General features: G+C 42.9%; 5 protein-coding genes across 10 annotated transcripts in view; 3 read left to right on the forward strand and 2 right to left on the reverse strand.

Moving 5' to 3' along the window:
- Positions 1 to 4,455, reverse strand: part of LOC311129652 (ICOS ligand-like) — a 14,386-nt gene extending 9,931 nt beyond the window's left edge. For both annotated transcript variants that reach the window (XM_084162023.1, XM_084162022.1), the window contains exons 1-2: positions 4,388 to 4,455; positions 3,855 to 3,913 (exon numbers count right to left, since the gene is read on the reverse strand). In XM_084162023.1, coding sequence (XP_084018149.1) covers positions 3,855 to 3,913; positions 4,388 to 4,401 — 73 coding nt within the window. In that variant the 5' untranslated portion in view covers positions 4,402 to 4,455. The remainder of the gene's footprint in view (positions 1 to 3,854; positions 3,914 to 4,387) is intronic.
- Positions 4,456 to 7,490: 3,035 nt separating this feature from the next.
- LOC311129641 (amyloid-beta A4 protein-like) lies at positions 7,491 to 40,030 on the forward strand. Of its 2 annotated transcripts, XM_084161997.1 has the most exons (18): positions 7,544 to 7,700; positions 26,918 to 27,085; positions 27,341 to 27,470; positions 27,546 to 27,658; positions 28,698 to 28,882; positions 29,093 to 29,289; positions 29,461 to 29,631; positions 31,198 to 31,331; positions 31,695 to 31,769; positions 31,987 to 32,145; positions 35,022 to 35,150; positions 35,276 to 35,375; positions 35,588 to 35,655; positions 35,964 to 36,108; positions 36,260 to 36,295; positions 36,472 to 36,563; positions 36,798 to 36,944; positions 37,049 to 40,030. In XM_084161997.1, exons 1-18 carry the CDS (start codon positions 7,641 to 7,643, stop codon positions 37,148 to 37,150), a joined length of 2,211 nt encoding a protein of 736 aa, XP_084018123.1. In that variant the 5' UTR covers positions 7,544 to 7,640; the 3' UTR covers positions 37,151 to 40,030. The 2 variants fall into 2 exon arrangements, with proteins under 2 accessions (XP_084018124.1, XP_084018123.1); XM_084161998.1 differs by lacking the exon at positions 36,260 to 36,295 and having other exon boundaries at positions 7,491 to 7,700.
- A 167-nt stretch (positions 40,031 to 40,197) lies between these two features.
- Positions 40,198 to 49,554, reverse strand: LOC311129648 (GA-binding protein alpha chain-like). 2 transcript variants are annotated; one of them, XM_084162014.1, is made up of 10 exons: positions 49,190 to 49,554; positions 47,432 to 47,546; positions 47,158 to 47,302; positions 45,243 to 45,327; positions 44,867 to 45,091; positions 44,460 to 44,654; positions 42,676 to 42,732; positions 42,314 to 42,442; positions 41,942 to 42,134; positions 40,198 to 40,941 (listed from the first exon to the last, which is right to left on the reverse strand). In XM_084162014.1, exons 2-10 carry the CDS (start codon positions 47,506 to 47,508, stop codon positions 40,731 to 40,733), a joined length of 1,317 nt encoding a protein of 438 aa, XP_084018140.1. In that variant the 5' UTR covers positions 47,509 to 47,546; positions 49,190 to 49,554; the 3' UTR covers positions 40,198 to 40,730. The 2 variants fall into 2 exon arrangements, with proteins under 2 accessions (XP_084018140.1, XP_084018141.1); XM_084162015.1 differs by lacking the exon at positions 49,190 to 49,554 and adding an exon at positions 48,108 to 48,563.
- Positions 49,555 to 51,099: 1,545 nt separating this feature from the next.
- LOC311129657 (splicing factor U2AF 35 kDa subunit-like) lies at positions 51,100 to 65,519 on the forward strand. 3 transcript variants are annotated; one of them, XM_084162030.1, is made up of 9 exons: positions 51,123 to 51,180; positions 52,034 to 52,121; positions 60,990 to 61,056; positions 62,918 to 62,984; positions 63,918 to 63,967; positions 64,237 to 64,335; positions 64,498 to 64,631; positions 64,895 to 64,990; positions 65,153 to 65,519. In XM_084162030.1, the coding sequence occupies exons 5-9, from the start codon at positions 63,938 to 63,940 to the stop codon at positions 65,289 to 65,291; spliced, it is 498 nt and encodes a 165-aa protein (XP_084018156.1). In that variant the 5' UTR covers positions 51,123 to 51,180; positions 52,034 to 52,121; positions 60,990 to 61,056; positions 62,918 to 62,984; positions 63,918 to 63,937; the 3' UTR covers positions 65,292 to 65,519. The 3 variants fall into 3 exon arrangements, with proteins under 3 accessions (XP_084018155.1, XP_084018154.1, XP_084018156.1); XM_084162029.1 differs by lacking the exon at positions 62,918 to 62,984 and having other exon boundaries at positions 51,100 to 51,180; XM_084162028.1 differs by lacking the exon at positions 60,990 to 61,056 and having other exon boundaries at positions 51,100 to 51,180.
- A 14,320-nt stretch (positions 65,520 to 79,839) lies between these two features.
- Positions 79,840 to 111,402, forward strand: LOC311129645 (cystathionine beta-synthase-like). The gene is made up of 14 exons (XM_084162004.1): positions 79,840 to 79,924; positions 95,686 to 96,066; positions 98,191 to 98,297; positions 99,847 to 99,981; positions 100,298 to 100,377; positions 100,478 to 100,682; positions 100,783 to 100,874; positions 102,268 to 102,393; positions 102,624 to 102,708; positions 102,848 to 102,953; positions 103,154 to 103,366; positions 103,557 to 103,665; positions 103,768 to 103,852; positions 109,801 to 111,402. The coding sequence occupies exons 2-14, from the start codon at positions 95,693 to 95,695 to the stop codon at positions 109,959 to 109,961; spliced, it is 1,878 nt and encodes a 625-aa protein (XP_084018130.1). The 5' UTR covers positions 79,840 to 79,924; positions 95,686 to 95,692; the 3' UTR covers positions 109,962 to 111,402.
- Positions 111,403 to 132,896: the final 21,494 nt, after the last annotated feature.

Consider the following 132,896-nt stretch of genomic DNA (forward strand, 5'->3'; position numbering starts at 1 on the left):
AAACACCCAAAGAAAGATGCCCAGGGTCCCTGCTCATCTGCGTGAACGTGCCTTAGGCATGCTGCAAGGAGGCATGAGGACTGCAGATGTGGCCAGGGCAATAAATTGCGATGTCCGTACTGTGAGACGCCTAAGACAGCGCTACAGGGAGACAGGACGGACAGCTGATCGCCCTCGCAGTGGCAGACCACGTGTAACAACACCTGCACAGGATCGGTACATCCGAACATCAGACCTGCGGGACAGGTACAGGAGGGCAACAACAACTGCCAAAGTTACACCAGGAACGCACAATCCCTCCATCAGTGCTCAGACTGTCCACAATAGGCTGAGAGAGGCTGGACTGAGGGCTTGTAGGCCTGTTGTAAGGCAGGTCCTCACCAGACATCACCGGCAACAACGTCGCTTATGGGCACAAACCCACCGTTGCTGGACCAGACAGGACTGGCAAAAAGTGCTCTTCACTAACGAGTTGCGGTTTTGTCTCACCAGGGGTGATGGTCGGATTCGCGTTTATCGTAGAAGGAATGAGCGTTACACCGAGGCCTGTACCCTGGAGTGGGATCGATTTGGAGGTGGAGGGTCCATCATGGTCTGGGGCGGTGTGTCACAGCATCATCGGACTGAGCTTGTTGTCATTGCAGGCAATCTCAAAGCTGTGCGTTACAGGGACACACACCCTCCTCCCTCATGTGGTACCCTTCCTGCAGGCTCATCCTGACATGACCCTCCAGCATGACAATGCCAACAGCCATACTGCTCGTTCTGTGCTTGATTTCCTGCAAGACAGGAATGTCAGTGTTCTGCCATGGCCAGCGAAGAGCCCGGATCTCAATCCAATTGAGCACGTCTGGGACCTGTTGGATCGGAGGGTGAGGGCTAGGGCCATTCCCCCCAGAAATGTCTGGGAACTTGCAGGTGCCTTGGTGGTAGTCCCGTGTAGCTCAGTTGGTAGAGCATGGCGTTTGCAACGCCAGGGTTGTGGGTTCGTTTCCCACGGGGGACCAGTATGTAGGCAATGTCCATGAGGAGGAGATGCACTGCAGTACTTAATGTAGCTGGTGGCCACACCAGATAATGACTGTTACTTTTGATTTTGATCCCCCCTTTGTTCAGGGACACATTATTCAATTTATGTTAGTCACATGTCTGTGGAACTTGTTCAGTTTATGTCTCAGTTGTTGAATCTTGTTATGTTCATACAAATATTTACACATGTTAAGTTTGCTGAAAATAAACACAGTTGACAGTGAGAGGACGTTTCTTTTTTTGCTGAGTTTATAATGAGTGCATGCGTAAAGAAATTACCAAAGGACCCTCAGAATAAGGACAAACTGAAACCAGTAACAATGACCTTCACCTCAGTCATGTCTCACTTGAAGATATAAAAAGAGAAGTGCGTGCATAATATTTAGTATATCTCAATAGACTGTTTATCAAGCTGAATCTTAACTATAGTTGTTGTTGCCTCTGTCACACCCACACATCTTCAGTTCTCCTTTCTACTCCTCCTCCTGTATATGTATGGGTTTGTGTGTGTCACACACAGTGTCTATACATTAACATCCCAGTCATCCATCTATGAGACTATTTCTGCCCTTTCTCCTAAACAACCCAACACTCCCATCTACGCAAACACAGCCTCTCTAACCTCACGTGAACCCCCCTTGTTAAGTCATAAAAAACTATATACAGCCCTTGATTTGTGCCCAAGATAAGTTTATCCCAGCAGGTGGGTGCAGAAAGTGGTACTAAGGTTAAGTAAACAAAGGGAGGAATGTTGTGTCAGCGGAATAACACACTCAGCCTTGGCTGTTGTTCAATGCTCCAGACAGTTCGTTAGTGCCCATTTGTAATATTTAGCAGTGTCTGGCTAGCATTAGCCTCCTCCTTAGACCCAAAATGATTAGAGTTCATCATGGGGTCATGTGCCAATCTTTCCCATTCATTTGGGACATACATTAGCTGGTTGTGCATGTGGTGTTTGGGATAATCTTTGACATCTCATGTTTTGAGAGACAGAAATGATGACATGTTATTACTTTCAACACATACAAAGTAACATGAACCGTTCTTCAAATTCAATAGCCCATAAGAGATTGTATTAAGTAAACAGAGTAATTTAAAAGTGGAGCAACACTCCCAGGTGAGCTATTTAAAGCGGAAGTAAATTAAAAATTGTTGTTGCTAGATCTGTTGTGGATTTCAAATGTAAAGCCACAGGAGTTCTCAGATATTAACTCTTATCGTCTTTATGTAGGTCACAAAGGAACGGCTTCTAACAATTAACAACCTATAAGTTCTGAAAAAGTAGAATGACTTGATCAAAGGAATATAGAAGCTGTAGTATTAGTGTATTTGATTTCATTACATAACTATTACGCCAAAGCAACAAAAGACCATATTACAATAGCTCTATCAAACTACAAAACAGACCAGCCTGGATAGGATTACAAATTTGACTTGCTCAACATCATAGCTGTCCAAGAACACTAACCTACATATACCCTATATCACTGATAGTTATGTAACTACAGTGGCTTGTGAAAGTATTCACCCCCCTTGGCCTTTTTCCTATTTTGTTGCCTTACAACCAGGACTTTAAATGGATTTTTTGGGGGTTTGTATTATTTGATTTACACAACATTCCTACCACTTTGAAGACGCAAAATATATTTTTTTTGTGAAACAAACAAAAATAAGACAAAGAAACAGAAAACTTGAGCGTGCATAACCATTCACCCCCCCAAAGTCACTACTTTGTAGAGCCACCTTTTGCATCAATTACAGCTGCAAATCTCTTGGGGTATGTCTCTAAGCTTGGCACATCTAGCCACTGGGATTTTGCCCATTCTTCAAGGCAAAACTGCTCCAGCTGTTCCGTTATTTATTTTTTAGAATTCTTTGAAACAAGTAATTTTTTTCATTTCACTTCACCAATTTGGACTATTTTGTGTATGTCCATAAAATGAAATCCAAATATAAATCCATTTAAATTACAGGTTGTAATGCAAAAAAATTGGAAAAACGCCAAGGGGGCTGAATACTTTTGCAAGGCACTGTATAGATAAGAGACAGCCAGACAGTTAGAAGTCAACCTATCATCTACAGATCAAAAAAATAGTCTACAGACATCTAAGGAATAGTTGTGTTTTCCATGGGTTTGCCCGAATGCTACTGGCTTGCTGATTCCCCCATAGCTCTACAACAGGGACGGTTTAGCACATTTTAGAGTTGATCTTGGGCTCAGCTCAAGTCTCTTCATGCCCTGAAACTGACAATGCAGCAAGACAGCAATAATGACACTGACTTTTTGACCTGAATGAAATTCATGGAATAATACATTTTTGTTGGCTCAGATGAGGAGGATATCTAGTGACACATTAAAGTCTGAATATTCCATGTTGATATGGGAAATTACTTCATCCCCATACCAAATTATACTGACACCAACTCTCTCGCTCTCATAAAATGCTGTACATTGCATTCATCATGGTGTCACATCCTATTCATCTGCCCAATTTTCACTTCCTAATAATGTGTTTCCTATCTCTCGCCACACACACGAGAAGGAGTATATAAACAGTCTTCATTGAGATATAAAGTGTGTGTGTGTGTACATGCCTGTGCGTGCGTGTGTGTGTGTGCGGGAAAAAAGGTCTAAAGGACTCAGAACAAGGACAAATAAAAGAGGATGTGAAACCAGAAATAATGACCTTCACCTCAGAGCCATGTCTCACTTGAAAAACCACAGAGGATGAGGATGTGTTACAACATGAAACAGTTTAAATCCAAAACTCTCCTAAACTTTGACTATGTCTACGCCATCTATTGAGGCTATGAGAATAATTTACCTGAGGCAGAGATGAAGACTGCTGTTAATCCCAGGACAGTCCACATGACAAAGTGTGTTCTGAAGGAGAAAATTGATAAATAGTCAGGGGGCTTGAATGCCAAAGCATTCAGGAGACAAATGGGGCTGAAAGTTTACTCAGCATACCATGAGACATCCGTCTTCATCACTGGAAAAGACACATAGTTGAGTTTGATATAAGATAAAAGCTTACAAACATGGTTGTCAAACTATTTGATAATTTCTTGAAAAAAACTTAATTTTTATTGTAAAAATTATGACATTTTTTTTTTCCTTTAATCGTTTTTTTATAATTTACGTTAAACTCCGATTTTTTTTCTTCATATTTCGATACGTTGTAGTTTAGTTCCTACTTTCCTTCATCTGAGGTTTTTGTGTTGTGCCCGCCATAGGGTTGAGACACAATCATAGCCTAATTTAATTTATTCCTCACACAGAAGAAATTACATTCACTTTAATTTTCTGACTACGGATCACATAGTATGTTGCATAAAATTATGATCATTAATTTACCTGTATGTTTCCATTTTCTCCAGAGGAGACCAAAGCTATGTGTATCCCAGATGAACGACACGTGGAATGAGGGAAATCACGAGCGTCGGTTGTTGGTTAAAAAAAAAAAATATATATATATATATATATAGATATATATATATATAGATATAGATATAGATATAGATATATATATATATATAGATATAGATATATATATAGATATATATATATATATATAGATATATATATAGATATTTGACTTCAAGCTTCCGGATAGAAAGATTGCGCATACAGCATTAAAGTAGCCTACATGAGATTGATTTGTACCGTCACAGGTGAGAAAAACAGAGGTGTGTTCACCAGACAGTTTTAAAAGGCAATGGGGTTATGGGGATTTCCCATTTGCTCCGAAAGTTACATTATGAACCCTAGGCATAGGCGCTATCTACTGGTAAAACTGTGGAATCTGATGGAATAGCCTACGTCAGCTTCAGTGACCACATCGACACCCTTGTCTTCTTCTCATAATGAGCCTAACAAATTAGTACAGTAATTACTTAGACAGGCATAAATGAACTGCGGCATTACAGCACCTGCCACCAGAGAGCAGTAGATCTGCATTTTACGCAGAGAGGTCATCAATGCCTCAATCCAGAACCAAATCTCGGGATTATAGACCAATTGCTTGGGACAGAGTAAAAATGCAATATTTTTTTATTTAAACCAGCACAACACATTTCAAATAATTGACAAATAAAATGTAATTAGACCTAATGAAGTTGACATTGACCATTTTCTATTCCTCCTTTCAAGACTATAAGAATTGTTGTACTAATGCTGCATTCAGGTGCTAGTCGGAGCTAGGAAACTCGCAAATAGTCAACTTGCTAACTGGCTGAACGTGGCACGTGTATAACTACAACCAGTTAGCATGTCGGAAATTTCAGAGTTTCCTAGTTCCGACTAGCACTTGAATGTGGCAATATTCTTATTTGGCATAAACATTTACATTACATTACATTTACGTCATTTAGCAGACGATCTTATCCAGAGCGACTTACAAATTGGTGCATTCACCTTATGATAGCCAGTGGGACAACCACTTTACAATTTTTTAATTTAAAAAAATAATAATTTTCAAATTTTTAATCTCTAGAGTATATTTTTTATTTTCATTTGTTTTATATATATATATATATATATTTTTTTTTTATTTTTTTTTTTTTATTATTATTATTATTATTTATTTTTTGTGGGGGTGGGGTGGGGGGGTAGAAGGATAAACCTCTTGCCTCTGTCCATCTGGCCACTTTGTGAGGCTAAAAAGTAAGGCAAATAAGAGGTTCAGTTCAGCTATTATCTGATCGATACATTTCTCTGGAGTATTAAGCATTTGGAGATTGTTTAATCCTTTTGGGATTGTGAAATTAGGTTTTAGTGGTAGGCCTATATACCCTATATATAGGACACCCCTTCCGAATGAGTGGATTCGGCTATTTCAGCCACAACCTTGCTGACAGATGTATAAAATCGAGCACACAGCCATGCAATCTTCATAGACAAACATTGGCAGTGGAATGACCTTACTGAAGAGCTCAGTGCCTTTTAACGTGGCACCGCCATAGGATGCCACCCTTCCAACAAGTCAGTTCGTCAAATTTCTGCCCTGCTAGAGCTGCACCGGTCAACTGTAAGTGTTGTTATTGTGAAGTGGAAACGTCTAGGAGCAATAACGGCTCAGCCACGAAGTGGTAGGCCACACAAGCTCACAGAACGGGACCGCTGAGTGCTGAAGCGCTGAAAAATCATCTGTCCTCAGTTGCAACACTCACTACCGAGTTCCAAATAGCGTCTCGAAGGAATGTCAGCACAAGAACTGTTCGTTGGGAGCTTCATGAAATGGGTTTCCATGGCCGAGCAAACGCACACAAGCCTAAGACCACCGGCTGGAGTGGTGTAAAGCTCGCCGCCATTGGACTCTGGAGCAGTGGAAACACGTTCTCTGGAGTGATGAATAACGCGTCACCATCTGGCAGTCCGACAGACAAATCTGGGTTTGGCGGATGCCATGAGAACGCTACCTGTCCCAATGTATAGTGGCAACTGTAAAGTTTGGTGGAGGATGAATAATGGTCTGGGGCTGTTTTTCATGGTTAGGGCTAGGCTCCTTAGTTCCAGTGAAGGGAAATCTTAACGCTATAGCATACAATTACATTCTAGACGGCTCTGTGCTTCCAACTTCGTGGCAACAGTTTGGGGAAGGCCCTTTCCTGTTTAAGCATGACAATGCCCCCGTGCACAAAGCGAGGTCCATACAGAAAGGGTTTGTCGAGATCGGTGTGGAAGAATTTGACTGGCCTGCACAGAGAGAGCCCTGACCTTAACCACATTGAATTGGAACGCTGACTGCGAGCCAGGCCTAATCGCCCAGCATCAGTGCCCAACCTCACTGATGCTCTTGTGGCTGAATGGAAGCAAGTCCCCGCAGCAATGTTCCATGTCTAGTGGAAAGCCTTCCCAGAAGAGTGGATGCTGTTATAGCAGCAAAGGGGGGACCAACTCCATATTAATGACCATGATTTTGCAATGAGATGTTTGATGAGCAGGTGTCCACATACTTTTGGTCATGTAGTGTATCTCTTTCTTAAATAAAGGATGAAATAATGAATGAGAGCAGATTAAATAGGAGTTTTTAGTGGACTGAGATGGGGTAAAAGAGAGATCTTTCTCCAAAGTGGTGTGACTACTTGTAGGCCTATTATAAACTGGGTGGTTCGAGCCCTGCATGCTGATTGGCTGACAGACGTGGCGTATCAGACATATACCATTGGTATGACAAAACATTTATTTTTACTGCTCTAATTACGTTGGTAATCACTTTATAATAGCAATAAGGCACCTCAGGGGTTTGTGATATATGGCCAATATACCACAGGGTCTTGCCTAAGAATAGCCCTTAGTTGTGGAATATTGGCCATATACCACACCCCCTCGGGCCTTATTGCTTAATTTTACATCTCAATCCTCACATATTGCCCTACAGTACTTCCCAATAGCAGCTGCCACCCACCCATCCTCCCTCTCTCCGACTAGTTTCTTCCCATAGTGTTTTCTCGCGGCCGGGTCAGGTGACAGGCTTTGGAGCAGCTGGCCAGCCTCGTTGTCGCGCTCAACCATCGCCAAACGGGAGTGAACGGGATAGAGGCTCATGCTAACGGATTTATTTGAATATTTTGAAGATATTGGACGGAACTGATTTAGGGTCAACGGCATGGGCGAGCGAACAGCATTTCTGTTGTTATGGGTGGCGACCTTGACGCTGACATCGGAGGTAAGTAAAAGGGAGAAAACTGGTGCGTTCTTCCAGACGAAGCACGAACCTTCTTAAGGTATTTCCCCTGACTGTAGCAGCGGAGGAAGAACGGAATTCAGACCAAGGGTGAATCAAGAATGCATTTGTTTGGATACATTAAACAAATGTTTTAAATGACAATTATAGCCTACAATGTACTTTAATGCGATTAGGCTACATTCCTTTACCATCTTGTTCCAACCACTCCATCTTTCTACTCATTGCAGCCTGCGTATGGGGCGAGAGGAAGCTTGTTTTTTAATCTCTCTCATTGCCTAACTGGAGTAGAATATCCTAATGCATAAAGCGAAAAACCTGACTCTAGGCCTATTAACTTTTAGGCCTATTTGGCCTACCCTTATAGCTGTCAACGACACTAGATTTACATTTTGGCACTATAGATGAAAGGGGCTCGGAATTACACAAGCATGTTGTTCCGTTTTTCTTCTGAAAGACGACTATTTTAGTCTGCCAAATATCTAAGCGAAGATGATAGGGCCTATATTGTGGGAGTGCGTTTGTTTCACTGGTGTAGCCTACGTGTATGCTGATCTTGTATTTTACAAGGGTGTGTGAGCATTTTGTAGAATATTGAACATATTTTGCACTAGTTTAGACACCCGTTTAGACCTGATAAACAAACTAGATAATTAGGCCTACCTGCAAAGGGACAAAATTAAAACAGTCAATATTAGGGTATTGAAAAAAAAATTGGTTGATGATGGCCATGCTTAGGGTAACAAACTATAAAGGAAAATAAATGGCTACAGTTAACAGATTTGTAGTTATTTAATCAAATGTATTTTTTATTAAAGGCTTATTTTGCCCAGCTACCGGGGCAATTCACCACAATAGAAGATGATGCCATAGGGTTTCACAGAAGTGTCCCTATTTTTTTTTTTACCTCACCTGCACATAGATTATCTTTCTTCTTTTACCTTTTCCTTACACTCCATTATGTACAGTTCAATTAAACTCATTATCATTTGAATAAGGCAATATTTTAAATCCCAGCAGTATTTAAAATAAAATTCAAGAGCAAACGGTTTTCAATAGTTTGCAATATTTATAAAAAAAATTGAACTCATTCATTGGACTATAACTTATTTTAGATATTGATTAAACACACATTAAACATTTGATAACAAATGACAATAATTTAACACAATGGTATTTTCCCAGATTATTTTATTGACACAGAGGTCGCAAACTAATCCCACCCCAGTTAAATTTGAGTATAGCTCGTGAGCCCACCTCTGACACTGTTTGCGCAGTATCCAGTCCCCACCGGTAACAGAGAAGAGCTCATTACAGAACAAGCATTCTATTCTGCATCCCCTTCTTTTAGGGTGTTTGTTGTGGTTTTGGAACCTGGAACAAACTTTTTCAGTGGCGCATAGCTTTCTTCAGTGTCACAGGTTTCTTTCTCCCTTTACTTTCTTCCTTCTCTCTTAGTTTTTATTGCCTTGTCCTCAAGGAACCTCTTGTGGGGTGAGGCTGTCAGGACTGTAGCCGACTCAGCCTTTCTTTTCCCAGGCCTTGCCTCCTGTATCCTTGGCCTGGGGGACAACTCCAATATGACCTCTGCCACTGTTTGTTGTTGTAGAACTGGTAGTTTTAACAAAAACAAACAACAAATAAACAACAACAACTCATGAGTATTGGTTCAATAAACAATAATTTATAATCACTCTATATGCTACTATATATTTCCTAAAATTAGTGCTGATGTTTTTTCTTACCAACATTTGGAGCAAGGTCACTGGAGACCTGTGGGTGCTGGGTAGGCTGTGGGGTGGAGGTTGTGGCTGCGGTTGATGTTGTGGCAGGGTTAGAGGTCATGGTGGGGGTGAAGCCAACAGCTCGAGCCAGACTGGTTGCTTGTGGAATACGGATGGAGAATTCTGGGTGCCGCTTAATAAAACTGTAAAACCAGTCCCACTAAGCGCAAACCAGATGGGATGGTGTATCGCTGCAGAATGCTGTGGTAGCCACGCTGGTTAAGTGTGCCTTGAATTCTAAATAAATCACTGACAGTGTCACCAGTAAAGCACACCCACACCATCACACCTCCTCCTTCATGCTTCACGGTGGGAACCACACATGCAGAGATAATCTGTTCACTTGCTCTGCGTCTCACAAAGACATGGTGGTTGGAACCAAAAATCTCAAATTTGGACTCATCAGACCAAAGGACAGATTTCCACCGGTCTAATGTCCATTGCTCATGTTTCTTGGTCCTAGCAAGTCTTCTTCTTATTGGTGTCCTTTAGTGGTTTCTTTGCAGCAATTTGACCATGAAGGCCTGATTCACACAGTCTCATCTGAACAGTTGATGTTGAGATGTGTCTGTTACTTGAACTATGTGAAGCATTTATTTGGGCTGCAATTTCTGAGACTGGTAACTCTAATTAACTAATCCTCTGCAGCAGAGGTAACTCTGGGTCTTCCTTTCCTGTGGTGGTCCTCATGAGAGCCAGTTTCATCATAGCGCTTGATGGTTTTTGCGACTGCACTTGAAGAAAAGTTCTTGACATTTTTCGGATTGACTGACCTTCATGTCATAAAGTAATGATGTACTGTCGTTTCTCTTTGCTTATTTGAGCTGTTCTTGCCATAATATGGACTTGGTCTTTTACCAAATATGGCTATCTGCTGTATACCAACCCTACCTTGTCACAACACAACTGATTGGCTCAAACGCTTTAAGAAGGAAAGAAATTCCACAAATTAACTTTTAACAAGGCACAACTGTTTATTGAAATGCATTCCAGGTGACTACCTCATGAAGCTGGTTGAGAGAATGCCAAGAGTGTGCAAAGCTGTCATCAAGGCAAAGGGTGGCTACTTTGAAGAATCTCAAAATAAAATATACTTTGATTTGTTTAACAGTTTTTTGGTTACTACATGATTCCATATTTGTTATTTCCTAGTTTGGATGTCTTCACTATTATTCTACAATGTAGAAAATAGTAAAAATAAAGAAAAACCCTGGAATGAGTAGGTGTGTCCAAACTTTTGACTGGTACTAGTACCCTATCGGTTTCAGGTGACAGACCATTCAAGCGACAACCCATGGGTTATCAAACAGGATATCAATATCCTAAATAAATCTGTGTAGGTTACCATGAAAGTCGCAATTATCCACGAATATGCTATTCTAATGTACTGATAGGCTATCTTCTAATCAACATCAAATGAAGGCACAGCCTGTGGGCATTTTACACTCAACTAGCCTACATTTACATTTAAGTCATTTAGCAGACACTCTATTCCAGAGCGACTTACAAATGTACTTGCATATGCTGTGACCTCTTTATAATCTCTGTAGGTTAGATTTGCATAGCAGGGTTTAATTCTGTCAATGAAGCTGTTTGTATTTAGAGAGGGCGGATACATTGACCACATTTATATGCACACCAATATCCCGTTATTTTTGTTTGGGATACTCTAGTAGCGTATTCTGTTTTTGAGTTGACACATAAGCATCATATCCCGTTTACAATAACCCGAAAAAGGTTGTATCCCGGTTATGAGAAACCCGGATAAAATACCTGAGATATGCTGATCTTAGATGGGATACTGTTGCATGTAAACATCTTATCATTTTTGTTTACTGTTGTATTTCACAATCTGTGCAGGCTTAGTTTTGCATATCCTGTCACGATGTTTTCATTTGATTGTCAAACAAATCACTTAAAAAAACTAGGCTACCTGCGCAGTTCGATCCACCATAATAATTCCATGATTTATTTCGCTGTTACTCCATACTGGACCATATAGCCTACTGGCTACTTTCACCCCTAATTTAGACATGTTTCTGATGATAATTTCCGACATTTGGTAGGCCATATTATAATTTCCGACATTTGGTAGGCCATTTGTTTGTCAACTATAGTTAGGTACCCCACCTCTTCTGTCATAACTTGTTGCCCAGGAAGACTATATAGGTAGTGCTCACCAGAATAATGTCTTACGTTGATAGAATTAATGCATTAGTAATCTTGTTAGCACCAGTAAAGTTTGTCTGTTTCATTTAGGGACCGGGGAGAAAACACAATAATCCAAAACAGTGGAAAGATTGGTCCTGTGCAAAATGCCCAAATGTCATCAATTTGACCGTTTTTAAGGAAATTAAAAGCTGAAACACGTTTCTGATAAAATTCAGTTAATCTTGGGTGCATATTTTGTGCTTGAAGTACTGTCTGCTTGCATAAGTGTCAAAGATAACACATTACACACACATTCGCATTTTCTCAAGAGATGCTGAAAGAAATTAATCATATTTCTCTACTCTTGTTCCCGAGACAAAACTAACATTTGTTGTATAATTTCACTTCAAGAAATGCATAATTCTGCATGAGTTAACATTATATTAGGGCCTACGCTACGTGAGAGGTTATAGGCCTAAAGTGTCAGTGCCCATATTTCAGTTACTATTCCATATGAACTTGTGATCGAGATATCAAAGGTGCATGTAAACGGCTTATCCCGAATAATACCTTAAGCGGGATATGAGCTACTATCCGGAATACTATGCGCATGTAAACGTGGTCAGTGTTGCTTCTCTGATGCGGGGGAAATAACTGCTGTGTGTGTGGATTATTGCGTCTGCATACTAGGTTCGGTTTGCTCCTATCAGAACTCGGCTAGGCGAAGTGAACATCTGTGCCTTAAAAGACCTTCGCTTGAAAAATTAGAAAAAAGTGTCAATAGTACTGTTTGTCCCTCTTGAGCTGCCGTAGCCTCAAAATTGTCTGAATTCATTTAAGATAACTAAAGAAATCTGTCATAAATTGACATTTTTGCCAAGGATATCTTGGTCGCATGTTTCTCAAGTGAAGAAATTGCCAACTGTTGCTGTATTCATGTGATTGTCTGAATTAGGAAACTCTGACATTTCAACTTTCTAACTGGGTGTAGTTATACACATGCCGCGTTCAACCAGTTAGCAAGTCGGAAATGTCAGAGATTCCTAGTTCTGACTAGCACATGAACGTGGCACATCTTTCAAGGAAAGTAGCTGTTGGTTCCTCCATTTGTCGCTAGTGATGGGAAACCAAGGCTTTCTGAAGTCTTCTGTGCTTTCACCAAATTGTGCCGAAAAAATTGTTAATTACTCGGAGCTTCACAATGCACATTAGTGACATCTACTGGTCAGCAATAAATCACAGCGTGTGATTATCAGATATATTTTTTAAAAAGATCTCCAGTTTTCATCAAAACTCTGGCGCAGTGGTAAATCGTTGGCTTTGTTAGCCTATAATCCGTTGGAATACCAGGTTCACATTTTACATCATGCTTCCCTTTTTTGCCTTCAAGTTGACTATTTTTCAAAAACTCAATCTATGGCATTATTTAGGATGCTTAAGACAGACAGAAGCTTATACTAAATAAAATAAATTATTTGAACAACAGTGCAGATAGTGTGGTTTCATATAAAACCATTGTCAAAATAGTGTGTGTTCAACCTCATACCCTCACAAAATTCCTAATAAGACACTTTAGTCATCACCTTAGTGCACAAATCATCTATTCAAATCATTGTCGCAGAGACCTTTTTTTATTTATTTTTTATCACTCACAGCCAAAGATATTAACATTTTATGTTCGTGCTCTGTGGTCATGACCAAAGCTAGCCAGGGAAGTGCCGGTTGGCTTGTTTAGCTGTCCACTTGCTCTGACAGAGCTCCCGGAGCATGTTCGTGCGATGCTGCCGTCTGTCCAGTGTGCACTGAGAGCTAGTGCGCAGGCAGAGTAATCCCAGTAAGAAAGATGGCAGCAACCACCAAACGAATATGCGAATGTGAGTAGATTATGTTGAAAACAAAGGTCGGCCATTTTGGAGGCTGTCTCTAGTTCTTATTATACCTCAGGGGGTGTTACCTAGTGTTGATTTTATTTGTGTGTACAATTTATAATGTTGATTCAGGAGTTAAATTAACTCTGGTGTAAAAGAACACCAGTGTTGATGTTAATAACCTTTGTTTAGTGCGATTGTTGTTCGTTTTACTCTGTGGAGAGTAAAACATTCCCATACAGCAAATTCTCCAGTGTTAAATCAACACTGAGAGTGTTACATTTAACACTGGTCCAGTGTCAATAAGGGTCCACATTTTTCTTTACATTTTTGTCTTAAATTAACACACTGCTTAGTGTAAAGCCTTATTTTGCATATTTTGCAGAGTGCCTTGCCTTTCATGGGTGGTAACTCTACAATTCACTCAAAGGGAAAGGACACTGGGAAATTATATTGGAGGCGTGGCTTAGTTGGGGCATGGCTTTCAATTAGTTATTTTGGGCCACCCTTGAATGGAAGTGTTGTACCCATGTACAGTGAGGGAAAAAAAGTATTTGATCCCCTGCTGATTTTGTACGTTTGCCCACTGACAAAGAAATGATAAGTCTATAATTTTAATGGTAGGTTTATTTGAACAGTGAGAAACAGAATACAACAAAAAAAATCCAGAAAAACGCATGTCAAATGTTATAAATTGATTTGCATTTTAATGAGGGAAATAAGTATTTGACCCCCTCTCAATCAGAAATATTTCTGGCTCCCAGGTGTCTTTTATACAGGTAACGAGCTGAGATTAGGAGCACACTCTTAAAGGGAGTGCTCCTAATCTCAGCTTGTTACCTGTATAAAAGACAACTGTCCACAGAAGCAATCAATCAATCAGATTCCAAACTCTCCACCATGTCCAAGACCAAAGAGCTATCCAAGGATGTCAGGAACAAGATTGTAGACCTACACAAGGCTGGAATGAGCTACAAGACCATCGCCAAGCAGCTTGGTGAGAAGGTGACAACAGTTGGTGCAATTATTCGAAAATTGAAGAAACACAAAAGAACTGTCAATCTCCCTCGGCCTGGGGCTCCATGCGAGATCTCACCTCGTGGAGTTGCAATGATCATGAGAACGGTGAGGAATCAGCCCAGAACTACACGGGAGGATCTTGTCAATGATCTCAAGGCAGCTGGGACCATAGTCACCAAGAAAACAATTGGTAACACACTACGCCGTGAAGGACTGAAATCCTGCAGCGCCGGCAAGGTCCCCCTGCTCAAGAAAGCACATATACATGCCTGTCTGAAGTTTGCCAATGAACATCTGAATGATTCAGAGGAGAACTGGGTGAAAGTGTTGTGGTCAGATGAGACCAAAATGGAGCTCTTTGGCATCAACTCAACTCGCCGTGTTTGGAGGAGGAGGAATGCTGCCTATGACCCCAAGAACACCATCCCCACCGTCAAACATGGAGGTGGAAACATTATGCTTTGGGGGTGTTTTTCTGCTAAGGGGACAGGACAACTTCACCGCATCAAAGGGACGATGGACGGGGCCATCTACCATCAAATCTTGGGTGAGAACCTCCTTCCCTCAGCCAGGGCATTGAAAATGGGTCGTGGATGGGTATTCCAGCATGACAATGACCCAAAACACACGGCCAAGGCAACAAAGGAGTGGCTCAAGAAGAAGCACATTAAGGTCCTGGAGTGGCCTAGCCAGTCTCCAGACCTTAAACCCATAGAAAATCTGTGGAGGGAGCTGAAGGTTCGAGTTGCCAAACGTCAGCCTCAAAACCTTAATGACTTGGAGAAGATCTGCAAAGAGAAGTGGGACAAAATCCCTCCTGAGATGTGTGCAAACCTGGTGGCCAACTACAAGAAATGTCTGACCTCTGTGATTGCCAACAAGGGTTTTGCCACCAAGTACTAAGTCATGTTTTGCAGAGGGGTCAAATACTTATTTCCCTCGTTAAAATGCAAATCAATTTATGGGCGGCAGGTAGCTTAGTGAGTAAGAGCGTTGTGCCAGTAACCGAAAGGTCACTGGTTCTAATCCCCGAGCCGACTAGGTGAAAAATCTATCGATGTGCCCTTAAGCAAGGCACTTAACCCTAATTGCTCCTGTAAGTCGCTCTGGATAAGAGCGTCTGCTAAATGACTTAAATGTAAATATAAATAACATTTTTGACATGTGTTCTTCTGGATTTTTTTGTTGTTATTCTGTCTCTCACTGTTCAAATAAACCTACCATTAAAATGATAGACTGATCATTTATTTGTCAGTGGGCAAACGTACAAAATCAGCAGGGGATCAAATACTTTCTTCCCTCACTGTAAGTGGTCTATGGTTATGTTAATTAAAGTTTGAGCGTGTCTGCTGTCAGTGCCGAAGTCCTTATAAATGCTTATATAAGAGCATATGGCAATAAAGACTTGTAAATATTATTGTAATGCCCTTAACCCAACACTGAATAGCAAGAGAGTAAGACCTCTTGGTGCAATTGTTAAAAATACTGAGGTTTTATGTCGTAACACCATTAGTGCAAACTATATACACTTCCTAGTGTTAAAATAATGTCTTATTGCATAACACTGAAAGTGTTAATTCTCGAACACTGACTAAGTGTAACAGCGTAGCACTAAGCACAGTATTAAATTGAACGATGTCAGTGTTGATTTAACACTGGAGAATTTTATGTGTGGTGTTAGACAGCACTCAGGTTTTTGTTTGTAGCAGTGCATGATTTGATTTTGAAGAATTATGGCACAACATTTAAATGATCCACATCCGTACATAAAGCCTCACAAAAGGGCTGATAGTAGCTTATTTTGCATCTAGCGTGTTTTACTCCATTCCTAAGTGCCTTGACTGTAAGCATAAGAACAGCAGGATAATTTCACTGTAGGGTAGGCCTTATAAACAATGTGTACATACCAAAACAAAGTCGGTCAACACCGACGTGCTAAAAGTCATGGGCATGTCTCTGTTTAACTGCTGCTCTACTATTTAGAAACAGTAGCCAACTTCAAGAAATATAGTTTTATCATCTTAATATAATGTTGAAGGTGTTTAAGGGAAAAAAGGCCTACTTTGGCTGCTGTGTTAGGCTTGGGTGGTATACCGGGGTATTTAGAAATAGTTTTTCAATACCGTTGAAACTATTTATTTGATGTTTTTCAATAAATTGTAATATTTGTTCCTATTTTTTAAGTAAATACCCTCAGTCAACTTGTGCAATACGTCAGGAGATAAAGTAGATTGCGTTCTTCATTTCACCTGTCACATTTTATATTACGAAGCTTACCATAGTTTTCCAGAACAGCTGAGCCAGTCACGTGTTTGTTTGTAAATAGCACTACAGGAGAAAGCGGGAGCAGGGGGGTATTCCAGAAAGATGGTTTAACAAATTCAGGATTCCCTGAACATATCCGGCTTTCTTTAACCAGATGAGGCAGATTGGTTGATCTGACAATTGGCGAATGCACGCAACATTCAAAAAGGTCCTCATGTCGATGACAGAAATAATTATAGATATGGAGTCAAAAGACAGCACAAGTCTACAACAAGAAACAATTATAACAACATACAACGAATATATAAACATATTTACCAAAAAAAGTAATACATCCACTGCCGCAAAAGCCAGAGGGAGCCTGGCTGAAAATTGCAGACAGAGTAAATGCGCAAGTGAAGTGCCATGATTTCAATATCTTATAGGCCTAGCTTACACACATGGCTGATTTTAGTAATAATGCTTTCACTTTATAGAGCATTTTTATTGCAACGCTGGTGATATTAAGTGTCAAGGCTTTAGCCTAATACAGTGCATTTGGAAAGTATTCAGACCCCTTTACTTTTTCCAAATTTTGTTACGTTACAGATTAAATTGTTTTTTTTTCCCCCTCATCAAACTACACACAATACCCCATAATGACAAAGCAAAAACTGGTTTTTAGACATTTTAGAAAATATAATTTAAAAAATATCTGTAATATCACATTTACATAAGTATTCAGACCCTTTTCTCAGTACTTTGTTGAAGCACCTTTGGCAGCGATTACAGCCTCGAGTTTTCTGGGGTATGAAGCTACAACCTTGGCACACCTGTATTTGGGGAGTTTCTCCCATTCTTCTCTGCAGATCCTCTCAAGCTCTGTCAGGTTGGATGGGGAGCGTTGCTGCACACCTATTTTCAGGTCTCTCCAGAGATGTTCGATCGGGTTCAAGTCCGGGCTCTGGCTGGGCCACTCAAGGACATTCAGAGACTTGTCTCGATGCCACTTCTGCGTTGTCTTGGCTGTTTGCTTAGGGTCGTTGTCCTGTTGGAAGGTGAACCTTCGCCCTAGTCTGAAGTCCTGAGCGCTCTGGAGCAGGTTTTCATCAAGGATCTCTCTGTTCATCATTGCTTCGATCCTGACTAGTCTCCCAGTCCCTGCCGCTGAAAAACAGCCCCACAGCATGATGCTGCTGCCACTACCATGCTTCACCGTAGGGATGGTGCAAGCTTTCCTCCAGACGTGACGCTTGGCATTCAATCTTGGTTTCATCAGACCAGAGAATCTTATTTCATGGTCTGAGAGTCTTACGGTACCTTTTGGCAAACTCCAAGCGGGCTGTCATGTTCCTTTTACTGAGGAGTGGCTTCCGTCTGGCCACTGTACCATAAAGGCCTGATTGGTGGAGTGCTGCGGAGATGGTTGTTCTTCTGGAAGGTTCTCCCATTTCCACAGAGGAACTCTAGAGCTCTCTGAGTGACCATTGGGTTCTTGGTCACCTCCCTGACCAAGGCCCTTCTCCACCGATTGCTCAGTTTGGCCGGGCGGCCAGCTCTAGGAAGAGTCTTGGTGGTTCCAAACTTCTTCCATTTAAGAATGATGGCGGCCACTGTGTTCTTGGGGACCTTCAATGCTGCAGAAATGTTTTGGTACCCTTCCCCAGATCTGTGCCTCGACAAAATCCTGTCTTGGAAGTCTACGGACAATTTCTTCGACCTCATGGCTTGGTTTTTGCTCTGACATGCACTTTCAACTGTGGGACCTTTATATAGACAGGTGTGTGCCTTTCCAAATCATGTCCAATCAATTGACTTTACCACAGGTGGGACTCCAATCAAGTTGTAGAAACATCTCAAGGATGATCAATGGAAACAGGATGCACCGGAGCTCAATTTCGAGTCTCATAGCAAAGGGTCTGAATACTTATGTAAGTAAGGTGTTTTTTTCTTTTCTTTTCTTTTACTATTTTCACTTTGTCATTATGGGGTAATGTGTGTAGATTGCTGAGGATTTGTATTTATTTAATCAATTTTAGATTAAGGCTGTAATGTAACAAAATGTGGAAAAGGTCAAGGGGTCTGAATACTTTCCGAAGGCACTGTATGTAAGTTGTAGTCTGTCACAATTGCAATGGGCACTTGTTGGCTGCTTTTCCTTCACTCTGTGGTCCGACTCATCCCAAACCATCTCAATTGGGTTGAGGTCGGGGGATTATGGAGGCCAGGTCATCTGATGCAGCACTCCATCACTCTCCCTCTTGGTCAAATAGCCCTTACACAGCCTGGAGGTGTGTTTTGGATCATTGTCCTGTTAAAAAACAAATGATAGTCCCACTAAGCCCAAACCAGATGGGATGGCGTATCGCTGTGGTAGCCATGCTGGTTAAATGTGCCTTGAATTCTAAATAAATCACAGTGTCACCAGCAAAGCACCCCCACACCATAACACCTCCTCCATGCTTTACGGTGGGAAATACACATGCGGAGATAATCCGTTCACCCACAACGCATCTAATAAAGACACGGTGGTTGGAACCAAAAATCTCCAATTTGGAATTTCCACCGGTCTAATGTCCATTGCTTGTGTTTCTTGGCCCAAGCAGGTCTCTTCTTCTTATTGGTGTCCTTAGTAGTGGTTTCTTTGCAGCAATTTGACCATGAAGGCCTGATGCACCAATTGTGCGCCGCCGGGTTTGGCTGGTATAGGCCAAAGGTCATTGTAAATAAGAATTTGTTCTTAACTGACTTGCCTAGTTAAATAAAGGTACAATAAAAAAATACACACAGTCCCCTCTGAACAGTTGATGTTGAGATGTGTCTGTTACTCTGTGAACTCTGTGAAGCATTTATTTGGGCTGCAATTTCTGAGGCTGGTAACTCTAATGAACTTATCCTCTGCAGCAGAGTTAACTCTGGGTCTTCCATTCCTGTCGCGGACCTCGAGAGCCAGTTTCATCATAGCGCTTGATGGTTTTTGCAACTACACTTGAAGAAACGTTCAAAGTTCTTGAAATGTTCCATATTGACTGACCTTCATGTCTTAAAGTAATGATGGACTGTCGTTTCTCTTTGCTTATTTGAGCTGCTCTTGCCATAATATGGACTTGGTCTTTTACCAAATAGGGCTATCTTCTGTATACCTTGTCACAACACAACTGATTAGCTCAAACGCATTAAGAAGGAAATAAATTCCAAGGGTGGCTATTTGAACAATCTCAAATATAAAATATATTTTGATTTGTTGAACACTTTTGGTTACTACATGATTCCATATGTGTTATTTCATAGTTTTGATGTCTTCACTATTATTCTACAATGTAAAAAAATGTAAAAGTAAGGAAAAACCTTTTGAATGAGTAGGTGTGTCCAAACTTTTGACTGGTAGTGTACAGTGTGTGTACAGACAAAGGGTCTCATTTGGGGGCATGGTTTAAAATATGTTCCATTTGTGCCAACCGTCAGTGGAAATGTTGTACCAGTTTAAGTGGTTTTATCATTATGTTGATAAGGCTTGAGCACCTCTTTTGACATTGTCAGTTCAGTAATCTGTGTAAGTACTTGTAACAATCAAGAGCTGCACTGTTGAGACGTTACTGTGCATTTTCCAGTAGCTTAATGGCAGCTTGTTCAAATGAACTTTTTAGCCAGCTGCATCCCACTGCTGGCTTGTCTCTGAAGCTAAGCAGGGTTGGTCCCTGGATGGGGACCAGATGCTGCTGGAAGTTGTGTTTGAGGGCCAGTAGGAGCCACTCTTTCCTCTGGTCTGAAAAAATATCCCAATGCCACAGGGCAGTGATTGGGGACATTGCCCTGTGTAGGTTGCCGTCTTTCGAATGGGATGTTAAACGGGTGTCCTGACTCTCTGTGGTCACTAAAGATCCCATGGCACTTATTGTAAGAGTATGTGAACCCCGGGGGCCTGGCTAAATTTCCAATATGGCTCTCATACCATCATGGCCACCTAATCATCCCCAACTTCCAGTGATGATTTAACCCTGCCCTGCAGCAAAGCTTGCAAGTCTCCCCCTTTTTCCTCCAAACATAACGATGGTCATTATGGCCAAACAGTTATATTTTTGTTTCATCAGACCAGAGGACATTTCTCCAAAAAGTACTATCTTTGTCCCCATGTGCAGTTGCAAACCGTAGTCTGGCTTTTTTATGCCGGTTTTGGAGCAGTGGCTTCTTCCTTGCTGAGCGGCCTTTCAGGTTATGTCGATATAGGACTTGTTTTACTGTGGATATAGATACTTTTGTACCTGTTTCCTCCAGCATCTTCACAAGGTCCTTTGCTGTTGTTCTGGGATTGATTTGCACTTTTCGCACCAAAATACGTTCATCTCTAGGATACAGAACGCGTCTCCTTCCTGAGCCGTATGATGGCTGCGTGGACCCATGGTGTTTATACTTGCGTACTATTGTTTGTACAGATGGACGTGGTACCTTCAGGTGTTTGGAAATTGCTCTCAAGGATGAACCAGAGTTGTGGAGGTCTACAATTTGTTTTCTGAGGTCTTGGCTGATTTTATTTTGATTTTCCCATGATGTTAAGCGAAGAGGCAATGAGTTTGAAGGTAGGCCTTGAAATACATCCACAGGTACACCTCCAATTGACTCAAATTATGTAAATTAGCCTATCAGAAGCGTCTAATGCCATGACATCATTTTCTGGAATTTTCTAAGCCTTTTAAAGGCACAGTCAACTTAGTGTATGTAAACTTCTGACCCACTGGAATTGTGATACAGTGAAATAATCTGTCTGTAAACAATTGTTGGAAACATTTATTTTGTCATGCACAAAGTAGATGTCCTAACCGACTTACCAAAACGATAGTTTGTTAACAAGAAATGTGTGGAGTGGTTGAAAAACAGGTTTTAATGACTCCAACCTAAGTGTATGTAAACTCCCGACTTCAACTGTAGCTAATCCATCACCGGATGATGTCTGTTAGGAAAGTGAGTATTACAATTACATGGTGACTAGTTATAAATTAAATATTTTATGGTTCTTTTGTTATCGCATGCACTTATGTCAGCCTTTAACAAGGCTGCAGAACTGACAGTGTACAAGCTTAAAGTTCCTGAACAGTCATTCTGATTCCCATGTAAAATAGCCTTGTGAGTGACTAGAATATCACCCATAATTTAAAAAAGTATATAGAAATGCTCTACATTTTTGAAAAATAACGTTTTCTCTCATGGCTAACTACCGGGCAGTTTGAAAAGACAGGCTAAGTGGGCGGGGAGCATGAGCTCGCCTTGATTGACAGCTCTTTGAAACACCTATGTCAAGCAACTTGGATGCAGTGTTGCAGTAAAATCATCTCAAGCTAATTTGGAGATACACGAAGGAACTCAAACAACATTAAAATTGCATCAATGATGTCTGTTTTATACATCTCCCATTTGGCATGTCTCTTGTGATGCAGTTCACAGTAGCACTGATGTGTTGACTTGACAACTGTCAGAGTTTTGAACGACCCTTACCCACCTTTTGTTTCATGCTGGCTGAAGACCTAGCTACCCAGTAACTAGCTAACACCAGACACAGATGAAAGGGGAAACATATAATTATCTTTGCCATAGTTGAATAAGGTACAATTTTAATTATATTTGCTGACACCCAAGAGTCAGATTTTGGCACCAGTAGAGTAGCTATCTAGCTATATAAACCACGCCCTTCTGCAAATGCCTTCTCCGATGTTGGTTTCAAGGCAGTACTTATTTAAATTAGGTAAGACAGTATCATGTTACCATTGGTGTATTAAAATGAGTTAGGGTGATGCTGCTCTCATCCCCTTAATAATCCCGCCTCCTGAGTCCAAGTGTTTGACACAGGGGAAGGGACCAGTAACTTTATGATCAAACTTTATCAATGTAGAGAAGCAACAGTAATTTACTTTAGTCATCATACTTTGATCTGGTTTGGTCTAAATATCATCCAATTTCATGAAAAACATGATCTTTAAAGTTTATGAGCACATTCCCTCTTATGGGAGACCAAAAAGAGCTAGCTGAAAGCCACGCCACAAATAAGCCACGCCTTTTACAGTATGCTGCCAATCAGCAGGTGGTGTGCATGTTGTCAACAGAAGTCAGTGAAGGCATTTTATAGGAATCACACCTTCAAGTTGTTGTACATATTTACTTAATTTTTACTGCAACTTGCAGAAATGTATTCTTGACAATCTCCGGTATGTCCACAGTCCTGGTGGAACAGCAGGAACTTCAAGTTGCTAGCAAGAGTTTGTGAGTTCAAATCCCAAGTGAGGTTGAGTCCCAAGTCATCTGCATACTGTCCATTAACACCTAAATGTAGCTGTAAAAATACAATAACTAGTTGTAGATTTACCATATTTGCACTAGACAAAAACCCCAGGGTACCATGACTGTTAAAAGTGAATTAATGTAAATTGTGCCTTTCAAAGTAAAATGTTCTAAATTACATTTGACACCTTGGTTTTCAAATGTTGTCACATTTGTAGTTTCATGTTATCACGTTGAAATTTTGTGTCCCCATGTTGTCACATTTATTTCACATTAATTTCAGATGAGATCATGTTCTGACGTGCTCACATGTTGTCACATGTAGTTTTATGTTGTCACATGTTGCGTCGCATGTTATCACATTAACTTCACATTAAATCACAAAAGATCAAATGTGTTCATGTGAAATTCATGTGGTTTTTTCATAAGGGTTCTCTGACACCTCAGGTCAACTGTTGTCTCCAGAGTGACAGGTCAGCTTCTCGCTCTAGTGGTATGTAGGGTTGGCTCCAGGGTGCAAAGTGCTGGTGGGAGGCTGGGAGGGTGGGAGGCTTCATTGGTGCATGTGACCTGGGGAACACACTGGATGTCTCAGCTGCTGGGATTACTGCAGAGAAGAGGAGGTCAAAGAGAAGTGGTTCTGCTATAGTGCAGCCTCTCCTGGGGATGTCACCTTCCCTGAGACGATGGGACCTGAAGTCATCTGTCACTTAGCTAGCTAGTAAATGCTAGTTGGTACCAGAGTGCAGAGTGCCAGTCAGCCAGTGGCAGGTATCATATAAAATCTAGGCAGGGTTGGAACAAGGCAAGCTACATAAACACAAGCTTCCGCTTTCCGAAGCATAACAGACACTCCCAAGGTCCTAACATTGTGGAATGTGATTGCTGTTACTCCTGTTGCAACTGACCCCCTCAATAACAAGGACTTTTCTTGGGATTGTTTTAGTGCCTGGCTGTCACATAGCCTACTGTATAAAGGTTGAGTGACCAAAAGCAGGCTAGTCTGTTACATACCATGGCCAAAGTGCAGTTGCAGTACTGTCTTTGTCCCAGCTACACTACTGTTACCGGGCTTCCTCCTCTCCCCTCGTTCTTCAATTCCTACACAGAGCGTTGACCAGAACCGTAACCTAGTTCAGTGTGCTGACTCAGGCCTGGTGAATCTATACTGAACAAAAATATAAACACAACAATTTCAAAGATTTTACTGAGTTACAGTTCATATGAGGAAATCAGTCAATTGAAATAAATTAATTAGGCCCTAATCTATGGATTTCACATAACTGGGAATACAGATATGCATCTGTTGGTCAGAGATACCTTACAAAATAATTGTCCTCACAATGGGCCTCAGGATCTCGTCACTGTATTTCTGTGCATTCAAATTGGCATCTATAAAATGCAATTGTGTTTGTTGTCCATACCATAATCCCACCGCCACCATGCCATGGGGCACTCTGTTCACAACGTTAACATCAGCAAAACGCTCACCCACACGAGGCCATACACATGTTCTGCGGTTGTGAGACCGGTTGGACGTACTGCCAAATTCTCTAAAACAACGTTGGAGGCGGCTTATGGTAGAGAAATGAACATTAAATTCTTTGGCAACAGCTCTGCTGGACATTCCTGCAGTCAGCATGCCAATTGCACGCTCCCTCAAAACTTGAGACATTTGTAGCATTGTGTTGTGTGACACAACTGCACATTTTAGAGTGGCCTTTTATTGTCCCCAGCACAAGGTGCACCTGTGTAATGATCATGCTGTTTAATCATCTTATTGATATGCCACACCTGTCAGGTGGATGGATTATCTTGGCAAAGGAGAAATGCTCGCTAACAGGGATGTAAACAAATGTGTGCACAAAATTGAAGAGAAATAAGATTTTTGTGCATATGGAAAATGTCTGGGATCTTTTATTTCAGCTCATGAAACATGGGACCAACACTTTACATGTTGCGTTTATATTTTTGTTCAGTGTAGATGGTGTGTGTGAAGTAAGATTCTAGGACCCTCTACTACCTGCAACCCTGCTGATGCTGTGTCTCTTTCAGTTGCCATGAGCATGAGACACCATCTTGGAAATGCTACCTTCTCCCCATCACATCAGTTGTTTCTGGCATCCCACCACCACCTCATAATATCGACTTCCATTCAGGCTCATTGTAAGATGATAGCTATGGTTCATGATTGTGTTCCTCGTGTCAGCCATGTTCCATCAGGGTCCCTTACAATTAAATGCACACACACACACGCACGGACACACCCAATCACGCACAAGACATTACATTTTTTTATAAAATATAAAGAAGCAATTAAACAGCAGTGTCAAAGAGATTCCCTGCAGGTATAATGCAACGAGCACCTTGTGAGAGCAAACCACACTCCCTGAACTCCACAGGGTGTTAGGTCATACACCACCAACAGCATCTACTGAGAACTGTTTGTTCACTGCTGCTATATAACATAAAAGGACAACATATGTGTGCTTCTATAACACATATATTGCATACAAAATGGCAATCATAAATATGGGGAGAAAAGATGTAGCAGATTCGCGCAAATTTATGTGGTTATTATTAATCATAATCTGCTACACTACAGGCTGCAGAAATAACAAGGGCCTAGTTTTTTAATGAGTGTCATCATCCAGGGCATGGATCATTATAATGTTTTGTTTTTCACAGGCAAACACAGCACCATCTTTGCTTTGGTAATTTACCAGCAGAATGGCAGCAGGCTCCTGTTTTGGTAGTTTGCAGCATCTGTATTGTCGGATGTGCGTGAGACAAAATGGAGAGCCAGACGGCCAGCTACAATGAAACTTCCTCCAATTGCATCACGGAACGAAAAACAATCCCAGAATGCTTTGTGTTTAGCTCCGTTAGAAGGGGGAGGTCAAAAGGTAAAAACTAAACACTAGGGTATAAACAGAAAGTGGATCTATCTTTATACTGTTCTCTCTGTTTCCACCTCCCTCTCTGACACAGACACACACTTTGTAGCGCTATCTGTCTGTGTCTGACGTACCCTCTTCCACACGTTCTATATTTATTTCTCTCTCTTTCTCACCTAAGTTTGCTGAGCTCGTCCCTTCCTATATGAACAACACTCCTTATTCACTCAGGACAAATACAAGAGCTCATACATGCACATGGTCACAGTCACATACACACACTGTAGGCACAGTTCTCTGTGCTGTTGCCTCTTCTTTGCCTGTCAGTGATTCAGTAGAGTGCTCTGGCCAGCTGGCCTGGCTCAGAGGATTAAAGCAGTGTTTATGCTTTTTTAATCATAACTGAAATGGGCAGTGTCATTACACAATGATTCACAGAGGCCGCGACCCTCAAAGCACATTAATCCTTATGCTGTGTTGGGTGAGGAGTGGACGTGTGTTAATGTGTGTGTGTGTGTGTGAGAGAGGGTAACATTACCTCAAGATATAATGTATGCACTCACTAACTGTAAGTCGCTCTGGATAAGAGCGTCTGCTAAATAACTAAAATGTAAAATGATGTAAATGTGTGTGACTTCTGTCAGTGCGGTGTGTGTTCTAAGAGGAAATTATGAAAGCTACAGCCGGATTAAGCTGATCTCAGCTGCAACGTGGGAATGAATAAATCGCTGTGTTTTGAGTCCGTTTAACGTTTTGAGTGCACTTCAACTGCAAATAAAGTTTGTAAACAGTAATTACAGAAATGTCACTCTCTCCTTCCTCCCTCTGCACTTCCTCTCCTCCCGGTTCTCCCTCTCTTCCTCCATCGACCATCATCCTTCCTCCCTCTGCCCCCCTCTATCCTCCCTCGCTCCTTCCATCCTTCATCTACCATCCTTCTTGGTCTCTCTCCCCCATCCCTCCAGGTGCCATCTGATGACTCACTAGGTCTGCTACCAGAGCCCCAGGTAGCCATGTTCTGTGGGAAGCTGAATATGCACGTCAACGTCCAGAGTGGCAAGTGGGAGCCGGACCCCTCCGGCACCAAGAGCTGCATCGGAACCAAGAATGGCATCCTGCAGTACTGCCAGGAGGTTGGAGGAGAGGGAGGGGGAGGGAAAGGTGGCAGAGAGAGGAAAGCATGAGCGGTAGGAAAAAGAGAAATAAAGAAAGGTGAAAGGAGAGTGGAAGAGGGTGGTTGATTAGGAAGATAGAGGGGTGGAAGCTAAATGAAATTAGGGCGAGAAAGAGAAACAAGGGAGATCTGAGGTAAATGTCAGGAATATTACACCAATACAAAACAACTGTGTGAAGTCTTGTACAATCATTGAATCCTGCTCCTTCCCCAGGTGTACCCTGAGCTCCAGAGCACTAACGTGGTGGAGGCCAACCAGCCAGTCAGCATCCAGAACTGGTGCAAGAAGGGACGCAAGCAGTGTCGCAGTCACACACACATCGTGGTGCCCTACCGCTGCCTGGGTAAGCTGTGTGTATGTGCTTGTGTGTGTGCTTGAGTGTTTATGAGAGACTCCATAATCTGTGTGTGTTTTGCAGTTGGGGAGTTTGTGAGTGATGCCCTGCTGGTTCCTGATAAGTGCAAGTTCCAGCACCAGGAGAGAATGGACATGTGTGAGAGCCACCTGCACTGGCACACCGTGGCTAAAGAGGTGAGGACACATGCTTTTCACTTCATTTTCACGCCATTCTGTTGTGTTCAGGTATGCTCCTCCCCAGTCTCTCCTCCCCAGTCTCTCCTCTGTCTAGTGTTCTCTCTCTCATCCGCATTCTCTCGCTCGTATTCTCTCTCTCGCTCGTATTCTCTCTCTCGCTCGTATTCTCTCCTCTTCTATCTCTCTCCTATATCTATCTAGTATTCTCTCCTCCTATCTCTCGTTCTCTATCTATCTAGTTCTCTCTCAATTCAATTCAAAGGGCTTTATTAGCATGGGAAACATATGTTTACATTGCCAAAGCAAGTGAAATAGATAATAAACAAAAGTGTAATAAAAAATTAACAGTAAACATTACACTCATAAAAGTTCCAAAGGAATAGAGCCATTTCAAATGTCATGTTATGGCTATATACAATGATGTAACGATGTGCAAATAGTTAAAGTACAAAAGGGAAAATAAATCAACATAAATATGGGTTGTATTTACAATGGCGTTTGTTCTTCACTGGTTGCCCTTTTCTTGTGGCAACAGGTCACAAATCTTGCAGCTGTGATGGCACACTGTGGTATTTCACCCAATATTATCTACTCCTCTCTTTCCTGTCTGTCAATCTAGTATTCTTTCCTCTCTCTTTTGTATTCTCTACTCCTCTCCGCTCTCTTATCTATCTAGTGTCCTCTCCTCTCTTTCCTCTCTATCTAGTATTCTCTCATCTATCTAGTATTCTCTCCTCTTTTTCCTCTCTATCTAGTGTTCTGGGAGAGAGTGTGCTGTGCTGTGGTGATTCATCCTTCCCTGCAGGCCTGAATCCTCTCATCCCATCCTTCCTCCTTCTATTCTTTCACTGAATTTGAGTCAACTAGATTTTATAAGCTATAATTGTAAAAACGTAATTGTTTTGCTTTTTTGCTTCATATTATTGTTTTTGTCATGTGACCTGACCAGGAAACCGTCTTGGCACTAGTGATATGTAATTGCGTGTAAAGACCTGTGTCTCAAAAATAGATTATTTCTAATTACTATTATTATCAGTCCTGTGGAGACCGCACCATGAATCTCCATGACTACGGCATGCTGTTGCCATGCGGCATCGACCGTTTCCGAGGGGTGGAGTTTGTGTGTTGCCCGGGAGACACTCAGCGCAAGTCAGACAGCGTCGAGCTGACTGAGTCTGACATGTGGTGGGGCGGTACCGAGACTGAATACACCGATAACAGGTATACACGCACGCACGCGCACACACAAATGTGTACACACAAAGGCACAAGCACAGGTGCATACAGTCAGACACAAACACACAGACATTTAAGCACACATATATCATCTTAAATGCTTACTCAAGTTCGTAAACCAGTGGTTAAACACTTTTGACAGATAACCTTCACAACCAGTCTACACACACTCACGAACACCCACCCTCCCTACAGCATGCCTCGCCAGGCGGATCAGGGGGCTGCCACCACTGAGGATGATGAGGATGCCTTTGATAGGGACGGTGACGGTGATGAGGATGATGATGATGAAGACGATGAGGATGATGTGACTGACGAACGGGATAGTGGTGAACGCACCTCCAACATCGCCATGACAACCACCACTGAGTCGGTCGAGGAAGTTGTCAGAGGTAAGAGCATGGCATGGATGGAAAGAGAAATACTTGTTGGTTGGTTTGTAGAGATGGATAAGATGGAGTGTGTATGTTTGAACATATGTGTAAACACACACCCAAGCAGTGTGTGTATGTGTGTGTACATACTGCGTGTCGTGTGTTTAAGAGTGTGTGTGTCTCTCTCAGAGGTATGTTGGGCACGTGCTGAATCGGGCCCATGCCATGCCATGCTGGAGCATTGGTACTTCGTGCCAGAGAAGGGCACCTGTGCCCCCTTCCTCTTTGGAGGGTGCGGGGGCAACCGGAATAATTTTGACTCAGAGGAATACTGCCTGTCTGTCTGCAGCACCAGTGTGTGTAAGTCCCTGTACTGGACCCCCGATATGGCCCTCTGTGCCCCTTACCTTGGGCCATGGGGACTGTCCACCCTGCTGTCTGCCTCTCTGAGCCGCCTGTCTGTCTAACACTGTCTACCTGTCTGTCTGATGTCTCTTAGAACATTGGAGCGTAAGTGATTCAGAGGGGTTGGGTTAAATGTGCAAGACACATTTCGGTTGAATCCATTCAGTTGTTCAACTGACTAGGTATCCCCTTTCCCATATGTACTACCAACTCTGAAAGGGGAAGATTTTTCAGTTCTAGATTTAGCAACACGTTGGTCAATGAAGCACCTTGAGGATACTTAACGTTTTTATTTAATTTCATTTAAGAGATATTCAGCTACTCTTAAAGGAAAATGGAAGGTCAATAAAAAGCACTGCATTAAATACTTTTATTGATATTACATTTTCCTTCAATAGTAGTTATTAAAGATTAACCATCACTATGGATAGCTAATAACAAACCTTGCGAGGGTCTGAGTCCAGGGTCTGAGTCCAGGGTCTGAGTCCAGGGTCTGAGTCCAGGGTCTGAGTCCAGGGTCTGAGTCCAGGGTCTGAGTCCAGGGTCTGAGTCCAGGGTCTGAGTCCAGGGTCTGAGTCCAGGGTCTGAGTCAATCTCAGCTATTGAATATTGTGGGAAGTGCAGAGGATTCCTATCAATATAGTCTGATCTAGTGGGTGTACAGACATCTTGGTACAGACAGAGGTTAACCTTTCGATTAGGTTATTCTGGTTTAAAAAAGAGATATAGCGACTTTAAGAAACAGCTGAGAAATATCTGAGCAGGAAAATAGCCATCACACTCCCTCCCTCACTCACTCACTCACCCTTTTACTCATCTGCTTTCGCAACGATTCTCTTACTCATTCCATCACTTGCCAACCAGCTCAATAACACTGGAGGTTATGAGTCTCTGTGGGTCTGATGGGGTCAGGGTAATGTGTGTGTGTGTGAGAGACAATATTTATGTCTAGTGATTTATGCTAGTCTGACCTGGCTGTGTGTGTTAATGAGTTCATGTCCTAACCGGCTTAACCAAACAACACCAGTCTCTCTTCATATTGGTGTGTGTGTGCATGTGACAATATTTATGTCTGATGATTTATGCTGGTCTGACCTGGCTGTGTGTGTTAATGAGTTCATGTCCTAACCGGCTTAACCTAACAACAGCAGTCTCTCTTCATATCACTTTATCAGTGTGTGTGGGTCAGTGGGTTGAGTCCGTTTTCCTGTCCCTCTCTTTTCTGGTACAGCACAACACTCCTCAGCGGGGAGTGTCAAGGCAGCGAGAAGTCAAGGCAGACAGATATATCACCTGTCGCTCGCTGGCTGACAGGTTTAGCTGCTCTAACCAGTCTGCCGGGTCCACCTGTCTGTCTGTGTGTGTTCAGGACTTGAACGTCTAAGTACAGTTTCAGATTACAGTGGCAGATAATGTAGACTTGTGGAAGGAGGATATGCCACTGTTTAACAGTTAACTTCTCTCTCTGGACCCTTTTGTGGACATCCACTTTCCGCTCTACCTCTCCTCCGCCCTCCCCAGTGCCCACCAAGGCCCCCTCCCCCCCTGGCGTGGTGGACCATTACCTGGAGTCTCCCGGAGACTACAACGAACACGCCGACTTCCAGAAGGCCAAGGAAAGTCTGGAGGCCAAGCACCGCGAGAGGATGTCCCAGGTGTGTGTGTTTGAGCGAGAGAGAGTGCGAGAGAGTCAGTCAGTTTTGGCACATTTCACAGCATTAACAGCGAGAATAGTTACATTCTGCCCATAACACATATCAACACACACACACAGGGTGACGATAGCTTACCTTGGGTTTGTGATATGATGATGCAAAGGTTCCAAATGAACAATGTTACACATTACCAGGTACCTCACCATGTCATATGCGGGGCAAAAGCACTGGTGTACATGTGTATGTATGAGAGAAAGAGAGAGAATATGTATTTTTGAGAGAGAGAAGTATCCCTCCTCTGATGTGAACTAGGGACATTGAGGGAGGTCTCAGAGGTGTGTTCTCTGATATGTGTCTCTCCAGGTGATGAGAGAGTGGGAGGAGGCAGAGAGACAGGCTAAGATTCTCCCTCGTGCTGACAAGAAGGCTGTCATTCAGGTACGGTACCTGGGCTGTGTGTATGCGTGCTATATATATATATATATATATTTTATTTTATTTTATTTTATTTAACCTTAATTATGACATGGAGTCATGCTGAAACCAAGGTCTCTTTTACAGATGAGCCCTTTATACACATCAATACACATGCGTGCCAGTAATGTGTGTGTGTATACTAGTGTGTATTAATGTTTCTGCGTGCTCCTGTGTGCAGCACTTCCAGGAGAAGGTGGAGGCCCTGGAGCAGGAGGCAGCAGGAGAGCGACAGCAGCTGGTTGAGACCCACATGGCCCGGGTGGAGGCCCTGCTAAACAGCCGCCGTCGCATGGCCCTGGAGAACTATCTTAGCGCCCTGCAGGCCAACCCACCCAGGGTATATATAAACTCAGCAAAAAAAGAAACGTCATCTCACTGTCAACTGCGTTTATTTTCAGCAAACTTAACATGTGTAAATATTTGTGTGAACATAACAAGATTCAACAACTGAGACATAAACTGAACAAGTTCCACAGACATGTGACTAACAGAAATTGAATAATGTGTCCCTGAAGAAAGGGGGGGTCAAAAGTAACAGTCAGTATCTGGTGTGGCCACCAGCTGAATTAAGTACTGCAGTGCATCTCCTCCTCATGGACTGCACCAGATTTGCCAGTTCTTGCTGTGAGATGTTACCCACTCTTTCACCAAGGCACCAGCAAGTTCCCTGACATTTCTGGGGGGAATGGCCCTAGCCCTCACCCTCCGATCCAACAGGTCCCAGACGTGCTCAATGGGATTGAGATCCGGGCTCTTCGCTGGCCATGGCAGAACACTGACATTCCTGTCTTGCAGGAAATCACGCACAGAACGAGCAGTATGGCTGGTGGCATTGTCATGCTGGAGGGTCATGTCAGGATGAGCCTGCAGGAAGGGTACCACATGAGGGAGGAGGATGTCTTCCCTGTAACGCACAGCGTTGAGATTGCCTGCAAGGACAACAAGCTCAGTCCGATGATGCTGTGACACACCGCCCCAGACCATGACGGACCCTCCACCTCCAAATCGATCCCGCTCCAGTGTACAGGCCTTGATGTAAAGCTCATTCCGACGATAAACGCAAAACTTTTTGCCAGTCCTGTCTGGTCCAGCGACGTTGGATTTGTGCCCATAGGCGACGTTGTTGCCGGTGATGTCTGTTGAGGACCTGCCTTACAACAGGCCTACAAGCCCTCAGTCCAGCCTCTTGCGGACAGTCTGAGCACTGATGGAGGATTCGAACCAGGATCTCTAGTGGCACAGCTAGCACTGCGATGCAGTGCCTTAGACCACTGCGCCACTCGGGGGGACCCTGGGCATCTTTCTTTTGGTGTTTTTCAGAGTCAGTAGAAAGGCCTATTTAGTGTCCTAAGTTTTCATAACTGTGACCTTAATTGCCTACCGTCTGTAAGCTGTTAGTGTCTTAACGACCGTTCCACAGGTGCATGTTCATTAATTTTTTATGGTTCATTGAACAAGCATGGGAAACAGTGTTTAAACCCTTTCCAATGAAGATCTGTGAAGTTATTTGGATTTTTACTAATTATCTTTGAAAGACAGGGTCCTGAAAAAGGGACGTTTCTTTTTTTGCTGTGTTTATTTATTTGTATATATATTGAACAAAAATATAAACGCAACATGTAAAGTGTTGGATTCATGAGCTGAAATAAAAGATCCCAGAAATGTTCCATATACACAAAAAGCTTATTTCTCTCAAATGTTGTTCACAAATTTGTTTACATCCCTGTTAGTCATCATTTCTCCTTTGCTAAGATAATCCATCCACCTGACAGGTGTGGCATAGCAAGAATTGATTAAACAGCATGATCATTACACAGATGCACCTTGTGCTGGGGACAATAAAAGGCCACTCTAAAATGTGCAGTTTTGTCACACAACACAATGCCACAAATGTCTCAAGTTTTGAAGGAGCATGCAATTGGCATGCTGACTGCAGGAATGTCCAACAGAACTGTTGTCAGATAATTTAATGTTAATTTCTCTACCATAAGCCACCTCCAACGTTGTTTTAGAGAATTTGGCAGTACGTCCAACCGGCTTCACAACCGCAGACCACGTATATGGCGTCGTGTGGGCGAGCAGTTTGCTGATGTCAATGTTGTGAACAGAGTGCCCCATGGTGGCGTGGGGTTATGGTATGGACAGGCATAACCGACAGACAACGAACACAGTGCCGTTTTATCTATGGCAATTTGAATGCACAGCGATAGAGTGATGAGATCCATTGTCATGCCATCCACCGCCATCACCTCATGTTTCAGGATGATAATGCACGGCCCCATGTCGCAAGGATCTGTACACAATTACTGGAAGCTGAAAATGTCCCAGCACCCGTTGCTGACAGGTGTATAAAATCGAGCACACAGCCATGCAATCTCCATAGACAAACATTGGCAGTAGAATGGCCCGTACTGAAGAGCTCAGTGCCTTTCAACATGGCACCGTCACAGGATGCCACCTTTCCAACAAGTCAATTTGTCAACTTTCTGCCCTGCTAGAGCTGCCCCGGTCAACTGTAAGTGCTGTTATTGTGAAGTAAAAACGTCTAGGAGCAACAACGGCTCAGCCGCGAAGTGGTAGGCCACACAAGCTCACAGAACAGGACCGCCGAGTGCTGAAGCATGTAAAAATCGTCTGTCCTCGCTTGCAACACTACCTAATGAGTTCCAAACTGCCTCTGGAAGCAACGTCAGTACAAGAGCTTCATGAAATTGGGTTTCCATGGCTGAGCAGCTGCACACAACCCTAAGATCACCATGAGCAATGCCAAGCGTCGGCTGGAGTGGTGAATCACGCTTCACCATCTGGCAGTCCAACGGACAAATCTGGGTTTGGTGGATGCCAGGAGAACGTTGCCCCAAAGCATAGTGCCAACTGTAAAGTTTGGTGGAGGAGGAATAATGGTCTGGGGCTGTTTTTCATGGTGTATAATGTATAATGTACACAGACACTCACTCAGTACATACTGTACAAATACTCTCACTGTGTATACACACTTACCAGTCATTCTCACTATAATCAAACACATTCTCACTTGTACATACACATGTTGTCCACATCAATATCTCTTATTTCTCTCTTAGTTTTTCTATCTCTCTGTCCCTCTCCCCTTCTCTCACTTTCTCTCTTGCTCTCTATCTCTCCCTCATCCCCCTTTCCTCTCCCCCATCCCACTCTCTCTCTGACCCATCCCCCTCTCTCTCTCCCCCTTAGCCTCGTCAGGTGCTGGGCCTGTTGAAGAAGTATGTCCGTGCAGAGCAGAAGGACAGACAACACACCCTGAAACACTATGAACACGTCCGCATGGTGGATCCCAAGAAGGCTGCTCAGATCCGACCCCAGGTACCCCAACTCCCCCAACCACTATAATACACTACCCTACATTCAGCCCATACATTCACTCTGTGTCCCGTGTAACACTCTGTGTCCCGTGTAACTCCTTTGACCTCTGCACTTCTGACTTCCAGGTGATGACCCACCTGCATGTGATTGACGAGAGGATGAACCAATCCTTGGGGCTGCTCTTCAAGGTGCCCAGCGTGGCCAACGAAATCCAAGACCAAGTTTGTGAGTGTCCGCCCTACTCCTACCCATATACTGCAGTTTCATGTTATTATTTAGTCCATACACAGTGTAGTACTATATTGTGTTATTACAGAGATAATGTACCGACTATACATTTTCCTTTCTGGCTTGTGTTCATTCTGTCTCCTTTTCCTTCTATTTTCCCTTTCTCTCTCTCTCTGTCTGTCTCTGTCTCTCTCTGTCTCTGTGTGTAGCGGTCCTGATGCAGAGGGTTCAGTCAGAGCTGTCTCAGCAAGTCTCATCTCTGCAGAGCGATGGGAGGGTGAGTTTTACACAGGCATGCACACTCTCATTCATAAAAATGTTACAATCTCTCCTATCTCACACACACGCAAACACACACACACACCAGGGCTGGGATCAATTCAAATGGAAGGCAGTCAATTCAGGAAGTGATTTTAATAACAAATTCCTAAATAGAAAAACTTAAATCGTTGAAAATAGATGCTGTTAAAAAAAAATAAGATTTGTTATTGAAGTTTACTTCCTGAAATGACTGCCTTCAATTCAAATTGACCCTAGTCCTGACACACACACACACACTCAGTAATGTGTATCCTGTGTTTGCAGACTGATGTCAGGGTGAGCTATGGGAACGATGCCCTGATGCCTGACCAGGCCTACAGCTCTGCCCCTCTGGACCCTGGCATGGGCCTGGACAGACTCGGCTTCATCCACCCAGAGAGTTTCAACCAGCCCAACACCGACAACCATGGTAACACACACACACACACACACAACCAGCCTAACACACAGCCTAGCAAACCACGGCAATACACACACAGGACAGCTGTTTCATGCATTATTCATTACATTGGTCATGCTCTAAAGCTTTTTATCAGGGAATGTTTCCTCTGTTAAAACAGTTGAGCCTGTTGACGCTCGTCCAGTTCCAGATAAAGGTCTGCCACTCGGCCTGCTAAGTGTCTGTGTGTGTGTGTGTGCTCCTATAGTATGTGTATGATTGTGTTTATACTGTATGGGTATGTTTGTGGTTATGGTTGTGTTTGTCTCTTTGATTATGTGTGTATGTTTGGATGGTGTATGATGCTCTCTCTCTCTCACTGTGTGTGTTTAGTCTCTGCTCTGAAGCCTGAGGAGTTCCCTGAGGTGCGGATGGAGAAAGAAGAGAGGCAAAGCGCCAGCTATGAAGTGCATCATCAAAAACTGGTACAAAAACATTCAGTACCTATACACTGGTACATGTTCATACATGTATACATCACAAACTGTCTCAGTAGTTCACATGTTTGCGATAGAAACTGGAACATTTCCATAATGGTTTATCTGTGCATTGGAGACTGGTAAACACAGTTCTCGTCACAGTCTATAACTGCAGAAACCCTCAACAAACACACAATCTCCAGTTTGATTGACAGGTGTTGTTGTGTTGATTATTACCAGGTGTTCTTCTCTGAGGATGTTGGCTCCAACAAGGGTGCCATCATTGGGCTGATGGTGGGCGGGGTTGTCATAGCGACAGTCATCGTCATCACTCTGATTATGCTGAGGAAGAAGCAGTACACCTCCATTCATCACGGAGTCATCGAGGTAAGAGAGTGTGTGTGTGTATGCGTGCGTGCCTGTGATTTGTCTGTGCATGTGCGTGGGTGTTCTGTACCTGTGTGTTAACCTGGTGTGTGTGTGTGTTGCAGGTGGATGCTGCAGTGACCCCAGAGGAGCGACACCTGTCCAAGATGCAGCAGAATGGTTATGAGAACCCCACCTACAAGTTCTTCGAACAGATGCAGAACTAAGGAGCTACCCTTTGATCCCTCACTGACCCTGAACCCCCTTAACCCCTCCTACTTAGGCCATGTTCCATTTTGGTCCCTAAACCCTTCTCCTAGCTCCTGCTCTTATTTTCAATGGATCTGAAAGGACTGGATAGGTGAAACCAGTATGACTGAAGCTCCACGTAAATCTATTGGGTTAGAAAGAGCCGTAGTCATATTACTTACAGCTACCCAAGGGTAGTGAAGGCCAAGGGGCTAGGGGCCAAAATGGAACCAAGCCACACTCACCCTCCATCCCTTCCTTGTAAGGTGCAGCACATCAACATCCATAGCTGCCATTAGTCAGACAAGGGTATCCTTCTTCACCTGCACATTTTTAGCCAATCACAGATGAGATCCCGTAGCGTTTGTACAGAACAGAGAAGCTCATTGATTGATTAATCTGTCCATGTATCTGTGGGTTGGCCCTCCCCCTCAGTACAGCACTCACATCTCTAAGAGGGCTAAACAGAGGCATCATATACACCTGTAATCTTCCTCCCTCTTCCTCACTCCCTCTGAAGCACTCTCCTCTCCCCCTCCTCCATCACTCCCATGCACTCCTCTCCCGCTCCCCCTCTCAGATGACGGATGTGCTGTGTTTGGTGATGACATAACAGCTCTTAGCGCTAGCGAAGGGAGGAGGGGCTCAGTCTACCCTGAGCTCCTCCGCAGAATTATATCCCAAGTGTTTCAGGTTTGTTTTTCAGAAAAAAATATATACAAAAAATTGATATATAGATATATAAATACATCATCAGAAATATGTAAATGGTGAAGAAATATTGAATGTTTTCATTTGTTATTTTTATTTTGTGCATAATGTATTGAAACAAGGCAGAAAAAAACTAACTGTAACTATATGTAGTGCATGGCGATATTGATGACCGATATACTTAGAGGGAACCCGGCTCCTGTTCTGGGGACTGGGCCTCTCATGTAGACTTAGCAGGATTTAACATTTCAGTGTCTTCTTTGATCTTGTGATACGAAGAAGAGAAAAAAAGTATTTGGAATCTGGTCTGCTTTGTTGTCACGGAGACATGCTTTAAACAGAATCTGTGCTCTCCTTTGTTTTCTCACCCCCATGCCTCACCCTGTTTTAGCTGCATGGGCTGAATGCTCTATCTATATGTAATATGATATGAAGTGGAATAGTATCTGAAAGGAAGTCGATTGTGCTACTGTTTGCATTATATGCACTCATTTAGAGTCTGATTATTTACTGGTATTACTGCTCTGTTTATCGGCATTCCATGTCCATAGAATTGTTTCAGCTCCATTCCTCATTGCCATTCCGGAAATCTCCAGCATTTTACCTATCTTTCCTATTCCTATATCGTCTGTGAATATCTATGAATATCATTTACGGAACAGAAATAATTAGTTTTTATTTTTCTCAGGCTTTCAGACTATTTTTCTATCTTTCTTTCCCTCTCTCTATCCTACAGTCCCAACAGCCCTTCTCCCCCTCCCTTCTCTATCACTCCCTCTCTCTCTGTGCTGTGTCAGCTTGGGGTGTGCGGCGCTTTGGAGTTGTGTAAGAGAGAATTAGATTAAGTTGATAGAGAGAGGGACAGGGATTGAGAATGTGATAAAGATTAGAATGTACAAATCTGATATTCCCGTCACCTTTCCTATCATCACTCCTGCACACACACACACATTCCCTCCAGTGTCTCACACACGCAACATACATTATACACAATTTTTCTATCTTTCCTTGGTTGTTTGATACATGTACAGTGTATGTGTTCTGTGGTGGATATCCCCCTCTTGCTTGTCTTGTCAAATCTCTCATTAAGTCTCAGACCTCCTGGCTTTAAAAGCAGAGGCTAAAGAAATACTGATCTCAGACCAGTTTATTGATGGTTAAATTGATCTCGGACCAATGTGTGAGAGGCTAAATACAGGGACCTGTATAAGATTCGTAAGTGCAATTCCTCAAGATTTAATGATTTCCTTACGAACTTCTCAAATATCGTACATAAAAAAAAAAAAAAAGATGTTTGTTTCTAGGAAACCGTTTTAGCTAGTCATCTAGCTAGCCATGGCAATCGGGTTAGCATATTTCTTACTGAGATTACTGTTCTAAAACATGTTCTTGGGTTTAAAGTAATCAATACTGAAACTTTCAGATGAATTTTGAGTGAATTAAACATTTCAATTGCTTTCATTAGCTTTTTCTCTCACTGCCCTGAGTTTAAGACAATGGTTTAGCTAGCTTGGAATTAAGAACATTTCCAATACTTTATTTTCAAGAATCTAATTTCTTCTTAACTTTTTGCTTAAGGAGCAACACAAGAAATAGTGCAAGAAAATGTCCAATAACCTTTTTAAGGAATAGCAAGTTTTCTTAACTTTCTTCTTAAGTCTATAGTTAAGGACAAATTGACAGTTAAGAAGACATTTCTTCCTAAGAAGGTTTTGTGAATCTGGGCCCTGATCTGGAGGACACAACTTCACAATGTTGAGATTCAATGTGTTATGTAGACCAGATGTCATTGTCTGTTAGTTAGTGTTTGTTACATTTCTATCTGCATTTCTAACTGAATGCACCCCAGATCTGGGATCAGTATTTAGAGGCAGTAGTAGAGACGAGACATTCCCCGTACCCAAAATGGAGTCAAACTACAGCCTCCAATAGACATGAATGTGACATTCATATTGTGCAATTATTCCACAGATCTACACACACAAACTGAATCAGGTAAATGTGTTGTTGTCGTCAAGGATACTCGTGCTATCTTTCTTTCATTTGTTAATTCTGTGACTTTTTTCTCTGTACCTACACAAACTATTTGCTTAGACTGAGAAAAAGCTTTCTACACACTATCCCATCAATAAAAAATGTAATGTACATACATATCTCTGGTGTGGTATTCATGACAGAGCTTGAATCCTGCGTGAATGAAAAGTGTTGTTTATATAGAAGGAACTATAAAACATTTTAACACGTTATCGTGGTGCAAAAGAGAGAGAGTGTGTTTGTGCATACGCATTACATTGGAGGAATGTTACACTAAGTCCTTAGGAAAACACTTGCCACTTTATTCCCCCTGGAGGACAGAAAAGGTCCAGCTCATCAGGGAAACACACTCAAAATAAAATACAAAACAGATCCTTTATAAATGGAAAATATGAAAATACACTGTCCTTGTGGCTATCAAAAACATTGAGTACCGGTATATACAATGGAAACGATACTAAGCTACAGATAAAGGAACAAAAAAAATGCAAAGCTCATATTTCATTTTCAAACATACGCACACACTCCACTCAAACGCTCATGCACACATACACAGACACTCTCCCTCCCCTCCAACAAGCATCTCCGACCTGGTTAAAATAAAATAGGAAAACAACCTCCCCATCCTGCCTCAGCCCCTTCTCCAATCAAACCCAAAGGAGTAGGATGAAGTTGCCCATAGACACTGTTTTAAGGTCAGTTTATCATTTCCACCTCCTAATGGTTAAGCTTAGGGCTGGTCATAGTAGTCTGAACCTAGATCTGTGCCTATGGGCAACTTCTACCCTTAGAGAGCCCCAGGCTCCTCCCCCCTCAGCTGTCCTGTGTGGAGGTGTACACAGTGGTGATGGGCTGGCCAATTCCGTGCAGCTGAATGCGGGCCAGCTTCTTCTGCTCACACTCCGTCACCAGGTTGTTGAGCTCGGCAGCGCTGTAGCCAATCAGAGTCCTCAGGTCACACACAAACTTGTAGACGAAGCGCTTGCCCTGTACTTTGCTGATCATGTCCCCGTCATAGTAATACCTGAGAAAATAATCAGATTAAGTAGCCCTTTACAGTCGTACCCGTATAAGGGTTGAAAATGGCAGATTTGTGCATCGGTAAGCGCCTAAATTGGAACGCAGTGGCTGTACAGTTACATGCTATAAATTGTCAGAGCTCAGATGCTACGCTTCACAGCGCCGTATGGGTATTGACTGACAGCCGTTCTGAACTTGAGCATTGCACGCGACAAGAAGTTGCACCCATCCCTCCCGCTAATTGGGTAACTTTTGCAAATGTTTTGTTGTAGGAGTGCGGGAAATGCTGTAAATTAAGAGGACACTATGTATTTTGAAAGATGAGATGTTGAGGATTATGTCATACAAGCAAGCAAACACCCGTGAGTCCAAAAGTGCACTTCACATTTCCATATCATAAAATTCATGTCATATACAGTGTCAACGTTTATGGTCACTATGTTTGATGTACAGTTACAAGATGACATGGCGTCATACCCTGGGTTGTGCACTTTGGAGAGGTGTGTGGCCACTTGGAGACACCAGTTAGTCTTTTTCTTTCTTTCTTTCTTTCTTTCTTATGTTGCACCTACCACATTTTCCAGGAATATTCTAATTATGATACTGAATGTATTCACAGTATGTTCATATTTAATTATCAACAAATGCGGCGAAAAGTACAGTAAATGGAAAATGCACAACAACAAAACAATCGACAGTGTAATGTTTGAATTCAGTCTTGTGTCAGGTTAACTGTTGTGTACGCACCTTTGGTCTAATCATTTTCCCATAATCTCCAAACTGTTCCCATTCAATTGCTACCATGCTTATGCATATGAATTTCATATTTATTCTGTAAGAAACCTTTCAATTTAGCCCTATCCATTTAGGACAATTCCCATGAGTGTAAAGGGTTCAAATTAAACAAGACAAGAGAGTTCAAGACATAAGATAAGAGATATTGAACGTATGCAACAAAAATTTTAAAGAGAGGAAAAGGGAAAGAAACAGGAGGAGTGACATACCGGAGCGCTCTGCTGAGTTTCTCGTAGTTCATGGTGGGCTTGTTCTTGCGGTGGCCCCATTTCTGGGCCACCAGTTCAGGCTGGTTGAGTTTGAACTCCCCCTCCTCTCCCACCCAGGATATACAGTCTCTAGCGTCCTTATCAGTCAACAGCTCCAAAAGGAACTGCCACAGCTGGATCTGACCATTGTTACCTGCAGGGACAGGTGAGAGGACGTTTGTGTGTGTGTGTGTGTGTGTACATCCACATCAGATTTGAGCACATGCACATACACACACCATTAATGCACTCATTTTAAAAAACATACCAAGACTTATGCTCTTAAGGTGTACACACACACACACACAAAAAACACACACGTTGTATGCGTACCTGTGCGGTTGCCAGGTGAGCTGCGTTCCTCTCCTCCGGAGATGCGGGGTGTTTTGGGGCCGCGGCTCTGCTTCAGCACCTTGATGGTGGTGGGTGTGGTCTGCACAGCGGCCGGGATGATCTGGACCTCTGGGGGCGGAGACAGAAGGTTCAAACAGTTAGAAACATACAGGATTAAGTTAGACACTGATCTATGGTCAGTTTGCTGTTCCTACCCATGTTTGCACAGGTAAGAATTTGGATAAAAGTAAGCTGATCCTAGATCTGTGCCCACAGGCAACAACTCACACAGAGGAAAACAAGATAGTGTGGTAGATGCATTCAGGGTGACACGGAGTCAGAGAGACAGGAAATAAACGTACGTTGGTCAATGGTGACTGTGGCCTCCTGGCCAGACTGGTCCTGACTGGCCAACACATCTGTAAAGAACAGGGACAGATACAGGATGTATCAATTAACATGCTTGCCCAGGCTCCCATCCCCTTTTCCTAGCCTCTATCCCTTCAGAATTTTCAGTACTGAACGCACTGGGGACAAATTGGTTGAATCAATGTTGTTTCCACGTCATGTCAATGAAACCAACGTGGAATAGACTCCCCATAGCAGATGTGAGTAAGACCTTTAAACAGGTCAACATTCACAAGACCAGACGGATTAACAGGATGAATACTCAAGAGCATGCGCTGACCAGCTGGCAAGTGTCTTGACTGACATTGTCAACCACTCCCTGACCCAGTCTGTAATACCTACATGTTTCAAGCAGACCACCATAGTCCCTGTACCCAACAACGCCAAGGTAACCGTCTAAATGACTAATCGCCCTGTAGCACTCACAGCTGTAGCCATGAAATGCTTTGAAAGGCTGGTCATGGCTCACATCAACACCATCATCCCAGACACCCTCGACCCACTCCAATTCGCATACCGCCCCAACAGATCCACAGATGACGCAAACTCTATTGCATTCCACTGCGCCCTTTCCCACCTGGACAAAAGGTGAGAAAGCTGTGCCCTCCAAGCTCATCACTAAGCTAAGGACCCAGGGACTCAACACCTCCCTCTGCAACTGGATCCTGGACTTCCTGACAGGCCGCCCCCAGGTAGTGAGGGTAGGCAACAACACATCCGCCACGCTGACCCTCAACACGGGGGCCCCTCAGCGGTGCGTGCTCAGTCCCTTCTTGTACTCCCTGATCACCCACGACTGCGTGGCTGCGCACGACTCCAACACAATCATTAAGTTTGCCGACAGTGGTATGCCTGATCAGACGACAATGAGACAGCCTATAGGGAGGTCAGAAACCTGGCAGTGTGGTGCCAGGACAACAACCTCTCCCTCAACATCAGCAAGACAAATGAGCTGATTGTGAACTACATGAAACCTAGGGCCGAGCGGTTGAGAGCTTCAAGTTCCTCGGTGTCCACATCACTAAGGACCTATCATGGTCCAAACACACCAACAAAGTCGTGAAGAGGGCGCGACAACGCATCTTCCCCCTCAGGCAAGCGGTACCTTAGCGCCAAGTCTGGGACCAAAAGGCTCCTGAACAGCTTCTATCCCCAAGCCATATGACTGCTGAAAATTTAATTAAATTGCTACCCGGACTATTTGCATTGATACCCTTTTTTGGGGGGCACTGACTCGCTTGCACCAGCTCTATGCACACTCACTGGACTCTACCCACACACTCACACATACTACATATTCTCTCACACACACATTGCCACACACACACTGCTGTTCTGTTTATCATCTATCCTAATTGCCTAGTCACTTTTACCTCTACCTACATGTACCTCAACTACCTCGTATCCTGGACATTGACTCGGTACTGGTACTCCTTTTATATAGCCTCTTTATTGTTATTTTATTGTGTGAAACTATTTCCTATTTTTATTTAGCTGTTTTTTGTCATATTTAACTCTGCATTGTTGGGAAAGGGCTCATAAGTAAGCATTTCACGGTAAAGTCTACACCTGGTGTATTTGGCGAATGTGAAAAATACAATTTGATTTGACGTCTGTTCCCAGTGGGAAGGGACCAGGCACGTGTAAACAATATGGTTATTATGGCTCTACTTAGGCTTGAAATTGGCTAGCCCCTAACACACTGACTCAACACAGAGTAGCTACAACACACACTCACACTTGCGAAGCAGCTCCAGGTGGCTCCAGAGGATCTCTCCACTGGGGACCCTCTGCAGGAACTCATCCTGGGTGAAGGTGCAGAGGTCGCGACCCAGGATGTGAATCCCTCCCACCTCCATCTCGTCAATGCTGAACTCCTTCATCACCCACACGGCCCAGTGGATCACCTGGTCCGCCGTCCACTCTACTGGGTCTGAGAGGAGAGAGACACATTACAAGACTGTGACAATGCTGACTACAGCTTTCTTGTCTGTTAAAAATGTCAAGGCAACTGCAGCAAACTGGTCTCACTTTGTACAATGGTGTGTAACTGCCTGATTAATTATGTTTTTCAGAGTGTGTGTGTGTGTTTATCTGCGTTGTGTCTTATTAATGTGTTTCAATGTAAGTGTGTGTACTCATCACCGTAGGGTATCCCCAGGCGGACCTGCTCCTTGCGGTAGCCCTCCAGTGCGGCGGCCCAGCGGGTCACCTGCTCCGACGTGTCGTCTGACAGGGAGGAGCGCTCCACCGCGATCAGCTGGCCCTCCTCCATCAGGGTGCCCTCCTCCCCCGCTGCATCTGGGTCGATCACCACCTCCACCGTCTCCACCGGCTTCACGATCTCCAGGATGTTCAGCTTCTCCTCGCCTGGATGAAAGGAGGCAGGGGGGTGAGTGGAGGTTAGAGTGTGATTCAATAGTATCGACAGTCTAATTGTTATGGTGCAACATTTGTGTGCGTCTATAGTTTGGGTGCCTGGGTTTTGATAAAGTCTTGGTGCAGAGTCTTGTGTGTGTACCTGGCTTGGTGATGATCTGTAGGCTGAGTTGCACTGTGCCATCTGTCTTCACTCCCTGATCAAAGAGGCTGTGGTCTGGATGCAGCTGGAGAGACAGAAAGAAAGAGAAAGTGGACAGGAGAGGGAGAGGGAGATAGAAAAGGGCAGATTAATAAGAGAGGAGGGAGCCAATGGGAGGGTCAGAAAGGGAGATCAAAAGAAATTAGATAACTCTAAACATATTTCTCCATCAAATGATGAACTCTAAAACACACGAGACGCTCCATCAGTATCAGGTCTGATCAGGTTGGGCAGATATTTCAACCCCATAAATAAATCAAATCAAATGTTATTTGCCACATGCACCGAATACAACAGGTGTAGACATTACAGTGAAAGGCTTACTTACAAGCCCTTAACCAACAACGCAGTTAAGAAAATAAAAAAAATAAAAGTGTTAAGTAAAAAATACAAAATAGCAAATAATTAAAGAGCAGCAGTAAAATAAGATAACAGTAGGGAGGCTATATACAGGGGGTACTGGTACAGAGTCAATGTGCGGGGGCACCGGTTAGTCGAGGTAATATGTACATGTGGGTAGAGTTAAAGTGACTATGCATAGATAATAAACAGAGAGTAGCAGCAGCAGGATGGGGGGGGGGGGACAATGCAAATAGTCTGGGTAGCCATGATTAGCTGTTCAGGAGTCTTACGGCTTGGGGGTAGAAGCTGTTAAAAAGCCTTTTGGACCTAGCCGTTAAAAAGCCTTTTGGACCTAGGTAGCGCTTGCCGTGCGGTAGCAGAGAGAACAGTCTATGACTAGGGTGGCTGGAGTCTTTGATAATTTTTAGGGCCTTCCTCTGACACCGCCTGGTATAGAGGTCCTGGATGGCAGGAAGCTTGGCCCCAGTGATGTACTGGGCCGTACGCACTACCCTCTGTAGTGCCTTGCAGTCGGAGGCCAAGCAGTTGCCATACCAGGCGGTGATGCAACCAGTCAGAATGCTCTGGATGGTGCAGCTGTAAAACTTTTTGAGGATCTGAGGACCCACGCCAAACCTTTTCCGTCTCCTGAGGGGGAATAGGCTTTGTCGTGCCCTCTTCACGACTGTCTTGGTGTGTTTGGAACATGATAGTTTGTTGGTGATGTGGACACCAAGGAACTTGAATCTCTCAACCTGTTCTACCACAGCCCCGTCGATGAGAATGGGGGAGTGCTCAGTCCTCGTTTTTTTCCTGTAGTCCACAATCATCTCCTTTGTCTTGATCACGTTGAGGGAGAGGTTGTTATCCTGGCACCACACGGCCAGGTCTCTGACCTCCTCCCTATAGGCTGTCTCATCGTTGTCGGTGATCAGGCCTACCAGTGTTGTGTCGTCTGCAAACTTAATGATGGTGTTGGAGTCGTGCCTGGCCATGCAGTCATGGGTGAACAGGGAGTACAGGAGGGGACAGAGCACGCACCCCTGAGGGGCCCCCGTGTTGAGGATTAGCGTGACAGATGTGTTGTTACCTACCCTTACCACCTGGGGGCGGCCTGTCAGGAAGTCCAGGATCCAGTTGCAGAGGGAGGTGTTTAGTCCCAGGGTCCTTAGCTTAGTGATGAGCTTTGAGGGCACTATGGTGTTGAATGCTGAGCTGTAGTCAATTAATAGCATTCTCACGTAGGTGTTCCTCTTGTCCAGGTGGGAAAGGGCAGTGTGGAGTGCGATAGAGATTGCATCATCTGTGGATCTGTTGGGGCGGTATGCAAATTGGAGTGGGTCTAGGGTTTCTGGGATAATGGTGTTGATGTGAGCCATGACCAACCTTTCAAAGCACTTCATGGCTACAGACGTGAGTGCTACAGGTCGGTAGTCATTTAGGCAGGTTACCTTAGTGTTCTTGGGCACATGGACTACGGTGGTCTGCTTGAAATACAGGCCTCTATCAGTACCTGGATGTCCTGTAGACAGATCTCATATCCGTCCAAAGACATCTGGATACGGGGCTCCAGGAGCTTCTTCAGGTTACCGATTGGCTCATTGATGTCGATGTCCTGTTGGATCAGATCGGCTGATGTGATGGTCTGCTCCTCAACCCTGAAAATGACAACCACACAAACGAAAACACACAAATAGTAATGTTAAGTCATCAGTAGTAGGGAGAGAGCTGGGTTTGAATTGATGGGCTTATGGGAGCCTGTTCACATTGTAAAATATATAACTCACCCCTCCTCCAGACACTCCTGTTTCTCCTGTCCATCGATCTCGATCTCTATCATCTCCTCGGTCTCGCTTTTAGACATTGCTGTACACCAAGATTAAACCTATTCTGAGGAAAAGACTGACAGACGGGGAGGGGGGGTAAGTATCAATCAATATGAAGATTACATCAATTATTTTCAGATGTGATGTTAAAAACACATACAATGGGTTCACATCAGCTATCATCAATTATAAACCGGGTCATTCGAGCCCTGGATGTTAATTGGTATATTTAAGCAATAAGGCCCTAGGGGTTGTGGTATATGGCCAATATACCACAGCTAAGGTCTGTTAATGGTCATGAAGAAACGCGGAGTGCCTAGATACAGCCCTTAGCCGTGGTATATTGGCCATATATCACAAACCCTGAGGTGCCTTATTGTTATTATAAACAGGTTACCATCGTAATTAGAACAGTAAACAAGTAGTTTTGCGTCATACCTGTAGTATATTGTTTCATATACAATTTAAAAAACATTGAGGAATAGTCGCAAAATTGTCACTTGATCATCATTGGCACATTAATAAAACATTTAGTAAATTACCATGAATGCATTTTATCAACAGTGGCATTTTACCAAGTATTTAAAAATAAATAATAAATAAAGAACATTGAAAAGGTTAATGGCTAGTGACTGACAGTTTTGATGAATAGAGTTGAGGGTGCCTCGGTTTCTCATTGGGCGGCAGAGAGTTGTGTGCGCTGAAGTACTAACTCCAGGGCGAGGCCTCTCCAAAGCATAGGCCTTGCGGTGGGCCATTAGTTTATAAATCATGACATCAACTTGATCAATTTAACTCCCTTGAATGCAAACACTTCGTGTATATATATGTATATATCAGTACTAATGCACTTTATACGCGTAGCATAGCGCTACAATGTTGTAGCATTACAAAGCTCGCTAGCCAGCATATTTGTCAGCGATGTTACAAGCGCGAAACGGAGGTCGGTATCATGTGAAATACACAATTGATACCGACTGTAAAAAAAAAAAAAGTATACACTAAAATAACTGATTTAAGTGTCGATTAAAATATACTCTGAAATTTATAATCTGGAAAACTTTGAAACGGAAATGGAAGAAACGGAAATAAAACAGCAGAGGGGCAAACGCAAAGGAGCCGGAAATCCTGGCTAAGTTTACAGTGTTGTCCAGACTTCCGAGAGCGGTCAGGGGGAATACCGGAGTAATTTGCTCGATTAGAAAATTATATTTAGCTAGCTATAACATTAGGAAAGCTTATTTATATTTGGCTAGCCGTATAACGTGTCAACACGGCGAACAACTGGACCGCACAATGAGCAAGCTGTTGTTGGCATTAGCTAGCAATAATAGCTAGCTAAGTTACTGGCTAACGTTAATAACGAACGTGTCGAAAGTTGGATTTTGGATGTACTTTTGGATTTTGAAGCACATCGTAGACAAGTCATTTTAGAAAGCTATTTTGTAGTTGTAAAGTAGTCTGAAAACGATTCCTTTCATTAGTATTTAGATTTTATGTTATTGTTTTTAACTAGGTTAATGCATCCACCATGGCATGTGGCTTAGCGGATCAACAAGCTAACGTTTGCTATCTAGCCGCTAACTAGCAAACATAGTTTGATACAAAAAGCGGGAAGACCGATGAGGCATAGTGAAAGAAGATACAATTCCTTTCAGAGAGACAATGTAATGGATTTCATATATATACATTTAAAGTAGTTTATGCTCATACACATACCTCTTCAAATGTACACTCCAAGATTGTGGACTTGCTATGAGTCGATGTAGGATAGCAAGCTAGCTAGCCTTTCCACTCAAATCGAATCGAATTCAAGTTTTTGGTCAACGATGGGGCGGGGACAAGCTTGCCTTTTAGACATAGACCAGCGTTTACTCTTGTATCAAATAAATCATGATGTTTGTGAATTTGGTTGTAATTAATTATGTGTATGAATGTGACGTTTGATAGCAAGCATAATTATTGACAATAATTTTCAGCATTTAACTCACCTGGAACAGCAGGCTGTTGTAGATAAGAACACTCACTGTATGCTTGCACTTATGTATTGAAATAAACCAGCCATCAGTAATCATTATACCACAATGTCCCTCCCACAGACATCCGATTAAATTCAACGTTTGAATATGTAATTAATAAAATCCCTATCTTTGAGGGTAAACAAACATGTAAAGTTTATGAGTTCTTATTACAGAAGGATGAGTTATTCATTTCAAAGTATTATCTAGTATACACTTGCGCTTGACCCCCCCCCTACTTTATTGAGGAAAAGTGTACTTACTATGCCTGTGATATGTTATTTTAAGATTAATGCACTAACTGTAAGTCGCTCTGGATAAGAGTGTCTGCTAAATGACTAAAATGTAAAACATGTAATTATCTAAATACTATAATTATGCTGCAGTGCCTCTTCATAATAAATACATATTGTATGTAATGTTGATATATCTAATATTCAAGAAGACTAATCTTGTACCAGTAAGTGACATCTGCATAATGCTCAGACACCTCAAACATGCCCACTCCAAAAAATAAGTAGACATTTCTCAAGGGAATAAATAATTGGATGGGGTGTACAGTAAGCAAGGAGTGGGTGGTAGGGAATAGACTGTTTTCAGACTGGGCAACACATTCAGTAGCCATGATCTCACAATATATTACAGTTATAAGCCAATTTCAGTCTCCAAATAAATACATTTGTAACCACTGTGTTTCTATGTTACCTAGCTATAAGCCAATTTCATAGTGTCCAAATAAATATAGTTGTAACCACTGTGTTTGTATGTTACCTAGCTAAAGGGCCAGTCAAGTTATGGGGCAAATCAAGATTACCTACAAAGTTTAACGATAGCCTTGATTTCAATGCGCAACAGAGGTCCCCTCATCATTTCTGATAGGATGGGCCAACTATTCCACTTCTTCCATTCTAGATTTATAAAAGCCTTTGACACTTCATTTAGTTCATCAAAAATAGTCATGATTGATGTACGCTGTCAGTGTTTGTTACAGGGTTTAGTGTAGGTTTTCCATGCTCTCTGGTAGTGTAAAATCAGTGCACAGACGAGACCGGAAGTGTATAATTTGTGGCGTAAAAAGTGTAGTCACACCAAAGATATTTATAACTAACCCAAGATAGTTCATCTGTGTCATTTACAGTGGGAGCAAATTAAGCATAGTGGGCAGAACAAGCAAGGAGGTGGGCAAAACCGAGCACGAGCTAGCGAGATCCTATTGGCGCCTTGTAGCATGTAGTATTTGCAGTTTGTAGTTTCCGTTAGGGAACGCCTCCTCTGTGAAGTGCGCGTGTGCACAAACTCAATTCGACTTTGTACTCCTAAACAACGCACATTTTTTAAAACTTTGGCAAAGCATCAAGTCCATAAAATTTAGTGCACTGTGTTCGTAATAGATTATAGTTTTGGGAACAGGCAAATGTATTGAGATCAGATGTTTCATCGATGAGAAAATTGGCAGAATGTCGGCCCAGTTTTACCTAGTTCCATCCTCTCCCACTACCCGCAACTGGACTTCCTCTCACTACCCTATTTGGTGGTGAGAAAACGTTCTAAACGGATGCTTCAGCTTTATAGCCCATTTGACGTGTCTGGGTTACCCCTTTTGGATGTGGTCCACACTGTACCGTCTTTGGTTTAGTCGACATCGAAAATGGCGGAATACCTGGCGTCCATTTTCGGTACAGAGAAAGATAAGTGAGTAAAATGTTCTTATAGCCTTGCTTATTTGGTCAAACAATCATACGATCTAGGCCTAAGAGAATTTTCGCATTGCATGTGGCTGGCTAGGCTAGTTACCTAGGATATATCATGTAGCATTATAAGTTGTGAAACGTCAACGGCGTTAGCTTCTAGCTTAGCTAGCTAACATTAGCATGGGGTTAATAACATGTTGTTTGAACGTATGCACCGTTCTTTTATAGTTCAATGGTGTGCACAGATGGATAAGGGATCTTTGATGTGTGTGTGCTGAGCAGTTTGCCAGTCCCACCTATCTAAAATGTGCATTAACTATATTACTAATTAGCTAACTACCCTGATAGACAATTTAGGCTTAGGGCATTATTTCGTGTGAGACCAGGGAAACATGGGCAACTTGCTCTCTTTGCCAAATTAGCTAGCTAGGCTAGCTATACCAATTATTTATTTAATCTGTGGCTATACATTCAGTAACTAGCTAGCTATTATGCTAACTAGCTAACGATAACTAGTTAGCTAGTTCCGAGTCCCAAGTTCCTCCACTGATGCCAATGTTGTATATCCAAGCTAAGTAAATTGAGAAAATAAGGTAGGCCATTCACAATTTATTAACGTTAGCTGATATAGGCCCTAGTTATACAATCTGATCTAGCTAGCTAACGTTACGTTGTTAAATCCAATGCAATTTGACTTTGAACAGGTTGCTGTTTTCCAAACTTAATCACATGATGGATAGTTGCATATGCCACTTAATTTGCATCTGGTAGAGTGAAACTGATGTACCTAGCTAGTTATGCATTTCAGGACTGTGTAGCTAGCTATTTATCAGCATTTTTTTTTTGTCGTTCAGGGTGAACTGTTCTTTCTACTTTAAAATTGGTGCCTGCCGCCATGGTGACCGGTGCTCCAGATTACATAATAAACCAACTTTCAGCCAGGTAAGTCAATTCAGTAAAGCAAACTTGTTTAAAATATTTGCTTCTACCAGATGCCCTGCATGAAAGGGAATAGCATGTCTAAAACGTATCCTGTCAAGATGAAGTGGTTGTCATGCTGTAGGCTAGTTTGCCAAATATTAACCTCTCGTGGAATTATGCAGCAGTTCTGGTTTAACCGAGATTATTCAAATGAATACATTATCTTTGGTTTGGTCTAACTTTGATCAAGTGATTGGTGCTTTGTTTAGCTTGTTCTTCTAAAGAGTTTGGAAAGGTTTATCAGCACCCTGGTGTTCAGATAGTGAAGCACCATAGTGTGATTGATTAACGTTGAATTGGAGTGTTATTCAATGTTGTGTGAATAACCCTTTCCCCCCTCATTAACATCTATTTTGATTTATTCTAGCAGAGAGATGGATGTGTGCTTGTGTATGTTGGCTCTGTTGTGCATCAGCTGATTCCCTTTGAGTAAAACAGAAGGGCTTGTCAATAATCCTCTTTAATTATAACACTACTAAAATATGAAAGTTATGACTTTGAATGTAGATCACTAAATACTGTACAAGTTAGTGTCCAAAATATATGAAACAGGAAGTGTGTTTTACGCAACCATACTACTGACACAAGCACAACGATATACACAGTTCCTAAATTTTTGGTGGTCCAAGACTGTTCAGTAGCCTCGCTTCGAATAGCCAAAGCATTTATTGCATCCCGCGTCTCAGTATACCAGACAAAAACATCTCACACGACACAGTCTCCCTGCATTACCATTTTTCTCTAGCTGGTCGATCATAAATGAACAGAGGTACTTTTTCTAACTCCAATAGGACAAATCATTCCTATTTTTAGTAGGGCTGGGATGATACCAGTATCGCGATACTCATTAGTATCGTGGCAAGGAAACAAAACACAAAGCTGATTTAACTTCTTTAGGGAAACAGCCATCATTGTGGTGTCATCCATCACAGTATTTTTCCCCTCAAGCTATAGCACACAATATTTTACATACAGCAGGTTTTTAAAGGACCAAAGAGGTTGGTCTGCTTTGTTTACATTTTTGCCAAGGATAACATATTGCGATATCCAAAAAATTAGGGCTGTGACAATGCCAGTAAGGTCTGCCCTGAATCTAGGTCATCCTCTCCTCCATCCCTTTCACTCGGTCACATTTATATATCTAAATAGCGGGAGAACTTGAATTGAGAGCTAGATTCACCCAAGGGTCCCATGAGTCGCTAACACTCCCCTACGTATGTATTTGGACAGTGATGCTATTTTTTACATTTGGCTCTATACTCCATCATTTTGGATATGAGGGCATTTTCATACATATCTGATTTACCATTTAGAAATTAAAGCACTTTATGTATCTAGTACCCCCATTTGAAGATGTCATAAGTGTTTAGACAAATTTCACTTATAGTTTTTATTTATTTTATTTTTATTTCACCTTTATTTAACCAGTTAAGCCAGTTGAGAACAAGTTCTCATTTACAACTGCGACCTGGCCAAGATAAAGCAAAGCAGTGCGATAAAAACAACAACACAGAGTTACATATGGGGTAAAAAAAACATAAAGTCAAAAAATACAACAGAAAATATATATACAGTGTGTGCAAATGTAGCAAGTTATGGAGGTAAGGCAATAAATAGGCTATAGTGCAAAATAATTACAATTAGTATTAACACTGGAATGCTAGATGTGCAAGAGATTATGTGCAAATAGAGATACTGGGGTGCAAAAGAGCAAAATAAATAACAATATAGGGATGAGGTAGTTGGGTGGGCTAATTTCAGATGGGCTGTGTACAGGTGCAGTGATCGGTAAGGTGCTCTGACAACTGATGCTTAAAGTTAGTGAGGGAGATAAGAGTCTCCAGCTTCAGAGATTTTTGCAATTCGTTCCAGTCATTGGCAGCAGAGAACTGGAAGGAATGGCGGCCAAAGGAGGTGTTGGCTTTGGGAATGACCAGTGAGATATACCTGCTGGAGCGCAGACTACGGGTGGGTGCTGCTATGGTGACCAATGAGCTAAGATAAGACGGGGATTTGCCTAGCAGTGATTTATAGGTGGCCTGGAGCCAATGGGTTTGACGACGAACATGTAGTGAGGACCAGCCAACAAGAGCGTACAGGTCACAGTGGTGGGTAGTATATGGGGCTTTGGTGACAAAACGGATGGCACTGTGATAGACTACATCCAAATTGCTGAGTAGAGTGTTGGAGGCTATTTTGTAAATGACATCGCCAAAGTCAAGGATTGGTAGGATAGTCAGTTTTACGAGGGCATGTTTGGCAGCATGAGTGAAGGAGGCTTTGTTGCGAAATAGGAAGCTGATTCTAGATTTAACTTTGGATTGGAGATTCTTAATGTGAGTCTGGAAGGAGAGTTTACAGTCTAACCAGACACCTAGGTATTTGTAGTTGTCCACATACTCTAGGTCAGACCCGTCGAGAGTGGTGATTCTAGTCGGGTGGGCGGGTGCCAGCAGCGTTCGATTGAATAGTGTACCAAAGTAGTCAAAAGTTCAGTATATGGTTCCCATATTCCTAGCACACAATGTCTAGCTACATCAAGCTTGTGACTTTACAAACTTTGGATGCATTTGCAGATTATTTGGGGCCCAATAGGAACTGAATGGTGAATGATGAATGGTGAATGATGACTGGAGTAATTATCTTTCTAAGTGAGTAAAAAATGTTTCTTAACACTTCAAAATCAATCCTGATAATGCCATGATTAAGAAGAATCATGAATAATGACGAGTGAGAAAGTTTGAGGCTACAACAAAGCATGCTAACCTCTCACCGTTACCAATAATGGGGTAGATCAGCATTGTTTAGGGGGTATGATCTTTGTCTCTTTGTAACTATCTCACTCATCATCATTCACAATTTCATTCAAGATTATCTGTAATCATGGTAGCATTCACATTCATGTTGAAGTGTTCACAAACATCTATTTTTACTTAAAATAAGTGACTTCAAAATGACTACATTATTCACCATTCACTTCCTGTTGGACAAAACATAATCCGAAACACAACCAAAACAAGCTGAAAATGCATACAACAAGTTTGTAGAGTCACAAGCTTGATGTTGTCATTGTATGCAAGGAATACGGCACCAAATACTAAACTTTTGACTACTTTAATACACTATAAGTTAAACTTGTCCAAAGACTTACAGTTCAAGTCAGAAGTTTACATACACTTAGGTTGGAGTCATTAAAACTCACTTTTCAACCACTCCACAAATGTCTTGTTAACAAACTATAGTCTTGGCAAGTCGGTTAGGACATCTACTTTGTGCATGACACAAGTAATTTTTCCAACAATTGTTTACAGACAGATTATTTCACTTATGATTCACTGTATCACAATTCTAGTGGGTCAGAAGTTTACATACACTAAGTTGACGGTGCCTTTAAACAGCTTAGAAAATTCCAGAAAATAATGTCATGGCTTTAGAATGTATTTCAAGGCCTACCTTCAAACTCAGTGCCTCTTTGCTTGACATCATGGGAAAATCAAAAGGAAATCAGCCAAGACCTCAGAAAATAAATTCTAGACGTCCACAAGTCTGGTTCATCCTTGGGAGCAATTTCCAAACGCCTGAAGGTACCACGTTCATCTGTACAAACAATAGTACGCAAGTATAAACACCATGGGACCACGCAGCCATCATACCGCTCAGGAAGGAGATGCGTTCTGTCAAGGCAATTCAGCAAGACAGAAGCCACTGCTCCAAAACCGCAATAAAAAAGGCAGGCTACGGTTTGCAACTGCACATGGGGACAAATATCGTACTTTTTGGAGAAATGTCCTCTGGTCTGATGAAACAAAAATATAACTGTTTGCCAATAATGACCATCGTTATGTTTGGAGGAAAAATTGGGACGATTGCAAGCCGAAGAACACCATCCCAACTGTGAGGCACGGGGGTGGCAGCATCATGCTGTGGGGGTGCTTTGCTGCAGGAGGGATTGGTGCACTTCACAAAATAGATGGCATCATGAGGAAGGAAAATTATGTGGATATATTGAAGCAACATCTCAAGACCTCAGTCAGCAAGTTAAAGCTTGGTCGCAAATGGACAATGACCCCAAGAATACTTCCAAAGTTGTGCCAAAATGGCTTAAGGACAACAAAGTCAAGGTATTGGAGTGGCCATCACAAGCCCTGACCTCAATCCTATAGAACATTTGTGGGCAGAACTGAAAAAGCGTGTGCGAGCAAGGAGGCCTATAAACCTGACTCAGTTACACCAGCTCTGTCAGGAGGAATGGGCCAAAATTCACCCAACTTATTGTGGGAAGCTTGTGGAAGGCTACCCAAAACATTTGACCCAAGTTAAACAATTTAAAGGCAATGCTACCAAATACTAATTGAGTGTATATAAACTTCTGAACCACTGGGAATGTGATGAAATAAATAAAAGCTTAAATACAGAATTCTCTCTCCTATTATTCTGACATTTCACATTCATAAAATAAAGTGGTGATCCTAACTGACCTAAAACAGGGAATTTTTACTAGGATTAAATGTCAGGAATTGTGAAAAACTGAGTTTAAATGTATTTGGCTAAGATGTAAACTTCCGACTTCAACTGTACATCTTCAAATGGGGGGACTAGATCTATAAAGAGCTTTCATTTCTAAACGGTAAATCATACAGTGAGGGGAACAAAGTATTTGATCCCCTGCTGATTTTGTATGTTTGCCCACTGACAAAGACATGATCAGTCTATAATTTTAATGGTAGGTTTATTTGAACAGTGAGAGACAGAATAACAAAAACATCCAGAAAAACGCATGTAAAAAATGTTATAAATTGATTTGCATTTTAATGAGGGAAATAAGTATTTGACCCCTCTGCAAAACATGACTTGGTACTTGGTGGCAAAACCCTTGTTGGCAATCAGAGGTCAGACATTTCTTGCTGTTGGCCACCAGGTTTGCACACATCTCAGGAGGGATTTTGTCCCACTCCTCTTTGCATATCTTCTCCAAGTCATTAAGGTTTCGAGGCTGACGTTTGGCATGATTTTCTATGGGATTAAGGTCTGGAGACTGGCTAGGCCACTCCAGGACCTTAATGTGCTTCTTCTTGAGGCAATCCTTTGTTGCCTTGGCCGTGTGTTTTGGGTCATTGTCATGCTGGAAAACCCATCCACGACTCATTTTCAATGCCCTGGCTGAGGGAAGGAGGTTCTCACCCAATATTTGACGGTACATGGCCCCGTCCATCGTCCCTTTGATGCGGTGAAGTTGTCCTGTCCCCTTAGCAGAAAAAAACCCCTAAAGCATAATGTTTCTACCTCCATGTTTGACGGTGGGGATGGTGTTCTTGGGGTCATAGGCAGCATTCCTCCTCCTCCAAACATGGCGAGTTGAGTTGATGCCAAAGAGCTCGATTTTGGTCTCATCTGACCACAACACTTTCACTCAGTTCTCCTCTGAATCATTCAGATGTTCATTGGCAAACTTCAGACGGCCCTGTATATGTGCTTTTTTGAGCAGGGGGACCTTGCGGGCGCTGCAGGATTTCAGTCCTTCACGGCGTAGTGTGTTACCAATTGTTTTCTTGGTGACTATGGTCCCAGCTGCCTTGTGATCATTGACAAGATCCTCCTGTGTAGTTCTGGGCTGATTCCTCACCGTTCTCATGATCATTGCAACTCCACGAGGTGAGATCTTGCATGGAGCCCCAGGCCGAGGGAGATTGACAGTTTTTTTTAGTTTCTTCCATTTGCGAATAATTGCACCAACTGTTGTCACCTTCTCACCAAGCTGCTTGGCGATGGTCTTGTAGCCCATTCCAGCCTTGTGTAGGTCTACAATCTTGTGCCTGACATCCTTGGAGAGCTCTTTGGTGTTGGCCATGGTGGAGAGTTTGGAATCTGATTGATTGATTGCTTCTGTGGACAGGTGTCTTTTATACAGGTAACAAACTGAGATTAGGAGCACTCCCTTTAAGAGTGTGCTCCTAATCTCAGCTCATTACCTGTATAAAAGACACCTGGGAGCCAGAAATCTTTCTGATTGAGAGGGGGTCAAATACTTAATTCCCTCATTTAAAATGCAAATCAATTTATAACATTTTTGACATGCATTTTTCTGGATTTTTTGTTGTTATTCTGTCTCTCACTTTTCAAATAAACCTACCATTAAAATTATAGACTGATCATTTCTTTGTCAGTGGGCAAACATACAAAATCAGGAGGGGATCAAATACTTTTTCCCCTCACTGTATGTATGAAAATACCCTCAAATAAAAGGTGACATTTTATGCTGTCACCTTGTATGAAACATTTGATGTCAAATCCAAAATGCTGGAGTATAAAGCCAAATATATATTTTTAGCATCACTATCCACATACAAATGTACGTAGCGGAGTGTAATTTAGAAACAAGTCTTTCTCTATACATAACATTGGATGAAAGGCGGCACGGCAATGCACTTCCCTCTGCATCTCCATGTATTTCTACTCCATTGTAATCGCTGGCCATGCCTTTTGCAAGAGATTCCATGCAGAAAGTTGCCTGCTTGACCAGACTGCAAATTGCTCTGGCCAACCGCTGTTTGATCTGACCCTACCCTAGAGTGCGTTTTTGGATCTTCGCTCCAGGTTGTTGGCAATCCTTTTTAGTCTTTTGACAGAGCTCAAACCATTTGACTGGATTATTGACATAGTCATGCGCCTGATGTCCCTCGTTGTAGGGATGTGGAGGGGAAAAAAACTTTAAACAGCCTTTATCCATTTTCTGATAAACAAAAAATCATAAAATTCCACGTGAATTCACAATGCAGCTTTGCTGCTGCTAGCAACTGTTTGGGTCTCACGGTGCATCCCTTTCAGATGGTTAAGCATTGCACCTGTACTACCTCGAGGGGTGGAGTTAAATGCGGAAGGCACATTTTCGGTTGAATCCATTCAGTTGTGCAACTGACTAGGTATCCCCAACTGTTAATGACGATGGCGTAGTGGTGGAGAGTTGAGTCAAATAATTGATTCCTCGTTTCCTTGCATGTCGACTCCTATTTCTGAGTGTCAAGCAGAATCGACTACTAAGATTCAGTATTTTTGGAACAGATAAGACTGATTTAGTTGCTGTACTTCTGAGAACACAAACATTTACATTTTGGTCATTTAGCAGACGCTCTTAACCCTAATTGCTATAGTAAGTCACTCTGGATAAGTGCCCTGCTTAAGGGCACATCAACATATTTTTCACCTAATCTGCTCGGCGATTCAAACCAGCGACCTTTCAGTTACTGGCCCAACGCTCTTAACCGCTTGGCTACCTGCCACATCTTTCATAGCGAGCTAGGGAGGGGCGGAGAGAGCGAAGAGGGGCACAGTATAGGCAGGTCGGCCACCAGGCAGACAGTCAGAACCGTGCACTAGGCTTATCTATTGGCAATCAAAAGCTGTGTCTTGCAACTTCAGTAAAGCAGGGCCTATCATCAATGAATAGGCTAGGATACTCTAGGATATTCTATACGCAACAGACCGAAGACTAAACACACACATATTTAAATTAAATTACACACCTTTCCCCATGCCTTTATAGCCTGTCTATTTAAGCTATAATATGTTCTGTGATAACTTTTTTTTCCGGGTTTGGGTTTTTTCTTAACGTTAAGGATCCCAATTTTGTTTAAACGTCAACACCCCTACCTCGTTCCCTCCTATTAATGCATATTGTGACTGCGTTCGACTAAACATGACTGAGTCACTGAACATAATTTCAGTCCTCTTTTATAAACAGTAATTGCAAGCTTTGCAATAGCTAGCACTTTTCCACCAGTTGGCCTACTCTCCGCAATGGTTTGTCTAAAGTGGTAGGATTTATGTGGCCTGTTCCCACCTCCAAAGTCAGATGTATCCCTCTCACTGAATAGATTATTAGAACATAGCACATACTCTAGGCTTCCTCTAGGTTTCCCTACAGCTCGCCTTGTCTGCATGGGACAGAGAAAAGACACAAACTCCCCAGCGTGTCCACCGGTCAAGCACGGACTCCTGCTTTATTTTGCACTTACCCCTCCTACAGACTCAAGGTTCCTCTACATCCAGGGATTTTGTCTGCCCACCCTCTATAGGTTCTAGGTATCTGGATTTGGTCCGCCCCCCTTCTATAGGTTCTAGGTATCGGGATTTGGTCTGCCCCCCTCTTATAGGTTCTAGGTATCTGGATTTGGTCTGCCCCCCTCCTATAGGTTCTAGGTATCTGGATTTGGTCCGCCCCCCTCTTATAGGTTCTAGGTCTCGGGATTTGGTCTGTCCCTCTCCTATAGGTTCTAGGTATCGGGATTTGGTCTGCCCCCCTCCTATAGGTTCTAGGTATCGGGATTTGGTCTGCCCCCCTCCTATAGGTTCTAGGTATCGGGATTTGGTCCGCCCCCCTCTTATAGGTTCTAGGTCTCGGGATTTGGTCTGTCCCTCTCCTATAGGTTCTAGGTATCGGGATTTGGTCTGCCCCCCTCCTATAGGTTCTAGGTATCGGGATTTGGTCTGCCCCCCTCCTATAGGTTCTAGGTATCGGGATTTGGTCTGCCCCCCTCCAATAGGTTCTAGGTATCTGGATTTGGTCCGCCCCCCTCCTATAGGTTCTAGGTATGGGGATTTGGTCCGCCCCCTCTCCTATAGGTTCTAGGTCTCGGCATTTCTTATTTTATTGATTTTAAGCTTTTTCACATTTTAGCAAGAGGGGCCAAACAGTCCTCTACCTTCATCACCACCTGTGGGTTAAAAATAAAGTCTGTTTACGTTAGCTATATAGCCACATTTTTTTTGGGGGGGGGGGGGATTTAGTTTTTGTATTTTTATAAAACAATTTTTTTATTTTTCCCTCTGCAGACCATCTTGATTCAAAACATCTACCGTAACCCCCAAAACAGTGCGCAGACGGCCGACGGCTCCCACTGTAAGTGCCTCCGGTCCAGTCCTCTCAGCCCACCAGGTCTCTCTAGCTCTCTCCCCCTCCTCAGATTTTAGGTCTGCGTCTCCGCTGGCTTCCTGCAGGGCTTCGGAGGGTCTGTCTCAGCACTGGTAGCAGGGGGTACCATAACACTACCTCAACACTTTAGTATATTGCCAATCAAATCGATTGAAATCTTTTTATCCGTTGCCATTCAGGAGATTTTAAGCCTAGGCGTAGAATGACATGCTCTGATAGTGACATTGAGAAAAGGACTCAAACAAAGAAAATGCCTTGATCCCCACAATTCGCATTGGATCCGTACAGTGAGGTTATTATCCACAGGCAATCTCCTCCATAGTACCTGTTTTCTAACAGTTGACTGACTTTAGGTATTTTTCAGGCGCTTTCAGACAAGACTGACAACACACTGACTGCCCTAGTGCCCAACATTTGTTTGTGATTAGCTAGGTTTCCATCCAATTGGCGACAGATTTTATGCAAATATTCTAAAATCCACATAAAACAATATTCGCATTTTCCCACCAGAGATGTGTTTCCATCAAATTGACTTGTTGCAGATAAAAGGCTGTGCGTGATGACAGAGTGCACATAAAAATACATTTTGCCGTTAAACTCCCATGTATAAAATAAAAACAATACTAGTTAAATGGGTTTATTGCATTGGTTTTCTCTACTGATGGTTTTCCACTCTGGTATTGGCACGTGCACTCTAGCAGCGCTATCTGCGCGCTGTTGGTTAGAGCGCGTGTATAGCCTACATGATGACATTATTATTATTAAGGACAAAGGAGCGAGATTATTTTTATTTGTCAAACAGCAGCCATGCATCGATTATCATGCCACCAGAATGAGACCCTCAATATTTATTGGAAAGGAGCATCAAGCTCATCACCTTGCACATTCACCACCCAGTGAAGTTCATCATAACTTAAACTGTATGCTTTCCAGGCGAGTGGGAGGACCACACAACATGTCATCGAGTGACTCCAAGTTCACTTCGATATGATGGTTATATCAATATTTGCGCTTAAAAGTGTTTCCACCAACATTTCTCGCATGATTCATTTTACCAACACAAAAAGATCCCACCTTGTCTAGTGTATTTTGTTTTGTCGACAGTTGGAAAGTTTATTGAAAAATGTTGGATAGAAGGTTGGATAGAAACCTGGTTATAGACAGCAGAAATATCTATATGCGTTACTGTCCAGACACAGAACAGTTTTAGATTCTTGTTTTTGCTCTCGCAAAACTGCAGCCCCTATACATTAGACTGATTCAGAGTTCGTCAGACATATTGTAAGTGTGTAAATAGTACCCTGATGTTGAGCCCCGGCTAGCAGAGCTGATGCATTGCCACTCGCTTCCTCTAAGGTAAGTAGTGGGTTTGTGGTCTTGTTGCTGTCATGTATAACTGTTCTGTTTCTCAGCTGAGCATCTCAGAATGACGGGAAACAATTAAACACATCTTGGCATCCAATCACCTATGATTCAGCAAGTTCTGGAGGTCATTTCGAGCCCCAATGACCTGATATAAATGTTTGACATATGTAATGTTTGGGTAGGCTAAATTGTCGAATGTATTGGATTTTCCATCATAATTTTCAATAGTCAAATATTGTCATGCTGAGATTTTCACTTCTTCCAGCTCCATCTCTTTCAGCGTGGACCAGTCCCGTGGATCATCTTAACCTCTTTCAGTCATCCCTTCCTACCCTGTTCTGGGGCTGGTTGGGGCGAAAGTACACCGTTTTGAGGGAGGGGGATGGGAGTAAATGCACCTATTTAACTACCATTTTAGAAATCTGCCTGAAACTATCTCAAAAATGTACATTTTGTATTTCAGACCATTGCCCTCTTGAACATTTACCGTAACCCTCAAAACACTGCCCAGTCTGCTGATGGTTTGCGCTGTAAGTTTCCCACCTGTTAACAGGGACCTGTGGCACAAAATGTTATTTTATCTTTCTCTTTATTCGCCCTTACTTCCTTTTGGGGGCGCTATCTGTCCTCTTTATCTGACATGTTAAGATTTATCCCTTTATTACATGATCAGTGATATACGTTCTCCGCCCTTTAGAGTGCTGTAATATACATATAATACAACAGGTACTAGTGTAAATTAAAACAAACCATGTATGCTACCGTTCTGGTGCCATGTAGTCAGTGTAACAGAAATAGTCAAATTTATGTTTTGATGCATACAGTATGTTTCTATTAATTCAAAATCTAAGACTTGTTCTAGGAAAACATTTATTCATCAATGTTTCAACTACAGCGTCATTCACAAAACACTTTATTAATGATATTCTAGAGGTTAACCCTGCTCTATAGGCTCAGGTGGTCAAACTAATGGAGGATACAGTTTTTGTTTTTTATTGTACAAAATGTGATATGATACATGGGGTGTGATTTTGGTGAGTTGAGTATGACTGACATTTTCCCTAGAGTGTTTAGGCCCCAGTGAGTCCCATTCCTTAGCATCCATTGATGGCTATATTATCTCAGTGCCAGAACCGTACCATTACTACTTGGCACTCACTGAATGGAACTCAAATTAGTCTCATAAGACTCTGTCCTCTCATAAAGGGCAAATGTCCAGTCTTACTGTCGTCCTTGGTGTGCAGGGGCACAATGACCATATTTTTCGCATTGACCCTTTGCCTCCGGACACTTGTCTTTGCTGTGTATTAGATTGAATACATTTGTAATTCAGTAGTCCAAACTCCTAGGTGTTAGAAATATTTATCTTGTGCATGTAGTTCATGAAACCACAATGCTTATGTCACATACTGTAACACGTTGACTTGTCCCTGATGCGTGCGTTTCTCCCCTGTGGCCACTAGGTGCCGTCAGTGATGTGGAGATGCAGGAGCACTATGACGAGTTCTTTGAGGTGAGTCAGTGATGTTCAGCGTGTGGTATTATCGCACCGTAAGCCAATTTGAATGGAGTGGATGATGCAACTCAGGTCTACCTTGCATCTCTTCCCTCCCCCTCCACACAGCCCATGTGGGAATCATTGACAAAATACTGAAACCTTTTTTCCCTTGTCTTTGTAAAGTGTGTTTTGATCATGTGTGGGAAATGGACTTTGAATTCAAATAGTATGTTTTAACCCTTCTGTCTGCCAATCCATCTCTCCCTCTGTTTGTCTTGCTGTAGGAGGTCTTCACAGAGATGGAGGAGAAGTACGGAGAGGTGGAGGAGATGAACGTGTGCGATAACCTGGGAGACCATCTGGTCGGAAACGTATATGTGAAGGTGTGTCACTGACCATTGTGTGTGTGTGTGTGATGGTGGGTTTTGTATACATTTGTTGAAGAAAACACACGTTCTCCTCTCATTCAATCACACTCTGTCATTCTCTGCCTCTTTAGAACCTACATTTGCACACACACTAACTCTGTGATGGTCTCTGTGCAGTTCCGTCGTGAAGAAGACGCGGAGAAGGCAGTGATGGATCTGAATAACCGCTGGTTCAATGGTCAGCCCATCCATGCCGAGCTCTCTCCCGTTACCGACTTCAGAGAAGCCTGCTGCCGCCAGTATGAGATGGGGTTAGTACTCGACCGCAGGACCACACACACACCATTTTCAGCTCAACTTTGCATTAAAGGTGACACCTACACAAATGAGTTGTAATTAAGTTGAGTTATTTCAACTACCGGTATATAAATGCTGTAGCAAGGCTAAATCCTACCAATGGCACCAAGTCCACACACCTTTCTCTCCGTTACTGATTAGATTTCTTCATACAAGAGTTGCTGCCCCCCCCCCCCCCCCCCCCAGTGCACTAACTGAGTTCCCCCTCTCTCCACAGGGAGTGCACTCGAGGAGGTTTCTGTAACTTCATGCACCTGAAGCCCATCTCTAGGGAGCTGAGGAGGGAGCTGTACGGACGCCGCAGGAAGAGGGGGTAAGCTCAGGCTCTCAGAGTCAACGCTAATCATAAAACTTATGCTGCTTTCAAGTGCTATCCGGAATGCACGTTTCTGACTTGATAAGGTTTTTCACATAAGTTTAAGTGGGAAATTCTCATTTTGAGTTTAACTAGCTCCTTGTTTTCTCTATTCCTCAGAGGGGGGCATCGTTCTCGCTCCCGTTCCAGGGAACGGCGTTCGCGCTCGAGGGACAGAGGCAGGGGAGGTGGTGGTGGAGGTGGACGCGACCGCGAGAGAAGGCGCTCCAGAGACAGAGAACGCTCGGGAAGATTCTAAACTGAGCATCCACCACACATCTATCTCCATTATCACTCTCCATCCATCCCCAAATCTCTCTATCCTTCCCTCAATTGCGGCCTATCAATTCACCCATATCCCTTTCATATAATTGTGTCTCCATGACCAAAATGAATTGGAAAATGTTGGACTTGTTTTTTTTCTCATCATTTTTATTCAAGGAATGGAAACATTTTCCTTCTCAATAAAAAAACAACATGATTTGTACTCATTTCTTCTATCCATTTCTTATAAATGGTTACTCTGGAAAACAGAAACATTAAATTTTTATAGTGAACAGTTTTTATAATGAGGAACTGTTACTTTTGCCTTGAGTCATCATGCTTTAGACTGGGTTTACTGTAAGTGAGGAAAGTGAAATACTTCCCATAGACTCCTCCCTGATTCCCAGTAACTTGACTCCCTCAGCTAATTTCTCACTCAGAATATGCTCAGCTGTGAATTGAGTGTTCACTTGGCTCAAAAAGACAGTTGGCATAGAGTTTAAGGATTATCTCCTAAACCAATGAGCTGTGATTCTGAGTCCATATCGAACTCATTTTTTCCAGTTTCCCATGCCTACACTTGCCTGTTTGGATTACATCTGCAAGTACATATTATTGACTGTGTAGACCTGTAATTTTGGATAAATTGACTTGACTGGAGAGAGCGGACTCAAGGCCATGGTGTGGTTGAAGTAACACATTTAAAACAGAATTCTTCTGGGTATATGTATTTACATTCAATATGCAAGATGCAAGAGCAAGTTACATCTCAGATGCAAGGGCATAGTACAAAAAGTCATAATGGCTCAAAAGACAGATTATTCTTCTGAGTCTCAAGATTATATTTTCATTCTGAATTACGTATACATGCGTCATTATAGACTCTTGATATGAAACTGATACAACTTTCAGTTGAACAATGAGAACATTCAGACATCTTCTATTTTGTAATGTCCATTACAGAGTGAAATTCAGCTGCTTAAGCCAGTTCAAGGTTGGATTGTCACTAGTTGAGGACTCTAAGACTGTGTTTAGACAGGCAGCCCAATTCTGATATTTTTTCCCACTAATTGGTTATTTGACCAATCAGATCAGTTTCTTTACAATATTTGTGCAAAAGATCCGAATCGGGCTCCCTGTGTAAACACAGTCAGAGAAGGATGGCAAACACTTGTATACTTTAATACCATTTTAAGTTGTGTGAGTAATTAAGCAGGTTACTCATGATATGATTGTAAGCAACGATGTGTGAGGATATGACATCTGGGTCGTTGTCGATCTTGGTCGGCCCCCACAATTGCATTTTCAACTACTGTTCTCAATCAGTGAGTGAAAAGCCTATGCACATAAGTAGTTTACATTCAGAATTGACAGAAGCACAGTGCCAGAGACAAGAATACTGCCCCAGATGCAGTATTTCAAATGGAAAGTGAACATGAGGTGGATGCAAATTCTGTGAAAGTCTCTTCAGCAACTTTAATTTCAAACAGAAACCAAGGCTTTATTCAGTGTGCGTTGGACTACAGCCTTTCGGATTTACAAAGCACTCCACTTATGAATGACAATATCCCATTAGTTTATCACTGTCTCTTCATCTCTGTACAGAGAACCCTATACTGTAATAGCCAGTACATCATGGTTGTTATTAAGTTTGATAACAGGAAGGCGGCCTACATAATGGTTGTGTTTGCAAGTTTACGAGTTTACCACTCCTTTGTTTATCTTGAGCTCTACTGGAGCACCCGGGTCAGGGCTAGCGTGAATGCCAGAGGATGTTTTTGCCAATACAGTTGTGACACTCCCAAATAATTATTTTGACTTAGATAATAGCTTCCTGAGGTAAGATTATAGGTTTGAATTTCACACATTTTACCATCAAACACCATCAAAGTGTGTATTTCCAGATGGCCTATTTAATGTCAATACATAGGCTATGCATATCCACCTTATTCACCCATCTGATTGTGCATTCTGATATGAATGTCTACATAGGCCTGCATGTTTAGTGAAGAGCAAAAATACTTTGTTTGTATTTTTGTGCTGAAGAACATTCTTTAAACAGGATGCAGAAATGTCAAACAGGCTGGTCGAACCTACTCATCGGTAGACAGTGTTATACAGTACCATAAAAAGGAAACACACCATTTAGAAAGAACAGAGTGCACATGTGGGAAGGATAGAAATCTTGAGATGATAAAAACGTAATGTACAGTGATCGTATAAACACATGTTTATGTCTGTAGGTAAATTGTACACATGTTAATGTTATGGCTTGTTTGAAATGTTGGAACCGCTACATCTGGTCGTCACTGTAAAAATACCTTGATTTGGCCTCCCAGATTAGACTAGAAGGGTGAGCTGGAACAGGGTGGGCTGCGTCCAATGATGAATGTAAACCCTGGATTGCTGATGCTATGCAGAGGTTTTGAAGCCACCGGTCGGCCATATTGGCACTCCCCAGTAGGAGCAGTCCATAGAGATAGATAGAGGACTCATCTTTATATCTGTGCCATTATAGCAGTGGTCACCAACCGGTCGATCGCAATCGACTGGTCGATCTCCAAGCATTCCTAGTCGATCACCAAACATTTCTGTAAAGAAGCCAACGATAAAGCCTTGCGTTCCTATTTTTTTTATTTGTTTCGCGCTGTTGGCGGTAGGTGCACATGATTCAGCAGCCCTAGCGCCGGGAAGGCAGTGTGTTCCCATTTTTTACCATTTAATGTGTCTGAAGGTAGAACTCTGCCTACCCGGCAGTTCCAGAGAGCAAATCAAGTGCACCTATAGGCCTACCGCTGACCAATCAGATAGCTCAGATATCCATGTCTACACAGTTTCCTCGCTCCATAGACTGTACGCACAGTAAAGCTGATAATATGAGATTTCAAAAATGTTAAAACCATGACTAGAGAAAGACTCAACGAATACATCAAAGAGCTGCGGTTTTCATGAGTAAGTTCATGTTGAAGTTGTTATTCAGCACTGTCAACACTTTGTTCAACACTTTTATAAGCCATAAAATCTCACCGCTGCTCCCTCCATCAGTACATTTTTTTTTTTGGAAGTTCATTATTATACTCACTTAGCTGTGCCTCACAAGTAATACAACAAATTATCTATCACCAGTGTGATCATATACAGTGCCTTCAGACAGTATTCATACCCCTTGACCTATTCCACATTTTGTTGTGTTACAGCCTGAATTCAAAATAGATTAACTTGATTTTTTTTCTCTGCCACCTACACATGATACCCCATATTGACAAAGTGAAAACATATTTTTAGACATTTTGGCAAATGTATTGAAAATGAAATACAGAAATATCTTATTTACATAAGTATTCACACCCCTGAGTCAATACATGTTAAAATCACCTTTGGCAGCGATTACAGCTGTGAGTCTTTCTGGGTAAGTCTCTAAGAGCTTTGCACACCTGGATTGTGCAATATTTGCACATTATTATTTTTTTAGTTCTTAAAGCTCTGTCAAGTTGGTTGTTGATCATTGCGAGACAGCCATTTTCAAGTCTTCAAGTCAAACACACAATGTTGTAAAGGGGTTAGAAGTCTCAAACGCGCCAGCGTCACAGTGGGACTGTAGGAGTTAAATGGTTTTATTTTTTACAAATGAGGGCTCAAATTGAGTGCATTTACATGTGTAAATATGAATCACGGTAATGATATGTCTTTTAGAAGGTTACTTTTTATTACATTTGTATCTAATGGTCACATGCTAATTGCTAACCACTAGCTATCTTAGTGATAGGTGATAGCTAGCCTTCCATTTCGTAGCTAGCTATTTTTAGCTTCTGTTATTGTTAGCCTTCAGAAAGTTTTTTTCTCACCCATCTATACACAATACCCCATAATGACAAAGTGAAAACATGTTTTTAGAAATTGTTTGCACATTTACTGAAAGTGAAATACAGAAATATCTAATTTACATAAGTATTCAAACCCCTGAGTCGATACTTTGTAGAAACACCTTTTCCAGCATTTACAGCTGTAAGTCTTTCTGGGTAAGTCTCAAAGAACTTTCCACACCTGGATTGTGCAACATTTTCCCATATTTTTTTTCAAATTCATCAAGCTCTGTCAAATTGTTTGTTGATCATTGCTAGACACCCATTTTCAGGTCTTGACATAGATTTTCAAGTCGATTTAAGTCAAAACTGTAACTAGGTCACTCAGGAACATTAATCTCCAGCCTTTTGTTTTAGGTTCCGTTTCTTTTTATCCTAAAAAAAACTCCCTAGTCCTTGTCGATGACAAGCATACCCATAACATGATGCAGCCACCACAATGCTTGAGTGGTATTCGGTGATATGTTGTGTTGGATTTGCCCCAAACATAATGCCTTTTATTCAGGACATAAAGTTTATTTCTTAGCCACATTTTTTGCAGTTTTACTTCAGTGCCTTATTGCAAACAGGATGCATGTTTTGGAATATTTGTATTATGTAGAGACTTCCTTCTTTTCACTCTTTTAGGTTAGTATTGTGGAGTAACTACAATGTTGTTGATCTATCCTCTGTTTTCTCCTATCACAGCCATTAAACTCTGTAACTGTTTTAAAGTCACAATTGGCCTCATGGTGAAATCCCTGAGAAGTTTCCTTCCTCTCCAGCAACTGACTTAGGAAGGACGCCTGTATCTCTGTAGTGACTGAGTGTATTGATACACCATCCAAAGTGTAATTAATAATTTCACCATGCTCAAGGGGATATTCAATGTCTGCTTTTTACATGTGTACCCATCTAACAATAATAACCTTCTTTGTGAGGCATTGGACAACCTTCCTGGTCTTTGTGGTTTAATCTGTGTTTGAAATTCACTGCTCAACTGAGGGACCTTACAGATAATTGTATATTTTGGGTACAAAGATGAGGCAGTCATTCAAAAATAATGTTAAACACGATTATTGCACACAGAGTGAGTCCATGCAACTTATTATGTGCCTTGTTAAGCACATTTTTACTCCTGAACATATTTAGGCTTGCCATAAGAAATGAGTTGAATACTTATTGACTCAAGACATTTCAGCTTTTCATTTTTTATGAATTAGTAAAAATGTATTATGGGGTATTGTGTGTAGGCCAGTGACACAACATGCAAAATGTCTAAATATAAACAATTATAAATTCAAGCTGTAACACAGATTTTTTTTTTTTTTTTAAGTCAAGGTGTGTGAATACTTTGAAGGCACTGTACCTACAATTTTGAAATATTATTTCAAAATGGTCTGAGAAGAACAACATTGGCAGGGCAATTCAACCATAGCCAATATGCAGTGATAATGTATTGGGCCTATAGCCTACTGCACAAAGCTCATTACTACAGATCTGTTTTTAATTGGTTAATGTTGCATAGGCTTACGTTTTTTAAGTCATGTTTTTAAAAAATGTGAGCGGTAGATCTCGGCATGCATTTTGACTCAGAAAGTGATCTTGACTCAGAAAAGTTTGGTAACCACTGGATTATAGCATCTGTGACAGCATGGGCATCGCCGTTGAGGCTACAACCCATAGGAATCTCCACCCAGTTAACTACTTTGACTACTTTAAAATGGAGGAAGCATGATGGAAGCCCTCAATGGCGCTGCCCATGCTAAAACAGATTTTTGGCCACTAGAGGCCTCTATCATTCTCTATAGAGCGGTCCTCCATAGGAATGAATGGAATTGGACAGTATTTAAATTAAAGGTTTCAAGGACAAAATGACATGTATTTAAGTATTTTTTTATTGTAGCTGGGACAGTAACATTAGTAATCCCTAAAAATGATACTTTAATTCTAACAATGGTGGGGGAGTGCCAAGATGAATGCACAGTGGCTTCAACACAGCGTCCCCTATCAGTAATCTAGTGTATATATAAATAATTGCCTGGATCTAGAAAAAAAGGGTTTAACCAAATGTTTTTATAACTAACCCAAAATAGACCACAGCCTTTCGTTTCCAATGGGAACAAATGAGTCATAGTGGGCAGAACAAGCAAGGAGGGGGACAGAGCCAAGCGTGAGCTAGCAAGATCCTATTGGCATGTTTTAACATGCATTTGTATATTTCCGTTAGGGAACGCCTACTCTGTGAAGTAATTCAATTCGCCCTTGCACTCCTTCTATGCAACGCAATTTTTAAAAACTTTGGAAAAGGGTAAAATCTACAAAACTTAGTCCACTCGGTTCATAACAGATTTTAGTTTTGGGAACAGAAAACTGTATTGAGATCAAATGTTTCATCAATGAGGAAATTAGCATAATGTCTGCCAAAATCCATCTCACTCCATCTTCTCCCACTGCCGGCACTGGACTTCCTCTCATCACCATATTTGGTAGTGAGTAGAAACGCCAACCTGATGCTTCATACTTAAACATCCGGTGAAATATCTGGCTCATTGTTCTATCTGTGGCTTAACTGTTCAATATAGTGGATGATATGTAAGGCACTTCTGTCAAATCTTTAATTCCACTGTGAGAAGAGAGGGAAAACATTTTATAGAAAAGTAATAACGTTTCCAATTTTTTTTATTGCCTTTTCACTTAAATTGGCTTATTTATTAGCAATCGTTTTGCACACCTTTTTTTTTTACAGTCCTTTTTGCACTCCTTTTAGGATTGAGCACAGTGAACAAACCTTTTCTGAGGGGAAACATTCAAACTTTTAAATAACAAAATGCAATCGATCCGTTGAAATCAAATAATTGTTATTGCTTATCTTGTGAAAGAAGCATGACTACCTGGGGTATCCTAAAAAGCAGGCTTGAGGAGTTAGCGATGTAACTTTGGTCAACTCTGAGTTCAACTCGGGATAACCGGTCACACGAAAGTGGCTCACCTTTTAGCCAAGTAAATTTCTATGGTCACGAATACTTCAGAACTAACCTGCTCCGGGGCAGGGCTAACTCCACTTATCCTGAATGAAATTACTGAGCCACAAGTTGAGGACCAATGAAATCAGATTCCCTCCCTCTTACAAAGATTGTGTTTCTGTATAAGCACTTTGTGGCATTTGCTGATGTAAAAAGGGCTTTATAAATAGATGTGATTTGTTTGAAATTTGATTGATCAACCCCTTTATTTGAGGAAGACAACAGATTAAAGGCAGAAAGGAAGAGAGGAAGAGGAAGAGAGAGGTTTTTTGTTGTTTCGCCCACCCCCCAAGCAAGGAGATTTTGAATGGAGGTCATGGAGGTTTGTATGAGAGTGTTGAATTTGGTCAACAAAAAAATGAATTGCTTATTTGCTACGTGAGGTTTATTTGATCTAATTGAAGTTTTGTTTTGCTTAAGTTGTTAGGAGTGTACTGATATAAGTAGGACACGTGACATCCCGGCAACTTTGAGAAAAAATACTTTATATCGGATATATCTCGAGATGGCTATGCATATTCATGAAATGAGGCTAGTAGCATTTCATCTCTCTCCATTGAATACAGGCGGTTGACGTCAACAACCTTCATCGAATATTTAAAAATGGATTACAATAATGAGATGTATCCACCAATCCAAAGAAAGGGTAGGCGGTTGAGAGCTTTTGTGAGGTTGAGAGCTTTTGTGAAAGAGCACAGTTAGTAAAATATGGCATATAGAAGCAAACCAGATGGACATCATGAAAATGATCGGAGGAAGTTCAGGAGTAAAAACAAACAAAATATAATTATTGTAGAATTTGACTGTGTTCATAAAATGTATATAGTATGTATGGGCTGGAAGTAGAGGCCTAAGCGTTGTTGTTCACTAGTTTACTCCAATTGGGGAAGGGGTGGTGGGGTTGGAAAGTAATGAAGGGAAATATACTTTAAAAACGGATATGTGTGTGTATATATGTATGTATGTATGTATATGTGTGTGTATGTGTGTGTGTGTGTATGTATGTGTATGTGTGTGTATATATATATATATATATATATATATATATATATATATATATATAAATATATATATATGTGTGTGTGTGTGAGAGACAGAATAACAACAAAAAAATCCATAAAAACGCATGTCAAAAATGTTATAAATTGATTTGCATTTTAATGAGGGAAATAAGTATTTGACCCCCTCTCAATCAGAAAGATTTCTGGCTCCCAGGTGTCTTTTATACAGGTAATGAGCTGAGATTAGGAGCACACTCTTAAAGGGAGTGCTCCTAATCTCAGCTTGTTACCTGTATAAAAGACACCTGTCCACAGAAGCAATCAATCAATCAGATTCCAAACTCTCCACCATGGCCAAGACCAAAGAGCTCTCCAAGGATGTCAGGGACAAGATTGTAGACCTACACAAGGCTGGAATGGGCTACAAGACCATCGCCAAGCAGCTTGGTGAGAAGGTGACGACAGTTGGTGCAATTATTCGCAAATGGAAGAAACACAAAAGAACTGTCAATCTCCCTCGGCCTGGGGCTCCATGCAAGATCTCACCTCGTGGAGTTGCAATGATCATGAGAACGGTGAGGAATCAGCCCAGAACTACACAGGAGGATCTTGTCAATGATCTCAAGGCAGCTGGGACCATAGTCACCAAGAAAACAATTAGTAACACACTACGCCGTGAAGGACTGAAATCCTGCAGCGCCCGCAAGGTCCCCCTGCTCAAGAAAGCACATATAAAGGCCTGTCTGAAGTTTGCCAATGAACATCTGAATGATTCAGAGGAGAACTGGGAGAAAGTGTTGTGGTCAGATGAGACCAAAATCGAGCTCTTTGGCATCAACTCAACTCGCCGTGTTTGGAGGAGGAGGAATGCTACCTATGAACCCAAGAACACCATCCCCACCGTCAAACATGGAGGTAGAAACATTATGCTTTGGGGGTGTTTTTCTGCTAAGGGGACAGGACAACTTCACTGCATCAAAGGGACGATGGGGATGCCATGTACCATCAAATCTTGGGTGAGAACCTCCTTCCCTCAGCCAGGGCATTGAAAATGGATCGTGGATGGGTATTCCAGCATGACAATGACCCAAAACACACGGCCAAGGCAACAAAGGAGTGGCTCAAGAAGAAGCACATTAAGCTCCTGGAGTGGCCTAGCCAGTCTCCAGACCTTAATCCCATAGAAAATCTGTGGAGGGAGGTGAAGGTTCGAGTTGCCAAACGTCAGCCTCGAAACCTTAATGACTTGGAGAAGATCTGCAAAGAGGAGTGGGACAAAATCCCTCCTGAGATGTGTGCAAACCTGGTGGCCAACTACAAGAAACGTCTGACCTCTGTGATTGCCAACAAGTGTCACACCCTGGCTCTGGGGACTCTATATGTTGAGCCAGTGTGTGTAGATTCTATGTGTTCTTGTTCTATGTTCACAGTCTAGTATTGTATTTCTATGTTGGCCAGAGTGGTTCCCAATCAGAGGCAATGAGTATCAGCTGTTGCTGGTTGTCTCTGATTGGGAGCCATATTTAGACAGCCAGTTTACCCACAGTTGTTGTGGGATCTTGTTCCTTTTGGTTTGTTCCGTGTTGGTTGTGTTTAACCTAGGACGTCACGTTATCGTTTATTGTTTTGTTCGTGTTATCACTTTGGATAATAAAGTATGTTTGCCTTCAACGCTGCGCCTTGGTCCACTCCGTTCAACGATCGTGACAGAAGATCCCACCATACCAGGACCAAGCAGCGTGTCCAGGAGCAGGCAGCCTGGACGTGGGAGCAGATATTGGACGGGCAGGGGTCCTGGACCTGGGAGGAAATCCAGGCCGGGATGGATCGCCGTCCATGGAAGGAGACGGTGGAGGCGCGACGGAGAGAGGAGCAACGGCGCAAACAGTGTCGTCGTCGGACGGACGAGAGGCAACCCCAAAAAAAATTTAGGGGGGGGCACACAGCCGAAGGGGCAGCAGGAGGCAGCTACAGGGCGTATTGGGAGATTGGGTGAGGAGGCCACCAGGTTAAGGGGGCTATTGGTCCAGAGGGAGCAGGAGTTAGTGGTTCAGAGGGTGGAGCTACTGGAGGCGATAAGGGAGAAGGTGAGAGTAGAGGCACGGCGAGAGGAACTGTGTAGGCAGCTGAGGGAGCGGAGGGTGATGAAGAAACCCAGTCCCGCTCCTCACACCAAGCAAGTGGTGTGCGTCACCAGTCTGGTCCGGCCCGTTCCTGCTCCCCGCACTAAGTTGATGGTGCGCGTCGCCAGCTCGGCCCGGCCTGTTCCTGCTCCCCGCACCAAGCATACGGTGCGCGTCGCCAGCTCGGCCCGGCCTCTTCCTGCTCCCCGCACCAAGCCTACGGTGCGCGTTGCCAGCCTGGCCCGGCCTGTTCCTGCTCCCCGCACCAAGCTAATGGTGCGCGTCGCCAGCCCGGCCCGGCCTGTTCCTGCCCCTCGCACCAAGCCTACGGTGCGCGTCGCCAGCCCGGCCCGGCCTGTTCCTGCTCCCCGCACCAAGCTAATGGTGCGCATCGCCAGCCCGGCCCGGCCTGTTCCTGCCCCTCGCACCAAGCCTACGGTGCGCGTCGCCAGCCCGGCCCGGCCTGTTCCTGCCACTCGCACCAAACCTACGGTGCGCGTCGCCAGCCCGGCCCGGTCTGTTCCTGCCACTCGCACTAAGCCTAAGGTGTGCGTCGCCAGCCCGGCCCGGCCTGTTCCTGCCACTCGCACCAAGCCTACGGTGTGCGTCGCCAGCCCGGCCCGACCTGTTCCTGCCCCTCGCACCAAGCCTACGGTGCGCGTCGCCAGCCCGGCCCGGCCTGTTCCTGCCACTTGCACCAAGCCAGGGGTGCGCATCGTCAGCCCGGTCCGGCCCGTTCCTGCTCCACGCACCAAGCCAGGGGTGCGCATCGTCAGCCCGGTCCGGCCCGTTGCTGCTCCACGCACCAAGCCAGGGGTGCGCATCGTCAGCCCGGTCCGGCCCGTTCCTGCTCCACGCACCAAGCCAGGGGTGCGCGTCATCAGTCCGGCACAACCCGTGCCTGGGTCACCGGTGCCTGGTCAGGTACCGGTCAGCTGCTCCACACCGGAGCTTAAGCAATCCGCTCCTACGATGTCCAGTCCAGCTCCAGCCAGCGGGGCCAGACCGGACCAGGGGCGCTACGGGGGGATTATTGGAGGGTGGTGGGCAAGCCCGGAGCCGGAACCGCCTCCGAGGAGGAATGCCCACCCAGCCCTCTCCTGTTTGGTTTATGTTGAGGCGCGGTCGCTGTCCGCGCCTTTGGGGGGGGGTTACTGTCACACCCTGGCTCTGGGGACTCTATATGTTGAGCCAGGGTGTGTAGATTCTATGTGTTCTTGTTCTATGTCGGTAGTCTAGTGTTGTGTTTTCTATGTTGGCCAGTATGGTTCTCAATCAGAGGCAACGAGTATCAGCTGTTGCTTGTTGTCTCTGATTGGGAGCCATACTTAAGCAGCCAGTTTACCCACAGTTGTTGTGGGATCTTGTTCCTTTTGGTTTGTTCCATGTTGGTTGTGTTTAACCTAGGACGTCACGTTATCGTTTATTGTTTTGTTCGTGTTATCACTTTGGATAATAAAGTATGTTTGCCTTCAACGCTGCGCCTTGGTCCACTCCGTTCAAAGATCGTGACAACAAGGGTTTTGCCACCAAGTACTAAGTCATGTTTTGCAGAGGGGTCAAATACTTATTTCCCTCACTAAAATGCAAATCAATGTATAAAATGTTGCGTTTTTCTGGATTTTTTTGTTGTTATTCTGTCTCTCACTGTTCAAATAAACCTACCATTACAATTATAGACTGATCATGTCTTTGTCAGTGGGCAAACGTACAAAATCAGCAGGGGATCAAATACTTTTTTCCCTCACTGTATATATATATATATATATATACATATATTTGCAAGAGAAAAAAACATATGGGGGATTGGAAGTGATGCAGACAATTACATTGATGGAAGTTACAATCTATCTGAAATATTAAAGCTGATCTACCCCCTAAAGAAAAAATATATATACAAAAAAAAATACAAAAAAAAAGAAAGGGTAGGCGAGAGCTAGACATCCCGCTGTGTCGCTTTGTGGACAACAAATCCCATTGTTAGGGCGGAGAGACATGCATCTTGTCAGTATATCCATAATCTTTGTTAAAGGTAATATGCAGAAATCGCCCCGCCATTTCCTTGTTGCTAAAATTGTAATAGTTCGCCTAATTTCAGTTTATGTGACAAAACAAGCAATGTATAGGCCTAGTGTAGAGAATCATTGTACCATCTAAACCGCTGTGAAATATATTTTCAATAACCCAAGGGGTGCATTTGTAAATTCACTCTGGCTATCTACTCCAATTTCAGAGCACTCTCGTCTGAGTGTGCCAGAGCGCAGAATAACTGAGGAATTTACCAACGCGCAACACCCATTGAGGGTGTGTTCGTAAATTAACTCAGGAGTGCCTGAGTGCTCTCAGAGTATGCTCTGGGCATTCGTAAATTCACAGCATTGCAAGATTGTCCATTCGTAAATTCATAGCGTTTCGCTCTCGGAGCGTTCAGAGCGCACACTGGAAGCTCTGGCCAAGGAGTACGGTTGATCCGAGCTCACAACAGCAGTGAAACACCCAAGCCAACTGGCTAAAGTTGGCTAGCTTGCTAGCTACTTCCAGACACAAATGAGAGAACACCTCACTCTGACCATTCTACTCGCCTTAGCAGAGTATTGGTGACTGTGACTGTGCTGCTGGCAACAATTTAATTACGTTTTTTTGCCGACGTTTACTGGCATTGGCCATATCCAACGGGTGTTAAGCGTTCGTAAATTCATCAGTTATTCTGTGCTCTGGAACACTCAGACGAAAGTGCTCTGAAATCGGAGTAGATAGACAGAGTGAATTTACGAACGCACCCAAAATATTGTATTTTCAGCTTTTTTAAGCTGGTGTACAAAAACGAAAGTAAAAGACACAAAACGATACGTAAGAAACGTAAGCATATAAATAGCTCACATAGAGCAGATCTACCTCTTCTTAGACTTGATTTCAATGAGATTGACAGATCTATAACTCACATTTCTATGGGAATCTGGTCAGTCTACCAGCAAAAAAGTTACATATTGCAGCTTTAAATATTGTATTAATCAAATGTTTTTTGTGTGTAAAAATTTTTTAATGTTAAAATATATCACATTACACATTTGGTAATGACAGAATGTATTGTAAACTTCATGCACAGTAACACTTTTGTATGACTTAAGTAAATTATTTGATCAATGGGAGTGGGGAAAAAAGGTGCTTGTGGTTGTGCATTGATATGCATTGATAAGCACACCAAAGCACACCAAAGTCGGCATTAATGATAAGTAATAAAATAAAGGTGGCACTTCTAAAAGCCTATTTCACACAATAGCCTGCTGAATTTGCAAGATCACTTTTCTTTCATTTTGACCAGTTACAAGCCGTAATGGTCTATCAGACTACCAAACGTGTACACATATGCAGTGTTCTAGAATATTGGACCGTTGGCATTCATACTTTTCGAATTCTCAGTTTAGCTCTAGCAATTTCTCCAACTGTCAACACATTCAAGTGAATAGAGGACACATACCTGGAGACGCGTGGTTGGGAATTGTGGGAGGTGCGCGTTCGGGCTGTGGTTTCAGAGCCGCGTACCTATTGTATATCACAATAAGACGACTGACTATCGTGTCTCAGCGTCTGTTGACTATTATTTACGCTTTAGCCGCAGGCTGACCAGCAACCAGCAATATCCACCGTCATAGTACGGATGAAGTTTGAGCTGGAATGTGAAGCTAACTGAAGCTGGTTATCTTTAGAAAACGTCCGTGCTATCCGGGATCCTTGAAGTAGAATTTTAAAATGGTTAGGTAAAGGTTATGGTTAAGGTTAGAGTAAGGGTAGGGGTTAAGGTTAGGGTTTAGGGGAACGTCCCAAGGAATACTAGATAGTACTGACCAGTAGTCAATTGGGCACTAGTTTGAAATCCCAACATTAACATGAATAACGTGAAGCTACAACATTACTAATATTTTCTGAGATGTGAGATAATTAACTTGTTCTCTGTAATATCATATAGCTTTGAAATCGTGACATTACACACTTTCGAGGAAAATAATAGGTGTGTTTCTAGACTCATGGTGCCTTCAGGACATTTGGGAACTCTGAAAAAAGTCAATTTATGATGTCAGTGATCTTCAGGTCGGAAAGTCATAGTTCTAGAAAGATGCCAGTGTTTCCAAATTGGAATTCGGAGTTGTATGAGGGTTTAAAACGATTTTTCCAGTCGGAGCTCGTTTCTTTCGCTAGAGAACCGAGTTGATGTGAACTAGGCGTCATAACTGACCTTTAAAATGGGATTGCGTGACGATTACTTTAGCAACCCAGTGACGTAGTATGAGAACGTGAATTCGATTGGTCGACAGGCTGCTGGGCGGACCATGACACGTTTCGCCATTAATTTACCGCTGGGATTCTTATCTCCTCCTTTTCTAATATCTCTGGTAGATTGCCTCGTATGCACACGAAGGCCCAACAAATGTGTAAACTCTGATTGGAAGAGCAAGACCGACAAAAGCCCCCACGGTAGCCAATCAACGCACACACCAAATAAGGACACTCGAATCAGATTGGTCCATTGTCTCTCTTGGGCTGCTGGCAATACTAGTCTAGTCGCATTCTACGAAAGATCTTTGAAATTGGATCACATACCCGTACATCACCACTAGCTACCTTAATTTATTCAAAGGTGAGTGAACATTAATGTTACTTCAAAAGAACAAGATTAATATCCATAGAATTCTTATTTTTGAGTCTTTTTCCTGACAGATTCAGAACACTCCATCATTCATCAAGTGCGGTGCTTGAACATCACTAGGGCTCTGTCTAAGTCCTACCTTTTCTAATGTATTACATTGTTATGCTATAGGATTCATTGAATGTGTGGTGTCATGTGGAGTGACTTGACCATCTGAAACAAGTGAGTGACATGAACAAGCATGATGAAATACCATTTAGATCAGCATAATCAGTCGCGGCAATGTAGCCTACTGTAGCCAACGCTGATAATTAGGGAGTTCTATTACGCTGGCCTGGGATGAACCAGGCAATTGCCCGTCACGGAATCGGGCGAATGCGGGGAGGGAGTAATCTGCGTCGCTGGGTTATGTTGTCAACAAGGCAGCATGGTACATCGTCCAGAAACATACATCTCTTTTCCATTAAATAAATGTTGACTCTTCAAACTAGTTTTCATTGGGAAGGCAGATAAAGCGTTTTTATGAAAAGCAATCACTTTTGCATGTGAAACACAGAATCCTACTCATCACTCCACGTGCTTAATTACGTCACTTTTTTTGTTGTTGCCGATTTCGCCATCTGCAAGAGCGGAGCACCTGGCTCACGCCGGGAGGCAGCCCGGTTCCAAAACGAATGCAATCACTAAACTCCTCCCACGTGGGTAACCCGGGCCAGATAAACAATTCCCCCCAGTGTAAAATGCGGCGATTGCGTCATCTATCCTATACGACATTTTGTAGCCTATCAAAAAGTATAATTTGACAGGCTGTTGAATGAAAGATGTATAGCCTACAACGGAGGGGGAAGAAGTGTTGCCTACAATAGAAAGGAGACATAATATCAGCTATCAATTTGATGTCAGAATTTATCTTTAGAGCTAATGTTACTTAAAGTGTTTTTTAATAGTTTAGGCCTGTGTAGTCTACTTCAGCAATAAGGCCTGAGTAGGAGTGGTATAGGGCCAATATACCATGACTAAGGGCTGTTCTTACGCACAACACAACGCAGATTGCCTGGATACAGCCCTTAGCTGTGGTATATTGGCCATATATCACAAACACCCGAGGTGCCTTATTGCTGTTATAAACTGTTTACCAACGTAATTAGAGAAGTAAAAATAAATGTTTTGTCATACCCATGGTATACGGTCTGATAAATATACAATGGCTGTTAGCCAATCAGCATTCAGGGCTCGAACCACCCAGTGTATAATCGATTTTATCTAATGCTGAATAGATGACTGACACTTGAACAGATTGACACTAAATCAATAACTAGAACCATAAATATGTATACAGTATTCAATCAGTACTAGCTAGGTAGTGTAGCCTGTAATTGCAAAACATTTTACATTTGCATGTTGAATATTGGATAGGGGGAAATTACATGCCTCAATTCCCACTGTGTAGACTGATGTAAGACCAGTGCATCCTGGTTTAGCCTTTGGATAGGAGTACTACTCCCTTTATAGGCTAAATGTAGGCAAACGTTATATATTTTTTATGATCAGATATAGCTCACGACTAAATTCCCATTTCATTGAGGCTAAATATGCACTGTGTTCAATACATATTTTCCCAGTCAGACCTAGTTTTTTTCAGAGAATCCAGTTGTCTTGAACTCACCGAAGTCATGTTGGATTGACAGCATGACCAATGTTTTCAACCTTTTCTGGCCCATGGTGTTGCGTGTGAATGTTTATCCTTTTAAGCTAGGAAAAGAGACCCTTTCAGACAGATGTTTTAAATGCTTAAACCTTAAAACCAGATCCTCAAAAAGTTATACAGCTGCACCATCGAGAGCATCCTGACTGGTTGCATCACCTCCTGGTATGGCAACTGCTCAGCTTCCGACTGCAAGGCGCTACAGAGGGTAGTGCGTACGGCCCAGTACATCACTGGGGCCAAGCTTCCTGCCATCCAGGACCTCTATACCAGGCGGTGTCAGAGGAAGGCCCTACAAATTGCCAAAGACTCCAGCCACCCTAGTCATAGACTGTTCTCTCTGCTACCGCACGGCTAGCGGTACCGGAGCGCCAAGTCTAGGTCCAAAAGGCTTCTTAACAGCTTCTACCCCCAAGCCATAAGACTGCTGAACAGCTAATCAAATGGCTACCCGGACTATTTGCATTGCCCCCCCCCCCCCCCCCCCCACACACTTTTTTTTACGCTGACACTACTCGCTGTTTATTATCTATGCATAGTCACGCCGGAGGGGATGGCTGCCGTTTTACGGGCTCCTAACCAACTGTGCTATTTTGTGTGTTTTTTCGCATTGTTTGTAACTTATTTTGTACATAATGTTACTGCTACCGTCTCTTATGACCGAAAAGAGCTTCTGGATATCAGAACAGCGATTACTCACCTCGAACTGGACAAATATTTTTTCTTTAATGAGTCCGACGCGAAGGATATACTGCTTCTTTGAGACCAGGCCAAATCCCCGTCATTCGCGTGAAGAAGAGACGGAAATACAGGGGGCAGAGATCGGGGTGCCTTGTGAGAAGTTGTCGGCGAGAGGGTAACCCGCCTCTACTATCCGTTCTATTGGCCAACGTGCAATCACTGGAAAATAAACTGGATGACATCTGCTCAAGACTATCCTACCAACGGGACATTCAAAAACTGTAATATCTTATGTTTCACCGAGTCGTGGCTGAACGACGACACAGATAATATTCAGTTGGCTGGGTTTTCCGTGCATCGGCATGACAGAACAGCTACGTCTGGTAAGACGAGGGGTGGGGGTATGTGTCTATTTTTCAATAACAGCTAGTGCGCAATGTCTAATATTAAGGAGGTCTCGAGGTATTGCTCGCCTGAGGTAGAGTACCTCATGATAAACTGTAGACCACACTTATCTACCAAGAGAGTTTTCATCTATATTTTTCGTAGCAGTCTATTTACCACCACAAACCAATGCTGGCATTAAGACCGCACTCAACGAGCTGTATAAGGCCATAAGCAAACAAGAAAATGCTCATCCAGAAGCGGCGCTCCTAGTGGCCGGGGACTTTAATGCAGGCAAACTTAAATCCGTTTTACCTCATATCCAGCATCACCAGCATGTCACATGTGCAACCAGAGGAAAATAAACATTAGACCACCTTTACTCCACATACAGAGACTCATACAAAGCTCTCCCTCGCCCTCCATTTGGCAAATCTGACCATAATTCTATCCTTCTGATTCCTGCTTACAAGTAAAAACTAAAGCAGGAAATACCAGTGACTCGCTCAATACGGAAGTGGTCAGATGACGCGGATGCTACACTACAGGACTGTTTCGCTAGCATGACTGGAATATGTTCCAGAATTCATCCAATGGCATTGAGGAGTATACCACCTCAGTCACCGGCTTCATCAATAAGTGCTTCGACAACATCCTCCCCACAGTGACCGTACATACATATCCCAACCAGAAGCCATGGATTACAGGCAACAGCCGCACCGAGCTAAAGGGTAGAGCTGCCGCTTTCAAGGAGCGGGACACTAATCCGGACGCTTTTAAGAAATCTTGCATTGCCCTCAGACGAACTATCAAACAGACAAAGCGTCAATACAGGACTAAGATTGAATCCTACTACACCGGCTCTGACGCTCATCGGATGTGGCAGGGCTACAAAGGGAAACCCAGCCGCGAGCTACCCAGTGATGCGAGCCTACCAGACGAGCTAAATGCCTTTTATGCTCGCTTCGAGGCAAGCAACGCTGAAGAATGCATGAGAGCACCAGCTGTTCCGGACGACTGTGTGATCACGCTCTCCGTAGCCGATGTGAGCAAGACCTTTAAACAGGTCAATATTCACAAGGCCGCCGGGGCCAGATGGATTACCAGGACATGTACTCAAAGCATGCGCGGACCAGCTGGCAAGTCTCTAAACTGACATTTTCTACCTCTCCCTGACCGAGTCTGTAATACCTACATGTTTCAAGCAGACCACCATAGTCCCTGTGCCCAAGAAAGCGAAGGTAACCTGCCTAAATTACCACCACCCTGTAGCACTCACATCAGTAGCCATGAAGTGCTTTGAAAGGCTGGTCATGGCTCACATCAACACCATCATCCCGGAAACCCTAGACCCACTCCAATTTGCATACCGCCCCAACAGATCCAAAGACGACGCAATCTCAATTGCACACCACACTGCCCTTTCCCACCTGGACAAAAGGAACACCTATGTGAGAATGCTGTTCATTGACTACAGCTCAGCGTTCAACACCATAATGTCCACAAAGCTCATCACTAAGCTTAGGACCCTGGGACTAAACACCTCCCTCTGCAACTGGATCCTGGACTTCCTGACGGGCCGCTCCCAGGTGGTAAGGGTAGGCAACAACACATCTGCCACGCTAATCCTCAACACGGGGGCCCCTCAGGGGTGCCTACTTAGTCCCCTCCTGTACTCCCTGTTCACCCACGACTGTGTGGCCAAGCACGACTCCAACACCATCATTACGTTTGCTGATGACACAACAGTGGTAGGCCTGATCACCGACAACGATGAGACAGCCTATAGGGAGGAGGTCAGAGACCTGGCAGTGTGGTGCCAGGACAACAACCTCTCCCTCAACGTGAGCAAGACAAAGGAGATGATCTTGGATTACAGGAAAAGGAGGGCCGAACACACCCCCTTTCACATCGACCGGGCTGTAGTGGAGCGGATCGAGAGTTTCAAGTTCCTCGTTGTCCACATCACCAACAAACTATCATGGTCCAAACACACCAAGACAATCGTAAAGAGGGCACGACAACACCTTTCCCCCTTCAGGAGACGGAAAAGATTTGGGATGGGTCCCCAGATCCTCAAAGTTCTACAGCTGCACCATCGAGAGCATCCTGACCGGTTGCATCACCGCCTGGTATGGCAACTGCTCGGCATCCGACCATAAGGCGCTACAGAGGGTAGTGCATACGGCCCAGTACATCACTGGGGCCGAGCTTCCTGCCATCCATTTTACAATATGCATAGTCACTTTACTCCTACCTACATGAACAAATTACCTCGGCTAAACTGTAGCCCCACACATTTCAAATCCTTTAATAACAATACAGAGGTTATATGCCCCCTGTAGATAACCTCTGTATTGTTATTAAAGGATTTGCAAGTAGATTGTCAACATTATTCATAAAGATGACTGCTTGTCTAGCTTGCTAGCTAAGATTTTGAAAGTATGATGTTGAAATGATCAGTCCAATCAAAGCTACGGTAGATATAACGTGAGTTGACGTCATTTTATCTGTGGCCAATGACCTTGAGCCTTCTTGAAAGGGTACTTCTAATGTAAATCTATGGCAGCATCCAAGGAGGCTTGAACTGCCTAGCTCTCCCTATAGATTCTGCAGTAACATAGTGTCCCCATGAGTGACAGAACTCTGAGCCAATGACGGCGCACCTAGAGAAGATTACCAACGCCTACGCTCTGTATTTTCGCTGGCTGCCCTTCCATCACAGAAAGCACTGAGCTAGGCTGAAACACCTGCATTTTGGAGCTGCCTTACTCAAGGAAGAGACCATGTTTCATTTTTTTGTTTGTTTGCAAACTGATATGTGACACGAATTAATGCCAAAATAACATGCAAAACAGGCCCCCAAAAATTGAGTTTAATTCTGCAGTGAATTTTTTGTATTATTGCCATTGGCAATAACAAAATGACGGGTCGCCACTGGCAATAACAAAATATAGAGTTAAGGAGCACCAGAATTTTTTTTTTTTAAGATTGGGATGTAAGCCTAAATTGGGCCTATATGAATCCTATCTACTTTCGAAGTAGAAGAAGCTCTCCCTTTTCCTTTCTTTCTGTACCACCAAATGTTTGCATACTACTGGTAGAGTTACCACAAAGATTATGATAACTTCTATCTGTGGTTACCAGGTTGTTAGCTAGCTAGTTAACTAATGCTGTAACATGACTGAACAAGTTAAGCGGCCCATGATTCGTTTTAGAACGGCCTGCAACATGCTTTATGAAAGTAAAATGCGGTCCCGCCAATACGCGATAGAAATAAAAAAAACTGTGTGCCGGTAATATGGGTCATAATATTTGAACAGTGTGGGCTAAAATAAGCTGTTTTCCCTGTAGTAATGGTGCATGACTGTCACGAATCTGCGCTAAGTGTATTCTCTATGGCACTCAAAGGCTGCAGTATAGCGACGTAATCATTAGAAAAAATATTTATCCTAGGGGCACTGGTGCTTCCAAATAAAAATTCCAGGCAGCACAGCAAAATGTTTAGCTGCGTATGCGACCAAAATGGTAGCACTATAGAGCTCTGCATCACACACATTGGAATGGGCAGTATCTGTTTCTGCAGACTGTGTGTTCTCCCACTCAGTATATGTTACAGCACATGTACACCCATCTCCCCATGTGGTCTCTCTCTCCCCACAACCCCAGCTGTTGTTGGGGGTCGTGTTGCAGGGCCAAACACCAACACCCCTGCTTTATGAGGTAGTCAAAAGAGCACACCTAGGCTATTAATAGTAGCTGTAGTAAAAGGTAGTGTGTGTGGGGTTGCTGTGTTGGTCTCTCCAACGTCAGTGGCTGTAACTTAAGTAACTAAAGCTCAGAACATTTAAAGCTTCCTGGGTGTGTTCGCTGCTGCCTCATAATGAAGTACACAGTCTTGGAAAAGGTAAACACTGTTGCTTCTTAAGCTGTTGTTGTCTGTGTTGGCTGGCATGCATCATCATCATGTGACCAGCCAATCAGTGTGTGCCGGGCACGTGTGTGTGTGTGTTCCTTTCCCTCCGCACTCATTAACAGCTGCTTTTAGAGTTGATGGATACAGACTGTGTGTGTGTTAGCCTATGGTCATTTCCATGTAAAAAGGACCCATGAACACCAACGTGAAGTTCATAGTTCAAATTGGGTGTTCAATGAAAGCTAAGAGTCTATATTTTGTGGAAATGAAGGCATAGATACATTTTTCAACCATTTTCCATAAAATGAAATTAGGCATAAGTAAAGTCTTTGATTTCTGGTCAAACAGAAAAAGTATTTAAAAGGTATTAGAAATACACCAAAACACAATAATGTTGAAGTAAATACCCCCGCCAACTAATATCAACGCGTATATATTTAGTTTTGGAGAGATTATTTGCCTTCTGAATGTTTAAGAAGCATTGCCTTGTAATTCTGTTACCAAAAACCCACATATCTTTAAGATATTTTCTAATTTCTCTCCCTCATGAGGAGGGAGGATAATGAAAGTTCACAAAAGTAACAAGTAAAGGTAGACCTAACAATTAGTTAGTTTTTTTACAGATTTTATAATTTTTTGTTTATGAATTAAGTGATTAAAACTGTATTACCGAAAAATCTGTAACGTAATTACTGCAATTGAATTGGCTACAATGGGAAATCATAGTAGTCATAAACCACAGTTGGGTCACCTGCTACCTTCTACTGGCATACTGTTATGTTCAGCTCATAACTGTTGTCTTGATCTTTCTGTCAGGTGGTCAAAGCGAGGTGTGAACAGTCTGGACAACCCCTCCCTCTCTCTCTCTGCCTCTCTCCGACTCTCTTCTTTCTCTCTCCAATGTCACCTCTCCCGGCTCTTACTTTAACCTTCCCAACCCATGAGCCCCCTCAGTTTCCATTTACTTTAACCATCATCTGCACCCACTGAGCACTGACCGACACCGGACGTCGAAAAGTAGTTTACATTTTGTCAGTCTGCCCTGGCCTTGATTTCAACGTCCACAGACATTGATTTTTGGGCCAGACCGGCCTTGATTTGGCCCAAACAACAATGTCCATGATTGGTGACCGGACCAAATCTAAACCAATCATAGACGTCTATGTTTCACAAGTTTGGACAGCACAGTACAGCACAGTAGAGTAGAGTAAAGAAAAGTAGAGTATAGTTCAGTATAGTAGGCCTACAGTACTGTACAGTAGTTCAATAACCAAAATAGATTTTTTCAAACTCAAGGTGTCATGTCATAGCTGACACCCCATTTTTTCTGCAGACATCTTTGAATCATCTTAATTCGAAACAGATATTTAACACTGGCTAGGTTTCCATCCAATTGGTGACAGATTTTCTTGCGCATATTCTAGAATCTGAATAAAAAAGTGACTTGTTTCAAGAAATTCTAAAAAATAAATAACGGAAAAGTGGTGCGTGCATATGTATTCACCCCCTTTGCTATGAAGCCCCTAAATAAGATCTGGTGCAACCAATTACCTTCAGAAGTCACATAATTAGTTAAATAAAGTCCACCTGTGTGCAATCTAAGTGTCACATGATCTGTCACATGTTCTCAGTATATATACTCCTGTTCTGAAAGGCCTACAACACCATTAAGCAAGGGGCTCCACCAAGCAAGTGGCACCATGAAGACCAAGGAGTTCTCCAAACAGGTCAGGGACTAAGTTGTGGAGAAGTACAGATCAGGGTTGGGTTATAAAAACATATCCGAAACTTTGAACATCCCACGGAGCACCATTAAATCCATTGGAAAGAATATGGCACCACAACAAACCTGCCAAGAGAGGGCCGCCCACCAAAACTCACAGACCAGGCAAGGAGGGCATTAATCAGAGAGGCAACAAAGAGACCAAAGATAATCCTGAAGGAGCTGCAAAGCTCCACAGCTGAGATTGGAGTAACTGTCCATAGGACCACTTTAAGCCGTAAACTCCCCAGAGCTGGGCTTTACGGAAGAGTGGCCAGAAAAAAGCCATTGCTTAAAGAAAAAAATAAGTGTTCGCCAAAAGGCATGTGGGAGACTCCCCAAACATATGGAAGAAGGTACTCTGGTCAGATGAGACTAAAATTGAGCTTTTTGGCCATCAAGGAAAACGCTATGTCTGGCGCAAACCCAACACCTCTCATCACCCTGAGAACACCATCCCCACAGTGAAATATGGTGGTGGCAGCATCATGCTGTGGGGATGTTTTTCATTGGCAGGGACTGGGAAACTGGTCAGAATTGAAGGAATGATGGATGGCCCTAAATACAGGGAAATACTTGAGGGAAACCTGTTTCAGTCTTCCAGAGATTTGAGACTGGGACGGAGGATCATCTTCCAGCAGGACAATGACCCTACGCATACTGCTAAAGCAACACTCAAGTGGTTTAAGGGGAAACACTTAAATGTCTTGGAATGGCCTAGTCAAAGCCCAGACCTCAATCCAATTGAGAATCTGTGGTATGACTTAAAGATTGCTGTACACCAGCGGAACCCATCCAACTTGAAGGAGCTGGAGCAGTTTTGCCTTGAAGAATGGGCAAAAATCCCAGTGGCTAGATGTGCCAAGCTTATAGAGACATACCCCAAGAGACTTGCAGCTGTAATTGCGGCAAAAGGTGGCTCTACAAAGTATTGACTTTGGGGGGGGGGTGAATAGTTATGCACGCTCAAGTTTTCTGTTTTATTTTGCATCTTCAAAGTGGTAGGCATGTTGTGTAAATCAAATGATACAAACCCCCAAAAAATCAATTTTAATTCCAGGTTGTAAGGCAACAAAATAGGAAAAATGCCAAGGGGGGTGAATACTTTCGCAAGCCACTGTACCTGGCCTGATGACTCCTTGCTGTCCCCAGTCCACCTGGCCGTGCTGCTGCTCCAGTTTCAACTCTTCTGCCTGCGGCTATGGAACCCTGACCTGTTCACCGGACGTGCTACCTTGTCCCAGACGTGCTGTTTTCAACTCTCTCTCTCTTCCGCACCTGTTAGTTCAACCTCTAAATGTCCGGCTATGAAAAGCCAAGTGACATTTACTCCTGATGTACTGACCTGTTGCAACCTCTACAATCACTGTGATTATTATTTGACCCTGCTGGTCATCTTTGAACGTTTGAACATCTTGGAGAAAAATCTGACCTTTATGGCCATGTACTGTTATAATCTCCACCCGGCACAGCCAGAAGGGGTCTGGCCACCTCTCAGAGCCTGGTTCCTCTCTAGGTTTCTTCCTAGGTTTCTGCCTTTTCTAGGGAGTTTTTCCTAGCGACCGTGCTTCTACATCTGCATTGCTTGCTGTTTGGGGTTTTAGGCTGGGTTTATGTATAGCACTTTGTGACATCTGCTGATGTAAAAAGGGCTTTATAAATACATTTGATTGATTGAGGGGACTAAGCATGCAACCCTGAGGGGCCCCCGTGTTGTTGAGGATCAGCGTGGCAGATGTGTTGTTACCTAAACAAAATATGCGCATTTTCCCACCATTGGTGTTTCCACCAAACTGACTTGTTGCAGATAAAAATCAGTGCGTGATGATATAGTGCACACAAAATGTACTTTCTTGCTTAAGTTTTCATGTACTGAATAAAAATCGAATGTTCAATGTGTTTCCATCGCATTTTCAACTCTACCGATAGTTTTGTCACAAAAACTGTTCAGTTAAATAGCAAATATGCCTACTCTTGTCTTGTTACGTGCGCTCTAGCCAACAGCTCGCAGATACAGTGCGGGTAGGCTCTGTGGGTAGGCTAGTCTACATGAAGAGATTATGGATACGAGCAAGAATGTTATGTTACCAGAATAAGACCGTCAACATGTATTGGAAAGGAGCATCAAGCTCATACCATGCACTTTCACCACCCTGTGAAGTTCATCATAATTGATTTCATCTGTAGCCTCATTTAAGTTGCATGGTTTTCTGAGTGGTAGTGGGAGGACCACACACCATGTCATCGCGTGACTTCAAGTTTACTTCAATATGATGGTTATTATATCCATATTTGCGCATAGAGGCATTTCCACCGCCATTTCGCGCATAATACATTTGACAGACACAAAAAGATCACCATGTTGAATGAACAAATTATCTGTCGGCATTTACAAAAAACATTTCCTGTTTCCATCACAGCTGCGTGATTTAAAAAATATATACAGTATGACTTTACTCACATAGAAACTATGGATGGAAACATTGATAGCGTAGTTCTGTTACGGTGGAATTCAATTGCCTCTATGTTATGCAAACGCCATGGTGACCTTGGCGAGGAGCTCGACAGAAAAAATTGGCGTAGAATAGAGTGGTTATGTTCAGCTCAGCCAGGCAGAGGAGAAGCAGCTGTGTTCTGTTTGTTAACAACTTAACCGTTCAGCAGCTTTGGTAGGCTACTTCTGTTTAAACCCTTTTAGTGCCTCCGTTGTACTCGCAGGAAAAGATGTCGGACCACTGTCCAGTGCTAATAGATATATGACTGAGTTGTTAACCGACACAATCTGAAATATTAGTCCCAGTGCAGTCAAAAATGTGATTTTCCTGTGTTTTATACCTATTTCCACACTATGAAGTTGGAATAATACTGTGAAATGGTGATAATGCCTGAAATTTCAGCCTGTTTTGGTCGGACAGAGTTTTGGCCTTCCATGGTGACATCACCATGCAGTAATTTAGTTAATAGACCAATAAGAAAGAGTCCCAAACCTCTCTGCCAGTAACAGCTAATTTTCAGTTTTCCCTTCCCCACTCAGACCACTCCCAGACAGTCCTAGGCAAAATTATTGTTTGAGAAATTGCCCTTTTGCTAAGAAGCTATTTTTTGTTTATTTTTGACAATTTTAATTCAAAACAATCACAGTAAGGTACTTAATTGTCACCCAGAACTGATTTGATATTGAGATAGACTGCTGTATTGGACCTTTTAAAACAAAGTAGAAACATTTTACTTTTTTTTGTTAACCTGTGTTAAACAAAAAAACATATAAGCTGTGTTCGCATACTTCTACTAACCACACTAACCGTACTGTTTGTGATGTAAATTGAGTATGTAGTATGCTTATTGGTCATAGTACGGATATAGTTAGTATGCCAAAAGTTCCCGGATGTCGTACTAAATTCGCCAAAATACAAAGTATACAAGAAGTGGACACTTTCCGTGCTTTCAGGGCCCATAATGCAATTCTTCCGAAAATGGGCGTGGCTTCACAACGTTTTCAGATTTGAAGAAGATGACGGAAAATATGTAGCCGAAGTCCGACAAGAGTGGATACAAATTCATTGCTTTAACTAATTATGACAAATGTTAAGAAAATGTTGAGCAATGTAATAAAGCAATTACTTTTCAAATAAGTTACGTTAAACGTTATGTTGGCTGTCAATTTGTTAGCTACGCTATCCTTACGAACCGCATGGCATATCATATCATTACAGCAGTATGTACCGGTATGTTGGCTAACGTTAGCTACCTGACGTTAGTTGGCTACTAATACATTGAACTTGCCAGGCAGTATATTAACTATATGCTATCTAACTAACTACCCAACATTTATTAACTTGATTATTCACGTCATTCTTAGCTAAGTGGTATAGTCGTGTGCGTTCTCAACACCCGTTGAATATGGCCAGTGTCCGTAAACGTCAGCAAAAAACGCGTAATTAAATTGTTGCCAGCTGCACAGTTACAGTCACCAACGCTCTGGATAACATGAAAACAACCTAACCAGCTCTGCTAGGGCGAGGTAAAATGTTCAGAGTGAGGTGTTCTCTCATTTGTGCCTGGAAGTAACTAGCAAGCTAGCCAACATTAGCCAGTTAGGTTGGGTGCTTGACTGCCGTTGTGAGGTCAGAATGCTCGGATCAACCCTACTCCTCGGCCAGAGCGTCCAGTGTGTGCTTTGAAAGCTCCGAGAGCGAAACGCTCTGAATTTACGAACGCCCAGAGCGCACTCCGGCACTCCAGATTGAATTTACGAACACACCCGAAACCATTTCTATGGTTGTTTTCTGATGTTGCTACATTACATTTACATTTGAGTTATTTAGCAGACGCTCTTATCCAGTTAGTGTATTCATCTTAAGATAGCTAGATGGGACAACCACATATCACAGTCATAGTACAGTAAGTACGTTTTTCCTCAATAAAGTAGCTATCAGCAAAGTCAGAGCTAGTAAGAGGGAAAAGAGTCAAGTGTGAGTGTTAGTTCACGAAAGGCCAAGAGACCAGAGGTGGCAGAACGGAGTACTTGGGTTGGGGTGTAGGGTTTGAGCAGAGCCTGAATGTAGGGAGGGGCAGTTCCTCTTGCTGCTCCGTAGGCAAGTACCTTGGTCTTCTAGTGGATGCGAGCTTCGACTGGAAGCCAGTGGAGTGTGTGTGGAGGAGTGGTGTGAAATGGGAGAATTTGGGAAGGTTGAACTCCAGGCGGGCTGCAGCGTTCTGGATAAGTTGCAGGGGTTGATGGCACAAGCGGGGAGCCCAGCCAACAGCGAGTTGTAGTAGTCCAGAAGGGCGATGACAAGTGCCTGCATTAAGACCTGAGCCCCTTCCTGTGTGAGGTAGGGTCGTACTCTACGGATGTTGTAGAGAATGAACCTGCAGAAGCGAGTCACTGCTTTGATGTTTACAAAGAACGACAGGGTGTTGTCCAGGGTCTTTGCACTCTGGGAGGGGGACACCGTGGGGTTGTCAACCGTGATGGAGAGGTCTTGGAGTGGGCAGGCCTTCCCTAGGAGGAAGAGCAGCTCCATTTTGTTGAGGTTGAGCTTGAGGTGGTGGGTCGACATCCAAGCTGAGATATCTGCCAGGCACGCAGAGCTGCGTGTCACACCTGGGTGTCAGAAGGGGGGAAGGAGAAATGTAGTTGAGTGTCATCCACATAGCAATGATAGGAGAGACCATGTGAGGATATGACGGAGTTGAGTGACTTGGTGTATAAAGAGAAGAGGAGAGGGCCTAGAACTGAGCCCTGGGGACAACAGGAGTAAGAGTATGTGGTGCAGACACATCCTCTCCACACCACCTGGTAGGAGACACCTGCCAGGTAGGATACAATCCAAGAGTGTGCAGAGCCTGAGGCATCCAGCCCTGATAGGGTGGAGTGGAGGATCTGATGGTTCACGGTGTCAAAGGCAGTGGATAGATCTAGGAGGATGAGAACAGAGGAGAGATGGTCAGCTTTGGCAGTGCGGAGAGCCTCCGTGACACAGAGAAGAGCAGTCTCAGTTGAGTGACCCATCTTGAAGCCTGACTGGTTAGGGTCATTACGATCGTTCTGAGAGCGATGGCGACAGAGTTGGTCAGAGACTGCACGCTAAAGTGTTTTGGAAAGAAAAGAAAGATGGGATACCGGTCTGTAGTTTTTGACATCAGATGGGTTGAGGGTTGGTTTCTTGAGGAGGGGAGCGACTCGGGCAATTTTGAAGTCAGAGGAGACGCAGCCAGTGGTCAGTGATGAGTGGATGAGGGAAGTGAAGAATGGGAGATGGTCTGAAGAAGGGAGGAGGGGATGGGGTCAAGCGGGCAGGTTGTCGGCGGCCGGACCTCACTAAACGCAGGATTTAATCTGGAGAGAGGAGAAAAAAGAGGTCAAGGCGTAGGGTAGTTCTCTGTGAGTGGGTCTAGTGGATTCAAGTGGCTGTGAATGAGGAGCAGGTGTCGTCAACCTTTCAAAAGTCTTTGACAAAGTCGTCCGCAGAGGGTTGCCGTGAGATTAGTAGGCGACTGGGTGTTTGCAAGCTATTGAGTGTTTGCAAGCTAAGAAAATGTTAAATGCGTTGGGATCTGTACGAGATTATCTTGATTTATGAGTTTGAACTCAATTTAGTAAGAATGTCTTACTTTCCTGGACCCTTTTGCTTTATATGTGATTACTGATAATCACGTCATGGTCTCAGTCAGTCACGAGAGTAGGGATATGAAGGCTTTTAAAACATTCAGAAATGCAAGAGCCTTAAAATGATACAGTTGAGTGAGGGATTAAAATGTGTTTTGCTTGTTTTAATGCTCTTGAATACAGACGGTCAATCCAGCTGAGAATGAACAGAATTTACAAATGAACCCTGGACAGAGCATCATTGTTTCCCACATTGGACCTTTGTTTGGTCAAAGTTGCTGTACAGGCTGTCGATTTTGACCTGTTAGGCTTTCTACACGATCGTTCCCACCTGCAATCCCTGAGAAGACTGCTATTTCAAAAAGTACTTTGCTTATCTGGTCATGCTGTACAGAAAGGGAGAGTTGTCATTGTTGTCCAATAGAGTAATCAGGATAAGTCGTGTGTGTCTGTGTATGTAGAGCTAGGCTAATTGTGGCCCAGCTATCTTAGAACGGCCCTCTTAAAAAGAGACCCAACGGCAGAGACCAATGTCTTGTTTATCTTTGTAGCGCAGTGGACTAAGGCACTGCATCGCAGTGCTAACTGTGCCACTAGAGATCCTGGTTCGAATCCAGGCTCTGTCGCAGCCGGCCGCGACCGGGAGACTCATGGGCGGCGCACAATTGGCCCAGCGTCGTCCAGGGTAGGGGAGGGAATGGCCGGCAGGGATGTAGCTCAGTTGATAGAGCATGGCGTTTGCAACACCAGGGTTGTGGGTTCAATTCCCACGGGGGGCCAGTATAAAATAAATATGTATTCACTAACTGTAAGTCGCTCTGGATAAGAGCGTCTGCTAAATGACTAAAATGTAAATGTAAATGTACAGTGTGTAGCCTATATAGGCTACCTGTGTGAAAGTCTGGGTTGCCGTGTGTAGGCCTGTGGGGGAGCATTCTATTCTCCCTGGCAGTATTCATCTGAACTTGTCCTTGTTATGTAATGACAGGAATGGTAATAATGTATAAATAAACGGAATGTAACCTCCTCATTGAGTGTGTGTTCTTTTTCATAGATCTGCATATTAGCTGAGATGGTTACCCTAGCCTAGGGTAGTACATTGTACTACAAGAATTTGATATCTGTCAGTTACTATTTGTCTGTCTGTCTGACTTACTCACTCTCTATCTCGCCCTCTCTCTCGCTCTCTCAGGTGAGCCATGTCGTCGGTTCCCTCCAGCACAGACTCTGTGGGCCCCGTGCCCTCCGTCTGCCCCCATGCAGCCAAACTCTGCAACGCACAGGCCAACGGAGTGGCCACCATTTTGAATGGGGGGTCCAAGGTCAACGGAGAAGCCATGTTGAACGGCCACAAGTTCTCCGTGAATGGATCGGCTCAAGTGAACGGGGACAGTGCTGGCCATAAGGCCCAGAACGGGTCGGTCCATGTGAACGAGGACGAGGAAGAGAACGACCTGGAGAAGGCAGCCGCAGGCGTGGAGGAGAGGCATTGGATCCGTCCTGACTTGCCCAGCAAATGCACCTGGAAACTGGGCGGGTCTTCCACCGAGTCCCCTCACTGCCACTCTGCACTGTGAGTCACAAACTTATGAACAGTATTTGCATAGATTTCAGCTGAGGAGTTACATCTCCATAGCAGAACCACAGTATTTCCACATACTCTGCTCATCCTCCCTCCTCTTTGAACACCTATAGTTTACATAGTCCACTGACCACTAATTTCCCTTGCCTAGCTAAGATATAGTCACCAGCTTGGTTCACTAGAAAGGAGAACAAAGAACCAACATATCCCCGCCCCATGTGCTTTTGTTTCTCTTTTTGTTGAGCAGCAGCATTAAAAGCAGGATGTTGTTTTGACTTGCACAAGTTTGACATTTATCCTGGCTCCATTTTCCTGCATAATGACACACCTGAAAGGGCCAGAGCCACAAAGAAGACCTGGGAGGGAGGAAGGGTTGGGCAAGAGATGTTTGGTGTTTCACCATGACATGACAATTTTAGGATTGTTTCCAGCAACACTGAAGTGAGCTGGCATTTTGGCCTAGGGAAAAGGGAATGTGTGTGTGGTAGGCTCATGCTGAGGGCCTGGCATTTCTCTGGCACAGTCTGGCTGTTTAACTCTGTAATCTCTCCACTCGATAAATTAACAACTCAGTGCTGCCTGCCACATGCACAGGCGTGTTTGTCTTACTGACAAACAGAATCCAGAGGCTAGAGTACCATGTTACAAAACTCACTGTCCCAAAGATTTCATGAAACAGAGGTTACCCTGTTACAAAAGTAGCCAAGTTACACAAGTTTCCATCTTACAAAACTGTAACAACATTCAAGAAGATACATTACATGACCAAAAGTATGTGGACACTTGCTCGTCGAAAATCTAATTCCAAAATCATGGGCATTAATATGGAGTTGGTCCCCCCCGTTGCTGCTATAATCCACTCTTATGGGAAGGCTTTCCACTAGATGTTGGAACATTGCTGCGGTGACTTGCTTCCATTCAGCCACAAGCATTAATGAGGTCGGGCACTGATGTTGGGCGATTAAGCCTGGCTCACAGTCGGCATTCCAATTCATCCCAAAGGTGTTCGATGGGGTTGAGGTCAGGGTTCTGTGCAGGCAAGTCAAGTTCTTCCATACCGATATCAACAAAACATTTCTGTATGGACCTCGATTTGTGCACGGGGGCATTGTCATGCTGAAACAGGAAAGGGTCTTCCCCAAACTGTTGCCACAAAGTTGGAAGCACAGAATCGTCTAGAATGTCATTGTATGCTATAGCGTTAAGATTTCCCTTCACTGGAACTAAGGGGCCTAGCCCGAACCATGGAAAAACAGCACCAGACAATTATTCCTCCTCCACCAAACTTTACAGTTGGCACTATGCATTGGTGCAGGTAGCATTCTCCTGGTATCCGCCAAATCCAGATTCGTCCGTCAGACTGCCAGATGGTGAAGTGGGATTCATCACTCCAGAGAACGCGTTTCCACTGCTCCAGAGTCCAATGGCGGCGGGCTTTACATCACACCAGCCGTCGCTTGGCATTGAGTGATCTTAGGCGGCTGCTCGGCCATGGAAACCCATTTCATGAAGCTCCCGACGAACAGTTATTTTGCTGACTGTCCAGAGGCAGTTTGGAACTCTGTAGTGAGTTGCAACTGAGGACACACTTCAGCACTCGGCGGTCCCGTTATGTGAGCTTGTGTGGCCTACCACTTCGCGGCTGAGCCATTATTGCTCCTCGACGTTTCCTCTTCACAATAACAGCACTTATAGTTGACCGGGGAAGCTCTAGCAGGGCAGAAATTTGACGAACTGACTTGTTGGAAAGGTGGTATCCTATGACGGTGCCATGTTGAAAGTCACTGAGCTCTTCAGTAAGGCCATTCTACTGCCAATGTTTGTCTATGGAGATTGCATGGCGGTGTGCTCGATTTTATACACCTTGTCAGCAACAGGTGTGGCTGACATAGCCGAATCCACTAATTTGAAGTGGTGTCCACATACTTTTTTATATATAGTGTACTTTGGAGCAAACATATCCATGTTTACGAAGCATGTGACAAATACAATTTCATGATTTGTTTTTCGTTGCCTATTTTCCTGGGCTATTTGTGAGTCTATTCCATGTTTTTTTTTTTTGTGAATATTGATTTTGCTCCATAACTGAGTCTCTAACCCATACTCTCCTCTCAGGACTGAAACCCCCAGCATTCTACCCAACATCCTCGGGAAGATCGGAGACACACCTCTGGTCCGCATGAACAAGATCCCCAAAGCCTTCGGCCTTAAGTGTGAACTTTGTGAGTATTTACACATACACACACAGTCATGATATGACACACACAGTCAACCTTAACGGCATGACACACAGTCAACACACACAGCATGACACCCACTGAGCATATTGACACTAGCCAAAAGACAACCAGATAAAGGGAATAACTGTATTTGCACTTCCTTGTTTGTGTCAACATGATGGAAATACAGTAACTTAGCTGGCTGTGTCATTTTAAACTCACATTTTCTGTTCCCTCCCAAAAAACAGTTTGAGTGTGTTTGATTTACACATTGTGGGCGATCAGCTGTCTTCCCCAGAGCTGTTATATGTTTTAAAGCATGAATCCATATATCCGGTAGTAGAGGACATGACAAAGAGGGAGGGATCGAGAGAAAGGAAGGAGTGAGGGTTAGGAGAAATGGAGAGAGGGATATGGAGAAAGAAATGGGTACATGGCGATGAAAAATAGATAGAGGGATAAAATAGAAGTGAGGAAGAATTAAATAATTGACCAAAGAAGAGTGCAAGAGCAAGGTAGAGGAGGTTCTTTAGACTCCTCCTGTAGGACAGTTTAGCTGTGAACGGTTACCCTTTGTTATACTGTCATTACTTCAAAGTCAACATAAGGGTATCATATAGCCTCTTTCCTGACATTACAGTCCACTAGGCTCCACTGTATGATGGTAGGGGTCTTGTCTAAGGTAGGCTAGTACACTCTGGGTGGAGGGGGGTATGGTCACCTGAAAGACCCTCTGTTCTGTGGGAATAGGTAACTTTCTGAGGGCCACTGTAGCAAGGTGGGGTGGGAGGGGGGCAGGAGAGGGGCAAGGTCTTGTATCAGGTGACACTAGGCAGGATTGTGACAGTCACAAGGTTTGGGAAGTCTTGGGAAGTCAGGATGTGGATTCTGAGGGAAATGTTACTGTCATTACCTATAGCATCTGTTGTTCTTGTTGTTAAGGACCAGCTATTCTGCACAGCGACTAGCTAGCTCAGACAGACCCTTGTTTTTTCTCGGATTGATTAGTACAGTTGACCAATGACCAGTAAAGTACAGTAATGCCAGACTGTTAATAATAGTGCCGTTTTGTACCACCCTCCATGTGGGGGGTGTTTGAGTTCACTGCATGTGAACCATGTCACGGTCCTCAGTCTAAATCTCTCCCCTCTCGCCAGTGAGTGTTTTTTATGGGCCTAATTGTTTAGAGTCTATCTCTGGTTGATTCACACGGCTTAGTGGGCCTGTTTCCATGGTACTTCCATGGATTTTCACGTGATTCAGATTTACTTTTTGTCTGTCCATAGTGGATTTGGGGCAGTTTGGAGTCTGTGCCAATCGGCTATTGTACTTGTGTACGTGTGAAAGGGAGAGTGGGTCTGGTATGTGTGCGACACTGTGGACCTTTGGACGACCCCCCCCATGATCGTGAGCCAGCGCAGTACATATTCATAATTCAACATTTCCTCACACATGATGTTACCACCCTGTCTCTTTTTTTCTCTCTGTGTCTGTGTCTGTGTGTTTGTGTGTGTTTGTGTGTGTTTGTGTGTGTGTGTGTGTGTGTGTGTAGTGGCCAAGTGTGAGTTCTTCAACGCAGGGGGCAGTGTGAAGGACCGTATCAGTCTAAGGATGGTGGAGGATGCAGAGAGAGCTGGGATCCTCAAACCAGGAGACACCATCATCGAGCCCACCTCAGGCAACACAGGTACAAGTGTGAGAGAGTGTGAGAGAGAGAGAGAACTCTCTGGAACTGGCTATGTGACTCACGGCAGAAAGATTACATCCCAGTTTTTTATTACATTTTTTGGAGTATGCCTGTACAAGTGTGTGTACACACGTGTGTGTGTTTAAAATGAGTTTGGCCTGGTATGGTCATGTAGTCACTGAGACCTCCCAGCCTACCTTTGACATTAGGATCCACAGGAGCCCTGTGTTGTGCGTTATGGTCTGTACTGCTGACATGACCTGCAGGTATTCACACCTGTATTTACACCTGTCCTCTCTCTCTCTTTGTGCTGCAGGTATTGGTCTGGCCTTGGCTTCTGCAGTTAAAGGCTATCGCTGCATCATCGTCATGCCTGAGAAGATGAGCATGGAGAAGGTGAGGCTGCTGTGTGTTTGTGTACGTTTGTGTCTGTGCATGTGTCCGTGCGTAGGCATTTTTTATGTAACTAACTGTAATCTGGTCTTGTGTTCCTCAGGTGGATGTGCTGAGAGCCTTGGGGGCGGAGATCGTGCGTACCCCCACCACCGCACGCTTTGATTCACCGGAATCCCACGTGGGCGTGGCCTGGCGTCTGAAGAACGAGATTCCCAACTCTCACATCCTGGACCAGTACCGTAACCCTAGCAACCCCCTGGCCCACTACGACACCACTGCAGAGGAGATCCTGGAGCAGTGCGATGGTGTGTGTGTGTGTGTGTGTGATAGAGAAATTGAGTGAAGAATACCCTTTCCCTACTACTGCAGTAATAGACATCTTTCTGCGCCAATCTGCCCTTGCAGGTAAGGTGGACATGTTGGTGGCAGGAGCTGGCACAGGTGGCACCATCACTGGCATCGCCCGCAAGCTGAAGGAGAGATGCCCCAACATCAAGGTATGGCACTGAGTCACTAACACAATGTCTCAGATCTATAAGAAGGCAATCTGACTAACATGTTATCGCCCTGCCCTGTGTACTTTGTCTTGTAGAGCCAATTCCAAATTAATTTAGCTGAACGTTTTTAGCAACAACGTCAATTTAAGGCCCACAGGGATATAAACTATATAAAGTATGTGGACACCCCTTCAAATTACTGGATTCGGCTATTTCAGCCACACCTGTTGCTTACAGGTGTATAAAATTGAGCACACAGCCATGCAATCTCCATACACAAACATTGGCAGTAGAATGACCTTACTGAAGAGCTCAGTGAATTTCAACGTGGCACCGTCATACGATGCCACCTTTCCAACAAGTCAGTTTGTCAGATTTTTTCCCTGCTAGAGCTGCCCAGGTCAACTATAAGTGATGTCATTGTGAAGTGGAAATGGAAACTGTTCGTCGGGAGCTTCATGAAATGGGTTTCCATGGCCGAGCAGCCGCACACAAGCCTAAGATCACCATGTGCAATGCCAAACGTCGGCTGGAGTGGTGTAAAGCTTGCCGCCATTGAACTCTGGAGCAGTGGAAACACGTTCTCTGGAGTGATGAATCATGCTTCACCATTTGGCAGTCTGACAGACAAATCTGGGTTTGGCGGATGCCAGGAGAACGCTACCTGCCCCAATTCATAGTGCCAACTGTGAAGTTTGGTGAAGGAGGAATAATGGTCTGGGGCTGTTTTTCATGTTTCAGGCTAGGCCCTTTAGTTCCAGTGAAGGGAAAAAAGTGCTTCCAACTTTGTGGCAACAGTTTGGGGAAGGCCCTTTCCTGTTTCAGCATGACAATGCCCCTGTGCACAAAGCGAGGCCCATACAGAAAGGTTTTGTCGAGATCGGTGTAGAAGAACTTGACTGGCCTGCACAGAGCCCTGACCTCAACCCCATCAAACACCTTTGGGATTAATTGGAACGCCGACTGCGATCCAGGCCTAATCGCCCAACATCAGTGCACAACCTCACTAATGCTGTTGTGGCTGAAGTCCCTGCAGCAATGTTCCAACATCTAGTGGAAAGCCTTCCCAGAAGAGTGGAGGCTGTTATAGCAGCAACGGGGGGACCAACTCCATATTAATGGGCATGACTTTGGAAAGAGATGTTCGAGCAGGTGTCCACATACTTTTGGTCATGTAGTGTACCTTATTGAGCTAAGTCATGAAGTTGGATCATAAAATAATATTGAGCCTGCCACTGATAAATAAAGCCATACAATGTATCTCAAATTGATCAAGTAAAGATTAAAGTTGCCTAACTTGCCTTTGCTTTACCTTTGTGTGTGATGTATTTATTACCATGTTATTTTGACTTGATGTAATGGTTAGTTAACATTGTTGTTCTGTGTTGTGTAGATCGTGGGTGTGGACCCTAAGGGTTCTATCCTGGCTGAGCCAGAGGAGCTGAACAAGACAGATAAGACCCAGTATGAGGTGGAGGGCATCGGATACGACTTCATCCCCACCGTACTGGACAGATCTGTGAGTGTGTGACAGTGACCTCCTGAGTTGAGCTGTGTGTGAGACTGTGGTGGTGATGTGTTTTCTATGCTGTATACAGCAAGATCTACAATAATATACAGTATGACCGCTCAAACTCAAAAGTGTGTTCAAATTGCATGTGGAAGGAAAATTATTCATAATCTATACATACTGTATGCTGTATCTGTGTGATATGGTAGAATGCATATGAATGTTACCCTCTTTTTCAGGTAATTGACATGTGGTATAAGTCCAATGACGAGGAGTCCTTTGCCATGTCACGCATGCTGATCAGGGAGGAGGGGCTTCTCTGCGGTAGGTTGACTTCACACACAATGACTGGTGCTCCCAAAAAACATCATTCTCTAATAGTGTGTCTGTCTCTGTGTAGTACTGTATGGTCTAACTCTCTCGCTCTCTGTCTCCCCCTCTCTCTCTCTGTCTGTAACTGTAGGAGGTAGTTCAGGCACAGCCATGGCTGCAGCAGTTAGAATGGCCACAGAGCTGAAGGAGGGACAACGCTGTGTTGTCATCCTGCCTGACTCCATCCGCAACTACATGTAAGCAACTAGAGAGGGAGAGAAGAAGGGGATGAGTGGAAGAGGAGGGAGGTTGAGGGGAAAAGGAGGATGGGGAGCAAGTTAAATGTGGGGAGAAGGAGAATTGATATTCCACTTTTTTTTTAATGGGGTATGTAGTACCAGTGATTTAACAGAGATGTGAGCCTTGATTATGACCAATTCTAACCCCTACACCCCAGGTCTAAGTTCCTGAGTGACAACTGGATGTGTGATAAGGGCTTCCTAACCCCAGAAGACCTGATGATGTCCAAACCCTGGTGGTGGAACCTGAGTCTGCAGGCTCTGAACCTATGTGCCCCCCTCACTGTGCTGCCCTCAATCAACATCAAGAGGACCATCAAGATCCTCAAGGAGAAGGCCTTCGACCAGGCACCCGTCGTTGACGAGTCCGGGTACGCCTTTACCTGCTTACCATAGTTACCTGGTTGTCATAGAGGCCATGTGCCAATGTACCTTATTGTGTAAATGTTGACAAAACATTAGTATTGTTATTGACAAAACATTGATTAGTATTGACAAAACATTGCCTGTATTCAGTTGTCATAATAATAATTGCCATATCCTCTCTCTCTGTCTGTGTAGCATGATCCTAGGTATGGTTACCCTGGGCAATATGTTGTCTTCAGTACTAGCTGGGAAGGTTAAGGCCTCTGACCCTGTCGCCAAGGTGCTTTACAAACAATTCAAACAGGTCAGTCACCTCACCTAGATGCCCTCACACTTTGACTCAACCATAAGCTCTTAAACAAATATCTTTGAGTAGGGTTTCCTAATTCTCATTTGTCCGCCTCAGGTGCGACTAACAGATAACCTGGGAAAGCTATCCCGTATCCTGGACACAGATCACTTTGCCCTGGTGGTGCATGAGCAGATCCAATGTAAGTTTACCCCTTCTTCCTCTTCTCCTCTCTTTTATCGACCTTTATCTTCCCATCTTTCTGTCTTCCTGTTTCTCACTCTCACTTCCTCTTATCACACCCCTACTCTTCTTGTATTGCTTCATCCTATTTTTCCTCTCGCTCCTTTTCTTATTTTTTAAAAATCTTCTCATCAATGCCATCTTATTCTTCCCACCTTTTATAGCCCCCACTTTGCTCCTTCTGTCCCTTTTCCACCACCGCTAGTTACCTCTGTCAGACAGTAGAGAAGAATATTCCTAGAAACACCTGAGGTGCGTTCAGTTCGCCTGAACATTTGCTACGTTGCGGAACGGTTTGTACTGAACGACAAGTTTCCCCAAAACGTTATTTTACGTTCTTGAACAGACTTTGAGGTACGTTTGCTCCCGTTTGGTGGGTGTGGCGAGGTGTGGCTTGAAGCAATAAGTGACGATTTAAAGTGCAGTGGCCATGCTGACAGCGTTCCCCAACCCACAACCCCTCCCCCCTTTTCAATTGGTCGTTAAGTACAGCACCGTTTCCATTCAATTGAACGTTCCAGAACGTAAAAACGCACTGAACGCAGCCCTGCTCTCTTCTGTTGAAGATGACCAGCCCCTCTCCCTGTCAGCCAATGAAAACTCTGAGCTGTCCATCCTACAGGGTCAGGGGTTGCTGATAAGGTGCCCCTTGGTTCCTCTCCAGGTAACCGACAGCAACCGTAGCACCTGTCTGCTACCAAAACAAACAACAGCCCAGCCAGAGGCAACGTGGCGGTTGTTTTCCCTCTCTTTCTCGCTGGTGTGGGACTTTGCTTAATAGGTCATACTGTTTTTGTCAACCCACCACCACACCTTCATCAGAGGAAAAAGTACTTTCAACATTTATTTTGTTTATACTCATTGGTACACCGCAAATTCTCCAGTGTTAAATCAACATTGACGGTATTAAATGTAACACTGGGCCAGTGTCTATACGGGTCCACACGTTTGAGTGTTAAATTAACACTGTGCTTAGTGCTGACGCTGTTACACTTTGTCAGTGTTAGGGAATTAACACTTTCAGTGTTATGCAATAACACCTTATAAAGTATTTTTAATAATAATAATAATAATATGCCATTTAGCAGACGCTTTTATCCAAAGCGACTTACAGTCGTGCGTGCATACATTTTTGTGTATGGGTGGTCCCGGGGATCGAACCCACTACCTTGGCGTTACAAGCGCCGTGCTCTACCAGCTGAGATACAGAGGACCACATTAAACACTAGTAAGTGTATATAGTTTGCACCAATGGTGTTATGCAATAACACATCATATAGTATTTTTTACCATTACACCAAGAGGCCCGTATATCTTGACAAGGTCACTCAGTGTTGGGTTAAGGATATTACAATAATATTTACAAGTAATTATTGCCACATGCTCTTATGTAAGCATTTACTGTATAAAAACTTCAGAACTGGCAACGGATGTGCTCAAACTTTAATTAACTTAACCATAGACCACTTAAACTGGTAAAACACTTCCACTCTTGGGTGGCTAAAAATAACTAATTGAAAGCCACGGCCCCACTAAGCCACGTACCCAACATAATTTCCCAGTGTGCTTTGCCTTTTCGAGTTAAATTGTAGAGTTACCACCCATGACTGTATTTGTTAGTGACAGAGACATGGTTGTTGAATTCATTCATTTTCAGTCCTGTGGACTTCACCAAGTGAGTTCCTACTGTAGGCTAATGTAATCATTAAAATTTAACTGTTTATGACAATACGTTACATATATCATAAGGCCTTACTTTGATGGCCATGTTTGGTTTACAGGCCACATCAGGCCTGCAAGTCACGTTATGCTGGCTTGCAAAATTATATGTAATTCTTATTGGAATCCAGCCAGAGTTCGGACATCTAACAGTTAGAATTTCTATTCACCCGCAACCTGCATTCAGAATGACTGTCAGAGTTAGGAACATTGATAAAGGAGACTACCTAAACCATTTAAACTGGAACAACCATTTAAGTAACGGGTGCAATACATCTAACTAACTGATTGGATTAGTTTAGAAAAATGTATGTTATTTATCTTTGTGTAGCATAAGATTAATCAATAAATGTACTGTACATGCAAAAACACAGATATTAAAAACAATATTTTAAAAAATCTAGCTGCAGTAGCGCATGCTGGGAAATGATGGGCATGGTTTTGATTAGAATGTTTTACTCTCAACACAGTAAAACTGACACAAACACACACTCTCACTCAACACTGGTTATTAACACCAACAGTGGGGTTATTATTACTCCTGAATCAACACTAGAAATGTTACACTGAAAACACTAAGTAACACTAGCCAATTTGCTGTGTATATTCTTTTCATCTACTATAATTTACTGAGACATACCTATGGCAAGGAGTTTTTCTGACCATGTGCCCTGAGCAGGAAAGACTGGGCCCCAGCTATGACTAGGCACCCCTATGCTCCCTATCATAGTTTGCTATGTTCATCCTATATCCAGTGTCCCCTGTCTAACAACAGGACCTCTTTGGAACCAGACTCTCGTTGGGACCTAACCCTAACCCTGTCTCTCAAACAGGAAGCTAGTTACATAACTTATTGTAAAATGATAAGGTTTGATTTGGTGTAATTGCCAGCTATTGCATCCTTGGATGAAGAGCCTGGGAAGTTAGTTTCCAACTTCCTTTGTGGAGAACATTCCCATCTACCAAATCTTGGACTTACAGTGGCTTGAGAAAGTATTCACCCCCCTTGGCATTTTTCCTATTTTGTTGCCTTACAACCTGGAACCTGATTCCAATCTTTTTTTAAATCATTTGATTTACACAAAATGCCAATCACTTTGAAGATGCAAAATATTTATTTTGCGAAACAAACAAGAAGTAAGACAAAAAAACAAAAAACTTGAGCGTGCATAACTATTCACCCCCCCAAAGTCAATACTTTGTAGAGCCACCTTTTGCAGCAATTACAGCTGCAAGTCTCTTGGGGTATGTCTCTATAAGCTTGACACATCTAGCCACTGGGATTTTTGCCCATTCTTCAAGGCAAAACTGCTCCAGCTCCTTCAAGTTGGATGGGTTCAGCTGCTGTACAGCAATCTTTAAGTCATACCACAGATTCTCAATTGGATTGAGGTCTGGGCTTTGACTAGGCCATTCCAATACATTTAAATGTTTCCCCTTAAACCACTTGAGTGTTGCTTTAGCAGTATGCTTAGGGTCATTGTCCTACTGGAAGGTGAACCTCCGTCCCAGTCACCAATCTCTGGAAGACTGAAACAGGTTTCCCTCAAGAATTTCCCTGTATTTAGCGCCATCCATCATTCCTTCAATTCTGACCAGTTTCCCAGTCCCTGCCGATGAAAATCATCCTCACAGCATGATGCTGCCACCACCATGCTTCACTGTGGGGATGTTATTCTCGGGGTGTTAAGAGGTGTTGGGTTTGCGCCAGACATAGCATTTTCCTTGATGGCCAAAAAGCTCAATTTTAGTCTCATCTGACCAGAGTACCTTCTTCCAAATGTTTGGGGAGTCTCCCACATTACTTTTGGGGAACACCAAATGTGTTTGCTTATTTTTTCTTTAAGCAATGGCTTTTTTCTGACCAATCTTCCGTAAAGCCCAGCACTGTGGAGTGTACGGCTTAAAGTGGTCCTATGGACAGATACTCCAATCTCCGCTGTGGAGCTTTGCAGCTGCTTCAGGGTTATCTTTGGTCTCTTTGTTTCCTCTCTGATTAATGCCCTCCTTGGTCTTCATGGTGCCGCTTGCTTGATGGTGCCCCTTGCTTAGTGGTGTTGCAGACTCTGGGACCTTTCAGAACAGGTGTATATATACTGAGATCATGTAACAGATCATGTGACACTTAGATTGCACACAGGTGGACTTTATTTAACTAATATGTGACTTCTGAAGGTAATTGGTTGCACCAGATCTTATTTAGCGGCTTCATAGCAAATGGGGTGAATACATACAGTGGGGGAAAAAAGTATTTAGTCAGCCACCAATTGTGCAAGTTCTCCCACTTAAAAATATGAGAGAGGCCTGTAATTTTCATCATAGGTACACGTCAACTATGACAGACAATTTGAGGAAAAAAAATCCAGAAAATCACATTGTAGGATTTTTTATGAATTTATTTGCAAATTATGGTGGAAAATAAGTATTTGGTCACCTACAAACAAGCAAGATTTCTGGCTCTCACAGACCTGTAACTTCTTCTTTAAGAGGCTCCTCTGTCCTCCACTCGTTACCTGTATTATAGGCACCTGTTTGAACTTGTTATCAGTATAAAAGACAACTGTCCACAACCTCAAACAGTCACACTCCAAACTCCACTATGGCCAAGACCAAAGAGCTGTCAAAGGACACCAGAAACACAATTGTAGACCTGCACCAGGCTGGGAAGACTGAATCTGCAATAGGTAAGCAGCTTGGTTTGAAGAAATCAACTGTGGGAGCAATTATTAGGAAATGGAAGACATACAAGACCACTGATAATCTCCCTCGATCTGGGGCTCCACGCAAGATCTCACCCCGTGGGGTCAAAATGATCACAAGAACGGTGAGCAGAAATTCCAGAACCACACGGGGGGACCTAGTGAATGACCTGCAGAGAGCTGGGACCAAAGTAACAAAGCCTACCATCAGTAACACACTACGCCGCCAGGGACTCAAATCCTGCAGTGCCAGACGTGTCCCCCTGCTTAAGCCAGTACATGTCAGGCCCGTCTGAAGTTTGCTAGAGTGCATTTGGATGATCCAAAAGAGGATTGGGAGAATGTCATATGTTCAGATGAAACCAAAATATAACTTTTTGGTAAAAACTCAACTCGTCGTGTTTGGAGGACAAAGAATGCTGAGTTGAATCCAAAGAACACCATACCTACTGTGAAGCATGGGGGTGGAAACATCATGCTTTGGGGCATATTTTCTGCAAAGGGACCAGGACGACTGATCTGTGTAAAGGAAAGAATGAATGGGGCCATGTATCGTGAGATTTTGAGTGAAAGCCTCCTTCCATCAGCAAGGGCATTGAAGATGAAACGTGGCTGGGTCTTTCAGCATGACAATGATCCCAAACACACCGCCCGGACAACGAAGGAGTGGCTTCGTAAGAAGAATTTCAAGGTCCTGGAGTGGCCTAGCCAGTCTCCAGATCTCAACCCCATAGAAAATCTTTGGAGGGAGTTGAAAGTCCGTGTTGCCCAGCGACAGCCCCAAAACATCACTGCTCTAGAGGAAATCTGCATGGAGGAATGGGCCAAAATACCAGCAACAGTGTGTGAAAACCTTGTGAAGACTTACAGAAAACGTTTGACCTGTGTCATTGCCAACAAAGGGTATATAACAAAGTATTGAGAAACTTTTGTTATTGACCAAATACTTATTTTCCACCATAATTTGCAAATAAATTCATTAAAAATCCTACAATGTGATTTTCTGGATTTTTTTTCCTCATTTTGTCTGTCATAGTTGACGTGTACCTATGATGAAAATTACAGTCCTCTCTCATCTTTTTAAGTGGGAGAACTTGCACAATTGGTGGCTGACTAAATACTTTTTTTCCCCACTGTATGCACGCACCACTTTTCCGTTATTTATTTTTTAGAAATTCTTGAAACAAGTTATTTTTTTCACTTCACCAATTTGGACTATTTTGTGTATGTCCATTACATGAAATCCAAATAAAAATCCATTTAAATTACAGGTTGTAATGCAACAAAATAGGAAAAATGCCAAGGGGGATGAAAACTTTTGCAAGGCACTGTATGATATTGAGAATATGTTTAATTGGAGTAGTAATTTTACATAATTGATGTAATCTCTTGCTTGCAGGACACATTTCAGTGGTTTCGTCACAAACTTTCTCACAGTCTGTTATCTCAATAGTAATAATAACCATCTCTCTTCTCTCTCTCTGTTTAGACATGGAGGATGGCTCGCCCTGTCTTAGACAGATGGTTTTCGGGGTGGTAACGGCCATTGACATGCTTAATTACATCACCACGCGCGAGAGGCGGGGAAGCGCACGAGAGCGCACGCTGTCAGAGTGCTCAATGACGTCAGAGTGCTCACTGACCGACTAGCTGTCACCACTTCCTGTTTCCTGTGGAGAGTAGGAAGTGACCGCCCGCTTGACACCCTCTGAGTAACGACAATGACAATGAAGAAGATTATGAAGATGTAGACTTTTAGGAGTGGCGGGGGTTGTGGTTTAGTCTTAAAAGAAGTGTATAGTCATTTCCTCCCTTTTTGGCTACATCGGTTTTGTTATTTGTCTGTGATGACAATAATTATTCATTGTAGCCTATACTGCGATTGAAGCAACTTAGCTGGTTTCAGATACATAGTTTTCCGCTAACTTTAAGGTATAGAAATTACATGTAACAAACAGTGTGCAACTCGAGACACTTCCATCTGTCTTGCCTCTTCATTATTGAAAGTAACTTTTACTTTAAGATCTACATATAAATAGTGTTCCTCTGACTTTATTTTATTGCCGATATCAATATCATCGCTAGACTAACAACTCAGTAAATTTGAATCTTTCAGCTAAATAGTCATCATATAGCTACCATTTTGTATTGCATTAAGATTTGTATGTAACTGATATGCAAATGTGACATACATCTTTAAGACTTTAAAGCACATCATAGATTCTTAATTACTTATTTGATACCAACGAAGTTACATCGCCATGTAGTGGCAGCTAAAGACATGGCATGTACCAAAAAATGGTTATTTGTGTTGTTCAATCTGAAATGGATACCAAGACAACATTCATTGACAACATTCAAAGAGATAGGATGTCAGTGAAGGGTACCTGTCTTTTGTTTGAAGGGGTTGGAAAGTAAGCAAGGTCACAGGGTAGGTCAGGTTAAGGATAGGCGAGTTTGGCACACAATCAAACTGCAACCCAAACAGTATGCCTTGTGTTGGGTAATTTTTTTATTGTATTGAATAAGGCTGTATTGAATAGTTTGTTGGTTGAGAGTATTTAAAGCAGAGCGGCCCATCACAGTGCAGGTGTTTTATACAGGCATGTCTGTCTGGGACAGTTTGTTTAAGCCAAGGGTTGGGTTGTTTGAACTTTTTACAAATTTTCTGTACTTTTTGACTTTATGTACAATCATTAATGTGTAATGTTATGTATGACCATGGACCCAGAGCTGTTATGATCTATTCACTTTAGCAGGGATGTATTTGTATGTAAATATGTCTTTAGTGTTTTTAAGTATGAAAAATGTATGCACTCACTAACTGTAAGTCGCTCTGGATAAGAGCATCTGCTAAATGACTAAAATGTAAATGTAAACGTTAAGACAGATGCTTCAGTATTTGCGTGAGGTGATGTGGCTATGGTTATGGAGGTGATATTTGAACTACATTCCTGTCTCTGTATTTCCACCCTGGCTCTGGGTCCAGCTGTTCATTTAATATTTATCTTGATTTTTTTATTCAGGTTCTTTTGTGATGTAATTATATTCTCACTAGTTTCCAATAAAGGCTTGTTATTTTTCTCTTGAACATGGGGGTGGTGTGTGTGCACACATGGGTGTCCATGTTTTCCTGTTTATCACAGTTTTACATGTGGGTAGGAGGTGTGGATGCGTGTGTTATGGTCTTGATAATTAATGCTTTAGTTAAAGAGAATTACAGTGGAAGATTGTGCACAGTCAGTATACATTATTCCCACAAGGGGGAAGTGCTAGCCTATGGTGCCTAGTTGGAACAAAATCATACAGTACCTGCTGCACTCCAGAAACATACTGCAATTTTACACATTTTGTCATGGGGCAAAGAGAATAATGTTCAGTTTTATAGCTTATCTCATGCTATTCTACACATTTTGCCATGAGGCAAATACCCCATAATGACAAAGCAGAAACAGGTTTTTAGACATTGTTGTTAATTTTAAAAAAAATACAAAACTGAAATATAACAGTATTCAGACCCTTTACTCAGTACTTTGTTGAAGCACCTTTGGCAGCGATTACAGCCTCAAGTCTTCTTGGGTATGACGCTGCAAGCATGGCACACCTGTATTAGGGAAGTTTCCCATTCTTCTCTGCAGATCCAGGCTCCGGCTGGGCCACTCAAGGACATTCAGAGACTTGTCCCGAAGCCACTCCTGCGTTGTCTTGGCTGTGTGCTTAGGGTCGTTGTCCTGTTGGAAGGCGAACCTTCACCCCAGCCTGAGGTCCTGAGCGCTCTGGAGCAGGTTTTCATCAAGGATCTCTCTGTACTTTGCTCCGTTCATCTTTCCCTCGATCCTGACTAGTCTCCCAGTCCCTGCCGCTGAAAAACATCCCCACAGCATGATGCTGCCACCACCATCCTTCACCGTAGGGATGGTGCCAGATTTTCTCCTGACGTGACACTTGGCATTCAGGTCAAAGATTTCAATCTTTGTTTCATCAGACCAGAGAATCTTGTTCCCTCATGGTCTGAGAGTCCTTTAGGGGCCTTGTGGCAAACTCCAAGTGGCTGACGTGCCTTTTACTGAGGAGTGGCTTCCGTCTGACCACTCTACCATAAAGGCCTGATTGGTAGAGTGCTGCAGAGATGGTTGTCCTTCTGGAAGGTTCTCCCATCTCCACAAGGAACTCTGGAGCTCTGTCAGAGTGACCATTGGGTTCTTGGTCACCTCCCTGACCAAGGCCCTTCTCCCCCGATTGCTCAGTTTGGCCGGGCGGCCAGCTCTAGGAAGAGTCTTGGTGGTTCCAAACTTCTTCCATTTAAGAATGATAGAGGTCACTGTGTTCTTGGGGACCTTCAATTGTGCTTCGACACAAACCTGTCTTGGGGCTCTACGGACAATTCCTTCGACCTCATTTTTTTTTTTTGCTCTGACATGCACTGTCAAATGTGGGACCTTATATAGGCCAGTGTGTGCCTTTCCAAATCATGTCCAATCAATTGAATTTACCACAGGTGGACTCCAATCAAGTGGTATAAACATCTCAATCATGATCAATGGAAACAGGATGCACCGGAGCTCAATTTCAAATCTCATAGCAAAGGGTCTGAATACTTATGTAAATAAGGTATTTATTTTATTTTATTTTGCAAACATTTCTAAAAACCTGTTTTGTCTTTGTCATTATGGAGTATTGTGTGTAGATTGATTTGGAAAAACATTTATTTAATCAATTTTAGAACAACAAAATGTGGAAAAAGTCAAGGTGTCTGAATACTTTCTGAATGCACTGTACCTCTTCTCATGCTATTCTACAAATTTTGCCATGAGGCTGAGAGAAAATGTTACATTTTTAAAGCTAATTAAAGCACAAATATAGGTGTGTTGACTGCGATAAAGGCACAGGATTATGAGCTGCCTTGTTTGCTGAATGAACAAATAAAATAGGCAGTGGCATGGTGCATATAGCCATAGAAGCACAGTGACATATGCCTCAATGCAGTCAAGTCATATTCGTGGTTTATTAGGGGTGTGGCTTTCAGTTAGTCATCCCGTGAGAGTGAATGGCATTCCAGTTAATCTGTTCTGTTATATTTCATCAAATCTGACTAAGCAAGCTGAGGTACCTGAGAATTTGTACCTCCCCCAAAATGCAATGCATCCATAGAAACCTTCTGCAGGATTGTTGAAAATGATGTAGGTGACCTACTGAAAGACAAACAGAAACACAAATCCTATGATAACCTGAGTAGAGACAAGAGAATGGCTCTTAAGGACTTACAATCAGATCCTTCCATTATCATAAAAAAATGTGACAAAGGAGGAGGAATTTGTATACAAAACAAATGTGACTATGTGAATGAATGTCACCGACAACTATCTAAAGGTGACTTCTATCACAAACTGAATCATGACCCTATCCTAGAATTCCAGCATAATAGCGATTTGGAATCAGGACAAATCACCAAATAATAATGTTTATTTCTATGTGTGAAATTTCTTAAGATACCAACTTTTTGTACAGTCGCAAAATTACACAAACAAGTGTCTCCTCCCCCAGGTAGACCCATTGTAGCAGCAATTGACTCTGTGACGTCCAACATTTCTAAGTTCGTGGACCACCACATTAAACTGATGGTTGAGAATCTCCCATCTTATGTCAAAGACACTAGTCACATGATCTCATTGATAGAGGGCTTAGGAAGGACACCAGAGGGCACCCTGCTGGCCACTTTTGATGTGGAGAGCTTGTACACCAGGGTTCTTCAATTCCGGTCCTGGAGGGCTGAAACACGTCTGTTTTTCATCCTCTCCTTCTAATCAGGGGCTAATTCAGACCTGGGACACCAGGTGAGTGCAATTAACTACCAGGTAGAAATAAAAAACAGTGTTTCGGCCCTCCAGGACCGGAATTGAAGAACCCTGTTGTACACTAACATCCCACACACTGGACGCTTGCAGGCGCTGCAACGCTTCCTTCAGCAGAGAGACCCTACCCTTGCACCATTCCAATGATTGCATCTTGCAACTCGCTGAACTGGTATTATCCTATAACTACTTAATCTTTGAGTCAGACTTTTTCCTTCAAATTCGGGGTGTAGCCATGGCCTCCCCTTTTGCCTCCAACTATGCAAACCTGTATGTTGGACAATTTGAGGAAGCACTCATTTAGAAAACAGAGACACACCCCCTACTTTCTAAAATCCTCCTATGGAAGAGATACATACAGTTGAAGTCGGAAGCTTACATACACTTAGGTTGGAGTCATTAAAACTTGTTTTTCAACCACTCCACAAATTTCTTGTTAACAAACTATAGTTTTGGCAAGTCAGTTAGGACATCTACTTTGTGCATGACACAAGTAATATTTCCAACAATTGTTTACAGACAGATTATTTCTCTTATAGTTCACTGTATCACAATTCCAGTGGGTCAGAAGTTTACATACACTAATTTGACTGTGCCTTTAAACAGCTTGGAAAAAACAGAACATGATGTCATGGATTTAGAAGCTTCTGATAGGCTAATTGACATAATTTGAGTCAATTGGAGGTGTACCTGTGGATGTATTTCAAAGCCTACCTTCAAATTCTGCCTCTTTGCTTGACATCATGGTAAAATCAAAAGAAATCAGCCAAGACCTCAGAATTTTTTTTGTAGACCTCCACAAGTCTGGTTCATCCTTGGGAGCAATTTCCAAACGCCTGAAGGTACCACGTTCATCTGTACAAACAATAGTACGCAAGTATAAACACCATGGGACCACGCAGCCGTCATACCGCTCAGGAAGGAGACGCGTTCTGTCTCCTAGAGATGAACGTACTTTGGTGCGAGAAGTGCAAATCAATCCCAGAACAACAGTAAAGGACCTTGTGAAGATGCTGGAGGAAACAGGTACAAAATTATCTATATCCACAGTAAAACAAGTCCTATATCGACATAACCTGAAAGGCTGCTCAGTAAGGAAGAAGCCACTGCTCCAAAACCGCCATAAAAAAAGCCAGACTACGGTTTGCAACTGCACATGGGGACAAAGATCGTACTTTTTGGAGAAATGTTCTCTGGTCTGATGAAACAAAAATATAACTGTTTGGCCATAATGACCATCGTTTTGTTTGGAGGAAAAAGGGGGTGCTTGCCAGCCGAAGAACACCATCCCAACCGTGAAGCACGGGGTGGCAGCATCATGCTGTGGGGGTGCTTTGCTGCAGGAGGGACTGGTGCACTTCACAAAATAGATGGCATTATGAGGAAGGAAAATTATGTGGATAAATTGAAGCAACATCTCAAGACATCAGTCAGGAAGTTAAAGCTTGGTTGCAAATGGGTCTTCCAAATGGACAATGACCCCAAGCATACTTCCAAAGTTGTGGCAAAATGGCTTAAGGACAACAAAGTCAAGGTATTGGAGTGGCCATCACAAAGCCCTGACCTCAATCCTATTGAAAATTTGTGGGCAGAACTGAAAAAGCGTGTACGAACAAGGAGGCCTACAAACCTGACTCAGTTACACCAGCTCTTTCAGGAGGAATGGGCCAAAGTTCACCCATCTTATTGTAGGAAGCTTGTGGAAGGCTACCCGAAACATTTGACCCAAGTTAAACAATTTAAAGGCAATGCTACCAAATACTAATTGAGTGTATGTAAACTTCTGACCCACTGGGAATGTGATGAAAGAAATAAAAGCTGAAATAAATAATTCTCTCTACTATTATTCTGACATTTCACATTCATAAAATAAAGTGGTGATCCTAACTGACCTAAGACAGGGAATTTCTACTAGGATTAAATGTCATGAATTGTGAAAAACTGAGTTTAAATGTATTTGGCTAAGGTGTATGTAAACATTCGACTTCAACTGTAGATGATGTCTTTGTGCTCTGGGAAGGAAGTCAGCAGGAACTAAATTAATTCCAAACTCTATTAAATGAGAGCTCTGAATATCTCAAATTCACCATGCAGACTGATGAGAAAAAAATTAATTACCTGGACTTATGGATCATCAAAGAGAATGATGCATTACATACAGCCTTATACACAAAGCCCACAGACCGCAATACCCTGCTACGTGCGGATAGTATGCATCCCCTTCCCCTCAAGAATGGTCTACCATGTAGCCAGTTATGCAGGGTTAAAACAAATCTGTGGCCACCAGTCAGATTTTGACAGCAATGCTAAGAAAATGACAGTTCAATTCAAAATGAGAGGCTACAAGGAAATAATTCTCAATGCTGCAATGATGAAAATATCTCAAAAACCAAGAGAGGAATTGCTAAAAACTAAAGCAAAGAAGAAAAACAACGCAACAGTGTTTTGCACTAAGTACACCAAGTGTTCGGAGAAAATGAAAGCAATCCTGAAAAAGCACTGGCATATTATGCAATCAGACAAAAAAATTGCACACCTCTTCAAAGAACTCCCACTGGTGGTATATAAGCGTGGTTACAATATTGGGTATAGCTTAGTGAGATCTGACTTTCCCCTGAGCCCACTCAGACACTCTTGACACCTATTCCAAATGGGAACTACAAATGTGGCTCATGCGCATAGTTCAGAAGCACTACAAAAACATCCTTCTTCAGACATACAGGTCGAAAAATCCCTGTTAGGGGTATCATCTCATGCAAGACAAAGGGAGTAATCTATCTCATTACCTGTACATGTGGGAAAGCCTACATACGACAAAAGAAAAGACAATTAAAACAACACATAGCTGAACACCGCAGCTCAATCAGGTGTAAGAACACTGACTATCCTGTAGCAGCTCACTTTGTTGAAGCTAACCATCCAATCTCCTCCCTCAAATACACAGGCACTGAGCATGTTGCTCTACCAAGGAGAGGAGGTAACATTGAGAACCTACTACTACAGAGGGAGGCCTACTGGATATCCTACTTAAAAACATTGACCCCTAGTGGTCTGAATATTGACTTTGATCTCAGGCCCTTCTTATGACTAATTATATTTTCTGTGAACAGGTCTTGAAAATTAATGTATTCTTATTACAGCTTATCAGCGTACACCCAATATGTTCCCCCTGTTGATTATGCTTATTATGCATTATGGTTGAACCAAAAGATTACATGTAACAAAAACATTTAATGAAATTTGAAATATTTAAATATATGAAATTAAATGAAACAATGTATGTTGATGCTAATGTTATGCTAATGCTAATGATAACAATGGCATAATATATTCAATATGCTGTGGGCTATTGTCTTTTAACAGTTTCGCTCAATTCATTCTGATTAACCTAACAATTACGACACACCCCTCACTATTGTCATTGGTTGCACTAATTGCACTGTCTGTCTACATAACCAGGTTCAAGCAATCATAACATTACCCTGAAGAAGGCACAGTGGTGCCGAAACGTTGGTGGTTTCTTACCCAAGAAATTACTGGGAGTATATACATAGCGTGTGCGACTCTCTTTCTTTGTTTTTATATAAAATCTGACAAACCCAGTGTACTGCTTGCCATGGATTCTATCTGATGGGGTTTGCATGTTAAGGTAAAAATACAAATAATGTCCAGTTTGGTCATTCTGATTGGATGGGCCTGGCTCCTGAGTTGTTGGGCCTGGGCCCCTTGTATGATATCTTTCTGTTTTCTGAATGACATTCAATTCAGCATTGAAAAAAGGCACAAGTTTAAGTTTGTTCCAACTGAGTGAGTCACCACAAGTCAGAGACCACTATGATGAATGACACCAAATGCATTTGCTGAATCTTTTTTGTCATCTTCTAATGCTTCTTAAGGGGAAAGTAATCCAAAAGTATCTCAAAGAGGATGGATGGTCAGGGAGTTCTGTGCAAGTCACAATTAATTACTGCATGTTCAACGTGTACAGAGCAGAGTGCATTTGTGTTATTTGGGCATAATTGTTTTGTCTTGAGCATGCTCAGAACAGCCAAATGATAGCAAACCCCTCTCTCCTCCTCTTCTCGCCCCCTTTTCTGCTCTTCTCTCCTCCTTTCATCCTCCACCTCTTTAGTCCTTTGGGTAATTGGATATTATCCAGGATCCATTGAGAGGAGGAGGGTGACATTGGCTTGTACTTGGAGTGATTCAGTGTTTAAGCCACTTTAATATCTGTCTCATAATGTCTAATCTGCATGTAGCTATGTTCCCCTTCTCACACTCACTCAGATTTGCTCTGCAGTGTTCCTCCTGCTAAGAGCCTATAGTGCCTTGCAAAAGTATTCAACCCCCTTTGCGCATTTCCTATTTTGTTGCAGTACAACATGTTATTTAAATGGATTTTCATTTGGATTTCATGTAATGGACATACACAAAATAGTCCAAATTGATGAAGTGAAATGAAAAAAATTACTTGTTTCAAAAAATTACTTGTTTCAAAAAATTCAAAAAAATAAATAAAGTGGTGTGTGCATATGAATTCACCCCCTTTGCTATGAAGCCCCTAAATAAGATCTGGTGCAACCAATTACCTTCAGAAGTCACATAATTAGTTAGATTGCACACAGGTGGACTTTATTTAAGTGTCACATGATCTGTCACATGATCTCAGTATATATATACAGTGGGGGAAAAAAGTATTTAGTCAGCCACCAATTGTGCATGTTCTCCCACTTAAAAAGATGAGAGAGGCCTGTAATTTTCATCATAGGTACACATCAACTATGACAGACAAATTGAGAAAAAAACATCCAGAAAATCACATTGTAGGATTTCTTATGAATTTATTTGCAAATTATGGTGGAAAATAAGTATTTGGTCACCTACAAACAAGCAAGATTTCTGGCTCTCACAGACCTGTAACAACTTCTTTAAGAGGCTCCTCTGTCTTCCCTCGTTACCTGTATTAATGGCACCTGTTTGAACTTGTTATCAGTATAAAAGACACCTGTCCACAACCTCAAACAGTCACACTCCAAACTCCACTATGGCCAAGACCAAAGAGCTGTCAAAGGACACCAGAAACACAATTGTAGACCTGCACCAGGCTTGGAAGACTGAATCTGCAATAGGTAAGCAGGTTGGTTTGAAGAAATCAACCGTGGGAGCAATTATTAGGAAATGGAAGACATACAAGACCACTGATAATCTCCCTCGATCTGGGGCTCCACGCAAGATCTCACCCCGTGGGGTCAAAATGATCACAAGAACGGTGAGCAAAAATCCCAGAACCACACGGGGGGACCTAGTGAATGACCTGCAGAGAGCTGGGACCAAAGTTACAAAGCCTACCATCAGTAACACACTACACCGCCAGGGACTCAAATCCTGCAGTGCCAGACGTGTCCCCCTGCTTAAGCCAGTACATGTCCAGGCCCGTCTGAAGTTTGCTAGAGTGCATTTGGATGATCCAGAAGAGGATTGGGAGAATGTCATATGGTCAGATGAAACCAAAATAGAACATTTTGGTAAAAACTCAACTCGTCGTGTTTGGAGGACAAAGAATGCTGAGTTGCATCCAAAGAACACCATACCTACTGTGAAGCATGGGGGTGAAACATCATGCTTTGGGGCTGTTTTTCTGCAAAGGGACAAGGACGACTGATCCGTGTAAAGGAAAGAATGAATGGGGCCATGTATCGTGAGATTTTGAGTGAAAACCTCCTTCCATCAGCAAGGGCATTGAAGATGAAACGTGGCTGGGTCTTTCAGCATGACAATGATCCCAAACACACCGCCCGGGCAATGAAGGAGTGGCTTCGTAAGAAGCATTTCAAGGTCCTGGAGTGGCCTAGCCAGTCTCCAGATCTCAACCCCATAGAAAATCTTTGGAGGGAGTTGAAAGTCCGTGTTGCCCAGCAACAGCCCCAAAACATCACTGCTCTAGAGGAGATCTGCATGGAGGAATGGGCCAAAATACCAGCAACAGTGTGTGAAAACCTTGTGAAGACTTACAGAAAACGTTTGACCTGTGTCATTGCCAACAAAGGGTATATAACAAGGTGTTGAGAAACTTTTGTTATTGACCAAATACTTATTTTCCACCATAATTTGCAAATAAATTCATAAAAATAGTTGACGTGTACCTATGATGAAAATTACAGGCCTCTCTCATCTTTTTAAGTGGGAGAACTTGCACAATTGGTGGCTGACTAAATACTTTTTTCCCCCACTGTATACACCTGTTCTGAAAGGCCCCAGAGTCTGCAACACCACTAAGCAAGGGCCACCACCAAAAGGCATGTGGGAGACTCGCCAAACATATGGAAGAAGGTACTCTGGTCAGATGAGACTAAAATTGAGCTTTTTGGCCATCAAGGAAAACGCTATGTCTGGCGCAAACCCAACATGTCTCATCACCCCGAGAATACCATCCCCACAGTGAAGCATGGGACTGGGAAACTGGTCAGAATTGAAGGAATGATGGATGGCGCTAAATACAGGGAAATTCTTGAGGGAAACCTGTTTCAGTCTTCCATAGATTTGAGACTGGGACGGAGGTTCACCTTCCAGCAGGAAAATAACCCAAAGCATACTGCTAAAGCAACACTTGAGTGGTTTAAGGGGAAACATTTAAATGTCTTAGAATGGCCTAGTCAAAGCCCAGACCTCAATCCAATTGGGAATCTGTAGTATGACTTAAAGATTGCTGTACACCAGCGGAACCCATCCAACTTGAAGGAGCTGGAGCAGTTTTGCCTTGAAGAATGGGCAGAAATCCCAGTGGCTAGATGTGCCAAGCTTATAGAGACATACCCCAAGAGACTTGCAGCTGTAATTGCTTCAAAAGTTGGCTCTATAAAGTATTGACTTTGGCGGGGTGAATAGTTATGCACGCTCAAGTTTTCAGTTTTTTTGTCTTATTTCTTGTTTGTTTCACAATCAAAAATATTTTGCATCTTCAAAGTGGTAGGCATGTTGTGTAAATCAAATGGGGGTTGAATACTTTAGCAAGCCACTGTATACTAGATGGCGAAGTAGTGCAGTCCTGTTTCTGTCGTGTGTCTGTAAATAGCCTGTAAATACCCTGTTTTTTTGTATTTTTCGTACATGTTTCCCTATCAGACTTTTCATCCTTCTACAAAATATACTTTCCTGCAACCCGCCTCACTCAATGTGGAACGGATTCTATTGTTGACTTACCTTTGTCTAGAATCTAGAATCTCCAGTTGAAACTAGCTAGCCAGTTTCAGCTAACTAGCTACTTGCTATTAGCCACAGCTAGCGGTGTTTCACTCAGAACATTGGATTTTTTCCGCGGGATTAATTTTAATCACTGGACATTGATCACCGGATATTCGGCCAGTCTGCACAGCGCGTTATCGACCCAGAACATATCAGTTTTTCCGCCGGAATCACTGAATCACTGGACCTTTAACTCCGGATTCATCGCTACCAGCTGGCTACAACAAAACGGACGCTGTGGTCTGGCTAATCATCCTGAGCTAGGCCCATCTCCCGGCTATCTACCTCTCTGTCAACCGGACGGGACCACCTAGTGTTGACACGAAGCCCCGCCGATCCTACACGACTGGTCTGCCGACGAAATCATCTGATGTGGTTACGACGTTAACCACGAAGATTCCATCCATCTGCTAGCCCTTACTAGCCCCTGCTAACCCTCTTACTCACTAGCGCTTCACCACCGGACCTTATGATAACTCAGCTATACAGCTGATATCTGCTGGACTGTTCCTTTTTACGGTACTACATCCTGTTTATGTTTAGCCTCAGCCCAAACATGGTTAGTTTATTGTTGTTTCGGTTATTTCTAATTGTACTATATCACTGTAGACCCCCCAGCCTAGCTAAACCTGCCTTAGATAGCTATTTTGTCCCTCCCCCCATACACTCAGAGACCGACTCAATTGATGCCTCTAGAGATACTATCTCTTTCATTGTTACCCAACGCTTAGGTTTACCTCCACTTTACTCATATCCTTCCATATCCTTGTCTGTACATAATGCCCTGAATCTTTTCTATAACACCCGGAAATCTGCCCCCTTTATTCTATGTACCCAACGCACTAGAAGACCAGTTCTTAAAGCCTTTAGCCGTATCCTTATTCTAGTCCTCCTCTGTTCCTCTGGTGATGTAGAGGCTAACCCAGGCCCTGCAGCCCTCAGTATCACTCTTACTCCCCAGGCGCTATCATTTGATGACTTCTGTAATCGCAAAAGTCTTGGTTTCTTGCACATAAATATCAGAAGTCTACTTCCTAAGTTTAAGTTATTCACTGCGTTAGCACACTCTGCCAACCCTGATGTACTAGCAGTGTCTGAATCCTGGCTCAGGAAGGCCACCAAAAATTCTGAAATTTCCATCCCCAACTATAACATTTTCCGTCTAGATAGAACTGCCAAAGGGGGTGGAGTTGCAATCTACTGTAGAGATAGCCTGCAGAGCTCTATCATACTATCCAGGTCTGTGCCCAAACAGTTTGAGCTTCTACTTCTAAAAATCCACCTTTCCAGAAATAAGTCTCTCACTGTTGCCGCTTGCTACAGACCCCCCTCAGCCCCCAGCTGTGCCCTGGACACCATATGTGAATTGATTGCCCCCCATTTATCCTCAGAGTTTGTACTGCTTGGTGACCTAAATTGGGATATGCTTAATACCCCAGCCATCCTACAATCCAAGCTAGATGCCCTCAACCTCACGCAAATTATCAACGAACCTACCAGGTACAACCCTAAATCCGTAAACATGGGTACCCTCATAGATATCATCCTGACTAACACACCCTCTAAATACACCTCAGCTGTCTTCAACCAGGATCTCAGCGATCACTGCCTTATTGCCTGCGTCCGTAACGGGTCCGCGGTCAAACGACCACCCCTCATCACTGTCAAACGCTCCCTAAAACACTTTAGCGAGGAGGCCTTCCTAATTGACCTGGCCCAGGTATCCTGGATGGATATAGATCTCATTCCGTCAGTAGAGGATGCCTGGTTGTTCCTTAAAAGTAATTTCCTCTCAATCTTAAATAAACATGCCCCATTCAAAAAATACAGAACTAAGAACCGATATAGCCCCTGGTTCTCCTCAGACTTGACTGCCCTTGACCAGCACAAAAACATCCTGTGGCGTACAGCATTAGCATCAAATAGCCCCCGCGATATGCAACTTTTCAGGGAAGTTAGGAACCAATATACACAAGCAGTCAGGAAAGCAAAGGCTAACTTTTTCAAACAGAAATTTGCTTCCTGTAGCACTAACTCCAAAAAGTTTTGGGACACTGTAAAGTCCATGGAGAATAAGAGCACTTCCTCCCAGCTGCCCACTGCACTGAGGCTAGGAAACACTATCACCACCGATAAATCTACAATAATCGAGAATTTCAACAAGCATTTTGCTACAGCTGGCCATGCTTTCCATCTGGCTACCACTAACCCGGCCACCAACTCTGCACCCTCTGCTGCAACTTGCCCATGCCCCCCCCGCTTCTCCTTCACACAAATTCAGACAGCTGATGTTTTGAAAGCGCTGCAAAATCTGGACCCCTACAAATCAGCTGGGCTAGACAATCTGGACCCTTTCTTTCTAAAACTAGCCGCCGAAATTGTCGCAACCCCTATTACTAGTCTGTTCAACCTCTCTTTCATAACGTCTGAGATCCCCAGAGATTGGAAAGCTGCCGCGGTCATCCCCCTCTTCAAAGGGGGTGACACTCTAGATCCAAACTGCTACAGACCTATATCCATCCTGCCCTGCCTTTCGAAAGTATTCGAAAGCCAAGTTAACAAACAGATCATCGACCATTTCGAATACCACCGTACCTTCTCCGCTATGCAATCCGGTTTCCGAGCTGGTCACGGGTGCACTTCAGCCACGCTCAAGGTCCTAAACGATATTATAACCGCGATTGATAATAGACAGTACTGTGCAGCCGTCTTCATCGACCTGGCCAAGGCTTTCGACTCTGTCAACCACCGCATTCTTATTGGCAGACTAAATAGCCTTGGTTTCTCAAATGACTGCCTCGCCTGGTTCACCAACTACTTCTCAGATAGAGTTCAGTGTGTCAAATCGGAGGGCCTGTTGTCTGGACCTATGGCAGTCTCTATGGGGGTGCCACAGGGTTCAATTCTTGGGCCGACACTTTTCTCTGTGTACATCAATGATGTCGCTCTTGCTGCTGGTGACTCTCAGATCCACCTCTACGCAGACGACACCATTTTGTATACATCTGGCCCTTCATTGGACACTGTGTTAACAAACCTCCAAACGAGCTTCAATGCCATACAACAATCCTTCAGTAGCCTTCAACTGCTCTTAAACACTAGTAAAACTAAATGCATGCTTTTCAATCGAACGCTGCTAGCACCCGCCCACCCGACTAGAATCACCACTCTCGACGGGTCTGACCTAGAGTATGTGGACAACTACAAATATCTAGGTGTCTGGTTAGACTGTAAACTCAACTTCCAGACTCACATAAAGAATCTCCAATCCAAAGTTAAATCTAGAATCGGCTTCCTATTTCGCAACAAAGCCTCCTTCACTCATGCTGCCAAACATGCCCTCGTAAAACTGACTATCCTACCGATCCTTGACTTCGGCGATGTCATTTACAAAATAGCCTCCAACACTCTACTCAGCAAATTGGATGTAGTCTATCACAGTGCCATCCGTTTTGTCTCCAAAGCCCCATACACTACCCACCACTGTGACCTGTACGCTCTTGTTGGCTGGTCCTCACTACATGTCCGTCGTCAAACCCACTGGCTCCAGGCCATCTATAAATCACTGCTAGGCAAATCCCCGCCTTATCTTAGCTCATTGGTCACCATAGCAGCACCCACCCGTAGTCTGCGCTCCAGCAGGTATATCTCACTGGTCATTCCCAAAGCCAACACCTCCTTTGGCCGCCATTCCTTCCAGTTCTCTGCTGCCAATGACTGGAACGAATTGCAAAAATCTCTGAAGCTGGAGACTCTTATCTCCCTCAATAACTTTAAGCATCAGTTGTCAGAGCACCTTACCGATCACTGCACCTGTACACAGCCCATCTGAAATTAGCCCACCCAACTACCTCATCCCTATATTGTTATTTATTTTGCTCTTTTGCACCCCAGTATCTCTATTTGCACATAATCTCTTGCACATCTAGCATTCCAGTGTTAATACTATTGTAATTATTCTGCACTATAGCCTATTTATTGCCTTACCTCCATAACTTGCTACATTTGCACACACTGTATATATATTTTCTGTTGTATTTCTGACTTTATGTTTTTTTACCCCATATGTAACTCTGTGTTGTTTTTATTGCACTACTTTGCTTTATCTTGGCCAGGTCGCAGTTGTAAATGAGAACCTGTTCTCAACTGGCTTACCTGGTTAAATAAAGGTGAAAAAAAAAAATATATATATATATATATATATGCTACTCAAGCATGACTCAATTCCACCTCTAGAGGGAGCACACTAAGCTCCAGACACACAGTGACATGTCCTCTTACTTACCCCACATACTGTATACAGATCACCTTGTCTGGATCACTGACCCACTAAGTTTCCCCTATGACATGTAGTTCGGTTGCCCTATGACATGTAGTTAAGTTTCCCCTAAGACATGTAGTTAAGGTTTCCCTATGACATGTAGTTAAGTTTCCCCTATGACATGTAGTTAGGTTGCCCCTATGGCATGTAGTTAAGTTTCCCCTATGACATGTAGTTAAGTTGCCCCTATGACATGTAGATAGGTTGCCCATATGACATGTAGTTAAGTTGCCCCTATGACATGTAGTTAGGTTGCCCTTATGACATGTAATTAGGTTGCCCCTATGACATGTAGTTAAGTTGCCCCTATGACATGTAGTTAAGTTGCCCCAATGACATGTAGTTAGGTTGCCCCTATGACATGTAGTTAAGTTGCCCCTATGACATGTAGTTAATTTGCCCCTATGATATGTAGTTAAGTTGCTCCTATGACATGTAGTTAATTTGCCCCTATGATATGTAGTTAGGGTTTACTTAGTAAGAACTTAGCTGTAGCCAGAATGCAATTACTCAGCTGCAAAGTGTAACTACACAGAGAACAACTAGGTACATAAAACAATGACTGAATTGTGATGAATGGAATGAGACTAACCACTAACCACTTGGTGTCTGAACAACTGAATGTAAAGTCTGACCCTAAACTTTACTCTAATCCCTCTATCCTCCTCCCTGCCTCTCACTTTAATGACTTGTTGTGGAAAACTCCCATTCTTCTCCTCCACCTTCATTCATGTCAGCAACTCTTCCTCTCCATCTTCCTGTTCTCTGTCTGAGTGCCTCCCCCTCTTCCTCCCGTTGTTCCTGATCTCAGCTCGCTCTGCACGCGATCGGAACCCACCCCACTGTCTTCGCCAAGGCTCGACCCCTAACACCATAATTACACTGGGCCAAATAATTACATACAACATCTCTTATACAAACATGACCTACATACACAGACACAACCTTGTTAATACAGACAGACATGACCCTAACGTAGTATATGGACAACACTACCAGTCAAAAGTTTGGACACACCTACTAATTCAATGGTTTTTCTTTATTTTTACTATTTTTACATTGTAGAATAATAGTGAAGACATCAAAACTATGAAATAACACATATGGAATCATGTAGTAACAAAAAAAAGTGTTAAACAAATCAAAAATATACTTTATATTTGAGATCCTTCAAATAGCCACCCTTTGCCTTGCCTTGATGACAGCTTTGCACACTCTTGGCATTCTCTCAACCAGCTTCATGAGGTAGTCACCTGGAATGCATTTAAATTAACAGGTGTGCCTTTTAAAAGTTAATTTGTGGAATTTCTTTCCTTCTTATTGCGTTTGAGCCAATCAGTTGTGTTGTGACAAGGTAGGGGTGGTATACAGCAGATAGCCGTATTTGGTCAAATACCAAGTTCATATTATGGCATGAACAGCTCAAATAAGCAATGAGAAACGACAGTCCATCATTACTTTAAGACATGAAAGTCAGTCAATACGGAACATTTCAAGAACTTTGAACGTTTCTTCAAGTGCAGTCGCAAAAACCATCAAGCGCTATGATGAAACTGGCTCTCATGAAGACCGTCACAGGAAAGGAAGACCCAGAGTTACCTCTGCTGCAGAGGATAAGTTCATTAGAGTTACCAGCCTCAGAAATTGCAGCCCAAATAAATGCTTCACAGAGTTCAAGTCACAGACACATCTCAACATCAACTGTTCAGATGAGACTGTGTGAATCAGGCCTTCATTGTCACGATTTCTGCTGAGGCTGCCTCCCCTCCTTGTTCGGGCAGGTTTCGGCATTCGGCGTCACCGGCTTACTAGTTACTGCCGATCCATTTATCATCACTCCATTTCTCTTGTCTTCAATCACACACACCTGGTCCTTATTTCCATCATTAGTCATGGTATAAGTGTTCCCTCTGCTTCCTTGTCTGTGTGGGTGATTGTTTACTGTGGAGGTTAGTGAAGCTCGGTGGAGCGCATGTAGTTATGTATAGACGGGAGTATTTTCCCGTGTGCCTTGTATTTTCCAGTGCGCCTGTTTTGTGCCCTGGAGTGTGTTTGACGCATTTCTGCGTAAACCTGTATTTTGAGGATTAAAGCCTGTTATCCTGTGATTTACCCTCCTGCGCCTGACTCCTTCAACACTGCCTGGGCCAAGAAACACGAGCAATGGACATTAGACCGGTCGAAATTTGTCCTTTGGTCTGTAGTCCAAATTGAAGATTTTTGGTTCCAACCACCGTGTCTTTGTGAGACGCAGTGTGGGTGACGGAGGATCTCTGCATGTGTATTTCCCACCGTAAAGCATGGAGGAGGAGGTGTGATGGTGTGGGGGTGCTTTGCTGGTGACACTGTCTGTGATTTATTTAGAATTCAAGGCACACTTAACCAACATGGCTACCACAGCATTCTGCAGTGATACGCCATCCCATCCGGGCTTAGTGGGACTATCATTTGTTTTTCAACAGAACAATGACCCAACACACCTACAGGCTGTGTAAGGGCTATTTTACCAAGAAGAAAGTGATGGAGTCGAGCATTCAAATGACCTGGCCTCCACAATCCCCTGACCTCAACCCAATTTGTATTTGTATTTGTATTTATTATGGATCCCCATTAGCTGCTGCCAAGGCAGCAGCTACTCTTCCTGGGGTCCAGCAAAATCAAGGCAGTTCATACAATTTTAAAAACATTACAATACATTCACAGGTTTCACAACACACTGTGTGCCCTCAGGCCCCTACTCCACCACTACCACATATCTACAGTACAAAAATCCATGTGTACGTGTGTGTGTAGTTTGTATGTTATCGTGTGTGTGTTTGCATGTGTCTGCGCCTATGTTTGTGTTGCTTCATAGTCCCCGCTGTTCCATAAGGTGTTTTTTATCTGTTTTTTAAAATTAATTTTACTACTTGTATCAGTTACTTGATGTGGAATAGAGTTACATGTAGTCATGGCTCTATGTAGTACTGTGTGCCTCCCATAGTCTGTTCTGGACTTGGGGACTGTGAAGAGACCTCTGGTGGCATGTCTTGTGGGGTATGCATGGGTGACCGAGCTGTGCGCCAGTAGCTCAAACAGACAGCTCGGTGCACCCAACATGTCAACACCTCTCATAAACACAAGTAGTGATGAAGTCAATCTCTCCTCCACTTTGAGCCAGGAGAGATTGACATACATATTATTAATATTAGCTCTCTGTGTACATCCAAGGGCCAGCCGTGCTGCCCTGTTCTGAGCCAATTGCAATTTTCCTAAGTCCTTTTTTGTGGCACCTGACCACACGACTGAACAGTAGTCCAGGTGTGACAAAACTAGGGCCTGTAGGACCTGCCTTGTTGATAGTGCTGTGAAGAAGGTAGAATAGCACTTTATTATGGACATACTTCTCCCCATCTTAGTTACTGTTGTATCAATATGTTTTGACCGTGACAGTTTACAATCCAGGGTTACTCCAAGCAGTTTAGTCACTTCAACTTGCTAAATTTCCACATTATTTATTACAAGATTTAGTTGAGGTTTAGGGTTTAGTGAATGATTTGTCCCAAATACAATACTTTTAGTTTTACAAATATTCAGGGCTAACTTATTCCTTGCCACCCACTCTGAAACTAACTGCAACTCTTTGTTAAGTGTTGCAGTCATTTCAGTCGCTGTAGTAGCTGACATGTATAGTGTTGAGTCATCCGCATACATAGACACTCTGGCTTTACTCAAAGCCAGTGGCATGTCATTAGTAAAGATTGAAAAAAGTAATGGGCCTAGATAGCTGCCCTGGGGAATTCCTAATTCTACCTGGATTATGTTGGAGAGGCTTCCATTAAAGAACACCTTCTGTGTTCTGTTAGACAGGTAACTCTGTATCCACAATATAGCAGGTGGAGTAAAGCCATAACACATACGTTTTTCCAGCAGCAGACTATGATCGATAATGTCAAAAGCCGCACTAAAGTCTACAAAACAGCCCCACAATCTTTTTATCATTAATTTCTCTCAACCAATCATCAGTCATTTGTGTAAGTGCTGTGCTTGTTGAATGTCCTTCTCTATAAGCATGCTGAAAGTTTGTTGTCAATTTGTTTACTGTAAAATAGCATTGTATCTGGTCAAACACAATTTTTCCCAATAGTTTACTAAGGGTTGGTAACAGGCTAATTGGTTGGCTATTTGAGCCAGTGAAGGAGGCTTTACTATTTTTAGGTAGCGGAATGACTTTTGGTTCCCTCCAAGCCTGGGGGCACACACATTCTAGTAGGCTTAAATTGAAAATATAGCAAATAGGAGTGGCAATATCGTCCGCTATTATCCTCAGTAATTTTCCATCCAAGTTGTCAGACCCCAGTGACTTGTCATTGTTGATAGAAAATAATACTTTTTTCACCTCTTCCACACTCACTTTATGGAATTCAAAATTACAATGCTTGTCTTTCATAATTTGGTCAGATATACTTGGATGTGTAGTGTCAGCAATTGTTGCTGGCATGTCATGCCTAAGTTTACTAATCTTGCCAATGAAAAAATAATTAAAGTAGTTGGCAATATCAGTTGTTTTTGTGATGAATGAGCCATCTGATTCAATGAATGATGGTTTGCCTTTTCCCCCAAAATGTAATTTAAGGTGCTCCAAAGCTTTTTACTATCATTCTTTATGTAATTTATCTTTGTTTCATAGTGTAGTTTCTTCTTCTTTTTATTCAGTTTAGTCACATGATTTCTCAATTTGCAATACGTTTGCCAATCGGTTGTGCAGCCAGACTTATTTGCCATTCCTTTTGCCTCATCCCTCTCAACCATACAACTTTTAAATTCCTCATCAATCCATGGGGATTTCACAGTTTTTACAGTCATTTTCTTAATGGGTGCATGCTTATTAGTAACTGGAATAAGCAATTTCATAAATGTGTCAAGTGCAGTGTCTGTTTGCTCCTCATTACACACCACGGACCAACATATATTCTTTACATCAACAACATAGGAATCACTACAAAACGTATTGTATGACCTCTTATACACAATATTAGGCCTAGCCTTTGGAACTTTGGTTTTCCTAGGTTTGGCTACTATATTGTGATCACTACATTCAATGGATTTGGATACTACTTTCAAACAAATCTCTGCAGCGTTAGTAAAGATATGATCAATACATGTTGATGATTTCATTCCTGTACTGTTTGTAAATACCCTGGTAGGTTGACTGATAACCTGAACCAGGTTGCAGGCACTGGTTACATTTAGAAGCTTTCTCTTGAGTGGGCAGCCTGATGAAAGCCAGTCAATATTTAAATCACCCAGAAAGTATACCTCTCTATTGATATCACATACATTATCAAGCATTTCTCAGATGTTACATGTCTATAGCAGCTTCCCAGCAGAAGGGGCTTTAGGTGAGGCAGATGAACCTGTAGCCATATTACTTCAACTGTATTTAACATGAGATCCTCTCTAATCTTTACAGGAATGTGGTTCTGAATATAAACAGCAACACCTCCACCATTGGCATTTCTATATTTTCTGTAAATGTTATAACCTTGTATTGCTACATCTGTATCATCAAAGGTATTATCTAAGTGAGTTTCAGAGATAGTCAGAATATGAATGTCATCTGTTACTAGCAAATTATTGATTTCATGAAGCTTGTTTCTTAAGCTACATATGTTAACTTGGGCTATTTTGAGCACTTTTTTTCTGGGATGCTTACTTTTTTTTATTGCAATCGACGCCCCTGGTGTAATGTACATTTGCTGAAGCATTTTGAGATGGTTTGGGATGAGTTGGACCGCAGAGTGAAGGAAAAGCAGCCAAAAAGTGCTCAGCATATGTGGGAACTCCTTCAAGACTGTTGGAAAAGCATTCCAGGTGAAGCTGGTTGAGAGAATGCCAAGAGTGTGCAAAGCTGTCATCAAGGCAAAGGGTGGCTACTTTGAAGAATCTCAAATATAAAATACATTGTTGATTTGTACCTTCAAATTACTGGATTCGGCTATTTCAGCCACACCTGTTTCTGACAAGTGTTTAAAATCGAGCACACAGCCATGCAATCTCCATAGACAAACATTGACAGTAGAGAAGCCCGTACTGAAGAGCTCAGTGACTTTCAACGTGGCACCGTCATAGGATGCCACCTTTCCAACAAGTCAATTCGTCAAATTTCTGCCCTGCTAGAGCTGTCCCGGTCAACTGTAAGTGTTGTCATTGTGAAGTGGAAATGTCTAGATGCAACAACGGGAAGTGGTAGGCCACACAAGTTCACAGAACGGGACCACTGAGTGGTAGCGTAGCGTGTGAAAATGGTCTGTCCTTGGTTGCAGCAATCACTACCGAGTTCCAAACTGCCTATGGAAGCAACGTCAGCACAATAACTGCTCGTCGGGAGCTTCATGAAATGAGTTTTCATGGCCGAGCAGCCGCACACAAGCCTAAGATTACCATGCGCAATGCCAAGCATCAACTGAAGTGGTGGAAAGCTCGCTGCCATTGGACTCTGGAGCAGTGGAAACGCGTTCTCTGGAGTGATGAATGACGCTTCACCATCTGGCAGTCCGACGGACAAATCTGGGTTTGGCGGATGCCAGGAGACTGCTACCTGCCTGAATGTGTAGTGCCAACTGTAAAGTTTGGTGGAGGAGGAATAATGTTCTGGGCTGTTTTTCATGGTTCAGGCTTGGCCCCTTAGTTCCAGTGAAGGGAAATCATAACGGTACACCATACAATGACATTCTAGACTATTCTGTGCTTCCAACTTTGTGGCAACAGTTTGGGGAAGGCCCTTTCCTGTTTCAGCATGACAATGCCCCCATGCACAAAGTGAGGTCCATATAGAAATGGTTTGTTGAGATTGGTGTGGAAGAACTTGACTGGCCTGGACAGAGCCCTGACTTCAACCCCATCGAACAACTTTGGGATGAATTGGAACGCCGACTGCGAGCCAGGCCTAATCGCCCAACATCAGTGCCCGACCTCACTAATACTCTTGTGGCTGAATGGAAGCAAGACCCTGCAGCAATGTTCCAACATATTAATAGGCATGATTTTGGAATGAGATGTCGACGAGCAGGTGTCCACATACTGTTGCCCATTTAGTGTATATACAGACTCTCTCATTAACGCACACACTATGGGCCTGTAGCTCTCAGTATTAAGACAAAACATGAGAGAGAGAGAGAGAGAGAGAGA

This window comes from Coregonus lavaretus (assembly GCF_964263955.1).
Source record: "Coregonus lavaretus genome assembly, chromosome: 5".
Lineage (NCBI taxonomy): Eukaryota > Metazoa > Chordata > Actinopteri > Salmoniformes > Salmonidae > Coregonus > Coregonus lavaretus.

Coding starts and splice junctions, on each gene's coding strand:
- LOC311129641 (XM_084161997.1), top strand. CDS start 7,641: ATGGGCGAGCGAACAGCATTTCTGTTGTTATGGGTGGCGACCTTGACG. Junction 29,290..29,460: donor GGTCGAGGAAGTTGTCAGAG/GTAAGAGCATGG, acceptor TGTCTCTCTCAG/AGGTATGTTGGGCACGTGCT. Junction 31,770..31,986: donor ACAAGAAGGCTGTCATTCAG/GTACGGTACCTG, acceptor TCCTGTGTGCAG/CACTTCCAGGAGAAGGTGGA.
- LOC311129648 (XM_084162014.1), bottom strand. CDS start 47,508: ATGTCTAAAAGCGAGACCGAGGAGATGATAGAGATCGAGATCGATGGA. Junction 42,443..42,675: donor CACAGTCACCATTGACCAAC/GTACGTTTATTT, acceptor CTCCGCCCCCAG/AGGTCCAGATCATCCCGGCC. Junction 42,135..42,313: donor CTCACCTGGCAACCGCACAG/GTACGCATACAA, acceptor CTGTCCCTGCAG/GTAACAATGGTCAGATCCAG.
- LOC311129657 (XM_084162029.1), top strand. CDS start 51,137: ATGGCGGAATACCTGGCGTCCATTTTCGGTACAGAGAAAGATAA. Junction 51,181..52,033: donor TTCGGTACAGAGAAAGATAA/GTGAGTAAAATG, acceptor TTTGTCGTTCAG/GGTGAACTGTTCTTTCTACT. Junction 64,991..65,152: donor GGACGCCGCAGGAAGAGGGG/GTAAGCTCAGGC, acceptor TCTATTCCTCAG/AGGGGGGCATCGTTCTCGCT.
- LOC311129645 (XM_084162004.1), top strand. CDS start 95,693: ATGTCGTCGGTTCCCTCCAGCACAGACTCTGTGGGCCCCGTGCCCTCC. Junction 100,875..102,267: donor AGAGATGCCCCAACATCAAG/GTATGGCACTGA, acceptor TGTGTTGTGTAG/ATCGTGGGTGTGGACCCTAA. Junction 102,394..102,623: donor CCACCGTACTGGACAGATCT/GTGAGTGTGTGA, acceptor CCTCTTTTTCAG/GTAATTGACATGTGGTATAA.